Source organism: Balaenoptera ricei, chromosome 4, assembly GCF_028023285.1.
Source record: "Balaenoptera ricei isolate mBalRic1 chromosome 4, mBalRic1.hap2, whole genome shotgun sequence".
In the NCBI taxonomy this organism is placed as follows: Eukaryota; Metazoa; Chordata; class Mammalia; order Artiodactyla; family Balaenopteridae; genus Balaenoptera; species Balaenoptera ricei.
In genome coordinates, this window is record NC_082642.1 from 92,843,121 (window position 1) to 92,987,299 (window position 144,179).

The 144,179-nt window shown below is 48.1% G+C and overlaps 1 protein-coding gene across 1 annotated transcript; it reads right to left on the bottom strand.

Annotated features, from left to right (window-relative positions):
• Window positions 1–13,740: 13,740 nt before the first annotated feature.
• Window positions 13,741–104,909, bottom strand: PDIA5 (protein disulfide isomerase family A member 5). The gene is made up of 17 exons (XM_059920967.1): window positions 104,746–104,909; window positions 83,771–83,897; window positions 80,747–80,834; window positions 71,111–71,194; window positions 70,810–70,855; window positions 66,794–66,886; window positions 63,760–63,820; window positions 58,798–58,865; window positions 52,147–52,238; window positions 51,982–52,053; window positions 45,478–45,614; window positions 29,527–29,597; window positions 28,831–28,991; window positions 24,873–25,003; window positions 20,685–20,755; window positions 14,485–14,619; window positions 13,741–13,971 (listed from the first exon to the last, which is right to left on the bottom strand). The coding sequence occupies exons 1-17, from the start codon at window positions 104,791–104,793 to the stop codon at window positions 13,891–13,893; spliced, it is 1,566 nt and encodes a 521-aa protein (XP_059776950.1). The 5' UTR covers window positions 104,794–104,909; the 3' UTR covers window positions 13,741–13,890.
• Window positions 104,910–144,179: the final 39,270 nt, after the last annotated feature.

A 144,179-nucleotide genomic window follows, 5' to 3' on the forward strand; every position in this document is an offset into this window, starting at 1 on the left:
TTTTTTTTTTTCCTATTGTGAGTAATGCATAGATTAATGTTTTCTTGCTTATAACTGTTTCCATGCTTGGGATTATTTCCTTAAGATACATTCCTAGAACTGGAATTGCTAAATTGAAAGTTATATTTTTTTTCTTGTCTCTCAATATTATATAGCCTGATTACTTTCCAAAAGATTTGAATCACTCTGAAATGCTATTGATGATGATTGATGATGATGCTTTGGGTACTATCATTTTAAAAATACTTTGTTAATTTAAGTTTTTAAAAAAGCTTCTTGTTTTAATTTGCATTTCATTTTATTACTCCTTAAACAGCCCACATATATGGGATGTTCTGGTTTCCTTTCCTTTTAAGTTAATTATTAATGTGAGGAACACAGTTAAGCCTGTCATATATTAAATATGTAGCTATCTATATTTATAGATATATGAATACGAATATATATTTCAGGGGATCCACTACTTTCAAGTTTTATTTCAATGGTAAATTTATGTTTATAACTTTGCCATAGAGATATAATTCTAGTAAATTTCTTCTGTACTTGCTGAATCAGGGTCTGTGTATTAGTGAGAGTCTTTTTTCCCCTAAGCGGAAGGGCAAGTGAGGTGAAAAGATAAATTAGTAAAAAAAAATATTCATTTAGATAAGGTATTATTATATCTTGATATTGCTCATGTTAAAATCTTATAGCCAAGTTCCCATCATTTTGTAGACATCTTTTAGTATGTATTATTTTAAATATAGTTTATTATTTTAATTATCTCCAATTAAAAGCACTTTTACATATCAATGTGTATTCTAGTAAAAAGGAGCTTTGAATTCTTTCCATTTTGTAATACGGCCTCTATTTCTCTCTTTAAAGTAATTTTAAATATAGCCAATAAGTCCCAAGGAGTTCCTTTAGATAAGCTATGAATTTTAAAACTAACCCACATTTTATTTTATTGTGCTACAGAATAAATGTTAAAGGATTTTCATTAAGTGTTTTTGTACCTTCACTAAGTACTTTTCTTTTATCTGATTATTCACACGCTGCTTTCAATGAACACTAACTACTTCTATTTGGCATTCTATTTCTTAGTGAGAAGGTGGATTCACCACATCCTAATTATCATTATGATTCCATTACTCAGGTAGCCCTTGGAGACCACAAGAATTTGTCCAGTAACTTGCAGTTACGATCAATCATTGCCACCTGAAATTAATACACAATTAAGTCAAGTCATGAATATCCCGATTCAGATGTCTATCTTGAAAAACCGAAGTTAAGAAGGCATTTTGGGCAATTTCAGAATACATTTTTTCTTCACTGCTTTTTAAAAGAGCCCATCAAACGTTTACAAAATGGAGCTTCCCTGGTGGCACAGTGGTTAAGAATCTGCCTGCCAATTCAGGGGACACGGGTTCGAGCCCTGGTCCAGGAAGATCCCACATGCGGCGGAGCAACTAAGCCCGTGTGCCACAACTACTGAGCCTGCGCTCTAGAGCCTGCGAGCCACAACTACTGAGCCCTCGTGCCACAACTACTGAAGCCTGCGCGCCTAGAGCCCGTGCTCCATAACAAGAGAAGCCACTGCAATGAGAAGCCCCCGCTCATAGCAGCTAGAGAAAGCCTGTGGGCAGCAACAAATACCCAACGCAGCCAAAAATAAATCAAAAAAAAAAATTTTACAAAATGATATCCATTTACTTCCCACTTAACTTTGGATTTTTTAGAAATTTAGGAAGCTCTGAGGGTGGGCACTTATTTGAATCAAAACGAGGACATTTTTCTGTTCCACTTCCCCTCCTCCATTTTTATTTTCATCCCTCCCTGTGGTTGGTTCCTTCTTTCTTTCCCTATTACTCTTTTATCTTTATCTAATCCAGGTCCGTATTCCCACATTATTCCCTCCTTCTGGGTGCCCCTCCTCTTGTCTTGCCCTGCCCTTTCTTTGAACACCACCAAATATCTAGCTGTGTCTCTAGTTATCCCATTTTTCATAACTCCTATTCTTTTTTTATATTAATATTTGTTGTCCTAATTTTCATAGAGTATCACAGTAATTCATGCCCATTATAAAGACTGCAAAAACACAAAATGTAGGAATAATTGAAAACCACCAGTTATTCCAAGAGGTAACTACTATTAACTCATCCTTGTATGTCTTTTGTCTTCTTTTCATTAAAAAAAAAAACAACCAAAAACTTAAATCAGGATCTTATTAGATACATTTTGTATCTAACTTTTCTCACTTCATATTTCATCACAAGCATTTCACCTCTAATTTATCTAAAATGTGTACTACCTCATTGAAAAGAAATTGGAATATCTATAAAAGCAAGATGAAGAAAACGAAAATCACCCCGAGATAATCACTTTTAACATTTTGATCTATTTATTTCTGGTCTTTATTCCTATGAATATTGTTACAAAAGCTGGATCATACTCTACATATATTTTATAAAATACTGAATTTTGTGTAAAAATTTTCAACATTTCCTCAACAAACATTCATTGAGCACTTAGTATGTTCTGGGTGTTGGGAAATATAGAGGAGACGGAAAATGCCTTCACTTTCATACAGCTTACTTTCTAGTGAGGAAGAAAGACAATAAGCAAACAAATAAGAAGAGATATGACATCCTGAGGGACAGGTGCTATGGAAAAAGGAAGCAGAGCGAGGGGATGGAGAACAATGTAAAGGGTGCTGGCTCCTTTGTATGGGGTGGTGAGAGAAGGAGGGGCGCCCAAGGAGATGATATCTGAGCAGACATCTAAAGAAACAAATTTTAAAAAATAATAAAAATACAGTAATTTTTTTCTGGATTTTGTGTTATTTGTGGTGGATTTCTGCTTTTTAAGTGTTTAACTTGAGATTTCTCCTTTTTATCCTTTTTTAAGATTTTTTGATGTGGACCATTTTTAAAGCCTTTACTGAATGTGTTATAATATTGCTTCTGTTTTGTGTTTTGGTTTTTTGCCCACGAGGCATGTGGGATCTTAGCTCCCCGACCAAGGATCGAACATGCACCGCCTGCATTGGAAGGCGAAGTCTCAACCACTGGACCACCAGGGATGTCCCTCTCCTTTTCATTCTAAATAAATATCTGCCTTTATCCCAAATTTTGTATTCTTTTTCTTAAAAAGGGCCCCTAAATGGAATAGGCATCAGTGCTCACAAATCGTGGATCTGTGGCTGGCAGTGCTCTCTGCGATGGGGGCTGGCAGACATAACTCTTAAAGGGAGAATGATGTTGGGCGTCAGTCCTTAGACTCCACCATACTGATGGGTGGTCACTGACTCAGCAGATCAGAAGCCCAATCTGGCAGTGAAAAAGCCCAGAAGCAGATTCACATTACATAATTCTGGGCAGGTTTAAGATTTGGGTCGGGAATTCCCTGGAGGTCCAGTGGTTAGGACACGGCACTTTCACTGCCATGGCCCGGGTTCGATCCCTGGTCAGGGAACAAAGATCCCACTAGCTGCGGGGGCGCGGACAAAAAAGATTTGGGGCCCCAAGTACATCTGAAAGTGATGCTGGAAACAAGAGGATGGGTTGAATACACATTTGGCAAAAAGTTATGTGCCCAGATTCCACTGCCACCTCATACATCACGCTGGCTGATGGAGCTTGGTTTACTCCAATTCATTCTCTGAGCTACCGCTATCAGCAATTTACCTTCTTCAGACACCTCTGTTTTTTTCAACATGTCAAAGTCTTCTGAAAACCCAGGGTCTGCTTGCACTCAGATAAGCCCCTCTATGCCTTCACGGGTTCGTTTATTTCTTGACAGAAGAATTTTGAAACCCAGACCAATTTGTTTCCATGCTGCAGAAAATGGAAGGTTTGAAAGCAGTCAGATGATGAAGGAATTAAAGTCTGTGACTGCTGAGGTTCTAACATCCTGTCAGAGGAGACATTTGCTCAGCACACTCCCACCCTCGATGCCACGCAGAACACTCAGTGATGTGGCAGCGTTTGAAACGCCATGTTCCACACGTGCTGCTTATTCTATGGTCTGGAAAAATAGAGGGGTGGTATTATTACTGTCACTTACTTTGCTGCCTTTTGAGTATTAGAGTCAAGATTATTTCAGCTGCATAGATCCTGTATTGCAATGATAATGTGGATGGATTTACATATATAGCTCCCTAGTGAACGTTTTTTAGAAACAATTTTCAGGAGAGTTAAAGGTAGCAATAGATGAAAAGCAACTTAATTACTTAATCATAATGAAAAATTACCAACCTTTCGGAGGATAACGTTGTTGGAAAAACGTCTTCCCCTTCATTTTTCCATTTTCCCAGCCTTGGTTCCATGTATACAAGTAAGCACCGCACTCTGGTGAAGCCTGCCGTACTCAGCCCACCGTTTCTGAACTCCGGCTGCACTTCAGAACAACCTGGAGATATTTTGAAACATATCAGTGCCAGGACCCCATCCCCAGAGACTCAGGTTCAGTTGTTTTGGGGGTGGGGCCCTGGCTCTGATAGCTTTTCAAGCTCCCCAGGTGGTTAATCATGCAGCCAGGATTGAGAACTGATGCACCTGGGAAAAGATGGGAAGGAATGTGATCTATCCTTTTCCCAAAGAGCGAAGTAGCAGACAATACTGGTGACTGCAGGGAACTCATCCCCTGGGGTTACCAGTTTCCAGTGACAACATGCTGATGTCACCTCTTCCTTCCTTTTCCTCATCATGAGGTATTTAGGGCTTGAAATAGGAGGGCATCTGGGGTCTGTGGGGCACAACTCTCAGCTCAGGCTGTGAAGGTAACTGTCATAGAAAGGATGCCCTCCCTCTCAGCTAAATACTCAGAGTCGGAGATGTGGGCCAAGAGGATGAGGACATTCTCAAAGTGATTGAGACTTTATTGCTGGAAGTGGTTCAGTGAAAAGAAAAGGAGGATCTACATAAAAGAATCCAGTGGCGGTTGAACTGGGAGGAGCACAGATCACAAAGCACAGGGAGCAAGGAGGGCACACGTAAGAGGCCTTGAGGAGAGTTCCTGGAAAGCCTAGCTACTGAGGCTCGCAACAAAAAGCTACGACAGCAGAAAGGGCTGTTTTAATTAAGTCTAGAGTAAGAGGTTCAGGGAGGGACATCTGGGCTCACTGTTAGGAGCCAACTGCATAATTGTGATGGATGAGAAAAGAAAGTGAAACTCCACACCTTTTTATTTCTGTTTACTCTGTCAAAGAACATGATCACTGTACTGAGAAAGAGAGGATGGTCTTTGGTTAGAAAGAACTGAGATCCAAGATAGAAATTTTAACTGAAAAAAAAAAAAAAAAAAAGCCAAAACAGCTAAGAAAATTCTATTTAAAAAGAAAGTAATTAAAATGGGATTTAAAAATAAAATAAAATAGGAATAGATAGATTAGTGGAACAGGGCAGAAAAGTAAGGCATCTGAACACATTTTGAAATTTACCATATGATAAAAGTGGCATTTCAGTGGGGAAAAGGTAAATTAATCAAAATGTTGATGGGGCAAGTGGCTAGCCATCTTGAAAAACAAAAAGCTGGATTCCTACCTCATTCCTTATATCAAAATTAATTTGAGGTATATTTTCAGATATCAGAAAAGCACCAGTAAATATATATATATATATATGATCTTGAAGTAGAAAAGAATTTTCTGAATCTATATATCTATATACACATACACATATACATGTACACACATACATACTCACACATAAAAAGCACACTACAGGGACTTTCCCGGTGGTCCAGTGGTTAAGACTCTGCGCTCCCAAGGCAGGGGGCCCGGGTTCGATCCCTGGTCAGGGAACTAGATCCCGCATGCTGCAATTAACGGTCCTGCATGCCGCAACTAAAAATCCCGTATTTGGCAACGAAAATCCCACGTGCCGCAACTAAGACCCGGCACAGCCAAATAAATAAATAAATAAATAAAATATTTTTTTAAAAAAGCACACTACATGTTTGTTTATGAACCAGAAAAAAAAAAAAAAAAAAAAGCCCCAGACAAAATGCTTGGCAGGATACACACCACACTTAACAGAAGTTATTTCTGGGGCATGCAACTGGAGGGCAATAAAGTAAGACAGTTTCTCTCTCCTCTCTCTCTCCATTTATATTCTCTCTATATATATATAGAGAAAGATACACATGTAGATGTAGATATATATACACTAAGTTAATAACTAAATACATATTTTATATATAATAGAAATATATAATATATATTTAATATGTATTTAGGTATTAGTTTATTTAGTTTTACAGAGAAGATATATAGAATTTTAAAAACTGTAAAAAATCAACACTGGTTAAGAGTTTGAAGACAAGCACTTGCTTGCTCTAAATAATTTCAGATTTTTTTGACCCAGACAAATCTCCCCTCAGGGTCCTGAAAGAATGTGAGACATGGCTAAGTCATAGTCCAGGAAAGGGAAGACTTACTGAGCTGGCGTTATGCTGGGAAGCTCAATACTGACTAGTGGGGCTTGGAAAGGAAGCAATAATTACTAGAAGCAAGCATCACCAACGGAAAGTTTTGTTGGTCATGGCAGTAAGGAAGGAAGCCTGCATTGCATCTGAGCTCTGCCACTTACCACCTCTGTCAACTTTTATGAGTTACCTAAACTCCCGGAGCCTTTGCCTCCTCATCGCAACATCATGGAGTTGTGTGAGCGTTGCATGAAAGGCTCCTAAAAATGATTCCCAACTGTAAGGGGCTGTGCACAGGTAAAGGATTATTATTTTTTTCACAGGGTTATTAGATTGGTTCATCAGAGGAATGTGGTAGACGCAGTATATCCAGACCTCAACAAAACATCTGACAATATCTTCCACTGTATCTTTTAGGAAAGGTTGGAAAATATGAGTTAGATGCTGGGACAAGTGAGGAACTTGCGGAATGACTGTGCCTAGGGAAGCTGAACTAGTAGACTGACAGGAAATTTCTATTGGCCTGATACAGGAGTCTAGGCTACACTCTCTATCTTTTGCAATGTTTTAACTCTCATCAATTTGCAAGGGACATGAAGTTAAAGACAGAAAACTTGTCGGAGACAGAAACCGAATCTAAAACATCCTGGCAGGCTAAAACAAAGAATTTTCAAGATAAAAGGTAACTAGAATAACTGTGTTTTATAATTACAGTTGACCTTTAAACAACTTGGGGGTTAGGGGCACCGATCTTTTGCGTGGTCGAAAATAGCGTGTAACTTACAATCGGCCCTCCACATCCTCCAATCCTCTGTATCCGTGGTTCTGTAGCCATGGATTCAAGGAACCGTGGATCAATTGTGTAGTATTATAGTATTTACTACTGAAAAAAATCCAGATATAAGTGGACCTGCAAAGTTCAAATCCGTGTTGTCAAAGGGTCAACTGTATATCAAAAAGAAAATGTGCAAAGATCTTTATAAAAATATAAATCCCAGAGCTAGCAAGGCTTAGGAAAACAGGTTACTTCATAAACTCTTGGTAAGAGTATAAATAGGTACACTGCTGAAGGAAAACTGACAATATATATCACTGGCCTTAAAAAAACAGGCCTTAAAAACAAGTATATTCTTTGACCCAGAAAGCCACTTTTGAAAATATGTAAGATGCATAAAATAACAAAACCAGAGATGGCCATCCAGCATTATTTATGATAGAGAATAACTATATATAACATATATATCTAATGGTATGAATTTATAAGTAAAGGATAGTATTTACATAGGATAAAGATCTATAAAGCAGTGATTCTCAGCTGGGGATAATTTTGCCCCCATGGGACATTTGGCAAAGTCTGGAGATATTTTTGGTTGTCACAACCTGTGGGGAAGGGGAGATGCTGCTGGCATTTAGGGGGTAGAGACCAGAGATACTGCTAAAAATCCTACAGTGTGTAGAAAAGTTCCCCATAACAAAGAATTATCTGTTCCAAAATGTCAGTAGTGCCTAGAAACAGTGTTGAGAAACTCTGCTGTATGGTCTTAAAAATTATGTGGAGAAAGAATAATGACAGGAAATGATACGGGAGAGTGTTTAAACATTTTGTAAATTTTTTAAGTTATAAAATACTAAGAGATTTTATTTGTGTGCGATTTTTAAAAATTGGAAGATGATACGGTAATCAATAGTAATTGATGAGTAGCAGGGCTATGAATGATTTAAATTTTCTTTTGCATGCTTTTCTGCATTTTTCAAAGTTTCTTGTAACACATGTATTACCTTGAAAATAAGTAAAGAAAAATATTCAATGAAAATTAATTATCAAGGATTGGTCTTTTCTGTGAGCAGTGTGAAAAAGTTTTGATGGTTTTTGCTGACAGTGAGCCTGTAATCTTAGACTAGATTAATGGAGATATATCCTATAAGATCTGGAATGAGGGATTCATGGTCCTCTCCCCCTTGTGCTGGCCAGGTCTCACCTTTACTCTTATGTTCAGGACTGGCCATCACATTTTATTAGGAATGTAGAAGATGTATATTTACAGTCTGCCTATTTATATAGAGAAAAGTGTGTGTGTGTGTGTGTGTGTATTTTCCTATTAATTGATTTAGTAGAAGTGGTTATCTCAGTCTGATCCAATAACTGAAAGTTCTCTTTAGGCAACTCTAGGATGGCTCCCTAGGTAAAGGTCCAGTCTTTCAAAGCCCCTCTTCTCCACGAGGTGTGGACAAAGTGAAACTGACAGTCAGAGAGAGGGACCTAGATTCACACCAGGCCCTGCAGATCCTAGCGCCCCCTGCTGGTCAAGGCTGCACCTGGCGTGGTGGCTGCTGAGGGTCACAGGGTGCTGCTCTGGGGTATTCTGTCGCTGTCTGCTCCTAAAGCCTGTGCTCATGCACTTCCTTCCTTCTCTAGACCTGGCTGGGGTACCACCTCATTCCCGCTGGTGCTGTGGACCCCCGAGGTCAGCCTGTGATCTCGCTGAGGTGACAGCTTCTGGTAAGCACATTACCTAGATTATCAGCCCATTTCTGCACCCCTCTGTGCGGGCACAGAGGAACTCTGGGTCCTGGCCAGACAAGAAGCAGGGCTGCCTAGAGAGAGTTAAAACTCAGGCCCTCTTTGCTAAATTGGGTCACTTAGTTTATATATTTAGGGCATGCTCTTTTTAGGGCATGTGTAATTTTGGGGGGGATGTGGGGGTGTGGGGGTGTGGGGAGAAGCACTTTTTATTCTGATGTAATTTCACATGTAAAGTCACATATGCCCTTTACCTAGATTCACCAGTTATTTACATTTTGTCTCTTTAGCCTTATCTATGTGTGTGTTTGCACATATATATATTTTTTTTCTGAATCATTTGAAAGGATATTAAAATCCCAGAAAAAATTCATATATAGATAAGATTATTCTAAAATTTATACGGAAAGGCAAAGGAACTCCAATAGCTAAAACAATTCTGAAAAAGAAAAGTAGTGGGAGAAATCAGTCTACTTGATTTCAAGGCTTACTATACAGATACAAGTAATTAAGATTGCATGGTGTTGGTGGAGGGATAGATAGAGATCAGTGGAATAGAACAGAGAACCCCAAAATAGACCTCTGTAAGTACAGCCAACTGATTTTTTGACAAAAATGTAAAAGCAATGCAGTGGAGGAAAGACAGTCTTCAACAAATGGTTCTGGAGCTATTGGACATTGACAGGTCAAAATATGAACCCTGACTTGAGTCTCGCATCTTATATAAAAATTAATTCAAAATGGATCATATATTTAAATGTAAAACTTTAGGGAAAAAAACAGAAGAAAATCTTTGGGAACTAGAGCTTGATGATTTTTGACTAGCGTGCCAAGACTGTTCAATGAAGAAAAGAGAGTCTTTTCTACAAATGGTGTTGGGGAAACTGGATATCCACATGCAAAACAATGAAGCTGGACCCTTACCTTATACTTAACTCAAACTGGATCACAGTCCTAAATGTAAGACCTAAAACTATAAAACTCTTAGAAGAAAACAGAGGAGAAAAACTTCCAACGTTGGATTTAGCAATGATTTGTTAGAAATCACACCAAAAGCACAGGAGACAAAAGAAAAAATAGAAATATCAGAGTTCATCAAAATTAAAAACTTTTGTGCATCAAAAGACACTATCAAGGAAGTGAAAAGACAACCCACAGAATGGAAGGAAATATTTGCATATCATATATCTGATAAGGGATTGATATCCAGAATGCATAAAGAACTCCTACATGGGACCAATAACAACAACAAAAAAACCACACAAACAATCCATTTCAAAAATGGACAAAGGACTTGAATACACATTTCTCCAAAGGAGATATACATATGGCTAAAAAGCACATGAAAATATGCTCAACATCATTAATCATTAAGAAAATGCAAATCAAAACCACGAGATACCACTTCACATCCATTAGGATGGCTATTATTAAAACACACACACACACACACACACACACACACGCACAAACCCAGAAAACAACTTTTGGCAAGGATGCAGAGAAATCAGAACCCATGTGCATTACATGCATAGGTAGGAATGTAAGATGGTGCAGCCACTATTGAAAATAGTATTATGATTCCTCAAAAAACTAGACATAGAATTATCATATGATCCAGCAATTCCACTTTCAAAAGAATTGAAAGCAGGGACTCAAAAAGATGCTTTGCACAGTTTTGTTCACAGCTGCATTATTCACAATAGCCAAAAGGCACAAACAGCCCAAATGTCCATTGACAGATGAAAGGATAAACAAAATGTGGTGTATCCATACAATGGAATAGTATTCAGTCTTAAAAGGAAGGAAATTCTGACACATGCTATAACATGATGAACCTTGTTCATCATGCTAAGTGAAATAAACCAGACACAAAAGGGTAAATACATGCTTTCACTTATATGAGGTACCTAGAATAGGCAAATTTATAGAGACAGAAAGTTGAATGGTGGTTACCAGAGGCAGGGAGGAGCGGGGTATGGGGAGTTGTTGTTTAATGGATACAGAGTTTCAATTTGGGATGATGAAAAAGTCCTGGAGGTGGATATTAATGATGGTTGTATAACAATACAAATGTACTTAGTGCCACTGAACTGTATACACTTGAAAATGGTAAATTTTGTTATGTGTATTTTACAACACAAAAAGGCACACACACACACACACACACTCCTCAGTTGCAGTAGCTACATTTCAAATACTTAATAGCCACATGTGGCTAATGGCCACTGTGTTGGATATTCTAGGCCTAAAATAAAGGATTTGGGGGGAGACATATATTTGGTGGGCTCATAACAGTAATTTGATTTTCACATGTAGCTCAAGGATATCAGTTTCATCTTTCCAGCCTTAACATAATAAAATAATGGTAAACAGTAAGAGCATGCCGGCAGGGAGCTCAGTTCTGACCAGCAATGCCCAGTCACTCTAACTGGGAGCCTCTTGGGAACAGGACTGGCCCCTCCTCCATTCTGTGTGATCTGGGCAAGTCACGTGAGCCACAGGCTTCACCTCTGATACATAAGAGGGCCCGGTGCTTTCCAGATGAGATTCCACATCTTCTTACATTGGTGGAGCAAATCAGTTCCTGAACCCAGAGCATCACCTTCCTGTGCCTGGCACAGAACAGTTTCTGGAAGCCAAACATCTCTAGAAAGGGAGGGCACCATGTGGGGAAGAGGAGAAGGGTTGGGTGGCCAGCTCTGGGAGCTCTGGTTAGTGGTGATGGGGAATCACTGGTGGGCGAGAGGCATGCGGGACGCAGAGTAAGGCAGACCCATGGGGAATGGAAACAGAAGCAATGACCCAAAGCCGGGGAATTGAGGTTATGCCAAAGCCACCAGAACGAAGACTGGGAATCAGTTCTCTCCTAACTCTACACTTGCTTCTTGCAGAGAAATCAGCCTGCAGAGGTAAGATCTAGGGGAACCGAGGGGATAATGGCAGGTCCTTGAGTGAGGGCTAGGGAGGGGTCTGCACTGAAGATCAGTGAACCCCAAATGAACCAAGCGAGGCCACTGGGAATGGAACTAACCAAGGGCCATGATCTAACCAATCTGCAGAGCTCCAGAATTGGGGCACGGGGTTGAGGGGTGGGGGACGGGGGGAGTGGAGGAGGGGAGCTCTGTCTGCAGAGGCAGCTGCCCAGAGCTGGGATGAACTTGCTCAGGTCATGCCCAAAGTCATGGTAATCACTAGACCTTCCGACAAAGGCCCCATAATTAACAAATCCTGCAAATAGAGTGAAAAGGGTGCCATTTCCTGATGCTTTCAAGTCCTCACACAGAAGCCAACCCAGGCTATGGAACAGATGGAAAGAAAGCCGTGTGCCTTGAATGTGAACCCCCATGGTCCTCTGCCAGGAAGTGGATTTTGTCAGGTATTAAAGATGCAGTTAAAAAACAGCAACGTTTTTGGAGGCACAAATAAATATGTTCCTCCACAAATACTCCATTAAGTGTGCCCATGTGCACACACACTCCCTCATGAGCCCCTTGCAGGACAGGGTACATGATATTCAGCGTCAGGATTAAATGGCTCTTTGTCTGACAGCATACAGCACCAGCTGAGCTCAGTAAATGTGACATTTAAACGTGTGCTTCTTTCATACCCATTCACCTGTGGGGAGACCAGGGGCCACTTAAAAATGTAGGTGCTTAGGGAAAAGAAAAGGCTGACCTTAGGGAAGCTGGGACACGGCACCAGAACAAGGGCTTTCAAAACCTTTGATCTCACTTAACAGAGCTGTGTGCAGTGGCACTTCATCAAGGGCGCCCTGGGGAACTCTGCGGCTCTCACCCCCACTCTGGGGGATACATCAGAAAGAAGGCAGGGGCTAGTCCAGGAAATAGGGCTGTGCCCACAGGCCAACTCCCCTGTAAGGCCACCAAAGTGTGCTGCCCAGTGCTGCAGCTCTGGCAATGCCACCTCTGAACTACACCGAGGAGCCCAAGGCTAGGACTGCTGCTTACCACGAAGTCAAGACAGGGGAGTGAAGCTGCTCTACTCCCTTCTTCGCCCCATGGAGAAGGACCACGGCTCTGGCAGCAGCACCAGGCACAGGCCTGGTGTTAGTCATGCAGGGATGCAGAAAGCAGACCTAGTGGGAAAGACAGGAGAGAGACATGACAGAGGCAGAGTGAGGCCTGGGTGGCGCCCATCCATGAGAATGCGGTGCAAAGATGTGGAGGTTCCTGTGGCAGGGCGAGGGGAGCTGGTTTACAGACCCGGCATCTGCACACAGAGAATAGACCACCACGTCCCCCACACCGTCCCTTCCAGCCAGTGTGCCGAGCAAGCAGCTGCACAAAGGCCCCTCCCCAGCCCACCTGAGATGCCCCTTCCAGCCTGCGCTTGGCAGCTGCACTCACCCCTAAGTGGAGACTTACTTTTCTTTAAAGGGAGAACTGGGAGGGAATGGAGAGAGCAAGAGAAGACAGAAATAGCCGGAGAAAGAGAAATATGTAAATGCATTTCAGGAAAACACACCAAAGCAATGATCCAGAAAAAGCTAATGCTTGGTTCCTGTCAGCTCCACAATCCCATTTTCCCTGATCATCTTAACGTATTTCCCCTCAGAATCAGTCATTTTCCAACAGGATATTTTGTGGTCTGACTCCCCTGTTCTGCTCTCAAGTGGCTGATAGGGGCCCGTATCCCATGCCTCCCTCCTCACCCACCTGCCCCCCAGTCCCTTCTGGGCAGACGTGACCATGGCGTGGGGCTCTCCACCTCCCAGGAGAGGACGTGGAAGGAGGGAGAACACGGGTATCTCTCTGTTAGAACAGGCTCCCTGGAAATAAGCCACACCACCAAACAATTGGTTTAATTTTATTTCAAAATTGTACAAAACGGCCGTAAGCGGCTATAAAAAACTTCATCTTCAGAACACGTGGAAATTCAGAAACAACAACAAAACAGGTATCGTTCACAGTGTAATGGAAAAGCTTTCTCTGAGGCAGAAATTACAACTCCTCCTTCTTCTTTCCTAGTCTCTCATGGTCTCCCTCCCGGAGTGTTCGAATAAAACTAGTAAATCCCAACTCCTGTAGGGGAGGGAAAGAGGAAAAAAAAGGAACTTTAACCTGATGCGGATGTGTGCCCGGGCCTCCTTACTCCCCTTCCCTGACCCGCCGCTGCGTGCTCACTCCTCTGGACACAGAGAGGCGGCCGGGGGGCTGGGGAGCCGGGGGGCTGGGGAGCGGGGCGGCGCGGGGCCGGGTGGAGCCGGTGGGGGGGTGGCGGTGGGGGGGTGGCGGTGGTGGCACGGCGGCTGGCCATGTGGGGAGGGTCTGCTTGGCTACAGAGACGCCCTGAAAAGTGGGTGAAGAAACTGTCCCACGCCCTGGAATCCGCACCGCACCCCCGCACCCCCCCAGTTCTGGGGCCAGGACTTGTGTGAAAACCCCTTGGGATTTTCTTTCAGCCCGGCCAGAGCCTTGCCTTCTCAGCTCTGAGCATTGCAGCTGACCTCTGTGCTGTCCGGGAAGCCTCCTCAGTGGCTGTTTCCCTGCCCGTCAGCAGACAGAGCTCGGGGCAGGTGCTTCCCTGCAACTCACCGTCGGATTGGTGTCGTACTTTTCTGCAAACTTCCCATAGTGGTAGTAGTGGAAAGTGGGGTAGGCCTTGATGGCCTCCTGCTGACACAGGTCCTGGTTCTTCTCTTTGATGCAGTCAACAGCGGCACAGGCAATCTGCGGGGCCAAAGAAAGGGAGGGTCAGCACGGGGGTCTCCAGTCTGAGAGCTGAGGCCTGGACCAGGCTGCACTTGAGGCCCACATCATTTGCTTTTCGATCTCCTCCCCAAAAGCAGGGATACGCTGAACCAAAGCATCCCCAGCCCAGAGCTCCATTGAGACTGAGAGTGCCTGTTTTCAATTCCCCAGGCAGACAGGTGAGGTTAGGGGACTTAGCTTGGAATGCCCTCAGACTACCCTTTAAAATCAAGACTGTAAAGGAAATTATGACTTGAAAGCATCTGTAAACACAAGTTTTGTGATGCTTTCTGTGAGGCCCTGTGGGACTCATTCGTTCATCAACTTAATATTTCTTGAACATCTTTTGGGGGAGGCAGGGTAGTATCAAGGTTAAGAATAAGAGCTTTGAAGTCAAGTTTCCCATGTGCAACTCCTGGCTTGGTTGCATACTAAGACTTGAGGAAAATTACCTAGCCTCTTGGTGCCTCAATGTCTCGTCTGTAAAATGGAGATAACAGTACCTAGACTATCAGGACATTATGAAGACTGAGTGAGAGAAGTCAGGTGAGGTGAAAGCGCACAGGACCTGGCACATGGTTAATGGTCAGTACACGTTAGCTGCTGTTATAATGACTCCTACCGGCCCCGGACACAAGCTCTGTCCCCAGTAGGAGCTCAGCATCTGGTCAGGGAGTTGGATAAAGAGGTGAATCCAAGGCATGACAGGAGGTGTGTGGAGGTAGTCCAGGGTGCCAAGACGGCCCAGGGAGTGGCACAGAGGCACCCTGCAAAGTTTGCCACCTGGGCCAAGGCCTGATGGCGGAGGAGAAGCAGGTTCCAGCCAGGGGAGCACATTCCAGAAACTGGGACAGAGTTCAGCATGACTAAAGCAAACAGTTTTTGGCCAGAAGGAGGTGAACTGGCCGTTGGCCTATTCTTGCCCATTGAACAAATTTCACATGCAGGGTAGTTTTTCCTTATTTATTGTTCTTTCCCAATAAGAGGGTAACAAGCAGACATGGGAAACTTTTCTCCTGTTGAGGGTCACAGAGCAGGGAAGGAGGGGAGAGGGTCAATTAATGGCAACAGCAATCCACAAGCATTACAGAAGAGGGGCCGGCAGCTTCTGATGAGAGGCGGCACTGATGGAAGTCTTGCTATGGGCCAAGCCTGTTCTAGATGCTACGAGGACAGTGGTGACCTTGACAAAGTCCGTCATCAAGCGACTGACATTCTTACTGCAGGAAGGCAGTTAACAGACACATAACAAGCGAGATCACTGCAAAGTCCAAGGGACGCTCTGAAGAAATCAAAAGAGGGTGCTTGGATAAGACCATGGCCAGAGGGGTTGCTTTCGCCACAATGGCCAAGGAGGCCTTTCCAAGGAGATAACATTTGATCTGAGACCTGAGTGATGAGGAGGCAGCCAGCTGCGTGAAGGCCCGAGGAAAGAGCACCCAGCTAGGACCAGCCCATGCTGGGACCTGCCTGGGAGAGGAATGGGCGCGGTGCCTCCGAGGGCTGGAACCCACGCAGGAGCCCTGGCAGAACTACTACCACGTTGGAGGTTTAAAACTACTGAACAGCCGCGACTCACAGAGTTCTCTGGCTGCTGGTTATTTCCATTTGGATGGAGGCCCCCTTTCCAGGTAGGAGAGCCCTGCAGGCCGCCAACAGTCAACGCTTACCGGTCTCTTACCTGTGCCCAGGTGAGCGGGGCTACCGTTCCGCAGGCAGCAGCGCTGACAGGCAGTGAAGAGTGAGTTGCGGCCTGCACTCTGGTTACCACTCATCCTTCCTCACCCGCCCTCATGCCCCCCTTCTACCGCTTCGGCTACGTTACGTTCTACGTGATGAGACTTCGTAGAGCAGAGTCTGCAAACTCTGCACACTCCCTATCTGGCTCTCAGGCCTGTTCTATTTGGCCCACGCAGAATATTTTAAAAACATAAATCTGAATTAGCTGCCAACCTAGAAAAAGAGCCAGAAGATTTCATGTAAAGTTTGGCTCTCCAGCTTCTCTTTAAAAGCCAAATCTGAGGGCACTTACCCTGCCTTCCCACAGGCAACGTGTGGCTGGAAAAGAAGGGCAGCTGTCCCCTTCAGGCAGGGTCAACTTGCTGTTTGCCTGCGTCCATGCACACCAGCAGGCTAGCCCCTGCAGGCTTCTGAGAACCCCAGCTTGCCCTCCAAAGCCCCTCCTGAATTATTCAGAAACGTGAGGCAGAGCCTCCTCTGGCCGTCCTCAGGGTTCCGTTTCTCGGGGCAGGTGCTGAGCGGCCGGCCCAGGGGGGACCATGCACATGGTGCAGCCTCTGTGTCCGGCCCTCGGCTAGGGGCCGTCGCTCCCCTGCTAGGCTGTGAAAGTGTTTGATGAGCATTGCTCCGGGCCGCTGCTCTCCCTGCATCCAGTTTAAATTATGAATTTAATTTGTACACGTGCCCTGGAGCTGTGGGAAGTGTCGTGTATAGTTTTACAAATCGACTAAAATAAAAATGGGTCCTTATTCTGAATCCCGTCAAATAGCTGCCAGCCACACACACAAAGTGCTACGTCTGGCTGCAAAGGCTCCTTTGCTCTCAGTCTCTGTAGGAGAAGGGGAGACAAGCACAGGCCCCTCTACAGGAAGTGACAGAGACTCTTTGGAAAGAAGGCAGCAAATAAACCTCTTCGCATCTATCCCAATTTCACCTAAGCGCCTGCCCCCCTTATACTCACTCAAGATCTGCACCGACTCACCTACAGCACCAAACGTACACTGACTTCTAGATTTGTTCCATGGTAGGCGGCTGTCGTGCCCTGCAATGTCCCCTCCGCCCAGCACTTGACTTGCCACTGGCACCTGCAACTCCTGGCTGAAGGGAGCTAGAAGTAAGGCCCACAGTGGACGGGGCTGGCGGACACGTCCCCTGGCTTTCTCGCCTCTGAGGGGGATGGCTCTGTCCCTGCCGAGGTCTCCAGGGACTGAGCCTAGTTACCCATGCGGTAATTTGCTCATTAACGCACCTACTCTGGCTTCCCTTCCTCCATCCCCTCAACTGCTTCCTAAGACCACCTCCCCCAAAATCCCCTGCACGAGAGTCCCAGGCCCTGAGTCCACATCTGGGAGACCTCTGACGATGCCTATTCTTTCAGTTCTGATGCTGCCCCTTTCCAGCTGGGTAACTTTGGGCTAATCATTTAGCCTCTCTGAGAGTCAATCTCCTCATCTGTAAAATGAGTAATAATACCTAGCTGACTAAACGACTGTGAGGACAACACAACATAAGGCTTTAAAAGTACTAGCAGAAGAGGCGCTCTTAGGAAACACCAAACACGTCATCCAGTCAACGTTTACAGAGGTTTCAGGCGTCAAGACTGTGGGGGATTCAAGGACAAACGAGGTCCCTGCCCTCAGGGAGCGTTCCCTTCTGATGGAACTCGGGGGACCATACACAGCACATGCAACACGGCCAGAGCCTCGTCAGCCAATCACAGAGGGGCTCCTGCTGCCCCAGAGCCCACTCCTGGGACGACCTTGCACCTGGCCGGGAGCTGTGCTGCACTGCTGTTCCCTCAGCCCCTACCCCCAGGCTGGGACACCTTGAGGTACAGGGAGAGACAGGCCCCACTTTGCCAGCCCGGTGATCCCCTGACCCCCACCTGTACCCACCAGCCTTCCACCTGAGACCCTTGTCCTCCATGGCCACGTCCAGAATGCTTCTGTTCCAACACTAACAGCGTGCAGCCCTTTCTCCCCGCCAGCATGTCAACTGCTAAAGTCCCCAGTAACCTCCTGGGAGGGGGAGGCTCCCCAGTTAAAATATGAGCTGCCTCATGCGGCTTTATTGATTCAGTAAAATAAATCTCTGCAGGAGCTAATATTGACTTTGGCTATGAAAATGGAAGTGAACAACCAACTGCATATTGATTGGGGAAGGAACAGGGACTAGATTCTGGGTGGAAAAAAAAAATGCATTTCTGGGTCAGAGGTGGCAGCACGGGGTGTCAGGAAGAATCAGGAGTCAGGAGACCCAGTTCTGGCTGTCAGTGACCCACTGTGCATCCCTGGGCAAGAGACGCAGCTCCTCTCTGGGCCTTGATCTGCTTGAGGAGAAGGAGAGGGCTGGACAGGCCAGTGGTCCCCAAACACCAGCCTGTGGCCAGCAGAAGAGCCAGCTCTTAAAAATCACACATTCCTGGAACCATCCCCCAGAGGCTCTGAGCTGATAGTTCTAGGATAGCACCCAGCCATCATGGCACCAGTACCCCAGACCAGAGACAGGATGCTTCCCTGGTATTACTGAGAGCCGCCTCTAGGAACCCCAGGCCTGCCTGCTGCCTGGGACAGAGAAGTTAAGTGTGTTCCTGAAAATGAGTGAGAGTGATGCCTGGCTTGGAATAAAGGAAGCTGGAAGGAGGGACAGAGGGAATAACAGGGGGAATGACTACAGGAAAAGGTCAGCAACATTACTGGCCCAAGTTAAGACAATTAAGCAAAGGCATATCAGTATCTCAGAGAAGGAGGGGGTCACCATGGAAACGGGACCCCTGTGCATCAGCAGAGGGGACAGGGAAGAGGAGGAATGGCCCTCAGCTGCCTACCGCGGGCACGGCCAGCCTGGCCTCGTTGGGACTGATGCGATCCCATCACAGACCCTGGAGCGCGGAGACCTGAGCATCTGGGGGGGCAGGGAGCCCCCACACCTGTCACTCTCCTGTGTGTCCAGAGCACCAAGTGTTCTGGGTACAGAATGACAGGAGTTGATATGGAGAGACTGCCAGTCTAGTGGCCCCGGGGAGTAAAGGCCTCCCCACACCAACCAACACCCAGCCCCGCAGGGACGAGCAGCCTGGGCTGTGCCGGAGCTCCCAGACTGGGAGCAGCCACTCTGCTCAGGCCCCGGGTGGCAGAATCGGGTGGAGTGGTGAGGGAGACAGAAGACAGGAAGTCCCTTCTTGCCGTGCCCCTCTCAATGCAGGCCAAGTGGCAGGGAGAGGAGAAAAATTTTTCTGGTCCTTGTATTCCCTCCTGATGGTGAAGGGTGCCTCAAGGGCACAGGCAGGACTTGTGGGTGACAACGGGACTCCCCGAGTTCAGAGAAGGGGCTTGGAGTCTAAGTCTTCACATACGTGCCTGTGGCCCATCCTGGCTTCCTCTGACTCGCTGTCCCTGTACAGCTCTCACCATCCCATCTCCACCACCGTAGGGCTGATGCAAGGTGATCTCAGCATCTGTATCCCACCTGCCCTGGCTGCACCTGACAATTCCACCCGGGAAAATAAGGCAGCAGGCAGAGATGCATCGGACTTTGGCCTTGGCTGTGCGTGAGCGCATTTTGGGGGCCTTTCAGGGGACAGGTTCCTATGATGGAGCCCCAGGCTGGGAAGAACCTTTGAGACCATCTAGACCAGCACCCTGACTTTAGAAGAAGGGAACTCGAGGCCTGGAGAGTCTTCCAGCTCACATAGTTTAGCAGCAGCCCAGATGCACCAGTCTGAGTTCCGGGGTCTTCTCCCTGCCATACACCCCCTCAGCCTTGGAGTCTGCCCTGGCTGCTGGAGCTGCCTGGGGGAATGTGCCTGGGGCCCCCTCCCCGCTCTCTAATCCAATCTGCAGCTCTGGCGTGTTAATTTCATGCTTCATCAGTCAGCACCTGCAGGAGCCTTTCACTTAGGCGGGATGAGGCCCTGCACACATGGCCGTGCTCTCCTCCACCTTGGCCGCCTCCAGTTGACTTCTGTTGGATTTTTTTTATTTGTACTTTTAATTATACAAGTAATGCATGACTACAAATCCTCCCGTACAAAGATTTGAACGCTAAAGAAGAATAAACAAAATGACCCCTTTACCACCACCTCCCCCAAGGAAGGGCTGTAACAGTTCAGTGTATCCCTTTTAGTTGATTTTGCAGCATAAATGCAGCCTGTTCTATCCTCCCTTGTGAAAAGGATGTCCTGGTTGCCAGGAATCCCTGTCTGGGGAGGGAGGGCACCTGAACAGAAGGGAGGAAGGTGTGGGCACTGGTGGCAGGGGGAAGCTGGAGGCGGGACGAGGGGTGAAGAGGAAGGGGGCCCTTACCTTTCGGTCATCTTTGAAGGCATCAGCAGCGGCAGTAAAGTGTGGAATGACCTTCTTACAGTGCGGGCACCCTGCGTGAGAGGGGAGGAGAGAGTTACACACGTGAGGGAGGCTGCAGAGCCAGGGGTCCTGCCTGGAACCTCCAGAGAAGCCTATCCAGGAGTTTCTCTCCACCCAACAGACTTTGGGGTTCATCTGATTCCCACCCCCTGCACACCCCACTGTCAGGGTTCACGTATCAATCCCACCACTCAGACCCTCCACTGTGCGTCTGCCTTCGGCAAGAGGGCTCTGCAGGAGGCCTGTGCCAGCGTCAGGTCCACTCCTGCCCAGGACCTCCCACCCCACACTCTCCCATCACACACCCACCCACGAGGCTGGGGGTCAGGGAGACGGACACTGTGGTCTTTCTCTGCAAGCTCCTTCCACACAGGGCTGCCCTCAGGGTCCAGAAGAGCCTGATCCAGGGTGCAGCGGGAGCTTTGGGCTTAGAAAGGAGGACGCATGCTCGGGATTCTCTGAGCCTGTCACGAGGTCCCTTCTCTCGCCCCAGTGACAGTAGCAAATCTCTCCACTTCACGACTGAGAAAGTGGGGCTGGGGAAGTAGGGGGCTGGGAGCAGCCCCTCTGCCTGACCCCGGCAGCTCATGCTTTGCCGCTGACTTCCACATTCCCAGCAGCCCTCACCCCAGACTGAGCAGCCAAACCAGGCTCCTGGTCCTCATGCTGTCCTTCCTCCCTGCTCCACAATCCACCCGAACCCCACATCCAGGAAAGGGAGACTCAAGGTCAGGCTAAGAGGAGGATAAGCTGCCGGGAGTCCCTGCCGCTTCTCAGGGCCTGGGTTCCCAACCCAGGGACGAGGACCCGTAGTTTTGGAGGCCCTGGATGGGACAGAGGTGTATGTGGTGCCCTGAGCCCCTCCAGCTCCAATGACAGGTCTCAGGCCCGGGGCTGGGACCTGTGTGGGGCCACTTTCTCCTCCTGTTTCAGCAAGCCGGGGGCAGCATCCACTGAGCAGAAAGCCCAGGAAGTTGCAGGCCACTCTGGCCCAGACCCGCTTTCCTGGCCCTTCCCTCAGTGTTCGCCAATTAAAACCCAAGCCCACCCCTCCCAACCACTCTCCACACACTGAACGCAACTGCCAAGAGAACAGAACCGCTTTGAGGGAAGGGGTTCCCTGACTGTGGTAATTAATTCTGATCAAAACACAGGTGGGAGAGGCCAGATGCCCCATGGGCAGACTTGGCTCCAGCCAGCTTCCTGACAAACAGCTGGGCCAGGCCTCCCGGCCCTCCCACGGCCTTGGGGAAACCCAGGCGGGGAACTGAGACAGCTTGGCTCATCTGCTCTTTCCCTTTTTAAAATAAGATAGTAATGACTGGCATTTCAAAGGGCTTTGTGAATCCAAATTAAGGCTGAGCTACATCTGAATTTAGCACTTGAGCCGGTTCCTGAGATGGGTGGGACCACCCATATGGCCTGGCTGGCAGAGTGGCCAGCTGGCCCCAGAGCAGCGTGGATGGTGATGGGGAGGCGGCTTAAGGGGGTTTTCCCAGCATCCATCACAGGAGCAGAGAAGAGAGCTAGGCTGGTTACGTGTTACACCAGAACTGAGATAAAGTACCCAGCAGAGCCAAACTCATGGCAGGTGCTAATGGCAATTACAAAAACACTGTACTAATTTGACCCAACAGAGGCAAGAATGGCTCAAATTCATGAAAACATCATACTACAAAGGAATGATGGTATATAGCTTTCAAAACGTGTAAAGAGCACAGCGTGCTGGTTGAGAGTGTGTCAAAGCGTGCCCTGTGGCACCCAGAGGTCCCCTGTGAGTGGCACATGGACACCCATTAAGACATCAGGCTGGCCGGAAATAAGCTACTCCCTTCCCCCAAGTCTGGTGTCACTCCTCATTTCTCCTTTCTAACCTCTCTGCTTACTGAAAGTATAAAGGTCACTGTCAGCCTAGTGCAAATTCCTGCTGCCATCAATTTAAAGCATCCAGGTCTCAGATTAATGGCCTTCTGGTACATCTCATTTTCTCATTATCCAAAAGAAAGAGCATGGCAGATGAATAACTAGAGGGGAGGCTGTTTTAGAAAGGGCATGAAGATGTTTCCCAGACGTGTCAGCTGGGCCAGAAGAGGCATGATTTTTTAATTTGGGCTCTTTAAAAAGGTACCACCTCTGTGTAACTGGAAACGAAAGCAGCCTCCCAGAGTGGGGAAAGAGGAACAAAGACCAAGGACAGGACAGAAAATTCCAATTCTAGAGACTCAGCCAAGCTGGCCTAAGCAGGGCAGTCACCATGACCAGACCATTCAGAGCAATGTGGGGGGCTTGGAACAGAAGAGAACAATGAAACAGCAGGAGGAAGAGCTGTGTAGAAACTGGGCAGGTAGGAAGTGGGGGGGAGAGGAGAAATGGGGGTTGGTGTTTGCTTTTTAACTTTATACCCACCTTTATCTGGTGTGCGACCTTTCTGTACTATTTAGGTTCTTTATATATAAGTATATGTTCTATACTACATAAATTATAAATAAGGATATATTATTTTTATCATTGAAAACATTTTAAAGATGTTTTTTGTCTTTAGCTAGTTCCCGCTTTCCCCGCCTCTGTCCACTGATGAACACACACGTCTCAGGAGCCTGGAGCAGAGCTCAGGACAGGAAAGTGCAGCAGGGGCGATGGGAGACTCCAGGCCCCAAGCCCTCTGCCAACAGCTGAGTCGCTCAGTGACGGGGCCCCGTGCGGACTGTGTTTAGTTATTTTTGTCAGGACAGTCTGTGAGGCCCTTGAAGCCGGCAGGGACCAGGCCTCCTTCCCTTGTATCCTGGGTCCCTGACAACATCCAGCACACGGCGGTTACTTGAGGCAGGTCGTTAGCACCCCAGCAGGGCAGGCGTCCCCTGAGGTCTGGGGGGAACGGGGGAGCATTTCTAGGGAAAGTATTTAGTCTGGACGTTCTCAAATCCACCCAGCGGCTGGTCAAGGACTCCTACTTCTCTGGCCAGGTTCCCGCCGGCTGCCGGGAAAGCAATCACCCTCCGAATCGGGCCTGTGACTAAGAGAGAGCACCAGCCCAGGCTGCAGGAAGGGCTCTTGTCACTGACTTGCTGCCATGCCTTGGGCAAGTCAGGCATCCCCTGAGTCTCAGTCCTGCACCCCCAGCTCTGCCCAGAAGGAAGACAGCTTCTTAAAATCCACTCAGTCTTCCAGGCTTACTCTAAGGACAGAGGAGGACAGCAAGAAGCTCTCTGAGGAACCGACATAGCACAAGGTCCACTTGTGGAAGAAAAGGCAAAAACAGAGGGAAGTGTCAGCTGCCTGAGGGCGGGGTCTGAGGCTGGGCCAGGAGGCGACCTGCCCGGACAGTGAGAACTGAGGAGGGACTTTACAGATTATTGACACTGGAGAGGTAGGGGCAGGAGGTCAGGACTCGACTGAGCTGCCTGCTTCTCTGAGGAGCCCAGCTTTATGATCCCTATTCCATTACGCTAAGCTGTAACCTGGGGGAGAGAGAGGGCAACAGAAGAGTGAGAAATTCAAGAGCCTTTCCTTTACGTATCAGTGAACAACTTTAAAATGGGAAGACACAAAATTTGAGATCACAAACACCAACATGAGCAGACGTGTCATTCCCTCAACTTAGGCTTTGATTAAAGCGGGGATCACGGTCAGGAGCTCTGAGTGACTATGGCTGTACTTTTACCACAGTTTCAAATCCATGGCTTCACAGCCACTTGGGAAGGTCAGGGAAAGGAGGCTGGGCTGGGAGTGCTCAGCAAGATGGGGGAAGCAGAGGCCTAACTGGGCTGGCTGAATTCCCAGCTGCTAAGTTCCAGGGTTCAAAGGTGAAGTCAGCGCCTGCAGGGATGGAGGGAGCAGAGAGGAGGGAGGAAGCGGCCAGGTGGGAGATTCCAGGGAGTTGAGGAGACTTAATAATTACAAGGCAGGCCCCTGGCACAGACAGAAGCAGAGGGCTTTAGGACTGATGTGAGGACAGAACCTGACAGAGCTGGACCTGGATTTTGAAGGACCTCAGCCTGGAATGAAACCTGCTCACAGCAGACAGCCCAGAGTCGGCCTGAGGCTGCCCTGGTCCCTGGAGGGAATCTTCTCAGTTCAGTCAGGCCCACCCCTCTCCCTCGCCCCTCAGCGAGTGCCCCAGCTACTTACAAGGGGCGTAGAACATGACCAAGGCGTGCTTCTTCCTCTTCAGGGTCTCCCGGAAGTTGTCCCCAGCCAGATGCACCACGCTGGTCTGCTGCTCTTCCCAGGCGGGCTCCGGGGGTGGAGGGGACTCGGGGCTGCAAGAACCGGGGGTGGAGGGGAGACAGTCATTAAGAGAAGCTCATGTACAGGCAAGTGCTTCCACCACCCCCAACCACTCAGGGGAGCACGTGAGAAAAAAAATCACTTTGCATCCTTTCTAAAACTGAATTTAAAACCTCAGTTTAAACATGAAGAAGTGTGAACCATCCGCAAAGATTCCCTCTAAGGAGCCTATTAAGAAGCCATTTTGTGAAGGTGTGGAAGACCTGAGTCGCTTTTAGGACCTCTCCAGTCGTCTCCTTGCCATGGGGAGAAGCCCCTGCACCTGGGCTCCCTTCCCCTCCCTCCTGCCTCTTCTGGGACCCTGAAGCACCCTCCATTATCTTCTGCTCCTGAGCCTTTGTTCTAGTGGAGAGAGCATGCGCCACGGAGCAAGGTGGGTCTGGGTTCAAATCCAGATTACTGATCACCTGTGTGACCTTAGGTAAGTTACCAAACCCCTCTGAGCTTCCATTTTCTTTTCTGCTAAATGAGTACAATTGAGACCTACTTCCCGGGCTCCTTATGAAGAGCAGAGACAGTGTATGTAAAGCACCTAGTCGGTCAAGCAACTAACAGTTGCTAAGAGCCTATTATGCTCTCATAAATGACAGGCATTCAATAAGGGTTTATAATTTTTCAGTCTCTTTCTGTTCACTGGTTCCCTCCACTCTGCCTCACAAAAGTATAGATCTCCAGGGTCTTTTAAAGCCTTTGCTGCCCTTGTCCCCCTCCCTACAACCACACTTCTCTCTCCCTTCTCTGAGAAGTGTCTCTGGGGAGCGGTCCGGACCCCGTGCTGCCACACGCGCCCCCTGCACTCCCTCCTTCGCGCCGGCACCACCTGGCTTCTGACCACCAGGCCTCAGGCCTTGTACCCAGCGAGGGCAGCACGAGTGCAGCACCAGGCACCCCACGGCCACTCTCACCTTTCAGAAGCCCTCCTACCAGAGACCCCTTCCCTACCTTCCCGACAGCCTTCTCTCTTCTTCTGGTTCTACCTCCGTGCCCCTGCAATTCTCATAAGATCTCATCCATCTGCCTGGCTTCCATAATCCCCTAGGCTGAGGATGACTCGAGTCCTGGCCTCTCACCCAAGCCCCCTATTTCCAGGTGCTTTTCAGGTATTTCCACCTGGAGGTCCCACTGTCACCCCAATCCCAACAAGACTTAGAACTCTTCCCTCTCCTCCACACTTCCCAAAACAGCTTTCTTCCCCAACTTCTTCGTTTTGGTTAATGGCACCCCTGCTCTCGTGACCGAGACCGGCCCCTCCCACCCTCCCTGTCTTCCCCACTTCTTTGCCCTCCAGGTGCCCCATCAAACACCCTGGACTCTTCGGTTGATGCCAACCTTCTGCTCTGCCCTGTCCCTGCATCCTGCCTCCCCGGGCTGGCCTGCTGGCGGGCACATCTCAGTCACCCAAGCGCGGCCACCTGTGCACAAGCCTGGAAGTGCCATCAGCCTCCCCCGACACTGTCCGCTTGTCCTCCTGCTGGCGACCTCAACCCTTCATCTCAGAGCATCTGCTGTTTATGCTCTGCCTGGAGAAGTCCTTCCGAGCTCCCCAAAGAACAACTATTTGTCCCCAGGCAAGGCCCTTCACCTCTCTAAACCTAAGTTTCTTCACCAAGGAGATAGGAAGAAAAACTCTGGCCTCAGTAGGATCTGAGTATGAAATGGGGCAACAGCTCTCAAAGCACGCTGCAAAGGCTGGGAAGGTTCTAGCACTTAGGGGGCGGTGCTGTCAGTTACAGCGCCGCATGAGAGCTGGAATCAATAATAAACACAGCTTCCTCTCTTTGAGTATTTCCACACACCATGCACTGTGCTAAAGCACAATAATCCAATTTAATTCTCTGGACAAGTCTATGGGAAAAGTATTGTCTCCACTTCACAGATGGGAAACCAGGGCTTAGCAGGGTCAAGTAAATGGCTTGGGGTCACGATCTGAGTGCAGGGCTCTTAGACTCCAAAGTCCATGCTCTTACGCTAGTGCTTTTCAGGCGCTCAGCAGTGGTGACTATGGACGGGATGGACAGAGACCCTCCATGCTCGCTATTTGTGCCCAGGCTTCCGGAGCGGGGATTAGCAACGATTAATGCTCTGGTTCCCCCAGCTCTCTAACCACAGTGCACGCACCAGGGACCTCACCTGAGGCCCCACCCCACTCAGTCCTTCCCAGTAAACCAGCACTGGCACCAGAGCGAGGCCAGAGAGGCGGGTGTGAAGAGCAACCGGCCTCCTGCACCAAAGGCCCGGAGGAGAGAGCACCTCGTCCCTCTTGGAGATGAACCACTACTCCGTTCTGGTCCCTAAGACAAGGCCTGGCTACTCTTAGAACCTACCCCCAGTGACCAGCAGGAAGCTGAGACCTGGACCTGGCCAGCCCACTCACCTCTTGCCCGGGCCTCTCCTGAACCTGGTGGTTCATCCCATTCCATAAGCTGGCGTTTCTCAAAACCCCATGGCTGAGGGTTTCATTCACACCTCCTGAATCAAAGCTTCAGGGACAGCAGTCCTAGCATCTGCACTTTGAGAAGCACCTCAACACCTGTAACGCTTATGTCCACCCAGGTTTGAGGACCGATGTCCTAACAAAGTGACTCCTTCTGGATGCTGCCATTTTGCACAGTTCTCACGTCACTTTGTGACCCTAAAGTCTTGGTTCTCACGTGGACATCATTACCATGTACCAGGGGCCTCTGCAAAGGCTGAGTATGTCTTCTTTTACTTCATGTTCCCCCCCAGTGCTGAAATAAGGCAGTATTCTCAAATATTCAAGTTATGTGTGGATGCAAGCGTGTGTGTGTGTGTGTGTGTGTGTGTGTGTGTGTGTGTGTGTGTGTCTCGGGGGAGGGGTGTGGACAGGAGAAAGCACCTGTGTGGTGGCCCAGTTAGTCCCCTCACAGGAGGGGGAAATGCTAAGAACTGTGGGTTCCACGGTCCTTGGATGAGCAATTGCAAGGCTCCTCGTGTTCTCTGGACTTGCAGGCTGTCGTGGGCTGAACTGTGTCCCCTGCCCCAAATTCACATGTTGAAGTCCTAATGCCAACTACCCTAGAATGTGACTGTATTTGGAGACAGGGTCTTTAGAGAGGTAATTAAGTTAAAATTAGGTCATTAGGGAAGACCCTAACCCAACCTCACTGGTGTCCTTTTAAGAAGAGGAGATTAGGACACAGACACTGAGGGAAGACCATGTGAAAACACAGGGAGAAGATGGACATGGAGAGGCCTCAGAGAAAGCAACCCTCCTGACATCTTATCTTGGACTTCTGGTCTCCAGAATTGTGAAAAAAATAAACTTCTGCTGTTAAGCCACCGGCTCTGTGTTCCCTGTTGTGGCAGCCCTAGCAAACTAATACCCAGGCTGAGGGAGCTCTTCAAACCATTACTTTCAACCCCAAACCACCACAGCCTGCACTGTGGACACTACTGAAGGCCCAGACTTGGGCCCCTGTGAGTCCAGCTCTGGATGTGAAGAGCTGTGTGTTTCCTTCGTTCACTCAAAGGGAATGGAATAAAATGTAGACGATAAAACCTGGGGCCAGGACACTGGGGAAGGAGTCCTAAAAACAGAAACACACGGTTTACTGGAGCTGATGAAACTGCACCCAGAAAGGCTACCCGTGACCTGCTGGATGAGTACACGTGATCAACACACCAGAGGTGGCGTCAGGATTGGGAATACATAGCTGTCTTGGCTCTCAGGCCCTGAGCCAAGGTCAGCGGCTCCTAAGGTTTACTTCGTCTCCTCAAGGCCCTCTCCAGTGGCCGACAGCCAGGGACCAAGATGTGCTATCAAGACCATCAGACTTACTTTTGTATCCACTCAATAAAGCTCTTCTTTGTTCTGAGCGCGGGCACTGCGTACTTCTCTCCATTCTTAAAATACTTGAGTGTAGGAAACTCGGAGATGTGGAATCTTTCTGCCAGGGCCTTGTTGACGGTGGCATCAACAGCTGCAAGGACACCAGAGCTCTGGGACGGGGGAGAGGCCAACCATGCACGACAGCCTCAGATGCGGTGCTGGCAGAAGAGGAGCCCAGACGCCAGCCCCCAACCCACCAAGGGCCTGCCAAAACCTCACAGGGCGGGAACTTCATACATCCTGAGAACAACTGGACACGGGCATGTCCATCATTCTCATTTGTGGGCTGAGATGATGACTTTTAATCTCCCCCACCAACCAGGCTGTGTAGACTGTGGCTGTTCCCAATCGGCAGGCTCCCACAGAAAAGAGGGAGAAACTTGGGGCTTCACCCCAGAGCCATGACCTGGCAGAGGTCACCTGGAAGGGTATGGGAATGTGACCCTAATCTCCCTGCACCCCTCCATCCCTGGTAGGGGCCCCAGCTGTCTGACTAAGACACATCTACTCAGGGACACAGAAGTCCCGCAGGCCTCCAGGGACCAGGAGAGCTGCTAAAGAGCTTGCAGGGGAAAGTCACTGTAATGATTCCTATCACTGACTCTTCAGGAGACAGCGGTGGAGGAGTAAGGAAAGGAAGCTTACATCTGCTTCTCTGTGGAGGACTTCTGCTGCATTCTCAAACTCTGGTTTCATTTTCTTACAGTGTCCACACCCTGCAGGAAGAAATCAAGAGAAACCAGGTCCATGGCACAGAGGCTCCAGGGATGTCCCCTGCCTCCAGAAGAGAGCTGGGTCCTAGTCCCAGATACCAGGGGTACCCAGGAGAAAAGAAGAACAGCACCAGCTCAGAGAAAAGAAATCTTTTGCCTGATCCACTGGGGGTGGGGGTGTGGGAGGGGCACAAGAGGCAAAAATGAAATAATTACATCAACAATACTGGTGATATGCATATAGGTCCTGTGTGCCAGGCATGGCTCTAAGTGCTTTATAGCCTCACAACAGCCCTACAGGGTATGAACTACATTATCTCCATTTTACAGATGAGAAAACTGAGGCACTGAGAGGGTGGATGACTGCCCAAGGCTACACACACAGCCACAGGTCACAGAGCTGGGCTGAAAACCCAAGCAATCTGGTTGGAGGCCACAGCCACTGGCAGCGTGTGCTTCCCGGCACCATGCTACTGTCACCACTATCATCTTCTCCAGGGCAGAAGGGATTCGGGGCCTTGAACTGGGAATAAGAATTCGCATAAGCAAGAGTATGGGAAAACATCAAGTTCCAATTGTCCCAATAAGGGAAGAGGTATGATATGACAGGCACAGTGATCTGACTTGTCATTCCCAAATAAATTGTATTTTCTTGGGATAAAGACTGCTTTGCCCTCCTCTCCTTACAACACTTGAATGCAGTAATATGTTAAGAATAATGACATTTGATACATTAAAAAGGAAGCAAGCACTTTGTGTCGGTGATGACAGGACATTTGTAAATTGCTTTCATTTTAGTAGAAAGAGTACTCTCTGGCATCTACGCTGAAGGGGCTGTGAGGCGAGTAGGACCAGACTGGCTCAGGCTGGAGATGACTCTAAAGGGAAACCTGGCTCGGAGTGGGGGGTAGGGGGGCACAGACAAGGCTAAATGGATGGCGGACATGTGACTTGGCCTTCTCATGGGGTGTGCTACTGCTTGGGAGCTTAGAGCATCACAATTCTACTACTGATCATTGGGAAAAAGAAAGACAAGAAAGGAAGACACGTGGAGACCAAGAAACATGCTACTAAAAAACCAACAGGTCAATGAAGAAATCAAAGAGGATATCAGAAAATAACTCGAGACAAATGACAATGGAAACACAACTTTCCAAAATCTATGGGATGCAGCTAAGAGGTAGGTTTATAGTGATACAGGTCTTCTTCAAGAAATAAGAAAAATCTCAAATAAACAACCTAATCTACCATCTAAAGGAGTTAGAAAAAGAACAAGCAAACCCCAAGATCAGCAGAATGAAGGAAATAATAAAGATCAGAGAGGAAATAAATAAAACAGAGACCAAGAAAACAATACAAAAGATCAATGAAACCAAGAGCTGGTTTTTTGCAAAGATAAACAGAATTGATAAACCTTTAGCCAGGCTCATCAAGGAAAAAAGAGGACCCAAATAAATGAAAGAGGAGAAACAACAACCGATATCAGAGATACAAAAAATCGTAAGAGAATACTACAGTCGTATACCAACAAATTGGACAACCTAGAAGAAATGGACAAATTTCTAGAAACATACAACCTTCCAAGACTGAATCAGGAAGAAATAGGCAATCTGAACAGACTGATCGCTAGTAGTGAAGTTGAATTTGTAATAGAATCATACACCACGATCAAGTGGGATTTATTCCAGGGATGCAAGGATGGTTCATTATCCGCAAATCAATCAACATGATATAACACATTAACAGAAGGAAGGATAAAAATCACATGATCATCTCAATAGATGTAGAAAAAGCATTTGACAAAATTCAACATACATTCATGACAAAAACTCTCATCAAAGTTGGTACAGAGGGAACACAGCTCAACATAATAAAGGTCATTCATGACAAACTCACAGCTAACATATTCAATGGTGAAATGCTGAAAGCCTTTCTTCTATAAATTTATTTATTTATTTATTTATTTTTGGCTGTGTTGGGTCTTTGTTGCTGTGCGCGGGCCTTCTCTAGTTGCAGTGAGTGGGGGGCTACGCTTCGTTGCAGTGCACGGGCTTCTCACTGTCGTGGCTTCTCTTGTTGCACAGCACGGGCTCTAGGCACGCAGGCTTCAGTAGCTGTGGCACGTGGGCTCAGTAGTTGTGGCTTGAGGGCTCTAGAGCTCAGGCTCAGTAGTTGTGGCGCATGGGCTTAGCTGCTCCGCGGTATGTGGGATCTTCCTGGGCCAGGGCTTGAACCTGTGTCCCCTGCCTTGGCAGGTGGATTCTTAACCACTGCACCACCAGGGAAGCCCTGAAAGCCTTTCTTCTAAAATCAGGAACAAGACAAGGATGCCCACTCTTGCCCTTTTCATTCAACATAGTATTGAAAGTCCTAGCCGCAGCAATCAGACAAGAAAAAGAAATAAAAGGCATCGCATACAAATTGGAAAGGAAATAAAATTGTCACTATTTTCAGATGACATGATACTATATATAGAGAACACTAACACTTCCACCAAAAAACTATTAGAACTAATAAATGAATTCAGTAAAGTTGCAGGATAGAAGCTTAATATACAGAAATCTGTTGTTTTCTTTACACTAATAATGAACTCTTAGAAAAAGAAAGCAAGAAAACAATCCTGTTTAAAAACTGCATCAAAAAGGAAAAAATACCTAGGAATAAACTTAACAAAGGAGGTGAAAGACCTATATTCTGAAAACTATAAAACAATGATAAAGGAAACTGAAGATGATACAGAGAAATGGAAAGATAACCTGTGCTCATGGACTGGAAGAATTAATATTGTTAAAATGTCCACACTGGGACTTCCCTGGTGGCGCAGAGGTTAAGAATCTGCCTGCCAACGTAGGGGCCATGGGTTCGAGCCCTGGTCCAGGAAGATCCCACATGCCGTGGAGCAACTAAGCCCGTGCACCACAACTACTGAAACTACACTCTAGAGCCCGCGAGCCACAACTACTGAGCCTGCATGCCACAACTACTGAAGCCTGTGCGCCTAGAGCCCGTGCTCCACAACAAGAGAAGCCACCGCAATGAGAAGCCCTCCTCACCGCAATGAAGAGTAGCCTCCGCCTCCACTCGCCGCAACTAGAGAAAGCCTGTGCACAACAACGAAGACCCAATGCAGCCAAAGATAAAAAAAAAAAAAAAAAAGTCCATACTACCCAAAGCAATCTATACAGATTTAATACACTCCCTATTCAAAATACCCATGACACTTTTCACAGAGCTAGAATAAATAATCATAAAATTTATACAGAACCACAAAAGACCCTGAATTGCCATAGTAATCTTGAGAAAAAAAGAACAAAGCAGCTGGAGGTATCACTCTCTCTGACTTCAGACTATACTACAAAGCTACAGTAATCAAAACAGTATGGTACTGGCACAAAAACAGACACAATGGATCAATGGAACAGAATAGAGATCCCAGAAATAAACCCACACACTTACGGTCAATTAATCTATGACAAAGGAGGCAAAATATACATAGAAGAAAAGATAGTCTCTTCAAGCACTGGTGCAGGGAAAACTGAACAGCTAAATGTAAAAGAATGAAATTAAAATTACATTTTCTCACACCATATATGAAAATAAACTCAAAACAGATTCAAGACCTAAATGTAAAACCTGAAACTGTAAAACTCCTAGAAGCGAACACAAGCAGAACACTGACAAATTGTAGCAAAATTTGTTTGGATCTGTCTCCTAAGGCAAAAGAAACAAAAGCAAAAATAATCAAATGGGACCTAAGTAAAATTAAAAGCTTTGTACAGTAAAGGAAACCACTGACAAAATGAGAAGAAATCCTACTGAATGGGAGAAAATATTTGCAAATGATATGACTGGCAAGGGGTTAATATCCAAAATACATAAACAGTTCATACAACTCAATATCAAAAAAAAACCCCCCAAAAAAACAAAAAAACCCCAAAAAAACCCCTAACAAAAAAACAACCTGATTAAAAAATGGGCAAAAGACCTGAACAGACATTTTCCCAAAGACATCGCTAATCATCAGAGAAATGCAAATCAAAACCACAATGAGTTATCACCTCACACCTTTCAGAATGGCTCTCATCAAAGTCTACAAATAACAAATGTTGACAAGGATGTGGAGAAAAGGGAAACCTGGTACACTGTTGGTGGGAATGTAAATTGGTGCAGCCACTATGGAAAACAGTATGGAGGTTCCTCAAAAAACTAAAATAGAATTACCATATGACCCAGAAATTCCACTCCTGGGTATATATTTGAAAGAAACAAAAACACTAATTTGAAAGGATACATACACCCCAATGTTCATAGAAGCATTATTTACAATTGCCAAGATACAGAAGCAACCTAAGTGTCCATGAACAGATGAATGGATGAAGAAGATAGATACACATATACAATGGTATATTACCCCGTCATAAAAAATAATAAAATTCTGCCATTTGTAACAATGTGGATGGACCTAGAGGGTATTAAGCTTAGTGAAATAAGTCAGACAGAGACAAATACTCTATGTTATCACTTACATGTGGAACCCAAAAGAATAAAACAAGCAAATATATATAACAAAACAGTAACAGACTCACAGATATAGAGCACAAACTGGTGGTTACCAGTGGGGAGAGCGAAGGGGGAAGGAGCAAGACAGGGGTATGGGATGAAGAGATACAAACTACTATGTATATAATAAATAAGCAAAAAGGACACAGCACAGGGAAATATAGCCATTGTTTTGTAATAGCTTTAAGTGGAGTACAATCTATAAAAATATTGAATCACTATGTTGTATACCTGAAACTAATATAATATTGTAAATCAACTATACTTTAATTAAAAAAAAAAGAATCTGGACCAAAAAGAGAAAGAAACAAAGGAAGGAAGGCAGACAGACAGACACATACCAGTATTATCAGAGAAGACCTCCCACACCCTCCAGGAGCCACTGAGCCATGTAAACAGCTTTCCTGCCTCCATCTGAGCACTTGGCTGGGACAAAAGTTCCTCTCTCCTCCAAGGTCATTCCTGCAGAGCTCAGCTCCACATGGCACTGAGACACAAACAGGTCCATTCCATTCCTGCCTGCTCCAACTTCCTTAGTCCATTCTCAACTTGTTCCTCCCAGGGACAGAGGGTCCCACGGTGGCTACCCTAACTGCCCCCTCAACACACACACACATGCTGATAACAGAAAACCCAGGCCAGTGTTGTCAAGCCCTCCTCTGGACAGAGTGCTCTGGGGGAGCCATGAGATGACTCGGTGGAGGAAACTCACTGATGGAATCCAGCCCAGGGAGTGGCTACAATTCTCAGCCGTACCAACATGTTGGTCCTTCTCAATTGGGCCCAAGCAAGGGGGAGGGACACCTGTGGGCTCATGGTCTGACTAGAGCCCACTTGGGACCCCCATGAACCATACAGGTATCAAAGTCATCATGATATTAAAATGTAAGAACATTATTTTCCAGAAATGAACACTTAGTGTTATCACAACCCATTTGCACTTTCTAAACAACTGAGTTACAAAAGCATTTTTTGTTTTGTTTTGGTAAAGTGTTTGTTTGGAACTGAAAATGTGATTTCCCCACAGAACCAACCTTATACACAGATTCTATGCAGAGTCTCGAGAGTGACCACAAAAGCCCATTTAACAGGATGTACCTGAAGCATGTAGAGCACGCAGTGCTGTTTCTATTTCACTGAGCCGTGCCCCAGATGGAAAGCACACAGACCACGGTCCAGCTCGGGACTCGCAGCGGGCCTCTCTCCCTGCAGGCAGCAGCCGCCCACAACAGCCAAAGGGAGAGCATCTTCCTCAGCTTGGGGCAGACTCTGGGCTTTTCTGGGTCACTGACATTGTTGAGAATTTAAGCTTCTCCCCCACTCCTCCCGTACTGATGCATATATGTTCCATACTTATGAATAACTTCAGAGGGCTCCGAATGCCCTGACCGGCTCATAGACCCCTGGTTAAGAGGCCAAGGCAACGAAGGGCTGACTGCGAGGCAGTCACTTTCCCGGCGCGGGGCCGTAGAACAACAACAAGCTGTCCCCACAGGTGTCCAGGCTCAGGTATCCTTCCACGAAGATCCGCATGTCTGGAGTAAATCGGATATCCTAAGGAGGATTCTACTGACTTAACATGACATATATTAAGACTTAAGCTTTTTTTTTTCTTTTGATTTTCACTAAAATAAAAAGAATAAATCACTCTTTGGGGCTTACAGTCAGGAGGCTCTACAACTCTCAAAGGAACCCCCCCCCCCTAGGCCTGCCTCCAGGCTGACCGCTCCCTGCACCCTGCCCCGAGGTGACCTCCCCATTCTCCCGCTCCCAGGCTGACCTCCCCTGACAGGGGCACAGGGAGCTCACCCTGCATGAAGAGACACGGAGAAAAGGAAGCTCAGAGGCTCTCCTGCTGATGGAGGGTCTGTCACCCAAGAGTTCGGTCTCCCCTGGAGAGTAGGAAGTGAGCGGCCTGAGTGAGAGCCACTCAGCCCAGCAGAGCACAAGGGAGGACGCCCGGGCAGGCCTCAGGAGACCCGGGCTTCAGGCCCCAAGTGGTCTCCATGGCAGGCGGGAGGGGCAGGAAGGGGATGTTCCCCTGACCAGCCTCTCCTCTACCAGGTTATGACTGGTGCTGTCAGGCCAGTGCTAGCAGGCCCCACGGTCAAGGTGGGTGGTGGGACTGGGTGGGAGTGGGGGGAAAGAAGACAAAAAAAGACAAAGCCACTCATAGAAAACCACTGTTTCTTTCCAAAATGTCCCAGTCAATGAGGAAGGACCCCTGAAGATGAGAGAGTTCACCTTCATACCTTTGCCAGGCTCAGCCCTTTGATGCCACTGCCCGCTGGGGAAGCAAATAGACTCCACATCACCTGCCAGCTTCTATCAGTGGCGGGCCGGAGATGGACTCTTAAGACAGAGAATTGGCTCACTGGGAAGAAGAGCTGTGATCGACCCACGATGTCTGCACTGGACGCAGGAGGGGTGGCTGGAGGACATGCCAGGAGGTGCCAGATTCTTTGGCATGTACTCACAGCTCTCTCCTGAACCTCTGGCCCCATCTCCCAGGACTCTGCCAAGTAATTAAAGCGCTCGCTCTCTGCACTGGCCTTCAACACACTATCTCAGCAGCCCCACGAGACACAGGGCAGGGATCATCAGAAATGACGGCTCTGGGAGATAGTGTGATAAACTGGGGATCCCAGGGCCACCGTTAAACAAGATGGGATTAGAAGGTGGATCTTCTGGCTGGAGCTGTGACCACATGAGCTGACCTTTTCCCTGAAGTTCTGTCCCCCAGCACCCAGCTCACTTCATCACAGCCCCTGCCGTGATAGATGAGACCTCTCCACGCAGAGTGTCCACCTGGGCTCTGGCCCTTACTTTGAGTCTCCAGTTCACTCCAGCCCCACCGAACCACCTATTTCTCTTCTACTCACAAAAGACATCTTATTCATATCCTCCTATGGCATTTCATTTTGTAGTACCCTGTGACTATTATATTGCTGTCTCTTGGTATTTAGGGGCGGCCAGGGCATCTTTTCAAATCATAAATCATATCAAATTCCCTTGGTCAAAACTTTCCAATGGCTCCCATCACAAGTGGATCGAAATCCAAACTCCTTCTCACAGCCACAAGTCCCACACCATCGGACTTTCCTACCCTCCAACCTCAACTCAGGCCATCTCCCTCCTGTCCTCTACTCTGCAGCCTGTGGCCTCTTTCTGCTTTCCTATCTCACCAAGCTCATTTCTACCCCCATGGCTCTTATTGGGCTGTTTGCCTGGAACACGATCTTCCCTCAGGTCTCTGCGTGGCTTATCACTTCACATCATGCCGGCTTTAGTTCAAATTTCACTTCTTCAGAGAAATTCCCTGACCACCTGACCACCTAACCCCAAGAAGCCTCAACCCATCACACTCACTTCCAATAGCCTGCTTATTTTCTTGACTGTACTCAAAACAGCTGGAGTAATCTGCTTACTTGAAACTTCCAATCCCCCAAGTGGATGTAAGCTCTCTAAAGGCTTGGATGTCCGTCTCACTCACCACCTCATCCCTGGTACTGAGGATGGCATCCCACACACTTTGTGAATGAATGAACCTCATGGCTGTGTTGTTCAGGTTATACCTGTGCACACAAGGTTTAACTGAACTAAATCCTTTTGGGGCAAAAGTCACACCAAATAGTTGCTAGTTTAACTAAACACCTCTACTTAGTAAAACTAGCAGCCAAGCCAGTTACTATGTGCATACCCTCCTCTCCACACCACCATTTATACACTTCCCCTGCTCCTTACTAGGTCTGGAAAACATCTTTGGAAATCTCCAACATCTCTGGATGTTGTTCTGAAGTTACCCATACATTCCCAAGAGTTCTCTTGATAGCGTTACGGTTTTCACTACTAACATCAATTCCCTCTGCTCCCTAGACAAGATACTAAGGCTAAGCAATAAACCTCTGTAAACAGAGTTTATGACGAGGAGACCAGCCAGGCCCCAAGGAGGAGAGAGGTCTGGCGGAGCAAGCGTCTCCCTCGCTGGCACCCGCCTGTCCTGGGGAACTGTGGCTCACGAGCAGTGACTGCCTTGACCCCAGCCTCCGGGCCTGGCCTTCAGGCTGTCCTGGCAATGTGGGCTGCAGGAGAGCCAGAGGAGGACGGTCAGAAGCAGGAGCAGGACTCCAGCCCACTGCGTTTTACTGTCCTGATTGTGATTTGATGGGCCATTAAGTTTTACTGCCAAACTTCCTTGTTGGGTTTTTATCAGCTGTGTAAGTACACTTACACTGACTTTCATGACCTGGCAAAGAGGCTGCCCGTCAGTTCCTTGACCACAGTCTTTTCTGGCTGTGGGAATGTTGGCCTCCCGTCAATCCCAAACCTTCAGATTCCTCTGGATTCCGTTAACTTCAGTTACACCTATGATTTTATTGCAGGCCAGCTATGGAGACTCTCCTGACTCCTGGAACCAGAATTTTCCAGGAGACCAGATTACTCTGGAAAGCTCCCTAGTACCTGGTTCTCAAGAGGAGCCTGGATTTTCCTACCCACATTCCTGCTGCCTTGCCTGGACCTTGGCTTGGGCGTGCCAGGGAGGTGGGGCTCCTACAGATGCTAGCAGAAACAATGATGCTGTAACATCGTGATGGGCCCCCCAGAAACCTCGGGGCTCTTTCGAGGCTTCCCGCTGTATACGCACCAAAGCGGACTTGTAGACACTCAGACACTCTGGGGCAGACACACACTGATGAATGCCTCATCTACCACGCAGCCCTCTTCTTGCACAAAGAGAAAGTTGGGATTTTTTTTCTTCCTTTACGTTAGTGTAAAATGGAGATAACAAGCTTTAAAATTTTTTCTTCCAGGCTTCTATCCTAAGGAAATAATCTGACATGTGGACAAATATTTATGCATGAAAATGCTCTCTGCGGCCTGATTTATAGTGGGGAAATACAGTAAACAACTCAAACCTTCAACATTATGGTGCTGGTTAGGTAATTTATGGTGCCATTATATAATGGAATATTATGTGACCACAAAAAGTACGTACAAATAAGCATTTTTAATAACATAAGAAAATACTTACAAGATAATGTTAAGAAAAACGTAAAGGAAAAAGCACGGAAAAAAGAACTTAACGAATAAAATGAAATCCCTTCCTCCCACGTGGCACAACAAACAAATGAAAAATCCAGATGAATTAAACAAAATGAGAAAAACAAAAATATTATCACAAAATGCAGGGCACTACTTTTATATCCCGGATGTCAGGATGGGAAAAGGCAGCCTCGCAGAGGGCTTGGTGATGAGGCTGTGGCCTCTAGAACTTGGGTTTTAATCCTGGCTCTACCTTTTTGGCTATGTGACCTTTCGCAACCTTCTCAACCTCTTGGTGCCTCCCTTTCCTAACCTGTAAAATGGGGATAATCACGATATCCACTTCACAGGATTTGCTGTGAAGATTAAATGAGTTAATATATGGAAAGTGCTTCCAACAATGCCTGATCCACAACAAGTGCTCAATAAACATTCTAGCTTTTGTTTGACTACAAAAATGTAGTGCTCTTTTTTTTTTTTTTTTAAGTTTTTTTTTTTTTGATGTGGTCCATTTTTAAAGTCTTTATTGAATTCGTTACAATATTGTTTCGGTTTTATGTTTTTGGTTTTTTGGCCACGAGGCACATGGGATCTTAGCTCCCCGACCAGGGCTTGAACCCGCACACCCCTGCGTTGGAAGGTGAAGTCTCAACCACTGGACCGCCAGGGAAGTCCCGAAAATGTAATGCTTTTGTACACTGAAAGGCAGCATAAAGAAAGTTAAAGTAAGCAACAGACTAACAGAGAACATCTGAACACAGAAAATAGACAAAGATTAATATCCGTAAGTATGGAGCTCTAGGTCAAGAAGAAAAAGACAACCCAGTAGAAAAATGGGCAAAGGGAATGAACAGTTGGTTCACAGAAGAAACATGGAAGGCTGATTACCACATGAAAAGATGCTCACCTCCCCTGGAAGCCAGGGAGCTGTGGACAAGTTGCCCCTTTGCCCTTTTTAGCAGCAATGTAGACAGCTGATACAAGAATGTTGTTAACATTGTTCTTAAATTATTTGTGTAATTAAAAATTAAAAGTGGTAGCACAAAGGAGTTTTACAGCAAGATGGTTACACAAATCTACATATGTTAGGAAAACAAATCAACTTAACTTTACGGTAATTTAAAACAATAAAAGTTAAAAATGAGGGAAAGGGCTTCCCTGGTGGCGCAGTGGTTGAGAATCTGCCTGCTAATGCAGGGGACACGGGTTCGAGCCGTGGGGTCTGGGAAGATCCCACATGCCGCGGAGCAACTAGGCCCGTGAGCCACAACTACTGAGCCTGCGCGTCTGGAGCCTGTGCTCCGCAACAAGAGAGGCCGCGACAGTGAGAGGCCCACGCACCGCGATGAAGAGTGGCCCCCACTCGCCACAACTAGAGAAAGCCCTCGCACAGAAACGAAGACCCAACACAGTCATAAATAAATAAATAAATAAATAAATAAATAAATAAATTTATTTAAAAAAAAAAACAAACAAGGGAAAAATAAAAGAAAATGCGACTAGAAAGAATGATGACAAAAAATGGAAAGTGGTTCCTACCTATGGGATTATAGGTAGTTTTTTTCCTTAATCATTTATATTTCTCTGTACCGTCTACATTTTCTATAGAGATCACATATTACTTGGGAGTAAGACATAAATGACGTAAGAAGCAGAAATTCTGGAGTCTGACAGGGACCTGCTGCCGAATCCAGAGAGGCAGCCCAGCCCTGGAAGGCAGGCCAGGCCCCGCGGCCTCCCACACACCTGCTGCTGAGAGTTACGGCAAAGGAAACATCTCATCCCAGGCGGCCCATTGCCAAGGAAAGGGGCAGAGCTGTGGACGGGCCGCCGTAGGCCTGGGGAAGGGGCAGCAGGGGTGCCCTGGTGCCCCAGCAGCTTCTTCTTAGGCCCCTGTCTGCCCCGTCAGCACCCGCATGGGAGAGACAGGCTGCTCCTCAGGGTCCCCCTTCCTGGGAGCCCCACTTTGTCCCTTCTACCTCCCCATGTAAGTGACACTCACTCAGGGGGGGTCATTACAGCATCATGTCCTTCCGGGCCTAACGCAGGGCTGCAGGTACACGGAGAGGGAGGAGCAGGTAGACATTACTGCAGCAAAACGGACAGTGACAAGAGAAGACGAGTAACAACGTACAGTGACTCTTCTCGTTCAGAATGCTGCGGAAAGACACAAAAGCCACCATGGGGCGGTGGCCGCTGGTGTCCTGCTGCCTCGCCCTCTTTGGACACCGCTTAGTGCTCTGTGGGATCAGGGGGCCAGGCCTGGTGCTGCGGCCTCCCCCATCCACTCAGGGCCCCGCGCGGAGGGTCAGATGGATGGCAGAGGGGCCCGGGCTCTGCCCTCGCACCGCATGGTGCTCACGCCCCTGTAGGAGGCCACCGCTTGCATCACACTGTCCTTCCCAGGAGGCCCAGGATCCCGGGCAGTGGGCTCTGGAGGGCACACCTGCTTGCGAATCTTGGCTCCCCCTGCTCCCTTGGTGTGAGTGGGGCCGGGACTGGAGCTCACGTACATACGTGGAGGGCCCCGCACTGTGCTGGGGGGCTGAGCTTATTGGTTCAATGACAACTCAGGCACCAGGAGTACAGGCTGCAGAAGAATCTATGTGGGGTTTCTAAGGGACTCCAGCTGGGAGGGGAAGGGAGGAAAGGCTGAGATGGGAATTCAAGCAGCAGGAAAGCTGGAAGGGAGGGTAAAGAAGCAGGGGGCCAACGGAGATGTTTACTAATATGCAGCAACCAGCGGCCCAGGTGCCTTTCCTGCCAAGAACCGAGGAGTGCGGCTCCTCCGAAGGCACCCAAAGAAGGTTCCAGGCAAGTGGGACCCGGAAAGAAACGAACAGTGAGCATTTCCTCTGTACAGAAATCACACTGCAAAGAGAGACCATGGCTCTTTCTGGGAGTCTGTATCAGGAATAATGTTAATCCTCTTCTCTGTATTTTCCTATATTTTGCCTTTATAAAACATACACGCACTCCTTTTTAATTATCAGGAAGTTATCAAGATAAATTCAGCTTTTTAGTTTGAGCTCCACTATTTCAGTCTGCGGGGATCTTTTAAAATCTTAATACAATTGTTCGATATTTTAACTAGCTTCCTTTTTCCAGCTCTAACCCTTGCAGATTTGAAAGTTTGCCTTGTTTTTTATAGTTTCAACAAAACTGCTTATAAAAAAACAAGTACCACTCTCTAGACAGAACCAGGCCAGACTCACAGTCACAGAGCACCAAGGGGATGGTCCCCTCATGGTGGCCTCATCCTGCCCCGTTCTCCCTACTGCACTTAGGAAAACAACAACTCATTCATTTTTGATAAAAGAAAGACACACTAATTCATCAACTTAGCAATCCTATCCCAAGAAACAAACCAAGCACATGTGGCAATCCTTAGTAGAATCTATGGTCTTCTATGTTGATAGATCCCAACTTGTTTTCCTGGGTCTCCAAAATGGTCTGTTTCTTAACCACTCCCTATTTGGTCTGGGATCGGCACCTGTAACACTGTAATTTCCGGAATTCACATTTTATTCGCTTGGGAAACATGAGCCGGCACTGCCAGTCTCTGGCCTCCTGACATTTGTCCTTTTCTCTAGGTCCCTCAAACACCACAAAAGTGGCTTCCTGGTCAGTGTGGGTTCTCGGGAGCACTCCGGCACGAGATGCCCAGCTAGGCAGCTAAGAGGGCCCTGCTGTCAGTTCACCCCTCCTGGGCTCAGATTCCTCTCTAAACCATGTACAGTCCATCCCTTCTAAAGCCCACGCTCCTAGATGAAGGAGGAGGACTGTGTAGAGAGATTAGTTAATGCAGAGCCACTCCCATCGGATGGGAACTTAAACAGGCAGTTCTTCAGGGAGCTTCACCTCGGGCTTTTGCCCGGATCCGCTCTCACTCTGCCAGTCCAGCAGAAATACATACATACACACACACAGGCAAAGCCGGGGGGCTGACAGACACCTCATCAGAGAATGCAGGGTCCCTAACAGGCAGACACCCACCAGCAGAAGCCTCAGATATTTCCATTTGCTAAATTTGAGTCGGAACCCTCTCAACAAGGGTAGTGTACTCATTAACAATGACTAACGGGGAAAACAAAAGCTGCCATCTGGTTTCTAGTTCTCATTCTCTAATTTAGCTCTCAACAACCTCATTTGTTCGTTTTCTCATTCATTAAGCCCTTACTCTATACCCAGAGGTGACTTGGATTGGGGGAGTGATGATCATTCTGGTTCAGAGAGCGAGGAGGGTGCATTATAAGGGGGGGGGGGGGCAGGGAAAAATTTATAGCCAGGCTCTGGGGCCCAGACCCTGCAAGCATCAGGTACTACAATGGATTGCTTACAACCTAAGAGTACAAGAAAGAACACAGACCAAAATTTTTGCGGGTCTGCAACCAGGGTTCTATAAAGAAAGGGCTTAATAAACAATTATTAAACAATTCCAATCTATCAGGTACATGTTGTTAGGATTCATCAAAGGGGATACGTACTCTTCGTGCTGTGATGCATAAGCCACAAAGCACTGCTCAAACCACTCTGTGCTCTTCCAGGAGCCAGACGGCTCTCTCGACACAGACTGGAAGGACTGACACACAGCGGGGGAAGTTCCCAGGGGGGAACTGAAAACAGTGAGCTGGTGTCTGCTTCTACTGCTGGGACAGGGACGCAGGCAGGGTGAGTTCAGCCCTGGATGCAGCATGACTCCCTGCAAGACTTGCTTCCGTCAGCAACTCTGAGACTGGCCGGGAGAGCACACCTCAGCAGGGAGAGCACACCGCAGCAGGGAGAGCACACCGCAGCAGGGAGAGCACACCTCAGCAGGGAGAGCACACCGCAGCAGGGAGAGCACACCGCAGCAGGGAGAGCACACCGCAGCAGGGAGAGCACACCGCAGCAGGGAGAGCACACCTCAGCAGGGAGAGCACACCGCAGCAGGGAGAGCACACCTCAGCAGGGAGAGCACACCTCAGCAGGGAGAGCACACCGCAGCAGGGAGAGCACACCGCAGCAGGGAGAGCACACCGCAGTGCTGCCCGGCGGGCATTCATCAGGTACCTTCAACCACAGGGATGCCCTCACGGAGCCCCTGCAGGGCTGGGCGTGATGTGCTCCTAAGGCCCTCTCTGTCATTGCCCCTAATTAGGAGACCCTTTGAAACTTCGTGTTTTGGGGGGTTTTTTTTTTAGGTTTTTTGGGGTCATTTTTCTAGAAATTCAGAAGAAGAAAGGCCAAAAATAATTTTCCTTTGGATTCTCTTAAGAATTTGGCACTTACAAGAAAGGAGGACTTGGGGAAATCCCCAGTAGTGGTCTGTACATGAACAATTCCTGATTAACCAAACCCATGTGATACGACAGGGGAAGCGGAAGACGGGAAGGCCAGGGCTCAGCAGTACAGGGCTCACAGAGCAGTGCCATTTCTCCGTGCAATAGTCTCCTTGTCTGTAAAGTGGGGCTAATCATATTCGCTTTGCAGTACTGTGGGTAAGATAAAAAGAGATGACCCTGCGGGCAGCCACTTTGCCACCGTAAGGCAATACACAATGAATAGCGTGAGGATCTCTACGACAAAGATGATTAATAAAGTATTCTCTCACTACAGATGCCTCTGTGGACTGGGCAATTATGACACTGATCCATGAAGTAGTTCTTTTTGCTTTTTTTTCCTCTTACCCACCATCACTGGGCCCAAGAGCTGGCAAGAAGCTATGAGAGAGGAGTACCCCCCACACATGCACTCTGTCCCAGGGTGCTGGGGACCCACCTTCTTCACCCATCAGGATGGGCCCACCTTCCCCAGGAGCTGCTCCCTGGAACTCTGTGCCCAGGGGCTGTCATCCCCTTGCTCACCTTTCCAGAAGCAGCCTTCTCCCTCTCAGAAACGAATTACAATCAATTTTCCATTCTCCGCGGGAACGGGGAGGACACTGGCCTAGAAAACTCCTGAGCTACAGGGCTTTTCAGCCAATACTGCAAACACATTTTACAGCATTCACATGTTTTCCTTCCTTGATCCACCAAGGCTGCTTCAGGCTGTGACGGACGCCAGCTGAAGCAGAAAGAAGCTGTTCTAGATGCTGCGGGGTCTGAGTCTCCAGCCCTGGCCTCCCTGTGCCCTTTCAACTACTGGGCAAGATTCGGGCCCTCTTGGGGCCTCAGTTTCCCCACCTGTAAGTTGAGGGATGATTGCCGTCCTAGGTAATATCTAAAGGCTCAGAGCGGCGCCCGCCCTGCAGCGCCCGAGGGAGGGAGGCTGTGGCAGAGAGGAGCAAGGTTCCACTCACATGGGGCGTGGAACAGGACGAGCACAGAGGAGTGTTCCTTCACAAACTGGTCAAAGTCTTCATCGGTCAGGTGATAAACGGAGCCGCCCTCATCTGCCCAGGGAGTCTCGGGGACCTGGGGCTGTGGCGGCTGTGGACTGGAAGACCAAAAACAGGCAGAGCTCAGAGCACGCGCCGGGGCCCGCGCAGCCCTTACCCCCAGCGGCTCGCATGGCCTGCTTCAGGGGCGCACCGCCACCCCCCCGGAGGAGCGGAGCAGGACTCCTCGGCCCTGCCCACCTCCGCCGTCCCCTCAGAGCCCAGAGGTGCTCAGCGGATAGCCTGTGGCAAACAGTGGCTTCAGCTGCAGCTCTCTGGGCAGATCAAGAAACCTCACTTCCTCCCTAGAATCGGGGGTGTTCGTTAGTATCTCAAGCTCTTTCAAACGTTCAGCCAACTGGCAAGAATAAACAGCAACAGCAAAGAGTGAGCTTTGGCAAAGTTAACTGTTGTGTTGCGTGGTGCCCACAGGGTGGGGAGCGGGGAGAGGGAGTTCGAAGGGAGGGGTGGTGGTGAGGAGGAAAGGCAGAGGCCAGGTGTCTGAGAAAGACCAAATACCCGGGAAGGGCTGGGGGGCGGGGAGGCGGGTGCAAGGCGTTCACCGACCAGCGTGGGAGGAGGGTCGTAATGAGGAAGAGTGGGGCCCAGGGGAACAAGGCACCCTAACTATGACAGTATCCAGGCTACATCACAAACCCTTCCTAGAGACTGGAACAAAGTTAGCTGGTTCTCCAGAGGCAGAATGCTGGAGCAGAAAGGGCCAGGCTCAGAGGTCAGTCCAAATCCGCGCTCTGCCACCACGAGCTGCAAAACCTCAGGCTGGTGCTTAACCTCCCTGGAGCCTGCCTCCACCTGGGACAGCCATGTGCTGACCTCTACGTCACCAGCAGTTGTGATGCGGGAGGCTCACAGCTGGCCTCTCTTGCTCCAAAGTTGAGGATAAGGCTGCTAGTGACACAAACTCCCTGATGCTTTATGAACACCTTTGCCAGAGCACCTTAATCGCTACTTTGAAAAAATGCTTTAGGGTGACAAATGTGAAAAGACAACCATTGTTTCCTGCCTTTGAGAGCTTACAGTAGAAAAAAAGTGTAAAGTTCCAGCAGCCAGGGCTGAGAATTCATGAGACCAATGTTGCCCACGCAATGGAATCTGCAGCCCTCCCATGCAGCTGACACAGTGGAACCTGTCAGCCCCACCCCACGGCAGAGCCTGGGTCTGACGGCACCTTCAGAAGCCCTCTCTGGTGCTTTGGACGAGGCCCCACTGGTGCCTTCAGCCACCCTGGTCTGAAGCAATGGGAAGTGGCAGGGAGAGGGCAAACCACTCTGAGCCCGTGCACATCCAATGTCAGGTAGCGCTGATGGCAAAGTCAAGCTTTAGAATGAGTCACCAGCCAGACAACGGTCCCAGACCAACACCAAGAAACCTAGGTTCCAAAACCGGGGCGCAAAACACCAATCCCTGAAAACATCACCAATTCCACTTCAGGGAATCTATCTTTCCAATACACCTGGACACATGCAAGATTACGTACATTCTAAGGTATTCATTGTAGATGATTTGTCATAGCAAAGACTAGAAGAACGCAGTGTCCCTTGGTAGGTAAACTGCAGTCCTTCTGCACGATGGAGGGCTGAGCGTGGTAAAGGAGGACAAAGAAGCTCCCCTACACTCTGATGTGGGTAGACTGCTGGGATATACCCAACAGGCCATGATATGCTAACTTCTGCATAAAATAGAGAGAGATAAAAAACACTTATTCATGTTTGCGTGTTATCTGCATAAGGACTAATTAAAGTTGTTACCTCTAGGGGGTAGGAGGGAGAATAGGATGGAGGAACCAGATAAAAGGAAAACTTCAATGTAATCTTTAAGTATCTTTTAAAAAATTATTTTAATTATGTGAAAGGAATCTATTCTAAGATTAAAATAATTTTTAAAAATCCAGCAAGAATATACACACAGAATGGAGACGCCGTGCCTCAGCAGCAGTACAAGCATATGAAAGTGCCTGAGAAATTTCTAGTTAAACACGGAGGACATACGCCAAAACCACTAAAATAACAGTACAAGAGTTTAAAAAAGAAAAGTATGAACCCACAGGAGCAAAAAGGACAGGGAAGAAGACAACAGCAAAGAGAGAAAAAGAGGTCAGTGCAAATTTAGAAGCTAGAAAGCCGACTTAGCAAAAAACTTCTGCCTTTCTTAGAGGGTGGAAACTTGAGGTGCTGGGTGCTCAGAGGGTGCAGGGGCCCAAGAACCACCCTAATATGCAAAGGCTCCGAAGGGCCAGGAGGACCCCCTTAAAGCAGGGCTGTGGCCTGGGGCTGAATGGGGGGCCCTCAGATCCTGTCCGTCTCCCCAGCGGCCAGGTGGGTGCCCCTCTCCCACTCAGTGGACAGCAGGAAGTTTGCTTTCTGGAGAGGCCTGCAGAGCTGGGCACAGCAGTAAGAGGGCACTATGCCTGAACTACGCTTTTTACTGTCTCTCTCCTTAAAGAATGGGGCTCCCTCTAGATTCTCTCTCTACCTCCTACACCTAACACAAAGCAGATACCCAATAAACTCTTTCTGAATCAACAAGGGAATGAGAGAAGAATAGTTGAAGGAGCTGGAGGTGTCTAACCAGGAGACATGGGGAACACAATAGTTGTCTTCAAACACTTCAGACTGCACTGGGAAGAGAAACTAAGATTTATTTTCTATGGCTCCATAAAGGAGAACCAACACCAAGTGGAAGCTCCAGAGAAAGAAACTTTAGCTCAACAGAACTAAGAATGTTCTATCTACAACAGATAAGAGAGAAAGAGCCGGACTGGGAGTCAGAAGACCTGGCTTTGAGTCCTGTTTCCTCCACCTTCCAGCTCTAGAGGCTTAGGCAACCAGCCTGACTTAAAACATCTACAAGGCAGTATATTTGTAGGCCCTTCTTCATCTGCCTTGCAGGTACATCTAGACAGATAATGGACGTGAATGTATGAAGTACTACCCAAATGTTCCTAGGTATCATTCATAACCTCAATAAGATTCATTCAAACATGAGTGGACACCCTCAAAATGAGTCGAGGCCCTGTCCTCTGAGGTGTTTAAGCGGGATGGAGTAACTACATCTGTCCGAGAGGTAACACAACACTGAAAGAGAATCGCTGGGGGCAGATTCACTGACTTTCACATTCCCTTCCAATCCTGCAACTCTGACTTCCCAGGTTCACCAGGACTGGGAAGTTCACACAAAGCACGTCCTTGCCTGAGGCAGGTGCACATGCCATTGATAAGAAGATGCAACTCAAAACATGACAAGTTGAGAAGGCTTTGTGTTTGTTTTCAGTCCACTTCCGGTTAGTATAAAAATACACAGGCAGAAATGGGTAGCTAGGTCAAAATGGATTGCCACTTCTGCACCCTCTACCTGCCAAGCCCAACTGAGTAGCAGGAAATCTGCAGAGAGTGGAATGAGAAACGCAGCTGCCAGAAGCACCAGAGGGCACACTGCCAGGATCATCGCATCTACCCCAGACCCCTGGGGCACTCCGACACCAGTGATGCCCTGCCTGGCCCACTCGCCAGTCACATGTCAGAGGGCAGGATTTGGCTCTTCTCTCCTGGGCTTCTGAAAGTCATCTAGAGCAGCGGCCCCAACCTTTCTGGCACCAGGGAGTGGTTTTGTGGAAGACAATTTTTCCACGACGGCGGTGGGGTCGGGGGGGATGGTTCAGGAGGTAATGTGAGCGAGGGTTCAGGCGGTAACGCAAGCGATGGGGAGCGGCAGATGAAGCTTCGCTCGCTGGCCCGCCACTCACCTCCTGCTGTGTGGCCCGGCTCCTAACAGGCCGCGGACCACTACCGATCCACGGCCCGGGGGTTGGGGACCCCTGATCTTGAGAATTAGCAAGGCTGGATCCACCCTCATCCTTCTACATTTGGTGACCATAAGCCATAAGCAGCCAATGGAGAGGCCCAAGGAAGAAGTGCAGGGCAGCAGGAAAGGTAGGATCACTGCTACCCACCCACCAGGATTTGGTGGAAACCTGGTGAAGACTTAAAACACCTGGCACCAGGAAAACACACACACACACACACACACACACACACACACACACACACAGCTGGGTATATGTTGGGGGGAATCTAGAAGGAAATTTGCCAAATATCACCAACACATTACCTTTGGGTAGTTGAGTAAGGGGGCCACTTTTCCCCTTGTTTAACTAAATATTTAAGTTTTTCAATAATGATACAGCTCACTGAATAGCCTTAAAATCAGAAAGGACTTTTTAAAAAATTAAGCGAGCTGGCAGCACAGTGACATTGCTAGATCTTGCTGAGGCATGAGATGAAGCAGCTCACTGGGGGTCCTTGAGGAAGTCACCTCCCTGCCCCCGGCCGTGCTGGGGGAGTGGGCTATGGTCATGCCTTTGGAGGAGCTGCCCCCATGTGTGCACCTCCAGCACAGGGACCACAGGTGGTTGGGCAGCTCCGGAGGTGCCGCCCAGGGGGACCCGGATGCTGTCTTCCCTTCCCCGGAGTTACCCCACCAACCTCAGCCGCCTGGAGACTGGAGACCCAGGGTGAACCAAAAGCTGCTAACAAGGTCTCCGGCCCATGGGGGTGAGGAGAGGGAGGAAGGCGGAGGTGGGAAGTGGCGAGGGCCAGCCCAGGACAGGGATCAGGAGGTAGCCCTGGGGGTATGAGTGGGGCCTGGGACAGAGCCTGGTGGAAGAGCTGTGGTGGGGCTGGGTGGGGTGGGGGACGGAGTGGTGGAGTCCAGTGGGGAGATAATACCCCATCTCAGAAAAGCCACTGACGTGCTCCCCTGGTCCAGGGCTAGCAAGCAATTCTGAACACTTTCTAAAAAAAATAATAAACCTTATCCTTCAAGAAGATAAGAGTGTATTTTGAAGCCAGAAAAGGTTAGAGAAGGGGGAGGGAAGCAGATTTTATGCTCTGGTGACAAATGAGACTGCCATTTGTTGAAACCTTCTCCCAAAGCAGAGCGAGATATGTCTGGCTGGAGGAGAGGACATGCTTATTATCAAGTGAAAAATGAAAACAGGGGTGCGAAGGCCCAGGTTAAGACAATGAGTACAGGATAATGGGGAGCTGCCTTCCTGGGCAGGGGCTGGAAATGAGGTAATAGATGGAGACAGAGATGTGAAAATGTTTCCAAGAAATAAAGGACACCATGCAAACACGGTTCTGCCATGGTGTTTTATCTCCTGGGCCCCCGGGAACCCAAGGAACAGAAGATTGAGAGTTTCAACCTTTAGAATCAAACAGTTTGTTGTGGGTTTGGGGGTATTTTTTTTTTTTTTTTTTGGTACAAAATTTATCTTCCTTTCCATTCTGAAAATACACACTTTCAGCCTCATTGCTTTGGATAACTAATTCTTTAACCCTCTGCCCCTGCGGTAACGATGTCAATAAATATCCACCGTGCTGGCAGCTGGGGAAAGGGCAGAGGCTCCGGCCAGAACTCGGGGGAGCTGCTGCCGGGGGCCAACACTAGCCCTTCTGTTTGTCAGCTGCAGGAGCTTGGACGAGCTGCTCCATCACTCTGCTTAGTCACCTCATTCGTGAAATAAGGGTAATAATAATATCTTCCTTATGGGGCTGTCCTGAGGATTCCATGAGACACAAAGTGCTTAGAACAGGGTCAGCCACAAAGTGGAGCTCCAAAATGCTCCAAAACGCCGTTCTTATTCTAAGCGCTGTGCACAAATAACCACACACCGGCAGTGACTGGCAAGTGCCAGGCCGGTGACAGGCACAGCCCAGAGCAGGTGAGTGTTCCGGGGTGGGCTTCAGGAGAGCTCCGGCCACGGAGAAGGTGTTGGGGAGACAGATTCCCCATCCAACACACCAGTCAGGGTCCAAGCGTCACGCAAAAGTCACACACCTAGCATGGGGGGCGGGGGACTCCAGGTGCACGGCTGGTTTGGGTTATAAGGATCTAATCACATTATAAACAGGACCACAGGTTGCTAAGAAGCAGCTCCGCGGGGCTGCATGGTGAACGGCAAAGCAGTCTGCAAATCTAAGGCATGAGGACACTTCTTAGCTTCATGGCACATAATACAAAGTGTTATGTTTAAAATGAGTGTTCGACTGACAACTCTATTTTCAGAGAGACTTGCAGCGGAACCTCTCTCAAACCTGCCGTCCTGGGTGAGAAATACTTCTAGCCATCAGGTAGACTAAGGGGAAAAAAACCTATCTGAAATGCAGTCATCACGGCCAGTCACACGAAATCCTCCCGACTCGCACATTCTGCACGCACAGATCCCCACCCTCACCTAGATGCAGCCCACAGACAGTTGGCGTGGGCAGCACAAAATGGTCGTTTCTTTCCTCATTCTCTTCCCAGCCGGAGCCCTGTGACCAGGGAGACCCTGGGGCCCGGCAGATGCCCCTCCCCCTCTGGGCACCCTTCCCCGCCCCCCAACCAAGGCAAACGCCAACTTACTTCTTCAGCCACTCCACGATGTCCTCAGCTGTGGACCCATAGCTGTCGTACTGGAACAGAAACCGTCCTTTCCTGTGAAACATGGGGAGACACCGTGGGCTCAGCCAGGGAGGCAAACGCCGTCAGGGAGGGGAGCGAGCGTCAGCAGAGAAGCAGGGGACTTACTCGAAATAGCAGATGGTGGGGTAGCCGCGCACGCTGTACTCCTCCTTGATGTTTTCAAATTCCGAGGAGTAGACGTTCATCCCGGCCAGCACCTGGGAGCAAAGGGAGAACAGACCTGTCCACTCTCCGCCCGCAGACGCCCTCACCTTGTCCACGCCGGCCCAGCTGTCCCACCAGAAACAGACGATGGGGACGAAGCCTCACAGTCTGACGCACAGCCCGGGGCAGCGGGGGGAGCAAGGCTACCCGAGCCAGCTGCGAACGATGCCCGAGTGCTCTGGAAGAAGCAGTCATCTGGGCCCAAGGGCTGCCCCCCATACCGGCATTCCCTCCTGCCTGCCCGGTGGGAAAAACCATCCCAGAGCAAAACAAAGTTCTGAGCGTCGAAGAAGAAACCTGGCCTGGTTACCAAGGTCAACCAGGTCCTAGAGTGGGTTCACTGCCATCCAAGTACATATTATGCCTTTTCTCTGCCCATGTCAACTAAGGTTGTACCCTTCTCCCAAGTTATGGAATCACCACTGAGCCACTCTACCACTCTAAGGCATCCTTGGACACCTTCCTGGATAGCTCAGTCTGTCCGCCCCGGCTTCATGTGCAACATTCTCAGATCTCACAGTTAATGTGGCCAAGGAGGTTGCATGGTTCTCATGACCATCTGCCTGCCTAACTCTCCTCCCTCCAAACCCTGTTGGGCCTCCTGTGGGTGACCAGCACCTACAGCATCATTTGACCATCATCTCTGAAGTCTGAACATGTTCTGGTTGCAGGGGTCCACATATCCAACACCCCTGAATGGGGAAGGGAAACTGTAGTAGCTGTGTTACTGATGACAAGCCTATGTACTAAGAAAAACCCAGAATGAGTCCCCTAGAACTCCTTTCCCGAAGCAGGAACTTTTTTCTATACGGCAGGATCAGGTGCCCGGAAAAAGGACTTTGAATCTGTTCTCACGAGAGAACACAGTGTGGCCAGATGCAAGAAGGCTGTTCCACAACGCCGGGTGGCATAGAGGGGCGGGGAGAGGAAGTTCAAAAAAGCCAGCACCAGTTACAGAAGCAGAAAGAAGAAACCAGGAAGCAGAATTTTGCTGAATAATACGTAAGGAGGCATAGGGAGAGAAAACGGGAAAGAGCAGCCTCTATGGACAGTGAACTTGATTCAGAAGACTGTTTCCACTTGGCAGTCGCGTGACCTTGGACAAGTCACTCACCCTCCCTGAGCTTCCTTGTTTGGAAGGTGTGGGTGAGGAGACTATCACAGGGCTCTTAAGAGAACTGAATGGGATGACCCAAGTCAGAGGTTTTAGCACAAAACTGGTGCTCAAGTTCTTTATTTCCTACCAAATCCTGGGTGATGGGAGCCACCTGTGCCTCTGGCAGCTCCATCCCTAGAGGCGTCTAAACATATCTTATGAACCATTTTAAGTACCTAGCACAGTGCCTGGCATACAGCAGACACACAATAAATGCTTGCTAAATCTGTTTTTTTTTTTCTCCCACCCCCTTGTGGGATGCTACAAGGAATACAGGGAAAATAAGCCTGAGACAGAACTTACTAGAAGCCCTGGAACACTCTAAAAGCCCGTCTGCTCATCTCCCCAGACTGATTCAGCAGCCTGTTCCAGTAATAATTGTCTAGTTTAGAGTTCTTTTTTAATGTCTAATTGATCTCCCCAGTGTCAGTGCACATTCACCACAAGATTAATCTTCCACATCCTCCTCTTTCATTACACCACTTCCCGGTGCAAAACCTTTCAATTCCACTGAATGCAGGCTAAAGTCTAACTCCACACTCAAAGACCATATGGTCTCTATCTCGTTTTTTAATTCTTCTTCCCTACAAAACCCTTAATTGTGCACCTGCTAGGGTCTAGGTTTTTAATTCTCCCAGGAATGAGACAGTCTGAGATTTCTGCACAGGGAGGAAGTTGGACTGTTTGCCGTCTGGGGCCCCTTGCAGATGGGAATATACCACAGTGGCTAGGAGCCTGGGCTCAGGGGTTAGGATGCTGGGTCTAAATCCTAACTCCTCTCTCAGTAGATGTTTTCCTTGAGCAAGTCACAGTTGCCTCTGTGCCTCAGTCTCCTCATCTGCAGCCCCCTCCTCTGGTTGCTGTGAAGACTAAATGACATGGTACAAGTAAAGTATCTACAACGGTCAAAATCTGTTAGCCGTCTTCACTAATACCACTAAGAAGCTCTGCAGATCTGCTCACACTCCCAGAACCCATGCTGTATTCTCCTGGCCCTGACTTCGAGTATTCTACCCCCTTTGCTCAGGTTGCCGGCTACCACCGAAGACTCATCCATCTTTTAAGGCAAATCAAATCCCACTCCCCTACGCGGCCTTTCTAAACCACCTTTGCTTGTGATGAACTCTTAATTCTCTTGAGTTTCTGTAGCACTTCTGACTACTTTGGGGTCATTTATTAGTTAATGAGATAACTGTTTTTTTGAACAACTACTTACAAACACTTTTTGGAGTTTGTGAATCCAAATGAGGCAAAACTGGTCTCAACCTAAGGAGAAGTTAGGGCCACCGTGCCTGACACCGAGCCATGTGTGCTTGGGGCCAGTCAGCTGACACAACATGATCTTCCTCATGTCCAGCCCATGTTGTGACAGGAACCATCAAGGAAACTCCACAAAGCAGGAGCGTGTGAGCTAGTGGTCAAGGAGGGTAAGATTTCCACAGACATTCCAGGAAGAGAAAATGGAGACAAGACAAAACAAGACGTGGCTCAAGAACTGAGACCACGTTGGTTTAACTGTAGGACACACAGAAGGGAGTAGGGAGAGAAGGCTGGGTGAGTTCACTGAGGTCGCTGTGGACCAGGCTTTAATGTCTAAGAAACCAGGACTTTATTCAGGAGGTGCCGGAGAGCTATCGGGGGTTGCAAGGGGAAAGTCACAGGTCAGGGAGACAAGTCAGCAGTCTTTGGCAACCACCCTGTATGGGCTAACCAGGGTCTGACCTGGGCTGGTGGGCAGGGAGAGGATGGAGGATGTGAGGGGGAGAGATGGATGACAATGGCCTGGCAGAAAGGCACACCGGCAGAGGAGCCTGCGGTGCTCGGGAGGAGTCGTGAAGGAAAGCTGGCCACCTGCCAGATGGAAAGACACTGAATTTTATTTTAGACATCCTGCATCTGGGACCCAGGGAGAAGAATCCAGACCAAGATGGGAAGCAAGCAGTCTGACGTGTGGTACTGGAGCTTAGAGACTCAGGCTCCATGGGGCTACATTTTGTTGAGCTATAGATGTAGATACAAATCACTGAGGGACAGTCCATAGGAGACAAGGAGAGTACAGTGCCAGGCCCTTGTTCCAATGTGTTAATAAGAAAGAAAGGAGGGTGGAAAGCAGACCCTTGGGAGCACCCCGTTCGGTGAGTGGAAGGAACAGTAAGCACAGAGCAGTGAGACCCGGGTGGAGGTGTCAGTCATCTGTATCTGTGAAGTGTCTGCAGGTTGTAGAGGTGTCTCCACACACCAGCCCATTCGCTCTTCCAACAGCCCAGTGAGGTGGGCAGGGTTGGTGTTACCATCCTCATTTTAAGGATGGGGGAAGTGGAGGCTCCAAGGCAACTTGCCCAAGATCTCCCAGTCGTTTAGTAACAGCCAGCACCACAGTCTGATCTGCACAAATCTGTCACCGAGACCGACACATCTCACCGTTTACACCCAGATGGCCCATCATGGCCCAGGTTAACAAAAGACTCAGTGTCAATGTCAATAACTGGCAAGGCTGGGAAGAGGAGACAGACAAGGATGGGCTCTGCTCTGAGACAGGGGAGCAGCTGCTGATGAGGATGTCAATTAGTAGGAGTAGATGGGACAGATGCTGATGACTCACCAGACATCAGTGACAGCAAAAAAGAGGCAGATCTGAGTCTGGAAAATGGCAAAGGCTGTGCATCCCTGACCCAGCCTTGCTTCCAACTTAATGACATCATTAGGTTGGACACCTCCCAAGAAATCTGTAGAGGAGGAAGGTTTCTAATCCCTGCCACAGACACGGCCAGCCAAAAAGGGCCCAAAGATGACCGAGATGAAGAGGAAACAGGAGGTGCTAACCCAGCTGGATTTCAGCAGTGCGGTGGGGGGCAAGCTTTTGATTTCAGGGGACCAGCAGCCCATCTCTGCCCCATGTGCAAGGACAAAAAGGAATCCACACCTCTGGCTGCCCCGTTCCTGGGAAGCTGCGGCTGTACCATGAGCCCTGGCCTCTAGAGGCCTCCTGAAGTAGGTGATGTCCCCGGTGGCTCGGACCCTTCCTCCTTTATGGAGCTGGGAAAGGGTGAGAACTTTTCAAAAGGTGCTTTCCTAAGAAACTAAGGGGAAAGCAGAACAAAACAAACCCCAAGTAAGAAAATACAGAAGCAAAGTAATGGATGAGTTCACATAACACAGAGGTAACTAACACCTGGCCAAAGCTGGGCTTGATTGGCCAGCCTCACTGAGTACCTGAATGATCCCACTGACTTTTCTATAACATTGTCTAGGGAACTGGGAGGGTCACCTTTTTCTATTTCTTGACCTGGGCCCAAGCAGGAGAAGCAGGCACTGGCTTTTTTTGGTTTTTTTTTTTCCATTTTTGGAAGCAGGTACCCTTAACAAGTAATCTTCAGGGCTAACCTTGCAAGTGAGCCTAGTGTGAACCCAGGGCCAGAAAAGAACCCAGGGCCCTTGTCCCACAAACGTCCTTCCCACTTTGCCTCCGTCCTTAGGAACTGATGCTCTGAATTCCTTTCAAAAAGGAGAATATCGCTTTTAATGTAAATATAGAGCTTAAAATAAAATGTACCCAGTAAGCCACATGCTCATTCATTCATTCATCAGCATGTGTTGGGCACCTATTCTGAGCTTGGCCTGTGCTCTGTGCTGAAGAAATGCTCAAGAGCTCACATCTCAGTGAGAAAACCTAATTATAATTAGTATCAACTGGTGGACAAAGTGATCCAGAACAAAAGCAAAGATGAGCAGACATGACCATGCAAGGCAGGGACAGGCTCTGGGGGAGCACAGGAGGGGCCTGGAGGAATGCTGAGTTTGGCAGCTAGAGGCAGCATTGGCTGAGAATCTTCCAGAAAGTGCAGGAGACTGGCTGGCACCAAGACCTCACCTGCTCTGACGGAGCTGGCCAGCTAATTTGTGATCTGATTGGGGCTGGAGTTCTTTACCCTCCACTGCACCACAGAGTTAGGAGGGTGAGCTGAACGGTTGTCTTAAGTGTATGCGGGTGCAGCAGAAAGAACTCTGTGGGTAATTAAGTCTCTTCTCCAGGCGAAATAATCTTAAAATATGGTATCTATTGAGGCCCCAAAATGTGAAGTGAAACTTCCCCAGAGTGGTATATGTGTGCCCCAGGGCCAAACGTCTCCAGGCAAGTTGCTAAAAGTTTATTAGTGAGAAACAAGCAGGACGTTGGTGTCTCCCCAGAAATGAGGTCAAAAGAGAAAGCAGCTGGTTCTTTGCAACCCAATCCTGGGGCCAGCTAGCAGGGCTGTCACCATGCTCAGAGGCTGCCAATTAAACTTTTTTTTAATTGACTCTGAACTAATCAGCAACTTAATTTGATCCATAAAGATCATGATGCAGTTTTAAGATCTCAGGACTCCCTTGGTGGGACTCTGGCCCGCCCCACTGAGATGGCACCTGATGACCTTTCATGAAAGGAATATGGATTTTGCCATGCTCTCAGAGGAGCTAGCAGTTATTTTTCTGTTGCCACCAAAACGAAAAAAAAAGAACAAACACCCAAAACTAACGGAACAAAAACCCCCAAACCTCTGTGGCTCGGGGTAAGTGCAAAAATGGACAGACCTATGGCACAGAAGAGACAAGCCTGGCAAAGCGAAGGACACACAGAGACGACCAGGCCCATCAGTGACTGATGCTCAGCCCTGGGTGAGGTCTGACCGCCCCGGCCTCCCCTCCTCCTTCACTGACCATCCTGGTTGCTCCTACTTCTCTGAAGGCCCGTTTCCTCAGTGGCTCCCCTTCCCCTCCTGTCTCCTAAAGGTGGGCATCCCTGAGACAACCCTGTCTCCTGTCCGCTCCCCGGCACACTCTCCTTCTGAGAACCCGTGGGCTCAGGTTTCCAGCTCCCCACCGCCTCTCCCCGCTGTGGTTCCAACGTTCTTTCTGCCCCACGGGAACCACAGAGCCCTGCAAGCCTGGGCAGGAGGCTGCCTCGTGGACCCTCTTGTGCTTCGGGCCCACCCTTGGTGTCACCGTGCCCCCCTGTCTTTGCCACTGGGCCCCCGGCATCGGGAGAGCCTCGGCCTGCTTTGGAGCCCAGCCCCCAACATTCTAGACCCCTGACGGTCTGCTGTTGGCCCCTGGCCTCTCGGCGACACCGAACGTGCTTCGCTGGTTTCCTGGCTATTTCATCACTGGTCTTTGACGGGCGCCAAATTCTCCTGGTCCCAGCAATTCTGGAGAGTTCTCAGCATCCACTGAGGACAGGTCTTATCAACCACACGCCTGGGGCAGCAGGGGCAGCAGTAATAGAGTAAGTCCTTCTCGTGATTTCAAAACCTGCCCTCTCCCCTCACCCTGCACCCGTCCTCCGCCATCTCCCAGGGAGAGAGGGAGAAGTAGGGAGCTGGCAGGCAGCCCCGCCTGGCCCATGGCGCCTCACTTACGAACTGGCCCCGCAGCTGGGTCGCAGCCTTCTGGAAATGCGGCATTATCCTCTTGCACACGCTGCACCCTAGTCACCGGCAGGAGAAAAACCGAACGGTTACAACTGGCCCCATGCTCCGCCCTCTCTCCCCTCAGGCCAGCCTCCACCAACACGCATTTATCCCACCTCCAGAAGCCAGGACTGCCCCAGCCTCTGGGAGCACATGGGGACAAAGGCAGAGGCCCCAGCCCCGCAAGAGCTGACAAACTCGATGGCATGAACAGGACCCAGTCCAGCAGTCACTCAATAAATGCGGGACTGACAGGCAAATGTGAAGCAGCTGGGGGAGGGCAAAGCACTGAATAATTTAGAGCTGAGGATGAGCTCAACGGGGATTCAGGGAGCCACAGCAGGTGCCAGGAAAGCACCCCCTTCGTGAGCAACTAAAAGCCTCCCCTCGCTGCCCAGCCAGGGGCTGCAGATGAACCTGAATCAAATGCTATTAGGAGGAAAAACGTGCAACCATATATACAATGGCTTTGGGGATTTTCTGCCTCTTTTCCTTCATTAACAGTGAATCACACCATGGCTAGAGGCAGCCGAGCGCTGGCCAGGATCAGACACTCAAGGTCTCATCTTCCCTCGACCTGCTGGATGGCCCCGACAGGTCACCTCTTTGGGCTGCTGCCCCTTCCGGCAAATGAGGGGTGTTGGACCAGATAGCCTCAGGCCCCTTCCAGCACTGACACTGGGGAACTCTGTGATGTCTTTGACTCAACCCTCTCTGGTCCACCACGGTCACACTCCTCTCCTGGGTGGTGAAACCCCCAAATGTGGGGGGCTCAGGGCCAAGACAGCCAGGCCCCAAACACCCACTACTACTTCAGAGAGACTCTGATTTAAACCCACCCCTTCCCTTCAACCAGAACAAGCCACACATAGGCACTGACCCCACAGGATACGAGCCCCAGTTTCCTCAGACAGGAGGAATTCTGACACACAAGGCTGTTACTCTTTCTGACAGCCGCTCTGCTGCAAAACAGGCTCTGAGATGCTTCTGAAGGCCACAGATACCAAAGCTGCCTGGAACCCACGTCAGTCTGGATGTCATCTCGACAGGGCACAGTGGGGACAGGGCCACGCAGCGGCAGACTGACAAGCTCTAGTCCACGTTTAGCTAATGCCTTGGCAGGCTGTGGGCAGACTAACGCAGGTAGAGAGCTGCTCTCAGCCACTGGGCCAGATATAGATACTGTAGAACCGTGAGCAGGTCAAAACTCCCCGGAGACCACCTGAACCTCCCCAGCACCAAGTCTACTAGACAAGATGCAATGCAGGATATTTTGACATAAAACTCTCAAAATACCCACAGCCCCCTCCTTGTCGTTCCTGCCTGGCAAACAGATGGACACACACACACACATCAGCGCGTTACGCCTGGGCTTAAGTACATGCCGTTAGTTCAGGCTCAGACTCAAGGAGACACAGGAGCTGCTGTGAGGTCAGCCTGCGGCGCAATCCCATCGCATCTGCCCTCAGAAGACAAGAGGCACCTCTCCCCAGCAGCTGCCACCACAGCATGGTCCCCACAAGCACTGGAAGGGAGGAATGTGACACTTGTCAGGGGGCCTTGTTCCCTCTGTGGGGATTCGGAGAGGAGAATGGAAACAGAGACAGCAATGCCAACTCCCCGGGGTGCTCAAGCTCCACCAGATGGATGCCACGTGGTAGGGATGGGAGGCCGCACGGCAGAGGCAGAGGCGGGAGCTCAGCTCTGGGGAGAATGAGACCCAGGTGTGCATCACCCCTTGACCACTGCTGCCTGTGTGACCCCCGGGCTAGCAATGTAAGTGGTCTGAGTCTCAGCCTCCCCATCTGTAAGGTGGAGACAACACCTGCCCTGCAGGCTGAGGGCAGAGCCAACACCTGGGAGGGCGGGCAGAACTAAGCACCAGCAGGGGGGGCCTCTACCAGCACAAGGCCTGAGAGCCTGCCTCCCCGTCCATGGTGGGGTGACACTTCCACCGGGAATGGGGATGTCACTCCACTCCCCAGGAGAGAGGATGAAGGGGGCACACATGAAGCCCTTCACCACCCCCCCCCACTTCAGTCAGTGACTTGATGAGATGGAGGAAGTGGGACACCCATTGGGTCACATTCAGGAGTTTACTGCCTGTCCTCACAAGTGTGGCCTCTCTCCCCCAGCTCGGCCGGTCTACAGCCTGCAACAACATTATCCCCCGTGACTCCTAAACAAGTGTCAGTCAGCCAGCTGTCCCCATGGGTGGAGTACTGGGTGAAGAAGTTATTGAGGGGAAGAAGAGATTGAAGAGTAACAGGAAGCTCTGGGCCAGGCCAGTTGCCACTTGAGCTTTACGAAAAATAGAGCTCGTACTGTGATCCCTATTGGAGTTTATCTTTCAACTGATTTACTTGGGAGGAAGGGGAAGAGAGAAGACTAATTATCACTCTCAAACCCCAAAAGTTAGAGCACCAGCCCTTTTATTTTCTCATTAATTCAGTCAACAAACATTCACTGAATAATCAGTAGGTCCTCGGGACCCAGATTTGTCACAACTAAAGGCTTCCACTGCCTTTAGGTTCCTTCATCCCAATCTTTGATCATTTAGGATCAAAGAATCCTAAAGGACTTCCCAATTAGGGAATTGGTGTTTCCCAGGAATAAACTGAATTATGAGGCCATGACTGCTTGGTTGGACTAGTAAAATAAAAGCACAAGCTTGTTTCATTAAAAACAGCAGCAACAACACAATCTGGGGATACCTGGGACCCAGGAGGCCAGCCAATCTGATCCCTCACAAGTATAAACTTAACAGCTCCGAGTTTTCTCCCTCCCTCTCCACTACTCATTGTTCTATGACACCTACAAGGAACCTAGCTTCTTCTGTCCCAGCTTTCTATTCTACAAAGATAATAAGCCTGCTCGCAGCTCTGCCTGCTGTGATGAGGAGGATGGTCACCCTTCCAGACAGCCTGGGGAGTCGGGGTGAGGCAGGGGGAATGGCACACACACTTTGGTGCACACTGCTAGTGAACCTCTCTCTGTGATTACCTACTGTCATTACGCTGAAACCTGCACGGTTATACCATGACCCTGCCTTGTGACACGTACTGTATACTGACATCTCTGTTTTAGTCTCGTTTAACCAATGTGCTGAGACCTGAAGGGTCCTAAGATAAATGAAGGGAGGCCCGTCCTTAAGGGACTACGCAGGCAGGATAATTCCTGAAGCAATTCACAGCTGGGCAGGTAGTAAGATCCCTCCAAGGAGAAAAAAAAAGGGGTGAAACCAACAAGTGAATATTAATAGAGAGACTGACCCGGGGTTAAAGAGCAGACCGCCTGGGCAGAGCCGGCTCTAATAGGAAGTGGGACTCCAGGGCCTCTTTCCATGGGCAGGCACACCCCTGGGGCAGGGAGGGGTGGGGGGAGGCTGGGTGGGGGTCACCCAGCAATCAACATGGGCTGGGGAGAGGCTGTTGTCATAGTGAACAAGCCACAGGCCCAAGTCAGGCAGAACCCACAGAAGGGCATCCAGCCCTGGGGAGGCATGGTCAGCAGGGTTGAGATGGGAGGAACCTGTGCTGGGAGAACTTCTCAGGAAGGGGGATTGGAGGCAGGCTTTTAAGAGGAAACAGAACCCTGTGCCACAGCCTGTGGTACCCACTCGAGCCACAGACATGCCTGGGCACACCCACCTCCCATCACACACAACCCCCCTCGCTCCGGCCTTTAGTCCTTTGGCTTCCTGAAGGCACATGTAGCTCACAGAGATACAGCTCTGAGGCCACACACGGGCTCTAATCCGAGGTTTTTCAATCCATGGTGGGGGGGGGGGGGGACCAGTTAGACTTCAGAGGTGGCCCAGATGGGGGAATATCTGTGGCTTTGAGGACATACTGTCAACTACTCTACTCCACAGTTGTAGCTTGAAAGCAGCCACAGACAACATGCAAATGAACAGAGGTGGCTGTGTTCCAACAAAAATTAATTTACAAAAAAGGCAGCCAGCCCACAGGCCATGATTTGCTGACCGTTTGTTAGAGGGTTACGAAGTAGTAGGAAAAACCAATTAATGTTTAAATAAAACAATGAAAAAGAAAGTATCAACGTGCTCTACATCCGGTGGAGTCGATGGCAAGTAGTAAGGGTTAAGTATGGTTTAGTGAAACTTTTCAGCTTACTTATATACACTTTATATAGCTATAGTACTGGGCTGCAATGTAAAATATGTTTAATACTACAAATACAGTCCAAAAGTTTGAAAGCCACTGCACTGATCCAACCCCTTCCTTCCCTTACAGAAATGGGAACTGAGGCACAGAGTGGTGAAGGACTTGACCAAGGTCGCCCAGCCTGCTGCTGGCACAGCTGGAATTAGAACCCAGGTCTTCTGGTCGTCATCTCAATGATCCTTCTGCTGTTCCCACGACCTCTTGCCTCATATAGAGACCAAACCCCAAGAGTGGGCCCCTTTCTCCCTGGTCCTGATCCCTCGGCCCTCCCAGGTGGCTCTGCAGGAGCCAGAGCTGGACGTGCAGCCGCCCCGAGGCCGGCCAGGCTCCGGGCGGTCAGCAGCAGCAGCCAAGGAGAGCGAGCCAGGGCCGAGGTACGGCTCCACCAGGCACACGGCTGCCAGCAAAGGGCTACAGGCCCGCAGGAGGCAGAGGGCGGGGAAGGCAGAGGGACCTGGAGCAGAGACCCATGTTGCTGCTGGGGGAAGAGGGCAGAAGGATGCGGAAGCTAGTGAGAGGAAAACCGATGTGGACCGCAGGAGAGGCGGAGCCAGACGAAAAGGCAAAGACAAAGGAAAAGAGGTGCAGGCGGAGACGGTGTGAGCACCGTGACCGGGCGTTCTAAGTGGAGGCCCGGGGCTAGTTCCCAGTCCCCCTCGCGCCCCCAGCGGCCCCACCCAGAGTCTGAATGTCTGACTTGAACCCAAAGGAGAAAGTCACTCACAGGAAGCATAAAACATCATCAAGATCGGCTTCTCTTCCTTCTTCAGGAGCCGTCGGAAGTCCTGAGGCACAGAGAACACTGCAGGTTACAGACAACGCAGGAACGGAGACGACATTCCGGGGAACCACGGTGGCGGGAGGAGTGCGGCGGGGGTTTGGAAATCCCATGGTCTGACTTGGGGGCTGGAGGTGCAGTGCAGAGTCCTGGCACGTCAGGGGCGGAAAGACCCTCACGAGACCATCTATTCTAGCCACCTCACATGTTACAGATGGGGAAACTGAGCGCCCGAGGGGACAAATGGCTTTCCAAAGGCCACCTGGTGGGATGAAGTAGTGGGAACCAGGTTACCAGCGTTACTTTCAGCCCCCACTGAACAATGAAGACTGCAAGGAGATAACTGGGTCCCGTGAGGCTGTCTCTTCTTATTCGATCTGTGAAGTGGCTCTGTTGTGGTGGTGCTTGCTTTCATGGAGGCCCAACTTGGCCAGGCGCGGATCTGCTCATCACATAACATGGGGTTAACCCACCGCTATGAATCTCCCCCAGCCCAGCCCTACAGCCACCATCCAGGGCCCGAGGAGACCATGGTGCACACAGGAGCGTAAGGATGAGATGCGCCCCCATCCCCGGGAGGCTACAAGCTAAATGGATTTCTGTTTGTAAAACCTTTAGAACAGCGCCTGGCTCGTTATCAGACAATATATAACCATTTGTTAAATGAATATAATAAAGGTAAAAAGACAAATGGTCACAACAGTGCTAATGGAGATACTTCAGTGTAAAGCAGGGTAGGAGACTTTTCTTCCAACCAGAGTCAATGATGTTTGGGAAAAAGCAAATCTGTCAAGGACTGCGGAGTAGCACCATGACAGAGCATATTTTGATTAAAATAAGCTCCTCTAACCAGTTTCCATGGAAGAAAATTAGAGGTTTTTCTCTCTTGAATAATAAGGAAAATAAGAGGAAATTTCAAAATGCAGCTTTCTGGCAGCAACAAGGCATTAGGTAGATAGATGATGGTACATCCCGCACAATGGAATACGACTGCATCATTAAAAATGATGAAGAGGAATATTTCATGTCACAATAAGATGTGCATGTTACATTAAGTAAGGGTGAAAAGCAAGTTACAAAACAGCATACAAAATGTGATGACACTTTTGTGAGTAACGATATTTATGTGTGCATTAAGCAGAAAGCCTGGAAGGCTACAGAAAATACTGGCAGTGGGTATCTCTCAATGGGGAGGGATGGGATGATTTATTTTTTTCTTTTATGCTTAAGCTTAGTTTTCTAAATTTTCAACAATGAACATATAGTGCTTATAATTTTTCAGTTAGATTAAAAAGATTACAAATATTTTGTGGGAATTTAAAACATTGCATAACAAATTCTGAAAATGTTTACTCTTATTTACATAACTAGAGGGTTAAGGCACTCATTTTAAGACAGAATTAGTAACGAAGATCTTTGACCCTGACTAGGGGTGGAGGATGCTTTGAAAATGATCTTCTGGAATCCCTGGAGCTAAAACCAGTAAAAGATCTGAGAAGAAAAGGTTTTTCTGAGCCTGTAGCAATTTGGTTTCATACCCTGAACAGTAACAATATCACATTACATTCATAGATGCTTAATTACCTTCAAATTAAGTGTGGAACTCTAAGCTTACAAATAGAAATCGGCAATTCAAACTTGAATTTGGAACTTGTTATTTTACGTGGGGATTCTATTAGCAGAAAAGCAGCAGCACACAGTATAACAAGAGGACTGCCTACAGGTGTGGGAAAATATTTCTGTTTAATATTTCTAGTTACAGAAGAGCAATTTCAGAAGTTTCAGGACATGAACATTTTGGGGGAGGCGGCAGGCAATCACTTTCCAGAGAGGCTGAAAACACGTATTATCACAAAATCTACCCGGGAGAAACCATCAGTTTAGGCTGTTTGTCTTTTCTTGGCTATAGGCACAGGTGCCACCACCTCCTGACACCTGCCCCTCCTCCTTTCCCCCAACATGCCTATTAAAAAGGCTTCATCTTCAAGCTAAGGACACTGGCACTTTCTATCCCAGAAACGCTGATGCCCATCCCCTAAATCGAATCACCCCTCAGTTGAAAGGCCCACTTGGTTAGCCCACGATGATCACACATGATCTCTCCTGCAGAAAGTATAAATGGCGTCATTTTCTTCTGAGCTAACAAGCATCAAGAGTCAATAATTTTAAATGAAAAGGGGAGGCAGAGGAAGATAAAAGGCACATTTTATGTTATCAAGGGAAAAACGAACATTCTCCTTCCATCTACAAAAAAGCACTGCTTGTCTCACAGGCCATTTGAAATATGACAAAGAAGTTCTTGCCCATCCTAACGTAAAGGCACAGCCAAGCAAGTAAGGCACACATGTGTGCATGATACAAACACAGGTACACATGGATAAAGAGGCACATGCAGGCCAGGTGGGGCAGGCTTTGAAAGGAGGAGGGTCAGGGTTGCAAGGAGACTGTACATCAGAACCACCCTTCTGACCCCAGCCCCCCACACCAGCCAAATCCAGAAACTGAAGTAAATAACTTGTTCAAAGTTAACACAGTGACCCAGAATTGTGAAGACCTGACCCAAGTCTCTGGCAATCCAACCCAAACCCCACAGACTATTCTCAAAACAAAAAATAAAAACAAACAAAAAAACAAAACCCACTTTAAAATAAAACCCAAAAAACACAAAGGCAGTCCCAACAACCGAATAACCTAATGAGGAGAAAACATTTAAACAATATTCCTATAAGGAAAATCTAAACACGTTAAAATACATTATATAAGGCAGCGAAGAACAGGCAAAGGGTTCAGGCAGTCAGCCTGTAATCTCCTGTTGGTTCCATCACAGAGCTGGGAAGGGGAACCAAATGTTAGGGCTGGCCCAGCTCCCTTCGAGGTCCCAAAATACTCCCACTTCTCAGTTCCTTGGGCATCTCTCCTGGGAGACCCTGGTTAGGGGGGAAGCTTTCAGAGCCCATCAGAACTGATATGGAAAAATTACCTTTTCATTGTCAATGTGGACAACATCTTTGGCTCCAGGATCTTCTTCCCACAGTGGGGGCCCTTTTGGATCCTTCAGAAACGCCACTACGGACTGACGAAAACAGAGAAGGGAAAACTTGTTTTAGCCAGGAAAAGAGGGAGGTGGGGGAATCAGGAACCTGTCCTATTCCCTACCTGGAGACCCAAGTGCCTGGAACGGGACGCATGTGCCCTATGGGCAAACGACTGGGGGTGCGCCATACCATCAACCACTGACGGCTTCCTAAGGGCCCTAAAAATGCACCCCACCAGGATTTTTCAGCCACAGGACACCTAACTCTGGTCCACTGACACCTACGATGCTTCTTCATGGACAAGAGAGGAAATCTGAGACAATTAGTCGGCTTATTCAAAACAAAGTCACGTGCTTCTAATAAATCTCACCTCCTCCAGAAAGTCTCCCTGATCAATTTGAATAAAGGTCTTCAATCCTGTGCAAAGATACTTACACATCAGGCAGCCACTAAAACTGTCAATCGCATAAGCAAGTAATCACAGCTGCTTGTAACCGGCTTGGTATTTCATGATCTAAACTGGTTTGGGAGTGTGTTAGATCCTGATCATCCTCTGTGAGGCTCAGGTGGGAAGCCCCCAGGGCAGGGTGCTCATCACTGTGGCCCCCCCGGTTGCTGGATTTCTCTCCTTAAAGACCCCCTTCGACACGGACCAAGACCCTCAGGATAAAGGGCTTACTTAGCCTTTGACATGTGGACAAGTGAGCAAATTCAAATCTCTGCTCCCCTCGGGCAGGACACACATGGAACAGGAACAGGGGGCACATCGCTTTGCTCCCCTCCCCACTTGCCACAGTTCACTGATCCAGGACAGAAGCTGCATTCCCTTCCCTCTCAGACAGTCATGTGGGAAATGCTGCTCAAAGCCTGCGAGAGCCAGAAACGGGTAACAGAAACCAGCCGGGCCTCCGTCCCTCCAGCCCTGGAAGGGAGCTGCTGGCCGTCCAAGTCAACAGATGAGCCCTCAGTGTCCCCCAGTTTGATGCAAGATTCTGTTACTCCTGCCCACTTTGACCAAGCTCCAGTGAGCAGATGAGGAACTGGGTGCGCTGGGGTGGAGGAGGGAGGGAGGTCTGCGGTGAGAAAGGAAACACCCCCTAGTGAGCCTGTGCATCCAGCCCACCCACCGGTCACACACAGAGGACCTGGGAGGCTTGTTATTTCTGGAAATTCCTATTTGGAAAGAGCACTACGGGAGAGTGGGAGACAGCCAGGACTTCGCAGAATTTCATTCAGGTAATGCTCTCTGTCTGTCCAAACAGAGCTGTGAAATGCCTGCTGGCAAGAGAAGTGGGCCATTTCCACCACGCAAAGGCAGATCGGCCTTCTCTCAGTCCCTAGTGAGAGCTTCACCGTGACGATACCAGCCAAAGTGGAAGCAGCAGGGCCGCCCCGAAACCCATACTCACTCACAGCCACGAGCCACGTGAGAAAGATGCTTATAGGTGCCCACCCGCCTGCTGTTCCAGAAGATCCAGTGCCGGTGCTCTCAATTTGGGGTACACAGTGGACTTTAGGAGTCTGTGAAGCCCCAGACTCACAGGAAAACACTTCCTTCAATGTATGCATGCACACTGTTTCTAGGGAGAAGGTCCATGGCTTTCAGGAGATTCTCAGTGGGATTAGGAACCCAAAATAGGTAGGACCTACTGCTCTGGGAGGCTCCTGTCCCATCCCAGCATGAGCTAGTAAGTTAAAGGGCTAGCACCACCACGCCTGCCTCAGCATCAAGGAAAAAAGACGAATGTGGATGGAAAAAGGAAAAATATTCACTTCTTTTAATGTAGTAATTGAAACATTCATACTACCAATCTTTTGCTTTTCAGGTGATTATTCTTCTTTAATTGAAGTTGAATAATTCCATCCACAGGTTCTTAGTCTCCAAATCAGTCTAACCAACAAGATCTTGGGTAGAAAGGTCTGCAGGGAGGAGCACCTGGGACACTGCCATCAGCTGCTGTCCTATTCTGGGTGCTCTGAATCCCAGGGAAATTGCCCAACACCCTGCACCTTGGTCTGCATGGCTGGGAAACCACACCCACGGCCACAGGCCTTCGGAGAAGGTCACCCGAGGGCCCCCTGAATTTCGCCTTCCAGGCACCTCTGGTCCTCACCACTCATATACAGTAAGGATTTTGCTGGACAGTCGGCGGACAAGCAAAAGGCCACTTCTACAGGAAGGCCCCCTCTTTGAGTTCCCCACTCTTTACACTCTCATTTATCTGGCCTCTGGACTCTAGGGACCCCGGCCTAGTCCCTGTGACCTGGCCCCCGCAGAACCGTACAAGGTGACAGCAACAACAGCCAGACCATGAGCCTGAGCCTGTGCACCCACCCTGCTGGGGGGCTCCTTCATCCTTCTGGAGTTAGAGGCTCAGGAGAAACCCTGAAAGGAAAACTGATCCGTGACCAAGGAGGGCTTTGTTCGTGGCTGCTCCCTGTAAGAAGCAGGAGCCATCAGGCAGTCACGGGGAGCTCCACCATCGCCCCCCACCCTGGAGAACCCCAGGGACTCTACTCCAGTCCTTGATGGTCCCATGCGCTTCGGGGACCCTGGGACCAAGGATGCCCTCTCTCTGCCCAAGACCCTGACCCCGTACAATGCTCAGCCCACTTCTCCAGCTTCTTGATGCTGAAATCACAGGAAGGACGGGAGCAAGCAGGTCCCACACACCTGGTCTTTGTAAGGAGGCAGACAGAGGCCAGAACTTGGCCTCCCTCACCCAGGCAAGTCCAGACCACCTGGGCTCCTCTCCTGCTACTGCAGTTCTGAGCAGCTGCCGGTCTCTGCTCCACAAGCCCAGGAGAGACTCCTCAGAGGGCCAGCTAAATATAAACTGAACACAACCTCTAAACACAACACGAGAAGCCCCCGCCCCCTCTCTCCTTCAGCACCTCCCCCACCCCACCCAGCGAAATCTGATTCCTACGGAGCACGTGTTCCCTCCAAGGACTTCAGCTGACGGCTTAACACAGAATAAGAGGGGTTAAGTAACTCTAGTTGGGAGAATTTTCTCTAAGTGGTTAAGTGGGTGTTAAGATGATGAGTTATCAGGCTGAGCCTGTGTAAGGTAAAAGCTGCAGCAACTTAAAAAAGAACAAGTGTTAGTGGATAAACAAGAAATGACCAGGGAGGTGGGGGGAGAGAGGCAGAGGGAGAGGGGCACAGCTGCACAGACAGATGGACAGACAGAAAAGAATGGAAGGAAACAGATGGAAAGAGAGAGACAATGAGAGAGGAGCCCAGGGTCTAACGCAGTCTGAGAAGCAGGAGAGTCAGAGAGGGTGGGTTCAGCATATGCTGGAACAGAAGAAACACATGGCCCCAGACAGGGCAGGGGGATGCTGCCTGGACCAGAGGCAAAAGAAGACTGACTGGAGGAAGGGAACGCACATGTTGAAGGAGGAGAACCCAAGGGCAGTGGAAGGACTCAGGGCTGGGGGAGCTGCTACGTGATGAACAGGACAGCACCTGCAGGTCAGAGGATCTACATTTTTATTTTCACTGATGCGTTTCCATCTCCTTCTGAATTGCATTTGTAGCAGGGAACGTCTCACTGACATGGGCATCTCATCTGCAATGAGCTGCATCAGCCCCAAAGGTGCTGCCTTGCCCAGGTCCTACAATGCCGTGCTCACCTGGGCACAGCTGGCCCCCTCCAGCCTGTGGGCGGCCCCTGTGGACACCACTGCAGAGGTGAGGGAGGGCTCTGAAGCCACAGCGAAGGGAGACTCAGGCCTTTGCAGGGGAGGGCATGATGTCATACGTCTCACTGGACAGCTGCTGACAGAGTCACAAACTGTCTACAGGTCGGTTATCCCCACTCGTTTAACAGTTACAAACTTTTCCAGGTATTCTGTTGATCCATGTTCTAGAGATGAGAATCCCTCAGGTCATTCGGGAGGGCATTTGTACACTCTGCCCCTCCTCCTCTGCTGAGAATGAGGGAGGGGAATTTACCTTAAATGTCACAGCTCGGTTATATTCAGTATGAAACGCACCATCCCTGTCAAATGAGGAGAAAAATGTGTTAACTTCACGAATGGTTGTGAAGACACTTACCTTTGGTTTCCTGCAGCATCTTAATAAGATTCAGTTATTGAACACAGGTCAAGTTTTTTGTTTTAAGAAATAATTGTAAACACAGGAAAAAAACCATTCTGAAATAAAATTAATCTCACTAAAAATCGCGGTTTGCTGAGAATACCAATGAAAGCTTTCAGCATTTACTTGGAAATTGGAAATGCCCACATGTACTTACTGGTAATGGAATAATTCGACCTTTTTGTCCTTTGCGCTTAGGTCAACTTTCATCTTCTTGCACAATTTTCTACTCTCTGCGTCACTGAAAAACACAAATGTCAGGAAAAAGCACTTGTTACCTGAAGCCCTCACGAAGGTGCTAATGGAGTAAAATTTGCTGGTGGCCCAAGAATAAGGCAGGTAGCTTGGAATTCTCAGTAGCAAGTGAGGCCCTCACTACGCATGGGTTCTCAGAGAACAGGAGGCAGTAGAGAAACCAACAGGATCTGGACTGATTTGGAAAGACAGGGGCAAGCAGATGGGGAGGACACATCACTACCTGTAAGGGGCAACGTGATGGATCCAGACAAAGGAAGTGCCCCAAAAGCTTAGAAGGCAGATGGCCCATTCTAAGAAGGAAAATAAGCTCAGGATAGTGGTTCCCAGTCCTGGCTGCTCATTAGAATCACCTGGGGAAGTTTTTAAGCATACTGATTCCCTGACCCTCCCGCAGATCACGACTTCAGAAGCTCTACCTGCAGCCCCAGCAAGTTTTTGTGTTTAAACCTCTGATGTGTGCCATATGCCACCTGCTATATACCATCAAACCAGAGTAGGAGGGAAATGTTCTGCGATGTAGAAGGAGTTATGAAATCTGACCAGGTATTGACAAAAGCCGAAAAGAGAAAGGGGAAAGGTTTGGTGAAGTGCTAGCGTCTGCAATATCACACTCCTGCAACTCGCCTAATAAGAAGAGTATGCCGGGCGCCATTCACCGTTTACCGGGTGCTCGTGCACGACCTCCTCTAATCTTGGCTCCCTTTCCGTTAGACCAAGGATCTCAAATTGTGGTCCCCAGACCGGCAGCATCACCACCACCCAGGAACCTGTCAGAAGTGCAAATTCTCAGCCCCATCCCAGACCTGCACAGTCCAAGCTCCCGGCGGGTCCTCGAGCAACTGTGTTTTAAGGAGCCTCCCAGGTGATTCTGACACCTGCCCCTGCCCTGCCCTGCTCTTCCTCCTCTCCCCGACATCTCTGCCCCCTCCACGAGGTTCGGCTTCCCCTGTGCCCTACGCCGGCGCCCCCCGAGACCTCACCTGCTCTCACAGCCTCCCCACCACCTCACCACATTCAGCCAGGTCTGCCCAACAGCCAGCCAGAGGCAGCCAGCTACCGTGCCCGCAGGGCCCTGCTCCTCACTGCAGGACCCTTCCCCACATCTCAATGGACTCAGCGAGGGCATCTCCACCACCCCCCCCCACCCCCACTGGTCCCCGGTGACTACACCGCATGAGAAACCTTGTTCTGCCAGGGATGACAGCCACCTGAGGGAAGTCCTGCCGGCTCCCACCTGTTTACCTACCTCAGCACCTTCGACAGCCACCAGCTTCACACAGCTGAGCACCAGCCCCACAGCAGATGGACTCATTACACCATTCAGCTCAATTCTAAAAGCCACACTCATCGATGGACAAGCAAAATTATGGGACCTCGTTTTAAGTGTAAATGTGCAATTTGCAGTTCAAGAAGCGTGTCTTGCGGGACAGGTGTGTGGGTCGGAGAGGGAGAGTGTCAGGCACTCCCAGGGCCCCCCCAGCCCAGCCCAGCCCAGCCCAGGCCCAGAGCCTTCCCTCCCTGCGGAGCCCTGCCTGTGGTGGCCATCACTGCAGCCGCTGCAGCTTCCAGCCCCCCATCGGCACCCCCAGCAAACAGGGGACTAAAGAAACACACGAAGAACTTAGGAAGGAAAGGCTGTGGCCTCTCGCTCAGGCTGGAAAGGGCCTTCTGAGATAGGGAGTCCAGAGAGAAGGGATAAGCTGGGCTGCAGAGGGGACCCAGAAGGGCTGAGAGCGTGCATCAGGAGGCCCTATCAGGGCAGCCCACGCACCCAGCGGCTGAACTCTTACCCTAGAGCCCTGCGGGGTTGCCGGGCTCACCTCCACTGACGGTGGCGATTACAGTTTGGTCTGCCCTGTCCTGAGGGCACTCTGTGGAGAAGCCACACTGACAGGCAGAGGGTCTGTGTGTGTAACTGCATCTGAGGCACCGTTTCCCTGCCCCAGGGGAGACAGGAGGGCTCGACTTGGATGTTTATAACTGTTCCCTTGGCACTTTCCCTGTCTGGCTTTGTTCTGCTGCGTGCAACTGTTTCTGTGACCACCCACCGTGCACCCAAATGTGACAATAAATAGTGGCTGCAGCAGGAACCAGGTCCAGGTGCCCACGGCCCCCCTCGCCCCATGCTGGCATCCAGCAGGGGCACCCAGACTGCAAGGCAGCCCCATGCCGGCTCTCTCCCCCATTGAGCCTGGCTGGCAGCCTCTGCCTATGACTTTACAAAGCAGAGAGAGGAGCGACGGGACCCATCATTGCAACCCCAATCCCTGCCGGCTGTGCGCGAACCCACTCCGTGGAAAAGTCTCACTATCCCGGTGAGCCCAGGCCAGGCTTAGGAGCAACATTCCAAAGAGACTGTGTGAAGCTGGAAGGGCACGGAGGTTCCCCGAGAGCACATCCAGCCCAGCCCGCAGCCTATGGCCCCCACGGCTGTCCAGTGACCACAGCTCTGTCTCTGCCACAGGATTCCTTGTGGAAGACTCTGTGCAACCCTCTCCCCTCCTTAAGTTATAGGACACTCCCCGAGGATTCTCTCCTCTTTCCTGCCCCCTACACACACACACACACACACACACACACACACACGCAAACGCACACATTCTCAGAGGGGTAGGTGGAGAGCCAGCTTCCCGTCCTCTCTGAGCATCTCTGGCACAGACCCCAGAGCCTCAGCCCCCCTCATCCAGCACCATCACACGCCCTTCCCCGTTGTCTCCACACCTGACCAGCATGTCCACTGTCACTCCCCATCAGAAAGGTTTGCTCCACCAAGCCGAGGGCTTTGTTTTGTTCACAGCTGGTTCCCCAGGGTTACAACAGCTGCCGGCACATAGCAGGCGCTCTATAAATAGCCTGAGTGAGTGAGTGAATGATGCCGGCTGTCCCGCTGGGATGAGGCGCTCACTGCTGGCTCTCTGGGCTCTGCCTATTGAGCTCCAGGAAGCCTGCCAGGTGAAAATTCCTGACTGTGCTCTCAGATTGGCTCCCCTCCCTCCTACGATCCTGTCTCTCAGAGTGTGCGTGTGTGTGTGTGTGTGTGTGTGTGTGTGTGTATGTGTGCACTAATTGCACAGGACAATAAAAGTCATAAGAGTTCAGGAAGGGGAGAAATTACCCAAGCTCAGGGACTTAAAAGGATCTGGGTTGATAGATTATGCACAATTAATTGTGCTGCCGCCCTTCCCTAGCCAGTGACTGAGGCTCTGGGGGGAAAAGACAAAGGCAGTGAGCAGGAAAATGAGCTGCTCTGCCGGGGATGGAGAGGGAGGGGACAACCACAGAGAGTGGACTGGCCATGCAGAGGCCCTCGTCTACCACCCCCCTGACTGTCCTGCAGGAACCAGCCTTCTCTGCTGGGGAGGCTGGAGCCTCAACACCCTCTGCCCGTTTACTCACCCATGACCTGCTACATCCCCTCCTTCCCCGCCGCCCTGGGCTCTCCTCTACAGAGAATGTGAAAGAAGGTCACTGAGGCCTTTTCACACTTCCCTCCCCATCCCTGGCCCAGACAGACACATACACATGGGTGTTTTCGTTTGACTTTGTTGTGGGTTGCTGGCCAGCAGTGCAGAGTGGCTGCAGGTACGTGGTGCTGTGTTTACTAGATCTACACGTGCAGTGACAATCATTCAAGAGACTGGCAACTCACACTCCTGGGAGTCAGACCCAGGGATGAAAGGTGGGGGGTGAGAGTAGGAAGAAAGAGAAGAAATAAGGTGCTGGAGGCTCGGGAAGGGAAGGTACTCGACTTTGAGAAGTCGCAGCCTAAGTATCAAACCCTCCCTGGAGTCACTGTCAACTGGAGTGACTGATGGCTTCTAGAGTGGCTCTGCCGCTAGCCAGCCTGTGACCTCTGGCAGGGCCCTTGGTTTCCTGAGCTGCAAAATGCGGGAGTTGTCCATATGAGCTGGATGGGGCTTTCTATTCCCCTACGGGGTCAAGTATTACTAAAGCATCAAGGCAGGCTGCCTGTATCCTGACGGATGGACCAGGAGCCAGAAGCCAGGACAGATGGTGGAGACTCAAAAAGATCTGAACCTCCACCTTCTCTCCCCTAGCCCACCAACCAGATCCTCGCTTGGCCAGGCGACATTCCTTACATCCACACAAACCTTGGGCCACCTCTGGCAGCGGGTAAAAAGCAGGCTACACTGAGGACCAGAGGCGAGGCCCCCAGCCTGTCTTCGACACTGTGTGCCTTGGCCAACTCAGCCTTTCTGGGGTCCCTTTCCCCATCAAAGAAGGGGTAAATCTCTTTCTTCCATCTGCTCGGGTCTAACACGGGATTCTGAGCGGATGGACCTGTGACCCCAGAGGGTGGGTAGCAGAGGAGAGGGGGGACGTGCCCCCACTTCAGAGACATGAAGAAAATGCAAGATAAGGAGCGAGTGAGCAAAACACCACCGTCAGCATGCCTGCAAGGTGCCCCATGCAGAGGACAATGTGGAAGGAGGTAGCTGGAGGACAAAGGCAGGAGACAGAGAACAGCCTAGAACAGCTGGGCCTTCAACTTGCCCGGACCTGGGTGGCTGGTCACTAGCCCTGATGACGAAGGGACTCCCACAACAGGAGTCTGTCTGTCCTCCTTGGCGCCAGCCTCAAGAAGGCACATGATCAAGCATGAATTATGTAGCAGAGTTCATGAAAGCGATGGGATACGAGAAAGAGCAGCGTGCCTTCTCATCCTCCACCTGCCTCCCCCGCCCAGCAGTTCTAGGGGGGACACGTCACCCCCACGAGGGCACAGCAGTGTGTCTGAAGCCACGACACAAAACATGGCGCCTCTTCTGGAAGCCTGCTTTATCCCATGGTAATTTCAACACGCTTACATGTAAAGGAGCAAATGCTAAGTTCGAATAATTTTTGGAAGAAAACATGGGCTTCAAAATACGTTATGCCTGCCCTGGCAGGCCCCACATCTTGGATCTGGGAAGCCAGCACTGCTCCAGGGGAAAGAAAGCAGATGGGAGAATGGGAGCAGGCGGTAAGATAATGACCTTAAACCCTCAGGAAAAGAAGGCAGCAGGCGTCCCGTCGGGCAGCCTCAGCCCCGTGAGAACCAGCCCCAGGAATTAGCACCCTGGGCACGGGTCCCGCCTGCTGGCTCCAGCTCCGTCGCCCAGAAAGCAGCCCTCCATGCCAAGGCCGAGCCCCGATGCCAGGCTGCAGGGCACGTGGGGAATACCAACTCCCTCACACTCAACCCACTTAAGAGCTGGACAACTACCACCAGCCAACCCGAGCATGGCAGCTGAGATCTGAGCCAGGAGGTGGAGTGAGGGGAAGCGAGAGCTGACAAATCCCTGGACAGAAGCCAGAAACCCTACGGACACTTCAGAGCAACAGGTTACGGGGCCCGGGGCCCAACGGGGAGGGGTGTGTGTGCCTGCCGGCACGCAGGCAGGAGCAGGGAGGAAAGCGCCAGAAAAGCAAGAAAAAGAGAATATCCACACACAGAGAGAGGAGGAAAAAGACCAAAAGAATGGGGGAGGCAGGGACCCGAGAAGGTTAGGAGCAACAGAAACTATCAAGGGAGAGGGAATAAAGGGGGAGAGAGGAGAGATGCTGAGAGGGAGGGACCAGAGAGACATATGATGCAGACACCCAGGGTTGGGAGACACGAAGACTGGAAGACACACCCTCCCACACATTTACATGAATACATGGACCTGTGTACACCTGCATACACACGAGCACGTATGTGTGCACACGTATGAGCCTGGCAGCTTCCGGAACGCTCTGAACCAGGCTATGCAGGGATGAGAGCAACTTGGAAGATTCAACTCCATATTTCACACAAGGGCAAACTGAAGCCCAGAGAGGGGCAGTGACTTGCCAAAGGTCCCACAGCTGTTTGCTGTCAGAGCCTGGACTCAGAGCCAGGCCTCCTGACCTGCAGTCCTACAAGTTCCACAGCACCCCATAGTTCTTAAGGGCCAAAGCAAAACACCCTGTGCACTGGGGCTGACTCTCACACCCAAAAGTTTCTTCAGGGGCATCCTCACAATGACCAAGGGGTCCTCACCCAAGGAAAAGCTCTTGAAGACAAACACACCATTTCCCTCCCTCCAGCTTCTTGGAATGCCCTGACAATCTGGCCCAGATGAAAAACAACTAGAATGGGATCTCACATTAAATTCTATTCTACAAAGATCTTCAACACGGACCTGGTAAGAAGGCAGAATATGTATTATTGTTCCATTTCACAGATGAGGAAACAGACTCAGGGTAACCGACCTGTCCAGGGTCACGGGGCGAGTAAGTAGTGGAGCTGACCCCTACCACAACCGGGGCCTGTGTCATTACTGCACACACCTCTACAGACGCCTCACCCCGGAGCACTGTCTTCTCTCCCCCTAGGATGCCCTCTGCCCCCCTCACCTGCCTTTTAAGGGGGGAAAGCAGAGGGGCCATCACCCACCCCAAGCCCTGGCATCCCCATTCCCACCTCCGACCCTTCACTGGCAGGGCAGGAAGCAGAGGTGGGGAACCACGCACGGCAGGGCCTACTCGAGGGCAGCTGTGCTCTGGCTGCCCACCTGCTGTTCCCCTGCTCACTCTCCCGCACCCACCGGAGCGCTTCTGCCCATCCCAGGGCGTCTCATTCAGACTCATAAACACAGGCTGAGTGCGTTTAGGACAACAGTTGAGGGCTGTCATCACAGGGCCCGGAGTGCACACGGTGGGTTCCCTTAATTTACGGGGCACATTCAGAAGTGTCAGAGCAGGAGTGGCTGAGCAGAAGGGCAGAACCAGCTCACATCCTTGGGGATCCCTTTGTGTAACGGCGATCCGTGAACTGCCACCCAGGGTGGCCTGCATGGACCAGAGCTCCGAGTTCTATCCCTTTGGCTGTCCTGGGAAGATCTAGCTGTATCCTGCCTCTGACTTCAAACTCAAACCCAGGTATTCCTGCTTCCATCATCATCCATTATAGCTCCATAATCCACCTACCCATCTAAACTTTGAAAAGCTATTTAATATTGCAGTTTATACTTCCTCTTAGAGGCATAAGTTGAGTAGCAATTATGCGAACAGTCAATCCTTTTTTCTTAAGGTTACCTCTTTTAAGCTCTAAGGTGCCCCCCTAGATTTTCATTTTAGAACATCAAAAGTCACGGGATTATTTCTCCCATTTGTACTTTTATTGATTCCAGACAGCATGTCTCCAAATGAGTCCTAAATTCTATTCTTCTTGGTCTGTCTTCACACACTAGCCCCGGCCCCATAAAGTCCTGCCTGTCCAGGGAACAGAACAGGACTACCATCTCCATACCCATCGGCCAGATGACCCGAGGGGCCCACACCACAGGGAGCTGCCTGCAGGGAAAGCCAGGGCACTTTAAAGACCTGCTACTCGGAGGTCTCTGCCCCAAATTTGAATTCGACCTCCTCTGTGAAGTTTCTCTCTACCTTTCCAGGCAGAACGCAGTGACTGTCATCACCTGGCTAGGTGTCTGCTTCCTCTCCTCCTTGCACACTGCGCTCCTTGAGGACACTGTTAGCCATGTGTGTACCTCAAAGCACAGAGTACGTGCTCGGGAATGTCTGCTGAACGGACCCAGGTGGATGGTGCAGCTAAACGAAGCTCTTCTGCCCACTTCTGCCACCTACAAGCCTGACGAGAGCTCCCTGTGATGAGGCTCCGTCAGCTTGGCAGGACTGATGTCATCTTCAGGTATGCAGATTCCAAAGCACCCCATCCCCTCTAATAGGCTTTAGTACTTTGCCAGTCACACAGATCACTCCTGGTAAAATATGGGAGACAGAGACACACCTGGAAGATAAGAACACTTCCAGACCAACTATGAACTAGAAGTAACCAACAGCTACGATCTCGCCAACTGTCTAGTAAGCCGTCTGTTCCATTTCGCTGGTGTTTGACTCAATTGGGATGCATGAGGCCAGACAGGCACGTGTGTGTGCATGCGTGCGCATGCACAGACACAAACACACACACACACACACACACACACACACACTCACACACCCTACAGCAAACACCGACTGGCTAAGACTTCTTCTCCTGGTCTCATGCAGTGCTTTGTCAAAATATGAATCTCCTTCAATTCTCTCCAACGATGGGCAGGACCAGCTTGAGGCTATCAACTTATAAAACAGTTGTGTCCCAGAAGTTCATTTGCAAAATAGCCACTTAGAACTCAGAATGAAGAGGAAGAAGATTGCACTGGAGTGGAGCCCATAAAAGCTCGCTGAACCCACAGGGCAGTAGCAGGGCTTGTGACTCGGGCAAGGACAGAGACAGTAAAGGTTACGAAGACCTTTATGGGCCATGCAGGAAAAGAACTGCCTCTTTTCCCAGGAGAGCCCACCTCGTCCCCGTACTAACAAGACTGAAATACCACCTATGCTCCTCTCCTCTCCTCTTCCCAAGCCCACACTCCCGCTAAACCCCAAGTCCAGGTGAGGAGTGGCTGGACTCAGCGGCTCTGGAAACACCTCCTGTCCTTGGTCAAAAGGACACGTAAATGCTGGCACCCACCAAGTGCAGCGCGGTGCCTTGCGTGCAGCCAGTGCCCAACAAACGTGCAAAGAACAAACCTATTCTTCCCGACCTTTTCCGTACGTTTCACCGTCTATGTGTCTTTGCTCTGTTTTTGCCGATCTGTGCCCAACTGGGAGCTAATTATGTGACAAAAGGTGTGCGTATAGAAATCCCAGCAGCAAAAGCACCGAACACGGGGAGATGTGGCAATCACTGCTAACGACTGAAAGGAAAGGGAAGCTGAGCACACCGTGGACTCAAAACTCCCAAACTCAAAAGCATCGGAGGACTTGGAGCAAGAGCCCCCTTCGCCACACTCAGCAGCAGCTCTCCCTCCTGTGGGCCGGCGCCTGATTCTGCCACCGCAACACCGACAAGGAAGTCTCCGGGAGGGGCAGGCGAGGCCGGAGGAGAAGGAGCTCACGGCATCATCATCAGGACACGTGGGGGTAGGGACGCAGGCCAGAGGAGAGAGCCGGAAGGACTGAGCCACCTGCCCAGGACTGACACATCTAACGGAGCCACCTTGGGAGCCAAGGCAACAGACAGGTCGTCAGCTGACTCCACCGCTTTTGCACCGTGGGCACTGGAGACCTCTATTAAGGGTCTGGGCTATAGGCAAAGCCCACAGTTTTGCTGCAGATCCCCCCACCCAATAAGCAAGTCCCCCGAGTGGCCCTGAAAATCATCTTGCCTCTTTGGGCACCAAGGCCCCCTCTGCCACCCACTGAGAAGGCAAAATCAAGTGACACATGACAACATGAGTAAAAAGTAAAAGCACTACAGAAGAGGGAAGAGGAGGGGTGGGGCCGGAAAAGACAGGAGCGGGAGCCACACCTGCCCCTCCTCCAGCCCACAGCAGTCCTGCAGCATTGCTGGGCCGGGGATTGGGGGGGGGTTGGTCCTTCTGCAGCCATCTTGCCATCACATCCCCTCTCCCAGAGTATCAATCAGGAACAATTCCCACCCCACCCACCAGAGCCCACGTCCGGCCCTCCAGCCACCATACCCCACGTCCCCAGGACATACCCACAGTCCACCCAGCAGATGGTGCCTTGTCCTTTCACTGCCTGGGCCACAGTAGACAACAACCTGAGATGACTTTCAGCTGCAGCCTCTGTGGAAAAAACAAAAAATTAAACATCTGTACCCAAGTGCAGCATGGCCTCCCCTGCCATCTTCCCTCAGGGGCAGGGAAGGACGGAGACCAGTCCTAGAGGTGAGGTCCTGAGCACCGGTTAGAACGCCATCCCTGTGGCAATGGTTCTGTAAGAACAGCCCAGCTCTTCTCAGAAAGCTCTGCTCCCGCCATCCTCACAGACGCAGAACCCTAACCCAACCCTAACCCTAACCCTAACCCTAACCCTAACCCTAACCCTAACCCTAACCCTAACCCTAACCCTAACCCGCCTTCAAGCCACACCTTCCAAGGATCTCGCGGCCGGATCCTCAACTTCCAGTAGAATCTCTGACTCATTACCTTTCTGGGACACATTTTGAAAATTCTATAACCGAACAATTACAATTCTATAGCTAAGCAGGGACCGAGTCTGCTGATTCCACACTGGTCTGCCCTGGTACCCAACCTGGGAGCTGACAAGGGAGGGACCAGACCCTTCCTTCACTTGTGCATCACACGCTTACCTAGGGACTCAGTACAACGTGGTGATTTAATGAGGTTTACGTGTGACACTAGTCTCTGATGGACCGATACTAAATGTACCCAAGTCACTTTCACGGCCCTCTTCCCCAGCACTGGCAGTACCTCGGGGGACAGCTGCAGGACCGTGGACTACGCCTCGGGGCCAGGCGGATGAACACGAGAAAGAAAGAGGCTTTGGGCCAAGCCCCTGGAAACTAGGAGGGCGGGCGCTTAGAAACGGAGCCTCTGTGGCCGGGATTTCCACGCTGCCAGCCTGCGGCGGTCCACCGCTGGGTGGCTGTGGCCAGGTGTCACCTTGCCCCGTCACCCCTGTGAGCTCCCTGGAAAGGGCCTCCACGCAGACACTATGGAGAGCGCAGGCTGCCTGCCGCCTTCCCCCAGCAGAAACCACACGAGACGTTCCAAAGCCAAGCAGAAATGATATGTGAACTATCTGCCTCCTCAGATCTCCTTTTCTAGTGTGGCTAGCGGAAGCTGTTTGTGAACACAAAGCACGCTGAGCCTTTCATGCAGCGAACAGAAAGCATCCTGCAAGAGCCGTGCACGGAGCCACCTGCAGGACGCCCTCCCAGGAACCCCCCCCAGGCCCACAGGAGGAGGGGGCGCAGCCGAGGTGGGAAAGGCCGCCCCCCACCCTTCCAACTGGGCTCTGGGAGGCAGGGGAGGGATGTAGAGCCATGTGAAGCCCCTCCCAACCCTGCCTTTCAGCCGTGGAAGGGGAGGCACTGGTTGGAAGAGGCGGGGGTGTGGGGGGGAGAAGCCAGTTACCGGCGCTGCTCCCAAAGCCCCTGGAGGTCCCCAGTCTCAGGGGCAGGGCTGGGCAAGAGGCAGGGAGGCAAAATCACCCAGCCCGCGACCAGCGGTCCAAAGCAGGGAGGGGCCGGGCACACGGGAAGCACTGAGAGCTCCACTACCAAGAGGCAGAGACAGAGGCTGGGCGGGGGCCCAAAAGAAAACAAGAGTGCTCCCAGCCCTGCCTCCGGCCCCTGCAAGCCCTGGTCTAGACACCTCGCCTTCCCACTCTCTCCCTTCCGAATCCTTTCCTGGTGGCGAGCCTCCTGTCGCTGCACACTCAGAACATTTCTCCGCGCGCTGCAGCAGAGGAAGCGAGGCGGAGGCAGCAGCGGGACCAGCTCTACCGCCCACTGGCTGGTAGACCTCAGATCAGGCCGCTATTCTCCCTGAACTCCAGTTTCCTCCCTCAACTGGACATTACCCGCAACCTCACAGCAAAGCGGCAAATGAGAGCGTGTCACACAAGTTCCTGTCAGGGTCCTTCTAAGAAGATGAGCTTATGTGAGAGGACCTACCCAGGGAAGGAACTGAGTGAGTCCCTGGAGGGCACTGACAACCCCCCAGCTCCGGGAGCACCCAAGGGGGCGGAGCCACGCTTGTCCAGGGCCCTAGACCCCAGGCCTCAGGAGCAACTCTGCTTTTCCCCTGCCTCGGTTTCCCCCTATTCTCGACAGGAAAGGAATGCTAGTCACATGCTGGGCTCCCAACAACAACCCTGGGGAGTGTGTGCCAGGCCCTCAGAAGGGCAAAGAGCAGCAGGTGCCCGGGTGCTTGGAGGATGCAGGCTTCAGGAGGGACTCATGTCCAAAACATCCATCAGTCCCCCGTGCCAATGGGAGTCGAGGAGGAGCTGCCAGGGAGAGCTGTGCCCGGAACCAGCCCAGCCACTGGCTACTGCTTCTTCAGGGCACCGAATACTTGGCATTCTTAGGAGCAGCGAAAACACTTAACTCTGCTGGAACAGCATCAACAGTCAGACGTTCAAAGTCGCGGCCAAGAGCTGAGCAAACCTCTCCCCATCCATGATGCCCTCGCCAGCTTCAAGGTCAGAAGAGGCAAACCACTAGCCCCACCCCCACTGAAGCCACCCTGTCCTGAGCGCGGAGCCCACTCCAAACTCAGTCTCTTGTTCTGACCCCAGAGCGGGACAGACTGGGGACAGGCAGGGCCAGGGCTGCCAGCCTGGGTGCGTGCCCCCAAGCCTGGGACCAATTCAGCTGGCGACAGGTTGACCCAGTCAATGAATCAACAGCTCTGGCGAAGCACGCCCTGGCAGGACTGGCCGTGCTGTCCAGAGAGCCAGAGCGTCCATGCCGGGTGGTCACTGTCCTCTGTCCTCCTTCACACACGTCCTCTCCCTCCTGAGGTACTGAGGGACTCCAGAGGGCTTTTCCTAAGAAACACTGGTAAAAGGAAACTGAAACACCCTCTTAGGGATCCAAAAGCAGCAGAACTAACACCCCTGCATCTTCTGACGGACCTTCCCTGAGTGGTTTTTAGTCCTGGGGTCTCTGCCTCCCACTTCTGTCCCCGCTCCTTCCTTTCCATCCCGCCGCATCCCTGACGACGGCCCCAAGGCCAGGAGGGGCACTCACCAGATTTGGAGTAAAGCACCAGTACGTTATTCCGGGTCCTGAGAAGTTTTTTCAAGTCCTTGGGGTCAGAGATTCTCTCGATGAGTGAGGAGAACTTTGTAGAGGACAGCCACGTCGGCAGGACCACCTGGGGATCAAGGAGCCAAGGACCGTGAGTCTCAGGTCCCAGCTGGGCCTGAGCAAGAAGGGGTGCCCCAGATGTGCTGCCTCTAGGCACAGTTGCCTTGGGAGGGATAAGGCTCACCCCTCCTTCTCTCAACTCTACACCTGCCTTTCGCCTCATCCCCTCTCCAAATCGCCCCCCTCCCACAGGGACTCTTCCGGACCACTCCCAGTCACCAGCTCACCCTTCCTCTTCTTTATGAAGCCGTATAGACTGCACAGGTACATAAGCATGCTGCATGGACATTCTTGCCACCCTTTCAATCAAGACCTCTCTGGGAGGTCAATGTCTGTACCCTACACTGCACCCAAACACCACACACTGGAGCAATGTGAAAACTCCATCCCACCTAGCAGCACCAAAGCCCCAAATCCACAGAGAAGTACGATCACCTCTTAATGTGATCCCATTTAGGATGGGAATAGATGGGTGAGGGGTTTTCCACTTTCCCCACTTAGCCAATGATCTCAGGAGATCAGCCAACAAGAAACAAGCCAATTCTCCCAGAGAAAACCCTAAAAACCTTGGGCCGTAGAAGTAGCAGGCACCTCCGCAGGCATGATGAGAGGTGGGCTGAAAGCAGGGGCAGGGAAGGGGAGGTTGTTAAATCTTTGAACAAAGAGCTGTCACACAGCAGATCCCCTCACCCAGCCCACAGAGCCCCCTGCCTAGCTGGCAGAAAACACAGGGGTTACCACCTACAAAGACTGAATAAGAAAAGCTCTGCCAGGAGACACCAGGCAAAGGTGGGAGGGAGTATGGACAAACTGAACCTTGAGATCACCCATCGCCCCTAAGGCCCTACCCCCAGCATCTCCCTTCCCTTTTCCAGAATGTTGCCAATCTGATCCCCCCAAGCAGGTTAGAGAATTTTCCTCTAGGTTAACTGAGGAGCATAAGAAAAACAACCAAAAGATAGTGATTTGGAGACTCTTCCAATGAAACAGCTGAGTTCCCATTCAAATACCCACTGTGAGACCCTCCCAGTAAACAAGTGCCCTCCACCCCCTCCCCACACTCAAGAGTCTGCAACCCACAGCCTATGCCTTGATCTTCATTACACACACATAAACAAGATTCACCAGACATCTGAGGGAAGCCCTCAACAAAAAGACAGAGATGAGAACAAAACAATGGAAAGATGAAACTTAAAAAGAATAGAAGAAAACAACTAAAATTATTATTCTCAGAGAAATAAAATGATGCATCCATAAGACAAGAATAGAATGCTATGAAAAAGGAATAGTCAAAGAGAATGACGAAAACCTCTTAGAAAGTAAAATCCTCGCAGAAATAAAAAATTTCAATAGGGCTGAAGGTAGAACTGAAAAAACTCCTATGAAATAAAAAGATCAAGAAATAAAAAGCAGAAGAACAAGATAAGAAAAATAATAGGTATTCATTAAGTGCAAGAGCCAAATTAAAGGAACTAAAGAAAACGAAGAAAACAGAGGAAAAGAAATTATCAAGGAAATAATTCAAGAAAATATCCCAGAACTGAAGGATGTGAGTTTCCAGGTGAGAGGGCCCAACATCACCAATAAAAAAAAGACTCTCACCAAGTACATCACTGAAAAATTTCAGAACACTGCTGACAAAGAGGAGATTCTGAAAGTTCCAAAGGGAAAAAAAACAAAACAAAACAAAAAAACCACCACACACAAAAGATCAGGGGTCAGAACTGGCATAGGACATTTCACCAGCACACCAAAAGACAATGAAGCATTGCCTCCACAATTCCCAACCAACATGATTTCCAACTGGAATTCTATAACCAGCCAAACTACCTGTCAATTGTGAGTAGAGATTGACTCAGACAGACTTAAGGTCTCAGATGTGAAAAATTTACCACCAAATTTCCCATTCTCAGGAAGCGACTGGAACTCATGCTCTACCAAAACAAGAAATAAACTAAAAATGAGAAAGACATGGAACCTAGGAAGCAAAGGATCCAACAGAGGAGAGAGGCAAGAAGTACCATGTTGATGGTGAAGAGAAGTCCCAGAACAAATGTCCTGACCCCACGGAGCAACCAGCCCAGAATGGAACAAGGACAGAGGACAGAGGAACGTGGTCAATAAGAAGAGGCAACTACAGATTATCCGATATGCTTGATCTTATAGATCAGTTAAATAATCTGACGAAAGTCACACAGCTAATAAGAAGCAGGTCCAGCATCTGAACCCCAGTCTCTCTATTTGACCCCAGGCCCTCTCATGCCACTGCCTCTTTGTAGCCAGAAGTCTCGCATTGAGTCTGAGCTCTACCACTCAATAGCTAAGATGCCCGGGCAACATCACTCAACCTTTTAGACGCTTAGTTCTTCGCATCTGACGTGGAGAAAATGATACCTCCCTCATGGGACAGCTGTGAGGATGAAATGGGGTAACTTATCGAAAATGCTTTATAAATCATAAAGCACTCTAATAGGATCAGTTACCGTAACATATAATACAAATTTCCATCTCAGCAGAGTAGAAGATGGAAATGTGGCCATATTTTAGTGTTTCTAAATATAATCTGCCATTGGATCCAACTTTACCCTTCTACCCAGGGTAAAACCATCAGGAGGAGTTGTCCAGGAATGATTTCTCCCTTATTCTGCCCCAGCAGGGCAGTGCACGATGCCTGAGGACCCCCTGCCCTCATACGGCGACCTTGAGAGCTCACCAAAAAGTTCATTCCACCTTATTATCACGTTATTCCATTGCTCCCAGGGAGCTAATGCACTTCAGACTAAAAGGTCCATAGCACAGTGCACACGGTTAAAGAAAAAAATAAAAGAATCTGTTAGAAAAACATGTTGACACTGCTGTTTTAAATCCTCAAATAACCTGGCCAGTCAAGAAAAACAATTACCCTTGCCCAGTGCCTCAGGACTCTGACCCGAAGACCAGCTCTCCTGAGACTGGCCGGCACCTGCACTTCTGGACTGGGGAGCAGGAAAGGGGAAGGGAGGGCAGGCCCAGTGCCCACCTGCCTGGGTAGCACAGCAGGGTGCAGCTGGGCCAAGCGACAGCAAAGTGTCTACAGCAAAAACCACAAGAGCACCAAGTTTCAAGGCTTATCCACAGCTTCCTTCCTAGAAAGCCCAGAGAATCCCTCAGGTCATCTAACCAACAGCCACTCTCAGAGTAAACAAACCACTTTTCAGCCAGCCACCAAAGCCTCTGAGCCAGTGTTTACCCTCACACAGCAGAGAACTTCAGCTCTGCCAGAAATACAATGATGCTGGGGCTTAAACTCACGGTCTGCGGCCGGCCTGGTTAAGAACCCTTTATGGAGGGTCCATCTCCTCCTCATCTCGTCCCATCCCTATTCCACCCCCTAGACTAGGAGCACCTGGCCCCTTGAAAGCCCTTAGGAGATGTGTGTCCAGCGTACTAAACATGACAAACACACTGGCTGCCACACTCTGGGGCTTTGCAGAGGTACCCCGCTGGGAGCATGTTACAAGGTGAGTCCGTGACAGCTCTCAGGAGACCCAGAGGGACCACGGAAACCAGACAGACCCAGGGCAGTCAGGGAGGGTCTGGGCTGGAGAGTGGTGGGAGAGGGCAGGTGGGGCCAGGCTGGGGTGGAGGGTGGGGTCTTAAAAGCCTGGCTCAAGAGCCCCATCTGGCCCCATCTCAGACTGGACAGTCACCAGAAGGCTGGAGGTGAAGCGACCTGCTGGGTGGCTGCCCAAGTGGAGAGAAATGGGCCACTCCAAGAGCCTCAAGGGAAAAGCAACAGAACTCAATGACTATTCATATGTAAGCAAGGAAGGAAGAGAGTAAAGGCTAAAATGACCCAAGGATTCTGTGCTCAGAAATGGAACAAGAACCAAAACTGGAAGAACTGGGAAGCAGCAGCAGAAGAAGAGGCTTCTGTCTTATGTTGAGGAAGGTGATAATAAGCTTAGGTGCAGACATATGGACAGGACGCCCCAATGCAGCTGGTCCTCCAGGCTGGAGAGTGAGCCTCGAGGTCAATGAAGTCTCAGGGGTCGGGGTCCAGAGGGAGAAGGCAGGAAACCCCTCAGCTGAGGAGGAGGAGGAAGGACCAGGAGAAAGGTGGGAAGAAGGTAGGAGGTACCACAGACCTGGTACCTGGTCAACACAGACCAGGGAGGAGACACACAGGAAATCAGGTGTGACTTGCAGGCAGAGGTCAGGGCCAAGTCCCCAGGGATGTTCCGAGAGCATTCTGGTGATGGGAGGGCGGCCGGAAGCCAGGCTGCAGAGGGAAGCACACCCCACGCACGGGGGAGCACAGGCGGCCGCAGGGTCGGGAGAAGGATGGGCTGTCTCCACCTAAGATGGGGAGCCGCATGAACATTTGTGGGCACTGGAGAGGCAGGATTTGCAGGGAGAGGATCTGAAAATTCGGGAACAAGAGGAAAATAGGATAGGTAGATCCAGGGGGAACCAGGGGGAACCAGGGGACTTTGGTGTGCAAAGAGCTAAGATGCTCAGTGTTAAGATCTCTGAGAGAAGAGGGGGAAAGGCCCTCGTGTCTGGCCTTAGACAGACCCTCACCTTAGCAAGCAACCACAGGGGCAAAGGGAGCATGGCCCTTTCCTCCCTCCCCTAACCCCAAGGGGACTCTCCTCCAGCCACTTAACATTCTCCTTTCTCCTCCACTTCAGTCGATTTTAACCTTTCCAGTGTGCACGCTCCTTCCTTTCCTTAAGATACAGCTCCAGTAAGCCTTGGGTCTCCTTGCCAAGAGCCTTCCTGCAGACTTCATAAGGCACAACCCACAAACCTTGATAACAACAATAACTAAGGCAACTATAACAACGTTAATGATGCACAAACTCTCTGCTTCGTCAAGCCCTCAGGGGGGATAGGGCAATGTTTGAGAAGGAAGCCAGCCACCTTCCGAGCCAGCCATGGAACTGTTCCTGGGTTCCGCAGGCTCTTTACATTCTAAGTCCTTTCCCTTTGGAGGTAGAGGAGAGAAAAAAAAATCCCCTTTGTTCCCTATGCAAACTCCTTCTGACTTTCCCCCATAATTGTTTTCTTTCTGCCCCAGCCTTAACAGTATTTACATCAGGACTAAGCTACCCCATGGGCTGGGCTGAGATCCATAAAACCTTTGCCTGGGTGTAGGGCAGAACACTGCCAGGAAGGACGGCTCCCTTCCTCCACTGCTGGGGAATACAGGCCCCCAAAGCCAGGCCCTGCTGGCCTCAGAGAGTCAGTGCCCCCACCCGCCCCCCGTCAAAGTACCGGTCCCCCCAGCCTCCAACCCCTGTCATAGTGCTACACCCGCCTCAGAACACCGGGCCCCTCCATCAGAGAAGCAGCCCCCTCCACCCCGAGCCCCTTCCCCCATCAGAGTGCAAGGCGCTCTGCAGCGCCCACTCAGGGTGCCTGGCATGGAAGTCCTCACCTCCACCCTCCACCACGGCTGCAGGCAATGAGGTCGCGGACACTGGCTTCTCCCCCTCACCTTCCAGACTCCCTGCAGTGCTCTCCTAACAGGCGTCTGCCCGGTTCAGGGACCGCCAGACAACGGCCCTCCAGCCTGGAGGCTCACGCTCCTCTTCTCCCCTCGTGGTTTCCCACCCCTCAGACACCACAGAAAGAGCACTGCTTCTGGAGTCAGACAGACCTGGGGTCAAAGCCAGGCACTATCACTTAGAGCTAAATGATCTCAGATGTTACGAGTGTCACTTCCTTGCCTATAAAGTGGAGAAGATAATACTGATATCTGCCTTGCGGGGTTGGCTGAGGATTAAAGGAGGGGGAAAAAAGTACATAGAGAACCTAACATAATGCTTGGCACACAGTACACGATCATGGTAATTATCTGTATTAGTACCCTTAGTGAGACAAATCACAGAGCAAGGGCAACAGAAGGACCGGCACCACCTTTTCCTCTCCAGGGCCCTGCCGGCAATCAGGCAAAACAGCACATCCAGGCAGGAAGAAATGTGCACGTACACACATCCAGCATCAAAACCTCGAATGATCGCCCATCTGCACAGCAAGCAACAGGCCACACAGCACATGGAGGACGGGCCTTCCAGGTTTTGTGCCCATCTGCCCCTCACAATAACCTGATGAGTGGGCACTGGCCTCATCCTACAGATGAGGAAACTGAGGCTCAGAGAGGTTAGCTTACTTACCAAGGTCACACACAGTAGGTCAAGTTGCAGAGCTCGGGCCTCCCAGGTCCTGGCCAGAGGTGTTTGCTTCCCTCCACCCCACAAGCTCCCCGGACTCACAGCGACCCAAGTGGACCACCTTCCCAGAAGTACCTCCTTCCCAGGAGCACCTCCTTGCCCAGCCAGGCCCATCAAAGCAGCCAGGAAAAGCCCAAATCTTCCAGAATCCCCTGGCAAGGAAAGTCCCAGCAGGGATTTACACTAACCCTCTGCTTCCCGCAAGCCTAGAGCACCCTGCTGTCGATCACCCTTCTCGGGACCCTGGGGCAGTCAGCCCAGATCTGCCATTAACCAGAGGTGTGTACAGGGGTCTGGGCTCCCCTCTGCCTCGCTGTCCCTCTAACACACCACACTCACAAGCTCCTCTCTTCACTTAACCTCACCCACCATCACCACCAGCCTAGACATAAAGAGTCATACAATTCTGGAAAATAACAGGGAGAACAGTCCTTGCCACATTACACCCTCAGCTTTAAAAAGCTCCAGATCTCTGGGGCGCATGCCAGCACCCTCACATTCTCTATAGCCCGGGAGGCTGTCTGTCGTTATAGATTCACTATTCAATGCAGATCATGAAGCCAGAGGTATTCTATTATGTAAAAGCAACTTGCTAAAGGAAGAAGAGTTGAAGACAGAAGGTTAACGTTAAGGAAAAAGGGTGGAGGTGGGACTTGACCTTTTTTGCTCTGTCACCTGAAAAAAGATACCCTTCTTATGTTGGGAACTGTGAAGAAACTGGTTTAATTTAGTGTAGCCCACATTTTGCTCAAAATAGTTTTGAAATGTCATAATCTAAGTCTAGACTCTTAGGAAGCTGGTGGTAAAGGGATCTGGGAATAAGGTTAAAAACAGACGACCTGAACCCAAGGTCAGAGAACTCCAGCTGGCTGAGTATTTGAGAGCTAGAGGTTTGGTAGAAAGAGTCAGAGACCCAAGTTTTGTGCTGGCTTTGATATTTACTGACTATGTGACCTTGGACAAGCCATGTCTCCTTCTCTGCTCCTTTCTCTGTAAAATGAAGGGGTTGAAAGTGATTTCCAAAGTCCCTTCCAATTGTGATATTCTGCAAACCTAGTTTCATGACCAGTACCAGAGAAGTACGGTGAGGTAATCACACCTCATGAAGGAACTGCTGAGTTGCCCTGGCCATGTGGCCACCCACATTAAGTCAAACCTCTCAGTCTTCCTTGCAGCAAGTGCCCCTGGCATGTAAACAGAAGTGTTATGTGGCAACTTTTAGGAACTGTCCCTCATAGACACCTGGTATGAGTCTTCGTAGCCTCTTCCTCCTTCCTGCTTGCTAGAATTTGGAAAGATGGCTGGAACTCAAGCAGCCACCTTGAGACAATGAGGTAGAAGGAGTTGCTAAAAATGTGGAGTTATCAAGATAGAAGGTAGCTGGGACCCTGATACCACAGAGGGATATACTGGCCCTAGAACACCCCTTTCCAGCTTCTATGTGAGTGAAATAAACAGTCGCTTTAAGGCACCATCATTCTGGGTTTTCTGGCACACATGCAAACAGATCTTGTGTGCCTACTGAAACAAAAGCTTTAACTAGAAAGAAATACTAACATCTGCTCCAGTTGGGATATTTCAAATCATCGAATCATGCATTATACTTTAGATAAACTGTTACAAGGAAGGAGACAGCGAGACTATCAAGGATCTGATTTACTGTGTTCCTCCTAATTACCCGAGTTGCACTATGCCTGTTCCTAACAGTATCTTGGTCACTTGGTGACAACTACCCACAAATGAAAGGAAAATTAGCTAGTAACTCTCCAGTTTCCCCACAACCTCAGCCCTTTATTAGTAAGGGGACCACTGCAGGCCACCAGAAGGCCAGGACATTCCTTGTAGTTCACAGGCTTGAGCTGGGCTGGTTGGTTTCCTGGAAACAAGACTCTTCTCAACATTCCTCACATGCCATCTCCAGCCTCCAGGTAGCCCTCCAGAGCTAAGGCCTCAAAATCTCCTGAGGCTGCGCAGTACAGGGGAGCCTGGAAGGCTGTGGAAACTAAACATGTTAATACATAGAAATCTGTGTCCTACCATTTCATTTTGGATGGCTCCAGTCATTAGAAAGTCAAATTCCTCCCCCTCCCAAGCTATTCTGCCAGCCTATCACACTCTGAAGACAGCAAACACATTCCCTCTTAGGATTCTGTAGGTGAAATTCCCCGATTCCTCATGTGCCCCCAAGCCCCTCACTGTCCTGAATGATCTGCCCTAGACACCGCCATGTTCCTGGTTCCCAGAGTGACCGACCCCAAGGCTGGGAGCACGGTGGCAGAGCCTGAAGAGGGTAACGTGCCATATTACACTATAATTTACTTTTGGAAATAAATACCTATGCTTTCATAATTCAAAATACAGGAAATTAATCTCAACACAAATCTTGATTTTTGGATCATGGTTTTTTAAAAAAATTGAGAAACACCATTACTGAATCTCTTAAAATATGGCACCCAACCGTCATACAGTGCTGGCAAAAGTCTAAACCAGTACAATTCTTTTGGAAAGCTATTTGGCACAATTAATCAAGTATCTTAAAAGTATTTATGCTCCTCGACTTGGTAACTCTACTTTTGGGAATGTGTCCCGAGGAAATTAGCAGAGATTCTGACACATACATGACTTGCTCGGTCCTACTCATGAGTCAAAAATTGTAAACGACCTAAATATTCAACAGCAGGGGAATGGTTACTTAGAGTAAACCACTCAACAGAATAAAATGTGCATTTAAACGATGTTTTCAAAGATTGTGCAATGAAAAGATATTTTTTTAATGTTAAGTTTTTAAAAATAGAATTCAAAATGTACATGGTATGATTACAACTATACACAAAATTATGCTCAGAAAATGACTGGAAGAAAAAATGCACCAAAGTAAGGCTTCGTCCTTGTGCATATTTTTCTAACTTACCATAATAGGCATGTCCAATAGAAATACTTAAAGAAAAAAATTTACCATCATTTGACTACCGTCATGGAAATAATTAACAATCTCAAAGTATTTCCCCACCACAAGTAAATATAACTTTACAGTTGAGAAACCTGGCAGAAACCTCCTCAACTAAGGGACCAACAATAACACCACCAGTAATGGGTCAAATCAACTTATGTCTCCTGATACAATGCACTGAAGGGAAACATCATCCAAAACCAAACTGAGGGACATTCTTCAAAAATGTCAAGGTCCCTAAAGACAAAGACTGAGAAACTGGCCCAGATTAAAGGAGACTAAAGAGATATGACAATTAAATTCAACATGTGATTCTGGATGAAGTCCCAAGCCAAGTGCTACATTCCTGACTTTGATCATTGTACTCTGGTTATGTAAGAGAATGCAAATACTGAAGTGTTTATGGGGCAAAGGAGAGTCATGTCTGTAAACTTTATATATGCAGAGGGAGAGTATGATAAAACAAATGTGATCAAATGTTAATATTTGTGGAATCTGGCCGAAGGAAATCTTTTATATTCTTCTTGCAGCTCTTCTCTAAGGCTATTTCAAACTTAGAGTTAGGGGGAAAACACCTAACATAAGACAGAAAAAAAAGAGATGCCTAGAATACAACCAAATACTGCCCCCACCTCTTCCACAGGCTTCCTGAAACCCTCGGCCATCTATCCAGTGTCACTGGCACTTCCCCACGTAAGAGCAGTGCTTATCTGCCCTTCTTCACTTCCAGCTGACTGACTGCTCACTCCCCTGCTCACCTGACATTGTGTAGTTTTTAAATAAGAACTATTATACAGAATCTGCAAAGAACTTTGCATGCAACACATACCTAGAATGGCTTTGATCAGTGGGGGGGAGAGAAATGCTAATTTTTAAATACAGGTAATTTATGCCCCTTAAATGGGCAAATTTTAAGCATCTGTCACCGAGCACTACGGCTAAATACCCTCTTCACAAGGAGCTAAGGCCTAACCTCAAACCTAGTTTGCAGATTTCACCACGGATATTTCCCAATGTTCAAATAAATGTCCACCACCCAGCAGGCTTTGAAGTAAAGACGAGCACCGCCTGGATGGCAAGTGTGTGCGTGTGCGTGTGTGACAGAAAGACAGAAGTCTGGCCCTGGGATGTGGACCCCTGACTAGCTGCAGCTGAGGAGCTAAATGTGCTTAAGAAAGAGAGAGACGTAGGAAAGCGCTTGGCTGGCACAGAACCCAAGAGAGGAGTCTTTAATCCCTACATCGAGGGCCTAGCGATGCAGCCATGATAATGACAAGAGCTGCAAGTACAGAGTGCCTGTTGTGTGACCAGGAGCCAGCCAAGCTGCTCATGTGACTATCTAGTTCATTCTCTGGGCAAGTGAATTAAGTAGGTACTTTCATTATACCTATTCTATGGATAAGGAAGCTGAGACAAAGGACAGTCAGAAACTTGCTCAGCGTCACTCAGCAAGTAGGTAAGAGAGCTGTGACTCAGACCCAAGATGAAGTGGAAAGACCGATTCCTAGAGCCACACACGTCTCACCGCTTGCTCCTATAAAGGAACAGCCAGCTGCATGTCTTATATTTTGCTTCCTTTAAAAGCCACACCTTATACGTGGGCTACACAGTTTTCCCACCTGTTTCCACAGCACAAACGTGGCTGTCAACAAGGGACAGTTCAGAGGCAGGACAACTGATCTGAGAGCTTATGAAAACAGGTTTTCTTATCCTGAAACTGCAACTGCAGTGCATTTAACCAGGACTTAAGTCCTAAAGCTTTTAATGTTGTGGAAAACCTCTTCTAGAGCCAAGAGGGCTCTGGGTTGCTGCCAGCCTGGTGTGCCAGGTCTGCTAACGAGGAAGAGCTCGTGGAGGAAGCAGAGAATTAGGTAGCAGGGACGAAGGAAGATCAGGTGAATTCCCACTCCGGAAACCCAACCCTGCCTCAAAGCTCCATTAATTGAAAAGAAAATAACAATTCAAGTGCTCATGACTCATGAGGTACATCTGTGCTCTGACATACAGTATCTCATTCAGTCCCCTAAAGTTGAGGGTCTAAACCGGCGTTTTCTACCCCTCTGGCCTTAATCCAAGAGCCAAGTCATAAAATCACTTCGGTGGGTTACCACCAGCATTTTTTTAAATAACATTAAAAAGGAAACATCCGTGCTTCCCTGGTGGCACGGTGGCTAAGAATGCAAGGGACAAGGGTTTGAGCCCTCGTCTGGGAAGATCCCACATGCCACGGAGCAACTAAGCCCGTGTGCCACAACTACTGAAGACCGCACGCCCTAGAGCACGTCCTCCGCAACAAGAGAAGCCACCGCAATGAGAAGCCCGCGCACCGCAACGAAGAGTAGCCCCTGCTCGCCGCAACTAGAGAAAGCCCGCGTGCAGCAACGAAGCCCCAATGCAGCCAAAAATTAATTAATTTTTAAAAATTAAAGAAAGAAAAAAGGTAACATCAGTCTGTACCATAAGCAGCAAGACTGTATTTGGTGAAAAATCTGCATCTGTTATATTCATATAGACATATATGTACTTGGTTATAATGTAAAATGCAAAATTGTTCTTCCAGGAGTTGCAGTAAAAATGTTTGAAAAACTGCTATAAACAATCTGTGTGGGAGGTGGTACCATCCCCACTTTAGAGATGTGAAAACTGAGGTCCAAAGAACTTAAGGAATTCAACTTGGGTGAAGCCTGAAACGGCAGAGCCGGGACTCAGAGGTCTTCTGGGCACAGATTAGAAGCTCTTCTCTTTGCCCATCAATGTGCACACTTCCCACTGGTATCCCTCGAGGTCTCTCCACTCCCTAGAGCTCCACCCAGAACAAGACCCGAAAGGCCAGCAATTCTGCTTTCCCTTCCCATCTAGCTACTGAGCACAACCAACGAGAAAGAGCTTCGATGACTGCCTGAGCCATCTTCCCTGCTACCTGCTTGTGCACACTTCCCTAAACGCCTGCGGAGAAACGCAAAAACGGCACATGCTCCAGCCAAGTGACGCCTCACAGGGTCACTAGTGTATGTGGCTTGTAACATGGGCAGAAGTTGTGCCACACCCCGCGGCCCAAAGCTGCAACCTTGGCTGGCAAAATACTGTCCACCACGTAAAATTAATGTTAACTTGTAAATGCCTCTGGTTTGTAGTTGCACAATTGCAGTAAGTATAAGCTTTTAGGAAATACAGATTCCTGGGCCTTCCCCTTGAAGAAAATCATCTCGTGGATCTGGAGAGCCCAGGAATCCATTTTTACGCATACCTCCCTAAGGCAGTTGGATTCACAGCCAGGTTGGAAGGCCATTATTCCATCTTTTAAAAACCCCCTGCCTGGACCCCATACCACTCCCCTCTCCCTCACAGCCAGAATGTTCCATCTCCCTCCCTGCCTTCTACCCACTCCTCAGCATTGTCAGAGCTGTCCCCCCACCATCAAAGAGGCTCTTGGTGGAGGTTCAGCAATGACCTCCACACGGATAACCCAACGGGCACCTCCATTTCTTGTTTTGGTCAGCCTCTTGAACACAGGCAGAACTCGCTTGGTCTCCCTTCTACCTCTCCAGCCACCCTTCTTATCTTCTTCGTAAATCCACCTCCACCATCCTGCAAATGCGGGAGTTCCTCAAGGCTCACTCAGTCCATCTTCTCTTCCTGCCCCACACCCTCCCCTGGGGTCCCCCACCCGAGCAGCACCCCTAAATTAACATCCCCAGCCCAGACCTCCTTTCTGAGCGCCACACCCTCACATCCTGCTCACTCAGCGGCTCTTAAACCGGGGTCAAGTATAATTCTCAAATGTTAAAAACCCAATTCTCATACAAACAGAGACTGAGCATATTTCAAAGGGTTATTAACTCATTAATAAGGGACCCACTAAAATGACAAAGCTTGGTCAAAAGAGGATATAAGAAAAAAAGGTTAATAAAAAGATTTTAAAAAGAGGTTATAGGGAATTCCCTGGCGGTCCAGTGGTTAAGACTCCACGCTTCCATGGCCGGGGGGCCTGGGTTCAATCCCTAGTCAGGGAACTAAGATCCCGCAAGCCATGCAGCACGGCCAAAAAAAAAAAAAAAAAAGAAGTAGTTATAAGAAACTTACAAGTGGTCGATGAAAAAAAGGTATGATATGATTGCTAAATGGGATACCAAGCCGGTTAATGTCCTGAAGGATCTCTCTTCTCTACCAAACAGAAATCATTTGCATCCTTTCTAACTTTACAGAGTATGGGTCCTAAGGAATAATAAACAAAGTGACATTCCCTAAAGTACTGGATGCCACTGAGGTGGGCTTCCTAGACAATGCTCCAGTGTGACATTAGAAAGTCACTAGATCATCTTTTATTTCCAAGTTTGGCGATAATTTTTCTTACACTGGGGTCTATGAATTTGGATGGGGAAATATCACATCTTTATTTTCACTAATTTCACTGAAATTTAGCCTTCCCTTTATTATCAATGTAGGTAACTAATTACAGTAGCACTGACAGTGTCTGTGACTTTGTGACTTTGCCACCAACAGAAATCACATTTTCTCATCACAAGAGGATTGCTGCAGATATCCTGAAACACTGTCTATGCTTATCACTACTTAAAATTACAAAAATTATCAAACTTGCCACTAGATCTTCTTATATGACGCATTAAAAAAAATACATACTATTTTGTCACAATTTATTATATTTTAATAACTATATTTCAATATCACTGGTTTCTTTTGTAATCCTATGCATTCTGTTTTATACATTTAAAAACATTATTCTAAGAAAGGGTCTATAAGTCTTCAGAGAGGCCTTTCCTGACTCCCTGAAGTAGGACAGGGACCCCTGTTACACATTCTCTTACCACCTTATCTTCCTCCTTCCAGCACTTACTACCTGAATCAAATAATAAATTAGTGGCTCTCTCACTAGGCAATGGGAGGAAGGGATGGTGTCCCTCTTTATTTATATCTTGTCCCCAGTGCCTTGGCAGAGTATGTCTGGCTCATAAAATACTCTCAAGAAGTATCTGTTAAAAACAAAAAAAAAGGGGCTTCCCTGGTGGCACAGTGATTAAGAATCCGCCTGCCAATGCAGGGGACACGGGTTGGAGGCCCGGTCTGGGAAGATCCCACATGCAGTGGAGCAACTAAGCCCGTGCACCACAACTACTGAGTCTGCACTCTAGAACCCGTGCACCACAACTACTGAGCCCACGTGCCACAACTACTGAAGCCCGTGCGCCTAGAACCCGTGCTCCGCGATAAGAGAAGCCAATGCAATGAGAAGCCCGCGCACCACAAGGAAGAGTAGCTCCCACTCGCTGCAACTGGAGAAAGCCCGCATGCAGCAACAAGGACCCAACCCAGCCAAAAATAAATAAATAAATTAATTAATTAAAAACGAACAAAAAACCAACAAAAAAGAAAGATCTGTGGAATAAATGAACATCTGTGACATGTGTTAACATGCAGACGGTGGTCCATGTTTCTTTGAAACAAGGAACATGTCCAACACTCTGCCCAGGACCCAGCGGGTCAGACCCCTTGATGACAGCAAACCTGCTTGTTCCTCGGGAGCCTGCCCTACTTGGCCCTATAACAGAGCTTTCCAGCCAAGCCCACATCTTGGCTCAGAAGCTAGATCACCCTAGTGTTTTAAGCCCCAATGTAAGGCCCTCGACCTAGATCTCCATTAATACCTTCCACGGCAAGGATTAAAGGATCTGCTCACGAATTAAAGACATCTGCTCGAGCCAAGGGGTTAGAGGAATGGTGGGATTCTTTGGGGCGATGGATTCTCTACCCCTGCCCCAGCCAGCTGTGAGGAGTGGGGAACTCTGAAGCGGGGCACAGGCTCACCATCAGGCCATCTGGGAACAGAGCGCACATCCACCTGGGGGCTCAGTATGACCTCGCGGGATAAAGAGACGCAAAAAGGCTATTCTAACGCCATACTCCTTCTGAGTGTTTAACCCCGACTCCCCCCCCCACTGCATGACTGCAAAGCTAATTATTTAGAAGTGGTCATAAACTGGTGTGTGGAAAGAGGCCCTGCTGGACGTAGCTGATCAGAGGGGACAGGTATCTAGAGCCATGCAGGAGGGTGATGAGAAGGGCAGGAAGGATGGTCAGTGAGCGCCTGACTATGGCCCCTACTCAGGCCATCAGGGAGCTAAAGAGCAAGGTTCACGGACTCCCCAGGTAAATGGCTGGTGCTGCGATTTCAGAAAATAGCACCTGCCAAGGAGGCTGCTCAAACATTCAGGCGACCCACTCAACCTGTCTGTGTCCTCTCCTTCCAGGCCATGACCATCAATGGTCTCTCTCTTCCTGCTCCGTCCCCCTACTCATCCCTCTTTCGGGGTAACAGTACTCAACCAGCTTACCTCACCCAGCTCATGTGGGACTCAAAACTACACAGGTGTGAAATATGTGGAAATGCTTTGCAAACTCTAAAGCCCTCTACAAATGTACCAGGTGTCTTCTAATTTTCGTTGCCAGGTCGAATGGGTAGCCAGAGGCCTGGGTCAGGGCCGCAGGATGGGCCAGGCAGGAGCAACAGAGCAGCCCAGTGAGCACAGGGCTCCTTCCCTCTCCCACTGAGACCTAGGACACCAGGTGTGGGGGAAAAGGAAGCGGGGGGCAAGTAAACCATGGAAGTCCGGCAACGCAGGAGAACTTAGGCTCTCCTACACCCCATGCGCACTCTCTGGTCCACTGTCACTTAGCCTCCAAAACCTACCACAATCACCAAGGGAGACACAAGAGCCCCATAGAACAAAACCACAAAGCTGGGGCGTACCTTCCAGGGCGGCGGTGTGGTTGGTATCTCCATTCTCAAGAGAGGATCCACTTTCAGAAGAAAGGGGAAACACAGAGCACTTAAATCCTCAGTTCCTCTGTCCGCATGCACGCGTGCCCGTGCACGCACACACACACACACACTCTCCCCCCATCCAGAGGCTCTGCAGCGGCGCAGTGCAGAGGGGCAAGGAGCCATCAGGAGCTCGGCTCCAGGGAACTGTGACGGGATAGAGTCCTGGCTGCACGGGCCCCCCAGCCATGTCTCGCAGCCCCCGCTCACACCCGCTCTGGCCCTTCACTGGCTTCCGGGCACCCCTTCTCCAACGATCTGAGGTGACTGCTGTGGCTCCTATCTATTGGGCACGTCCATGTGTGCCACACAGTGTGCTGGGTGCTTCCTGTATTATTTCTGATCCTTTCAACTTTGCAAGATGGATAACATTACCACCACTGACAAGAAAATAGGTAGGGCCCAAGGTCACATAGCTCCTGAGTGTCTAGCTGGCTAAAGGCCCATGTTCTTTCTGTAACATCACACTGGACTACATCTTGTAGATAACAGAGAAGAAAGTAAGAGGAAGAAAGTGTTGTTTTGGGAAAATTAATCCAGTCTCTCCCGCTCCAACCCAACCCTCCACTGTGGAGTAACTGCTCTTGTTATTAAAAGGGCCGCTTTCATCATGTCTCTCCATTGCCTAAAGAATCAAGTCCCAAAAGCTTTGTCAGGCATTTAAGATTCTTTCCAATTCACTTTTCCAGTCTCGTTTCCCCAACCCCACACTCAAATCCTCCCCTCCATCCAGCCTGGCCCATCACTCCTCATTGCCCACGTTTCTGTCTTGGATTCCCTGCCTGCAACACTAATTCCTTCAACCAAACACAGACTGGGGGTGACTGCATGCCAGGTCTGGGCGAGGTGCTGGGACAGGAAGGATCCCCGCTGTCACAGAGCTCAGAGTCTGCCTTCTTTGTGAGGCATGAGCTGCGGCCCTTCTCTGGTCCCTTGGTGCCCCAGAGCGTGACCCTGGTCCGAATCCACAGCACCGTGTTTGCCACTCCTATGGCACTCAGCCATTCCAACTCGTGTGCCAGTTCTGTTTTAATACTTCTTCTGTGTTTATTTCTGTGGGAAAAGTGCACTCCAGGTTCCAAGCAGCATTATCAATGGCAATTAGGCTCTCAGACCAGCCCACAAAAGCCTATTAAATATATAGAGGTGTAGAACCTAAATACGTGTACATTAAAAGCTCTGCAGGAGAGACCAGGGCAAACGTCTGCTGCTTCCTGCACCCCTACCCACTGTGAAATCAAGTTCTGAGCTTCACGCCACCCTCTGGGGCAGAGGCCTGAGCAGTGGCTTGGGAGGAGGGAAGCAGGTGGGAGCTGGCACGACAGAGATGGAGGCGGAAGAACGCTGATGTGTAATTCAGGGGCCTGGCTACCATCCCCACTCTGCCTTTACAAACTAGGTGGCCTCAAGTGGGTGGGTCCCTTCCCTCTCAAAGCCTCACTTTTCTCTTTTAAAATCAGGGAGCTGAGTTAGGTCAGTAGTTCTCAGACTTCTGAAGCTCACAGATTGGCAGGATATATTTTTAAACATGTATTTAAAGTATATGTTTAAAATATGTTTAAAAATATATAGTGTGTATTACATATATATTTTAAAATAAATTTTATCAATTAAAGGCTTTTTAAAAAAATCACAATATACTATCACTGCTTTCATTTTTTTCAAAAGGACACTATAAGCCACTCCTCCACACCCCCGCCACATGCACTCCCTCAATATGGACACCGTGTCAGAGAAATGAAGTTTTTAAACCGGAAATATTTGGAAACGTGAAAAAAAAAAAGCCATTCACCATTGTTATTTTTCCAATTTGTCTGTGAACCAGTGGAAACTTCATCACAGCCCAGCTCCAGGCCTCAGCCTGACGTTGGAACCCTTGAGCTGGTTGAGGCTGAGTCCTCTCCAGCTCTGACATTACTCCATTCTGAGCGAGGTCTGGATGGAGACTATACAACAATCAGCATGGATGGCCCTGGGGAAGGGTCAGCTGCAGGAAGGAGCTGAGTGGGACAGCAGGAAGGGGCAGTCGGCTGCAGGGGTAGAGACAGGACAGCCTGGCCTCCCCAGCCGCAGGCCCAGGGCAGAGACACCCAGCCTGGAAGGGCTGGAACTAACCTGTCCCAAGTGTTGACTGCCGCTCTTTCCACCCCAGAGTGTGGAAGGCTGGGAGTCCCCAAAGAAACTTTTTAAAAAGTTCCTTTACTAACTTTTCTGATCAAAAACTAATGCACACTCATATAGAAAACCTGGGAAGTACCAAAAAAGCATAAGCAAAGAAGTAAGCAAAAGTCACCCACAACTCCACCTTCCAGAACAATCACTGTAAACATTTTGATGCACTGCTAATCCCTCAAACACTTTTGTAGCTATCTTCAGCCACCCTGGGATTCGGTTTTGTATCCTGCTTTTCCCCTAATTATCACACTCAAATACTTTTCCATGTCCTTAGACATTCTTCATAAGCATCATAACATATTTTGATAATAAACCCAGCATTCTAGTAAATACAAATATTCTTTATAAACATTACTTTCCATGGTATGGATAGGGCCAGAAATCATTTAAACATGCTGCTATTGTTAAGCATTTAAGCCACTTCCATATTTCTGCTATTATAAAAAACGTGGTGGGTGTACACCCCTGTCCATGAATCTCTGTAGACCCCTTTACACTTCTCTGTATCTCTTGGGTCACAGCCCAGGGCTCTGCGCGTATCTGCCCCCAGTAAATACTGAGTGGACAAAGAAACCCAATCCACTCCCAGGAGCTTCGGAACCCTTATCAGATGGACGTAGAGTTTATATTTACAGAGGCCCGCCCTGATGTCCATCCACCACTCATCACTGACCGTACACCTCAGCCTCACACCTTCTAAGTCAATCTTGGGCTTGGGGAAAGGAGAAAATGTCAATTCCTTGTTGAGGCCTCCCAGGTTCTAGGACTCTCAGCAAACCTACCCACTCTCTACACCTCCAGGTGGAGGGCATCAGCAGACCTCAGTTGCCTAGAGGACTCCCACACCCCCTCCTGACGGCTCAACCCACCCCTCAGGAAAGTCATGGCTGACCTCCCTCTAAATTAATGTATGGCTCCCCTTCAGGGGTGCTCCCAGAACTTCGAGTATCAGCACTCACTGTTCTGTCTTTATCTGCTCACAGGACTGACTCCCCTGCCCAACGCAGGGCAACACCAGAGGGCAGGAACAAAGTGTGTTTTGCTCCCTGCCCAAAATCCAACCCAGTGCCAGCCAAACAATGGGGTTGATAAATAAATGTTTGCTGAAGGAAACTTCTTTCTTGTCTGAGTCTCAAGCCTTTTATTTTCACAGGAGGGAGAGGAAAGGGGAAGAAGAGAGGAAAGTAGGACCTCCTAAAACAGCCCAAGTGCAAAGACCTGATAGGGGGTAGCACTGGAGATGGCCCCCTCTGCACAGTTCAGCAGTTCTGCCTGGCCTAGAAACCAGCCCAGACCAACCGGCAGCAGGAACAGAATACAAACAGATCAAACACACCTAGATTTGGGGAAGTGACACTGCCCCACTCCAGCCTCGTTTCTCTCCAAGAGAATGGTCAGATCTAGAGGGGCAAGGACCTTCCTTTCCCACCCATTTTCATACAACTAGAAAATACAGGGCCACTCCTCACTGGTGATCCCAGAAGGGCAGGGCATTGAGAGATGGAAGTATTTAAAGCAACTCAAGCCACACTCCATTTTTTCTCCTCACGTTTTGTCCAGCATCCTTGCCACACCCAAAAGAAAAAAACTGGAAAATCTGGGTTGGAGAGAGTGCCGGCAGCAGGAGGTTCCCTTCAGGAACTTCAGGAAAAAAAGGAGCCAAGATTGTCCTAAAATAAGGCAGACCAGAAGTTATACTAGAGGTGTGGAAGGAGGCCATATTATCCTATCACACACCCACAGCAAAACCAAGGCCAAACCCGGGGCCCTGGGTGCTGTGGACACACCCATTCCAACCCCTCTCAGGGATGCCCTGCGGCATTCCTCCCCCCACCCCACAAGGGTAGCAAACTCCTCCGGAGAGCCTGCACTCCCATCACCCTGGCCCACCCCTTCTCCACTCCTGTACGGTTTTGCAGTTTAGAGCTACCTCCTCTGATTTCTCATCCGACCCTCCTGGCAACCTTGTTAGAGTGGTATTTAAAGCGTCCCAATTTCACGGATGAGAAGGTTAAGTCAGGTACATTAAATGATAGGCTGCATCACAAGCCAGAAAGTGGCTGAGGTTCCAGCCAGCCTCAGTTGGGTGAAGGAGCTGAACTCCCCCGCGGTGACCCCACCCGGCCCCGCCAAGCCTGGCCGGCGGGCGGGGATCCACGTGGTCACTGGAGGTTCGCGGCTGCTCAGAGCCGAAACCAAGAACTAGGTGGCTGGCTCTAAAACAAGGTTTCCGGCAGTGCTGGTGGCAAGCACCCCCTTCTTACCCGGTACTCACACAGGTGCAGGGCCCGGAGTCGGGGGTGCAGCACCCCCGCAAGCCGCCGGCGTCCGGCCGTAGCTCGCGGCCACCCCCTGACCTGCGCCCCTGCAAAGTTGTGTCCGCGGCGCAAGCCCCCCACCCCCGCGAGGGATCGCCCAGCGCCCCCGGGGTCCCCCACCCCGGGCTCCTTTCGACCTTTGAGCCCCGGAGCACTCCGCTGGGAGGGCACGGCGACCGCCCCGCTGCCTCCCCCGCAGCCACCGGGTGCCCGCCTGCTCGGCACGCACGCCCCCACCCAGGCGCCCGGAGGCGTCTATCTCCCCCGCACATCCCGGGAGGGCCGGGAGCAGGGAACTCGGACCCTCGCCGGGTGCACGTGCCGTCCCGGCCCGGACCCCAGCGCCACAGCCTCACCCAGACCGCCAGCAGCAGCAGCCGCCACGCCGGCACGACCCGCGCCATCCCCGCCGCAGCTGCCCACGGCCGGTTCTGGTCCCCACTCGGGCTCCCGCGACCGCAGCTCCGCCGGGAGCAGCCACCGCCGCCACTTCCCAACCGCTCCCCGCCTCCGAGTTCCCGGTGCCACGTCTGCCAAAGCATGCGCACCGCGCTGGCAGAGCCTGCCGGGGAGAAGTGCGTGCTGGGAGTTGTAGTTTGCAGCATGGCTGAGCAGGGGTCCGCGGGTGTGAACTTGGCCCCCAGGCCAGGTAGAAGCATGAGTGGAGTGCGACATGGTCAGGGTCAAAGAGTAAGGGAAAGCAGTTAATTTGGGGGGCTTGCTCTGTGCCTAGAACTTTAGAAACAAGATCTCCTTCAGCTCAGGTAAGTTTTATTTTCCCCACCTTGAGGATGAGGTGGCGGCCCAGAGAACTTAATATGACCCAGATTACACAGCCTGGAAATGGCAGAGTCCAGTGCTGCTTGTGGAGGATAGGAAAAGCCGTCGTCCCTGCCTCCCTCCTACTGTTTCTTTTTTTCATTCAGAAAACTTTATTGAGCTGTTGGAAAACAGTTTGACATTTCCTCAAAAAGTTGAATAGAGATTACCTTATAACCAACAATTCCATTCCTGGGCATGTACCTAAAAGACTTGAAAACAGGTATTCAAACAAATACTTGTACACAAATGTTCATAGCAGCATTATTCACAATAGCCAAGAGGTAGAAACAACCCAAGTGTCTATTGAGGGATAAATGGATAAACAAAATGTGATATATTCATACAGTGGGATATTATTCAGTCATTAAAAGGAATGAACTACTGATATATGCAACAATGTGGATGAAACTCGAAAATATTATGCTAAGAATGGAGCCAGACACAAAAGTATGAATATTGTATGATTACATTTATATGAACCATCCAGAAATAGGCAAATTCATAGCAACAGAAAGCAGATTAGTGATTGCCTAGGGCTGGGGGGAGGAGAAATTGGGGAGTGACTGCTCAGTGGGTACAAGATCTCCTCGGGAATGATGAAAATATTTTGGAAAAAGACAGAAACGATGATTGCACAACATTGTGAATGTACTAAGTGCCACTGAATTGTACACTTTAAAATGGTTACTTTTATGTTATGTGAATTTTATCTCAATAAAAAAATTTTAAAAGAAAAAAAACCTTTATTGAATCCATTCCTTGTGCTAAAACATTCATGTGTGGAATCAGTTATTCATTCAAGAATTTTTATTAAATACCTACTACATCCCGAGGCTCAAGATATATAGTAGTGAGATGGACAAGGAAGTGCACAGTCTAGGATTGATAGGTTATAGCTGAAAGATCTTTGCTCACTATCTGGAGGTTCCAAGCTCAAAACCTAGAAGTCATCCTTGATTCATCCTCACTTCTCAACAGGCCCATCCAACCCATCACCACATCCTGTCAGTTCTACCTCCAAAATATAACTCTTCTGCCACCTCCCAAGTGTAAGTCACTGACATGTCTCACCCACGCAAGGGCAAGACTGCTCCTTCCATTTGCCTGCTCCTTCCTCCTTGTACCCCCTACAATGCAGTTGTTAATGTCAGTCGGATTTTGTTAGCCATTTCCTTGAAACCCTCCAATGGTTTCCCTTGCCCATAAAATGAAATCCAAGCACTTCCCCATGACCTGTGAGCCATGCATGGTCTGGGCCTGGCCTCTAGATTTCATCTCCTGCCTCTCCCCTATGTTGTCCACTTGGCTCCAGTTACACAAACCATCATTTCCTGCCCATCCCCCACCATCAGCTGTTCCTACTTCAGGGCTAGTACTTTTCCTATTCTCTCTGCCTTAACACTTTCCCTGGTCCTTGGTCTGACTGCCACCTTCTAATCCCTTCAGGGCTCTCCTACATGTACATGCTCGGAAAGGCCCTTGGAGCAACCCATCTAAAGGATCTCCACCCCCAAGCTCCTTATCCTCTAGCTCAGGTTCTGCTGATTCCTTGCTGGCACTTGCCACAATCTGCCACTACTCATTTAGTTGGTGTGTTCATGGTCTCTTGCTACAAGTGGAACGTACGTTCATGTCTCTCTTGTTAGCCACCTAACTGCAGAGCCTATCATAGGACCTGAGCCTCGGGTGGTTCTCAGAGTTCTTTTTGATAAATAACTGATTGAATGAAGTGATGTGTTGGAGAGTTTCAGAAATTCCTGAATCAGGCGGGAGACAGGGCTTCCTCTGCATGCTCTGCATCCTCAAGCTCATGATCTGCGTATGGGAAAGTGGGCCTTTCAGCTCCTCCTCTCTGTTGTTTTTTGGTGACGCTGCACCAGGCCAGGAATGGAACCCCAACCCTCAGCAGTGAAAGCGCAGAGTCCCAACCATTGGACCGCCAGGGAATTCCTGGTCTCTGTTTCTCATCTGTAAAATGAAGCAGCTGGTGAGGATATAGAGCACCTGTACTCCCATACATTGATGATGGGAGTGTAAATTGGTTTGTCCACTTTGGACAACAGTATATGTATAAAATATGTACCAAAATGTTCATAGCAGCTTTATTTATAGTAGGGCTGAATTGTGCCTACTCCCCCACAAGTTCATATACTGATGTCCTAACCCCCAGTACCTTAGAATGTGACTATATTTGGAGATAAGGCCTTAAGAAGTAATTAAGTTGAATGAAGCCATTGGGGTGAGCCCTAATCCAATATGACTGGTGTCCTTATAAAAAGAGGACATTAGGACACACAAAGAAAAGGAAAGACTGTGTGAAGACACAAAGAGAAGATGGCCAGCTACAAGTCAAGGAGAGAGGTCCTCAGAAGAAATCAACCCTGCTGATACCTTTATCTTGGACTTCTAGCCTCCAGAATTGTGAGAAAGTAAATTTCTGTTGTCTAAACCACTCTGTCTATGGTACTTTGTGATGACAGCCCTGGCAAACTAATACAGTGGCTAAACTGAAAACAATCCAAATGTCCTTGAAAAAGTAGATAAGTAAATGATATCCTATTCTGCAACAAAAAAGAACAAACTACAGATATATACAAGAACATGGATGAATCTCAAAACCCTGATGTTGAACAAAAGTAGCCAGACACAAAAAAGCACATACTGTATGATTCCGTTTATCTGAAGTTCAAGAACAGGTAAGCATAATCTATGGTGATAGAAGGAAAATAGGGGTTCCCATGGTGGGGGCAGGGAAGAGGAGAGATCAACTGGGAAAAAATATGAGCAAACCTCTGGGTGCTAGAAATGTTCTATATCTTGATTAAATGATGGTTACATGAGTCTACATGTATAAAAATTAATTTATTAATTGAGCTGAATTAGTTGAGCTGTATGCTAAGATTTGTACACTTTACTGTATGTAAATCATATCTTGATTTTTTTAAATTTCAAAAAATGAAGGGTAGAGTGAATCAGCTAATCTTCAGGATACCTTGTAACTCTTGTATATATCTATCTCCTGAGTCCAAGACTGGCTAAAAGCTCCTGGGTCCAGAGGAGGGCTGAACTCTGCAGAAATTAACTGCCAAAAGGGAAAGAGTCCAGGAGAGGAAGGAAGGAAGGAAGCCATGCGTCTATGAGCCAGAGAACCAGAGGGCAGGGGACTGAGAGGGAAAAATAAAAATTGCCAAGAAAACAAGCCATTTCATCCTGCAATTGAAACTAGCTAAAATGAGATTTATGGCCCTTCTGGGAACGTTTAACAATTCTAAGCTTCACTCTCTTCGAAATATTAGGAGAATAGTACAGGGCAAGTGCTGTCCCTCCTCCATTACAGCCCTCAATGGGAACCATCCATTCTACAGCAGCAGGCCCACGGGGCCCGGCCAGAGAAACTTCTTGTCCTGTGGTTTATTGTGAATTGTGATGCCACCTTATATTTGTGTAGCCAGTTCCTCTCCATCATCTGAGCTGAGATGAGGACTAGCACAATGACCGTTTTCTGACATTCAAGCATGGAGGAGAATTGGCCAGAACAAAATGGAAGGAATGTTACGTCCAAACACAAAAGAATATATTCTGTATAATTCCACTTATATAAGCTACAAAAAGGGCAAAAGGTCTCTGTTTTGTTAGAAGTCAGGATCGTGGTTACCTTTGAGGGAAGGGTGTGGGTACTCACAGGAAGGGGTCTCTTGTGGTGCTGGGGTTCTGCTCCTCCACCTGAGTACAGGGTACCTGGGTATGTTAACTCTGTAAAAATTCATCACACGCATTCATGGGTTATGCTGTCCGTAACTTATATTTGAATAAGAAGTTCACAGGTTTTTTTAAAAAAGAGGAGGAATGAGATGGAGAGAAAGAGAAGTCGGCTCTGAGTAGGGAAGGTGGAAGGAGAGGGGAATTCTAAAGAAGAGACAGCTGGAAAACCATTAGTAATCCCTACACCTGGGCGAGCAGCTAGTCTCACCAGAACACCCTGTGCTGCTCACAAGCCTTTGCCTCTGCTCATCAAGTCTGCTGGCATGCCGCTACACCCGTACTCCCACTTGGCTGATACCCACCCAGCTTGGGCACACCCTCCTCCAAAAGCTTCTTCTGATACTCATCATTTTCCCACCAACACCCCCAGCAGTACAGGGCTGTGTCCCTTCTCTGTGCTCCCACACTTTCCTGTGTGGAATGTGGTCCTTAAGACCATGGACCGTGACAAATTCTTAGAGACAGAAAGTAAAACACTGGTTTCCAGGGCTTGAGGGGAGAGGGAAATGAAGAGTTTGTGTTTAATAGTTGTAGAATTTCAGTAGGATGATGAAAAAGTTCTGGAGATGGATAGTGGGGGTAGTTGCCCTACCATATGAATGTACTTAGTACCACTGAACTGTGGACTTAAAATGTTTTAAGATGGAGGATAGTCTTCTCAACAAATGATGCTGGGAAAACCAGATATCCACACACAAAAGATTGAAGTTGGACCCTTACCTCACACCATATATAAAAATTAACTCAAATCGGTCACAGACCTAAATGTAAGAGCCCAAACTATAAAACTCTTAGAAGAAAACATAGAGGGACAGCTTCATGACATTGGATTTGGCAATGATTTCTTGGATATGAAACCAAAAGCACAGGCAACAAAAGTAAAAATAGATAAACTGGACTACATCAAAATTAAAAACTTCTACACATCAAAGGACACAATTAACAGAGTGAAAAGGCAACCCACACAATAGGAGAAAATATTTACAAATCATATATCCAATAAGAGACACTGAAGAAAACCAAAACAGAGACCACCGTTTGAATATACTCAGAGACACAACACTCATAGTCACGTAACCAAAACTTAAGACTGTCCTGATTTTCCCAAAAACAAAGCTTAAGCTTTCTTCATGTCAGTGTGATCTTATGTCTTCCTAGCCAATTAGTTACAAACAAACAAGCTAATGCAATGAAAAGGAACATGAGTTTCTAGGAACCAGTCAACAACAGAAAACAACGTATCCCTCATTCATGCTTTATAAACTGAGCCATAACTGCTGAAAGCAAGCTTCTAAAGTCTCCCTGCTCCTGATCAGTTTATTTCTCGCTCAATAAAATATTCATATCAAGTAAAGCTTTCTGGATTTTTTTGACAGGGGTAAATATCCAGAATATAAAAAGAACTCCTACAACTCAACAACAACAAAAACCAACCTGATTTAAAAATGGGCAAAGAACTTCGATACACATTTCTCCAAAGAAGATATGCAAATGGCCAACAAGCATATGAAAAGATGTTCAACATTACTAATCATCAGGGAAATGCAAATCAAAACCACAATGAGCTACCACCTCACACCCATTAGGGTGGCTACTATGAAAAAACAAACAAACCAACCAGAAAAAATCAAGTGTTGGCGAGGATGTGGAGAAACTTGAACACTTATGCACTCTTGGTGGGAATGCAAAATGGTTTAGCAGCTGTGGAAAACAGTATGATGATTCCTCAAAAAATTAAAAATAAAACTACCATATGAACCAGCAATACCACTTCTGGGTATATACCTGAAAGAGTTGAAAGTAGGGTCTCAAAGAGATATTTGTATACTCATGTTCAGAGCAGCACATAGCCAAAGGTGGAAGCCACCCAAGTGTCCATCAACAGATGAATGGATAAATAAAATGCAGTATATACATACATTCAACCTTAAACAATAAGGAAATTCTGACACATGCTACAATATAGATGAATCTTGAGAACATTATGATAAGTGAAATAAACCAGTCTCCAAGATGACAAATACTGTATGAGACCTCTTATATGAGATGCCTAGAGTAGTCAAATTCATGGAAACAGAAAGCAGAGGGATAGTTGCCGGGAGTCAGGCTGCAGGGTGGGGATGGGGAGTTGTTATTTAATGGATACAGAGTTTCAGTTTTAAAAGATGAAAAGAGTTGTAGAGATTGGCTGCACAACAATCAATTGGTTGAAAATGCACTTAACACTCTAGAATGTATGTTTAAAAATAGTTAAGATGGTAAATTTTGTTATGTATATTTTACCACGATTTCTTAAAATTTTAAATTATAAAAAAGAAAATGTGAAAATTTCAAAATAAAGTAAAAAAAGACTTCAGTTTAAAAAAAAAGATGGTTAAAATGGTAAATTTTATGTTGTATATATTTTACCACACACACACACACACACACACACACACACAAGAATATGAGCTGTGACCTTAGAAAGGCATGGGTTTGAGTCCTGTCTCTGCCACTTACTAGCTGTGTGGCCTTAGAGAAGTCACATGACTTCAGATCCCCATTCTGTAAAATGGGGATAATAATAGTACTTTCCCCATTGGGCTATATTGAGGATTAAATGAGATTATATACGAAAAATATCTAGCTAGCATTTGTACTGGATAAATATGTCTCTGTTTTTTGATAGCCCTGTTCATAATATAATTTCCTCTAGTGTCTAGTTCCTCAACCACCCTAACCCCTGCATCTCAACACACACACACTGGATGTGAACTCTTTTTATTTTTTAATTAATTTTTACTGGAGTATCGTTGATTTACAATGTTGTGTTAGTTTCTGCTGTACAACAAAGTGAATCAGTTATACATATACATATATCCACTCTTTCTTTAGATTCTTTTCCCATATAGAGTACTGAGTAGAGTTCCCTGTGCTATACAGTAGGTCCTTATTCGTTATCTATTTTATATATAGTAGTGTGTATATGTCAATCCGAATCTCCCAGTTTATCCCCCCCTTCCCCCTCTGGTAACCATAAGTTTGTTCTCTACATGTGACTCTATTTCTGTTCTGTAAATAAGTTCATTTGTACCATTTTTTTAGGTTCCTAGATATGAACTCTTAAGAACAAAGACTGCATCTGGTTTACCTTGTTTGTCTTTGTGTCCCCCAGTGGTCAGGCCAGTGCCCAGCACATAGTAGGAGCTCCTTAAATGTTTAAAATAAATTTTAACAAGAGGGCTTGACAAGACAGAAGGGAAACCTTCTCAACATTAATATGGACAAACAGCAGAACAGGCCAAGTCATTTTAAGACCAAAAAAGAATCCTCAGAGACCTGGGTTAGAGTACGTCCTTCTAAAAGCAGGGGTATAGGGCTTCCCTGGTGGTGCAGTGGTTAAGAGTCCACCTGCCAATGCAGGGGACATGGGTTCGAGCCCTGGTCTGGGAAGATCCCACATGCCGCAGAGCAACTAAGCCCGTGCACCACAACTACTGAGCCTGCGCTCTAGAACCCGTGAGCCACAACTACTGAGTACACATGCCACAGCTACTGAAGCCCACGCGCCTAGAGCCTGTGCCCCGCAACAAGAGAAGCCACTGCAATGAGAAGCCTGCGCACCGCAACCAAGAGTAGCCCCCGCTCGCCGCAACTAGTGAAAGCCTGCGCGCAGCAGCGAAGACCCAACCCAGCCAAAAATAAATAAATAAAATAAATTTATTAAAAATAAATAAATAAATAAAAATAAAAACAGGGGTATAGAATAGACAGCTTAAGGGTGTCTCTATCAGCCCCTTGTTTCTATGGCAGGCCTGGAAAGAGTGTGCTTGGTTATTGAATAATAATTAATAACTCATTATTGGGCATTGATTGAACATTCATCATAGACTCATTGCAGGGCCTCCCTCTGACACTTCATTAAGAAAACATCACGTTAAAAAGCCCAGTCCTCAACTCAGTAAGAGCACTTCCTGCTTGTCCTCTCCGGCATTGATGCTTAGCCCTTCCACCTGTCTCGCACCCCCCTTTCTACCTGCCTGTCCTGGCTCCAGCTAGCAGGATGCTTAAACCTGAGGCCCCCCAAGCCAACCCTTTGGCCTTCACTTAGAACAGTCATCTTCCCCATGTGACTGTGTTCCCCCTAAACCCCCAGCACTCTGCCTAGCCACGTCCCCCTGGCCTGGACCCCCGGGGTGAGACCATGGCAGCCTGAAGTTGTGCTTTTCACTTCTTTGTTCTGGTCAGGTCTCCTAGAGGGCCATATGCCTGATGTCTCTGTATGTTCTTCACCTTCTCCTTTTTTTCTCAGGATTTAGCTTTCTAAATGGCTTCAATTACAGGGCCCCAGGCTCAAGCTCATTAAAAAAAAAAAATTTGGCTTGCTAAAACTAAATCCAGAGTGGACCTTAGATGATACCATTTTCTCCCTTAACAATAGTATTCACATTACTAACGACTTCAAGTTTGTATTTAAAGCCAAGTGTCAAAAGCCAGGATGTCCTCTCATCCTCTACCTTGTGGGCTCACCCTTCTGTTGATAGTCACACGTAAATGACTCAAAACCTCGTCCCACATGTGATGGGAAACCCAACACCTTCCTCCGCCAAATACCTCTGAAGAGTCCCTGGAACAATCCAGGATGGGATTCTGGGAAGTGTCAGGGATAAGAGCTCCAATATCTGGTTTCCACTGAAGCATTTGAATCTCACTGGCACTTTGGTTTCTCTCCACCCTGTGCTGACATAAACATGATGCAGCCCCCTTGTCTTTGATTCTCTAAGGCAAGCACAAACACAAGGATATAGCAGAGTTTGATTGAAGGATTTATTGATTACAGAGGAGAGTTACATCACCACGCAACTACTACGCAACACCACAGATGGCAAATGACCTAAATGGAATAAATAATAAAAGCCCGCAGCACTCCATCCCAGGGAACTCCTCTCTGGCTAAGGCTTCTCCTCCGAGTCCCTGCCCACCCCCCCGTCCCACCCCCCCACCCCCCAATCTGTTGCATCACCTGTCTTGGGTTTCTGGCACAGAGCTCCTGAAACTCTTGCAATTTCCTGAGTGGTGACAGGAGTGCATTTTGTTATTCCTAAAGAGCCTCTCTGGACTACACCTGAGTTTATGCTAGTGAGTGACTCAGGGTGGAGCCCTTAGGAAGCTTCTGAATAGGACCTGTCCGTAGAAAGACCAAATACCTGATTAGCTCCAGGGAAGGGTATCGAGCTGGAGACTGAGATATAAAAACTCCTGAACAATAAGATTTCCGAATTGGCAAACACATTGATGTGCTGGGAGGTTGGTATACCTGGAGAGGACATGGAAGCTCTGTGCCCTCCCCATAAATACCTTGCCCATTAGGCTGTGCCAGAGTGGTATCCTTTATAATAAGCTAGTAAATTTAAGTACAGTGTTTTCCTGCATTCTAGTGAATTAGCAAACCTGAGGGTGATTGTGGGAACCCCCAAATTTTTAGTCAGCCAGGCAGAAGTGTGGGTCTCCTGGGGACTCCATTTTTGGCTGGCATCTGAAATGGGGGCAGTCTTATGGCACTGAGCCCTTAACCTATGGGGTTTATGCTAACTCTGAGAGTTGGTGTCAGAATTGAATTATTGGACCCCCATTAGAGAATCAGACAGGAGTCTTTCTGTGATGGGCATTGCTCTTATGGGGTGTGTGGGTTTGGGGGATCTGCAACTATGTAGGTCTTGGTGAGAGTCAGGTCCTGTATCGTATTACAGAAGCCCCAAAGGCTGTATTTCAGGCAGGGTGTGGGCTCTGTGATCCAAATCAGCCAATCAGCTGCTTAAGCCACTGACTTTGTTTTTGGAGCAAGTGCTACAAAAAAGCAGGGAATATTTATAAGAGGAGGACCCATGCTTGGGCAGCAGGTTCCACAGTATCCACCCCTAACCAGTTGTTCCTTGGTGTGACCTTGGCTGGGGTCCTGGATATCCAGCTTCCAGCCTGTTTTTCAAGTCTAATCCTCCAACTGTCCTATAATGGTTTTCATTTAAAAATACGTCCACAAATTTTTGGATACTCCGCTCTTCAAGAGCTGGGACTTAATTCCCCTTCCCCTGAGGATGGGCTAGACTTAGTGACTCTCTTCTCATGAATAGAATATGGTAGAAGTGACAATGTGTGACTTGCAAGACTAGGTCATGAAAGGCATCGCAGCTTCCTCCTTACACTCTTGTTTGGATCCCTCACTCTGGGGGAGGCCAGCTCCAATGCCATAAGGGCATTCAGGCAGTCTCATAGAAAAGCCCATATATAAGGGAAGAAAGCTTCCTACCAATAGCCAATGAAGCACTGAGTTTTCCTGCCAACATCCAAGCAACTGAGCTGTCTTGAAAGCAGCTCCCCAGCCCCAGTCAAACTTCAGCTAACGGAGGCCCCACCTGAGCTGCTCCCAAATGCCTGATCCATAGAAACTAGGAGATAATAAATGTGCATTGTTTTTGGGGGGCATAATTTGTTATGGAGCATAAATAGCTATTATACTTCCAGATTCTGTGAGCCAACAAAAAGCCTTCCAGAGCTTCCCTGGTGGCGCAGTGGTTGAGAATCTGCCTGCCAATGCAGGGGACACGGGATCAACCCTGGTGTGGGAAGATCCCACATGCCGTGGAGCAACTAGGCCCGTGAGCCACAACTACTGAGCCTGCGTGTCTGGAGCCTGTGCTCTGCAACAAGAGAGGCCGCGATAGTGAGAGGCCCGTGCACCGCGATGAAGAGTGGCCCCCGCTTGTCGCAACTGGAGAAAGCCCTAGCACAGAAACGAAGACCCAACACAGCCAAAAATAAATAAATAATAATTAAAAAAAAAAAAGAAAAAAGCCTTCCAGTAATTTCTTTTTCTACATAAATTAGCCAGTTTCTGTTGTTTACAACCAAGAGCCATGACTGGAACCACTTCTTCACATCTTCGCCCTCAACCCCAATCCACAGCCCCAGACTCTCACCTTCCCCCTTTATCAGGCAGGGTAGTTCAGATTTGGGTTTCTCATGATCTCACCAGCCTACCCAGGTTATTTCCTGGAGCTTTCACCTTCCTCACTCAAGCAGGCTGTCCAAACATCTTCCTAGCTGCAAAATCAGTCTCACCACTCCCTGAGAAGGCAAACGCAGCTGCAGACTGCAGTGGCACTAAATTACTTCCAGCCCACCTCTCCTGCAAGCCTTGCCGTCCGCCTTCTCCCCTCATCATCCACTCCCTGCTCCCTTACAGGTTTCCTGTGATCTCGTCCTCCTTTCTGGAAACCATCTCCTTCCTCAGTTTCCTCAACTTTGCCCATGCTGTGTTTCTGCCCTACCTCCTGACTGCTCTTTCTCTGTTTTTCATTCTCTCACTTCCTGAGTAAGGAGCCTGCAGCCTTTTCTTCCTCTGTGCTCTCCTTCAGCTGCCTTGGCATCTCTGGCAGCTCCAGCCCTCAGCTGAGAGTGACCCACCCCCAGTCTCTGCTTCTACAGCCGGCTCCTCTCCTGAACCTAATTATTATTTCTGTCACTGGCACCTCAGCTCAATGTCAATGTTTGAGAGCCACTCATCTTCTCTCCTGACTGCCCTCCTTCTATTAATGGTACCATCCTTCCTTCTGGAAACCAGGCTCAAACTCCCATCCTCTTTGACAGGTCCTTCTCCTTTACTGCCCCATCCCCTCAGACGCTGAGTCCACCACATCCCTTCCCTTGGTATTTCCCACATCTCTCTCCAGTCACTCAGGCTCTACTCACCTCTCAGACTGGCCTCTGCGGGCACCTCTCTATTATTATCTCTGCTTCCCATCCATGTTCCCCAAAAGGAATTGTTCCTACATACAGCCTCCAGAGCAATATTCCTAAGGAACAGTCCTTATCCTATCTATCATTTCACTTAGAAACCTTCTATTATATTCAACAGTATTAAGTACCAGCTGCATGTGAATTTATGATTCTTTGCATACAACCTACTGAAACCAACATGTGTCAGTTTAAACTGAAAATGGGAGCTAATGACATGGCTACGGGGAGATCTCATAGAACCCACAGGCAGGAATGCAGCCAAGCCTCAGACCTGAAAAACTCTTAGGACTCCATGGTGCTCTCTCTCCATCCTCACTCTGCCTTTCTCAGCATCTGCTCCTCCATCTCCTCTGCAGACCCCAGCTCTCCCCGGTACTCAGCCCCTTGCAGAAGATGCCTGCCTCACAGGAGCCAAGGTTTCTTTTTATCGCCACCACTCAAGAGACCACTCCCCAGTGGAAATGGAGTCTTTCAGTCCCGGTTTCCAGTTTGCCGGTGTGCCAGTCAGGAATCGTCTGCTTGCAAATAATGGACACCCAACACAACTAGCTTGGGCAAAAGTGTAATTTATGGGCTCTGATAAACAAGCCTTGGAAAGGGCAGGCTGGGGCAAGGCCTTCTGGACAGAAGGTTACAGGGACTGAATGTCATTTATCTCTCCATTTCCTGTGTCTGCCTGTGAGTGTTCTTTGCTTAAGGTAGACCCGCTCCTTCCACATGTTAAAGGACACTAACGACATCTGATTAGTCTTGCCACCTGAGAAGGTTGGCTCTTCTCCACAAATTCTAATTTAAGAAAAATTCTTAGAGTGGGCTCTAACTGATCCAGCTTGGGGCATGTCTCCATCCGTGGGTTAGGTGGGAGGGGCACTAGGTAAGGGTAGAGGAGAAAGCATAGACTCTGGAATAAGACTGCCTGGGCTTAAATCCTGGCTCTGTTACATATTAGCTGTGTGACTCTTGGCACTTAACCTCTCTGTGCCTCAGTTTCTTTGTTTGTAAAATAAGGATAACAATAGGACCCATCTCATAGATTGTTATTAAGATTAAATTTAGAGTGCTTAGAATAGTGCCTACCGCAAAGTAAGACTCTGTGTCAGCAGTAATGATGATGATGATGATGATGATGATGATGATGATGATGATGATGACGACAACCACAGCAAGGGAGGATGAGAGGAGATTCACTTTTCTTGAACCATATGCTTGAGACAGGAGGAGAAGTTCAACTAAAGGAGTGTATGTTAGTCTTCTAGGGCTGCCTTAACGAAGTCCTGCAGACTGGGTGACTTAGAACAGAAGTTCATTGTCTCAGCTCTGGAGTGTAGAAGTCTGAAGTCAAGATGTGGGCAGGGTGGCTTCTTCTGTGGGCTGCAAGGGAGAATCTGTTCCAGGCTTCCCTCCTCACTTATGGTAGCCTTAGGCATTCCTTGGCTTGTAGATGCAGGTTCTCCTGTGTCTTCACATCTTTCCTTTGTATGTATCTCTCTCTGTGTCTTGATTTCCTCTTCTTATAAGGACACCAGTAGTTTTTTTTTTTTAATTTCCCTTTATTTATTTATTTATTTTATTGGCCACGCGGCATGTGGGATCTTAGTTCCCCGACCAGGGATTGAACCCGCACCCCCTGCACTGGAAGCGTGCAGTCTTAACCACTGGACCACCAGCGAAGTCCCAGGACACCAGTGTTTTAGATTAGGGCCCACACCGATGACCTCATCTTAATCATCTGCATAGACTCTATTTTCAAATAAGGTCACATTCACAGGTACTGGGGATTGGGTCTTCAACATTACTTTTTAGTAGGGGCAGGGTGGGAACACACAATTCAACTCCTAACAGATTTGGGGCAGTACTGGGGCAGACCAACAGTAAATGCCCCCTCCATTTCTAACTCCTAGGACCAAACATTCTGATCAGCCCAACTTGGGTCAGTTGCTCATCTCTGGTCCTATCAACAGCTGCTGGAGGGGACAGTGGGGACAAGGAGTCACACTGCCCAAAATAACTGCTGGGGACAGTGGGCATGCCTCAGAGAAAGGGCTGGGATGTTGGCTCACCTGCTGGACAAACATCTCAGACCCTGTCCACTCCAACATGCAGAGTGCCAGTCGCTGGGAGGTTCCTGGAGATGAGCAAGAAGATGTTTACACTAGAGCAAGGGAGAAGGTCCCCTATGAAAGCACTAATGGCAGGTACCACAGAATTAGTGCTCTAGTGGAAGCACAGACAAAGCATCAAGAGAGTGTGAGAGAGGACTGGCAAGTCCCCCATTGGAAGTAGGGTGGAGGGCGCCAGAAGGAGCCCCACTGGAGGAGTGACAGCTGAGCTATTCTTTGGAGAGGAGAACTGGGATAAGTAAAGAAAATGTAGGGGTGAGAGAGGAATAAGGAATCAGAGAATAGTGGGGAAATAACCTACGTGTCTGGGTAGTCAAGTGAAAAATGAGAAGTGATAGCAAACATTTACCGAGTAGTAATTGGGAGCCCAACACTGTTTTACGCATTCCACGTGCATAATCTCTGCTATCTTCACCATGATCTCGGTACGCTACGATCACTCTTGTTTTACAGATAAGGTTCAGTGACTTGCCCAAGTCACGTGGCCAGGAGATGGTAGAACCCGGGGTCTTATGCCTCGTCTCCTATGAAAGATTAGATTGGAAAGTTGGTTAGGCACAGAACATGGCCAGTTTTGCCAAGGGATCTGGAGTTTATTCTGGAGGAAACAAGAAGCTAATGAGGAACTGTAGGCAGAGGAGGACCTGATTGGGCCTTTATTTCAGGATGACAGCTCGGTGGCAGTGTGGAGGATGCTGAGAAGCAGGGAGAGGTTCCAGAAAAGCCAACACCTGCCGTCTCCCGCCCCACGGGGGAGAATTAACCAGTCATCCTTCTGTATAAGACAGCACCAGGAGCACCAGGGACTGTTTGCTGGCTCATTCGTTTTAATTTAATTTTTATCGAAGCATAATCTACATACAAAAAAGTGCACAACTCATAAGTGTGGCTTGATTGATTTTTCATCAGATGAACACACCCCTTAGGTTCATTCTTCACATAATGATCCTGCGTCCTTCCCTATCAAAGCCACCTCTGAAACCATCACTCTAACTACCCCATCCTGCAGTAGGAAATCTCCTACCGCTTAATGATGATTCAACATGTTCTCTGAGAATTGCGCTGCTCTTGGAAAGTGGTATGGGCAGTGGCGGAGCTGGAGGACTCTGTCACCCCGTCCAGCTGGGCCTGGCTCCCCTTACACTTGGTGTGGCTTCAGGCAAGTTCCCTTACCTCTGTTGGGCTCAGAGTCTTCATCTGTAAAATGGAGTCAATAATGGTTAGCTTCTTTCATAATTTATAGAATTTCTATAATTTATAGAAATTTATAAAATTGATACAATATAACATTATTATATATAATACATCTAATTTATACAATGTATAAAATTAATAAATTGATTAATAAAATGGAGTAAATATTGGCCAGCACCATCTTTGTTGGTGTCCATTCCATTTTACTTTGATATACATTTTTAGAGGAGTTTTATTATTTTTTATATTTATTTATATTTTATTTATTTTCTTTTTGGCTGCGTTGGGTCTTCGTTGCTGCACGCGGGCTTTCTCTAGTTGCGGTGAGCAGGGGCTACTCTTCGTTTTGGTGTGCAGGCTTCTCATTGTGGTGGCTTCTCTTGTTGCAGAGCACGAGCTCTAGGGCACGTGGGCTTCCATAGCTGTGGCATGCGGGCTCGGTAGTTGTGGTGCACAGGCTTAGTTGCTCCGCGGCATGTGGGATCTTCCCACAGGGCTCGAACCCATGTCCTCTGCATTGGCAGGCGGATTCTTAACCACTGCGCCACCAGGGGAGTCCCTATAGAGGAGTTTTATACAACCAGCTGGCAAGGTGCCGCAGAGGACACAGAGGTCAGGAAGATGCATCTCTCCCACCTCCCCAAGCACTCCAGATATAGGGGGGAGAGGTGAAGAAGGTACAGTGTGGAAGCCAGGTACACAGATGACCCTCAGAAGATTCTCTCTCAGGTGTGGTGCTTTATGGGACTCTGATGGAATTTGTGACCTATTTTCCCTATCTCTCTGTCTCTCTGTCTCTCTCGCCTGCTCTGAAGGGCTCTACCCCTGGCCTAAGGGAATCCAGGCCCAGACTCAGGTGGTGCTTGGATGGGGTTGGGCTGGAAGCCGGGTCGTGGCTCCCTGAAGCGCTACCAGTAAGCTTCACGGTTCATGTTGCATTTTCAGTTCTCAATGATTGTATTTCCTCCTTTCCCCACGCGCACTTCCAGCCAGTTCACCTTCAGACTGCCTCTCTCCTCTGTTCAGCCCACACCCTTGGAAGTAGAGGAGCTGTAACAGTAAAACCTCCAGGGGAGAGCCCTGCTTACCTCTTAGGCCTCATCTCTGCCATTGGCCTCCTGGAAGGTGAGCTCCCCAGCTCTTCTTGACTTCCCGTCTCCTCTGGGAGATGGGTCCTCAGGCACACTTAGATCCCTACTCTGGGCTTCACTACGTTTAGGGTGGGAGCAGGAAAAGCCATGGCCAGTGGAAATTAGTGGTTTCTGGGACATCAGAATCTTGCTCCTCTGGGATTTATTTCTGAAGTATGGAAATGTAAAAAGGATGCTGGGGGGTCAGAGGCTGGAAGTCCAGAGCTCTGGACATCAGTCCACTTCTTAACAGGCCCTGATGCTTTTGCTATTTCTTTACTTCTTTGAGCTTTAGTTTCCTTGTCTATAAAATAGGAATAATACTGACCCAACTCATCTCAGAAAGGTTAGTGGTAGCACTTTTAAAAGTGTACTTTGCTATGAGGAATGTATGAGATTATTATTCTTTACTATTGTCGCTCTTTCTTACCACTTTGCTATTTGAAAACCTTGTAATATTTTTAAAAAATAAAATTAAAAGTGTTACATGCTTGAAGCACACAATCCAAGCAGTAGAGAAGGGCCTAAGGTGAACAGTTCAATTCCCCTTCATTCTCCCTCTCCCAATGCCCCAATCCCATCCTCCTAAGACCACCACTCCTGTTCATTTCTTATCTATCTTAGACACCTTCTGTGCTCATGCAAGTGAATATGCATGCAATAGGTTCTTTTTATCTCCAAATCAGAACATATTGTACAGCTCTTCTGTACCTGGCTTTTTTCCTTTAGTATTTTGAAGATCTTTGCATTTAGCACAAATCTACTCTTTAATGGCTGTGTGATACTCCACGCTGTGAATGTACTATGACATGTTTACCAATCCCTTAAAGTTAGACATTCGAGATTCCCATCCATTTAAGGCCCTTCAGGCTGGCAGATTGGAGACTCTACAATTGTCCCTAACATTGTGTTCTTCTGAGTTCCCTCCTCACCGGAATTCCTGGGCCTCCAAAGTCAGGGCTTGTGGGAGCTGAATGCAGCCAGGCACATCCGCCCTCAGGATGGGAGGAGCAGTGGCGTGGGTTGAGGTCTCCCTAGGGCACAGGAAGCAGAGAAGGAAGTAGGTCTGGGGACATCACTCAGGGTCATTGCCTCTGTTGACCTCCTCAGCCTCCCTGCCTGTCTGTGGGTCTATGCAGGGAAGCTCACTCTCCTATTAGAATCACCTAGGGAACTTTACAATCTCAGAGCTGGACCACACCCCAGGTCAATTAAACCAAAATCTCTGAGATCTGGCCCAGGACATCCAGTATGATAATTATTTCAAGTGATTCTACTGTGCAGTCACAAAAACTACAGCCCAGAAGCCTGGAGATAAAAATGGCATGACAAAGCTGAGGGTCTTCGCTTTCTTCCTCTTGTTTCAACTCTGTGAGAGAGGTAGGATTATCCCACAGCAAACAACCTAGAATGCATTTACCCAGCATGCATGCATGATGCATACAGGAAGTGGTTCTTATTCATTCCTTGCTAAGTATTTATTTGGTCACTGTTTTGACTCATTCAAAATCGTTTATGTAAACTGGTAAGAATCTTTCAGCAGGCAGTTTGGTAATATGTCTCAAGAGCCATAAAACTGCTCAAAATCATTGGTCTACTTATTCCACTTTCGGAATCCATCCTAGAGAAGTAACATAAATATGGGGGAAAGGCTATATGCATAAGATGTTCATTGCAGCATTATTTATATTAATGGAAAACTGGAGAAACCTAAATGTCCAATGATACAGGTATGGGTAAGTAAACTGTGGTACAACTAGGATATTAAGTAATCGTTAAAATTATTGCTATGAAGACAAAGCAATAATATGGAAACTGCTTGTGCCATAATGTTAAATGAAAACAGAGGATACAAGTGTGTGGATACACTTTGATCACAACTGCATGCAGAGAAAACTGAATGTAAAGGAAAAAATTATAAAGGAAAAGAACAGAATGCTAACAGATTGTGTTAGGATGACAACTTCCCTACTTTCGAAGTTTTTACATTGCTACTTAGATGGAAACAAATTGTAAGAAAATTCTGCCTTGTGTATTTGTTCATGTCTGTCTGAGACTAGGGGCATCCTAATGTTCAGGTCTTCACCTACCACGCTGAGGCCAAAATCTAGTACTTCAGGCTTCACCCTGCGCTTCACCCAACACAAAAGCCTGATAATAGTGGATAAAGAAGTCAGAAGATCTGGTTTTTAGCCCCTGCCCCAGTTTCACAGTTTGATCTTGAGCAAATCATTCCTCCTTTCTGAACCTCAGTTCCTTCATCTGGGAAACAACAGATTCAACTAGAAGGATGCTCAGAACCTTCCGGTTCTGAAACGTGGTGAGCATGATATTGATGACACTGAAGACGATGTTAATGAACCCCAAGTGCATTCAGCAGCATTAAATGGCAGACTAAGAGGCAGAAAAGTATCTCCCCTAAAACCTCTGCAGGCAGGCTACCTCTGTTCCTTATGTCCACATTCAGAGTCGCTCCCCTTCCCTGCCCCACATTGAAATCCTGAAAAGCATAACTGAATAAATGTAAGGCAAATCACACACCTCGCTTCAATATTTGGTAGTTTCTCTCCACATCACTCACGTATAGTCACATATATGACTTGTAAATGTAAGTGCCCCTGGAATATGCAGGAGAGTGCGTGGAGCCAAACAGGAAGCCCTGTTCCACCCCCCACTCCCGACTTTTCATCTTGATAAAGTGATTTTCGTCAACAGGCAGAGGACGGGGAGCCAGAAATCAGTGACAACACAGCTCACTGGGGCTGCGCAGCCCTCCGCTTGGGGAGAGGTGTCTCTCTTATATGATGCGGATGCACCAGCCTGGGGCTACAGAATAACAGGGAGAAAGGTCTGGAGTTGTTAAAAGCAGAATCATTCTGAGGGGAAGAGAAATTGAAATCCCAGGATTTAAAGAGAGCGATAAAGGTGATGATGGGAAATGAGAGGCCCAGGGATACACAGTGAGGCTTGCCTCATCTGGCAGGAAGGAATATGCTGCTGGGATTAGTACATTTTCCACATGACTGAAGTTTAACTGTCCAAGTGCCGGGACTTGACCCTTAACCCCATTAGAATGCTTCTCGATCTTCTTAAGTGTCTGTATGGAACATAATTTAGACTTTTTCTAATAACACAAGGGACTGGGACCAGGAGTTATATATTTGGGGGGGTGATTATTTGTGACTGCCTGTATTCCCCACTGGACTGTCTAGGACATGCCTGGCCCAGAGCAGGCACTCAAGACATATTTGTTGAATGAGAGAGAACCCTTGCTCTATAATACGCTGTATTATGAAGAACTCTGTTGGCCATAAGTATCAGAAAAGGACTCATGCTAAGCTAGGCAAAACTGGAGATAGTCAGAGGGATTTATGGGGTGTCTAACTGGAGTCTGAGCTCTAGGCATTCACTGGGACTAGGCTGGAGTCCTGGGGGCTGGGGGGTACCCAAGGAAAGTTCCTTCTTCTCTCTGCTTATCTTTGGGCTCCTCCTTTCATGTTCTCTCTCATTGGTGACCATGTTTTTCTGCTCTGCAGAACAGCGCTACTTTCATCTTCAAGTTTATAGGTCCTCAGTTTCAGAAAGAGACTAGCCCTTCTTTTCGGTTGTTTCAGTTCCTAAACTTCCAGCGATAGGACTCCATTTGGCCCAGTTTGGTTGGTGTGTATCTCAGAACAATAGGATGACCACCCTGGAAACTTTATAGGTGGAATTGGAGGAATCCCCAGATAAAGGAGTATGGATTCACGAGACAGTAGGCACTGACAACATTCACATTATCTCTATTAATCTTTACAATAACCTTTAAGGTGGGTGAGCCTGTTATCTGCACTTTTTAAAAAAAATAAATTTATTTATGTTTACTTTTATTTATTTTTGGCTGCGTTGGGTCTCCGTTGCTGTGTGTGGGATTTCTCTAGTTGCAGCAAGCGGGAGCTACTTTTTGTTGTGGTGCGCAGTCCTCTCATTGCGGTGGCTTCTCTTGTTGCGGAGCATGGGCTCTAGGCGCATGGGCTTCAGTAGTTGTGGCTCACGGGCTCTAGAGAGCAGCCTCAGTAGTTGTGGCGCATGGGCTTTGTTGCTCCGTGGCATGTGGGATCTTCCCAGACCAGGGCTCGAACCCGTGTCCCCTGCATTGGCAGGCGGATTCTTAACCACTGTGCCACCAGGGGAAGCACTATCTGCAATTTTTAAGTGAAAAAACTAAGGTTGAAAAAGATACAGAATTTGCCCAAGGTCACACAACTAGGTAAAGGTGGAGGAGGCTGGAGGCAGGGTGGTAGGAGCCAGGTGCCTTCAACGCCTGGGCATCTCTCCATGCCGTGCAGTCTCTGGTCAGCCACCCAAACTGTGGCCATCGCCCTGCCCTGCGGTAACTGTGGCAGACAGGATGGCCCATAGGGGTGAATGATCACTGACCCCAGGAAACGCCCTGCAGATTGCTCTCTTGGAAAAGCCCCAAAGTCAGCTTGCTTTTCGGCTATTTGTTTCTCTCCCATAAAGCTAGGTGAAGGGGCTTCCCTGGTGGTGCAGTGGTTGAGAATCTGCCTGCTAATGCAGGGGACACGGGTTCGAGCCCTGGTCTGGGAAGATCCCACATGCCACAGAGCAACTAGGCCCGTGAGCCACAACTACTGAGCCTGCGCGTCTGGAGCTTGTGCTCCGCAACAAGAGAGGCCGCGATAGTGAGAGGCCCACGCACCGCGATGAAGAGTGGCCCCCGCTTGCCACAACTAGAGAAAGCCCTCACACAGAAACGAAGACTCAACACAGCCAAAAATAAATAAATAAACAAATAAGTTTATAGAAAAAAAAGGAAAAAAAAAATACCTAGGTGAAGGTTGTATCCTGCCTGCTCTTGGGGGCAATGTACTGCAAGTTGCCTTTCTGCAAAATTAATTAGCGAATCAAAGGTCAGAGCTGCCTTCTCCCTAGTGATTGCTCTGGCCTCCAGAATAGCTTTTTCCTCTTCACTGTGGCCATCCATGTCTTTTAACCCTTCAGCAGCTGTGGAAACCATATCAGTTATTTCTGCATCTCTACCATCGTGAACTAGATTGGGACCCACCATGCCTTCACGTGTAGGAGGTTTGTGTTTGGATGTGAAGGAAGATTATTATCGTTCACCATTGCCAAGAAATTGTGCAGAAGTGTTTGGACACAAATTTATTCAAGACATCACTATTATCATCCTCTTCTTCATCGGATGTCACTTTTCTCCAAATATGCCATTGGTCACAATTTCCTCAAGTTCTTTTTTTTTTTTAAGTACTGCTAAAGTACTTTTTTAAATATACTTTTTTTGCTAAAGTACCTTTATTTATTTATTTTTGACTGTGTTGGGTCTTCATTGCTGCACGTGGGCTTTCTCTAGTTGTGAGCGGGGGCTACTCTTCATTGTGGTGCACGGGCTTCTCATTGTGGCAGCTTCTCTTGTTGCGGAGCACAGGCTCTAGGCGCACGGGCTTCAGTAGTTGTGGCACGCAGCCTCAGTAGTTGCGGCTCGCGGGGTCTAGAGCGTAGGCTCAGTAGTTGTGGCGCATGGGCTTAGTTGCTCCACAGCATGTGGGATCTTCCCGGACCAGGGATTGAACCATGTCCCCTGCATTGGCAGGCGGATTCTTAACCACTGCACTACCAGGGAAGCCCTCCTCAAGTTCTTTTTAATGTTTGACTTTCAACAGACTCTTAGGCACAAGCAATATGAAAGCCATATCTTTAATATTGTCACAAGGCTGAAGAAATCCTCTGTAGTGTCTACTTGTTAGAGCAGCTTGCTCATGACATTTGTTTTGTAATAATACTTCATATTCAGAATATTCCCCTGGTCCATAGGTTAGATCAGGGAAGTAACATGGAGGGGGTGATGGAGAGGGCAGGAAGCTGGTAAAAATATCATCAGACAATAACCTCAGAGAGCATTTTATAATTATCTAGTAATAAGATAGCTTTGCTTACCTACAGAGCTCTGTGGTTCTCAAGTAATCTTTCATATAAGGTTCAGAAGGATGTTAGTACTGTTTAAAAAAAAAAAGAAACAGGTCCAAAATGGAGGCACCTGTGCTAAGCCCATGTCACCAGATCAGGACAATACCTAATCTAATCGCAGTTTCAACCTTTTCCAGGAATGTAATCTTAACTGCTCAGCCTGGAATTTCCCTGTCAGCACCAGTGAGGCAATGCACCTAATAGATCCTTTTGTCCCCCAAAGAAAGGTGACATTGCCTGAAATAATTCTTTTTTTTTCTTTATGACTTCCTTGTCCCACCCCCTCTCTGCCTTTAAAATCTTTTCCTTTTCTGTAGCTCTTTGGAGCTCCTTTTTGTTGCTAGATGGGTTGCTGCCTGATTCATGAATCACTGAATAAAGACAATTAGAGTTTTAAAATTTACTCCGTTGAATTTTGTTTTTTAACAAAAATTTGGTGGCAGCAAGGTGAACATCTGACGGTGTTCAGAGATACTGAGAAACACAGGTGTGATACCCTCAAACCTCTTTTTGAGGTCCGTCCTTCTTGACATTTCTGAGAGCCAGGGGTAAGTTCCTCTCGGTTCCAAGCTCCACTGTCTTTGCACTGAGCTCCTGATCTAACTAACTGGTTTTCCTTTGTAGAGCAGGTCAGCTTGAGCTGCTAGACAGTTCTACCTGGAGCTCAGACCCTACCCTTTATTTCGGACCACAGTTCCCAGGTTTTTCAGTAGAAACCCCAGCCCTCAATTCTGACCCAAGATCCACATAAGAACTGTTAATGACAGTGCACAGCTCCCCATTTATGCGGCGCTCCTAGTCTGCAGTTCCCATTTGTTGAAATCCGCTGGTTCAGTCCTTTCCCCAGTCCAAGGTTCCAAGGGAGGGATTGGTAGTGGTACCCACAGGTCCTTTTCTTGACCAGGATGTAGTAACATCTCTCGGTTACTGCCAATATATTAAGGTGCACATGTTTGTTTGTCGTTTTATGTAGATAAAGGCTAATTGCTAATGGGAATCTCAGAAGTCAAAGAAGCTGCAAAAATTCATGGGCACAGGTCAAGCATTTAAGAGCTGTTAGAGCACTTGCCACCTTACCCAAAGACTCCTGTGTTAGGATAAGTGGTCATGGAACAGGTTAGATTGACGCTAAGTCACCTGCCAATCTCAAGAAAATGTCCATGCAAGAAGTACACTGTAAAACACAACATAATCCCCAACCCCTCAGCACACCCCTCTTAGGTATTAGTTTGGCTCAAGAGACCCAATGGCTTAGCTTAAATAAATAAATAAATAAATAAATAAATTTAAGAAATGGAATCTTTAAATCCAAAGAGCTAAGTGAGCCACCTTTCAGCACACCTGCTTATTTTATGTCTAAGAGCTGCAGTCCTGGAAGCTATAAATAACTACAGAAAATGGCTAAAATCTTACTAAAGACAACCTAGAATCTTGTGTCCTGAGAACTTGGCTTGGTAACCATCAGGTTGGGGGCCCCAAAATATGGCTGGCAGAAATGTGGGCTGTGGGACTGGTAGCGCAGTAGATAAGACTCCGTGCTCCCAATGCAGGGGCCCTGGGTTCGATCCCTGGTCAGGGAACTAGATCCCACATGCATGCTGCAACTAAGAGTTTGCACGCCACAACTAAGGAGCCCACATGCTACAACTAAGACCCAGTGCAACTAAATAAATAAATATTTTTTTTAAAAAAGAAATGTGGGCTGCACCCCATTTGCAGCTAGATATGGCTGACAGAAATGTGGGTTGACCTTCATTTGTGGCTAAGGGTCCTACCAAATTGCTGCCAGCCCTCAGGGGAATTACAACCTAGAACTACAGTGACTATTATGAGGAATGTTCCAAATAGGTAAGATCATTTAAGAAGTACATTTTAAAACAAGGGCCTGCAAATCAAACTAACAGAATGAGATACATGTTTTAATTTGTATACAGAAGGCTCCAAAAGGCTTCAAAATTCCAAAATAGCTTCATTGAAAGATTTGTTGCAAAAGGCTAATAAAAAATTAAAGATAACAAGAGGTACCTAAAATAAAAGACTCTAAGATTGTTGCAACTCCTACTGTTCCCCTCTATCATCCTTTACTTGAGTATTCGGTCTAGCAATCTCCGTCCGGATTGTCTTTCCTCTCTGAAAAGACTACAAGACCATAAACAAAAGTCAGCCAAGTTAATGATCTTACAGACATCCTCATATCTTCCTTTAAAGGAGTGCCCTTGTATAGGCCTCTCCCAGAGTTCACAAGACTCTGAGGGATTTTGCTGATAAATTACTATGATATTCCCTTTAAACAGCCAAGGGGAAACTAAAATTAAAATTAATAAAAAAACCTTTCCTTATAGGAAAGGAGATGTTAAACTTACTTGATAATTTGAATTCAGCTTATTTGTTATGTAAAATTACATGGGAAGCATTGCCAAATAAGATGTAATACTAAGCTTTCTTTATGTTGTACTTGTATAGGTATATGCTATGAGTGTTCCAGACATTGTGTAAAATTCCAAAAGTCTGATATGACCTGGTATGATGTTATCAGCATAATTCCAGTTATCATTTTAAAGTGTTGTGTGTCACAGAAACAACAAATTTCCTCATCAATTCCATTATAATTAACTCTCATCAGATCTTTAACAATGGGCATTTTTAAAAAATCTTTTGTCAATTACAGACATTTATTGTTTTACTCTGATGCCTTTACAAAAGCATTCCTACAAAAGTACTTCATCTTCATGGAAATTTAAGGAAAAGACTTTTGACAAGTACAAGTTTATGATAAATTTAAGATCATAAAACAGACCTGGGTAAAAATTTCCAGAACTAATGGGAAAAATGGATTCAAGCAGAACAAGAATTAATAACATGGACTGAATAAACTGAGGAGGATTATCATAATTTTTAGACTTTTTGTTTGAAACATTGCTGATTCTTTTACATCTTATTTTTCCAGACTTAACAAAACATTTTTCTCTTTTCTCTTAAAGCTTAGCAACAATTTGACAAGATATACCTCTGTGAACAATGATGAAACATTTACTATTTTTCCCTATCTGATCTTGCCAAAATTTGGAAACTCTTACATATTTTTTTCATGGCAACACAGTCATTTGCATAAGTTCAATAAAAATCTATTCTCCTTGTAACAGAACACAATTTGAAACATTGGCTATATTACCAAGGCTTTGACTGGATTGTGATATTTGACAGAGACATGCATAGACTCAGATATGGTCAATTCAGCTTTAAGGAAATAAAGTTGACTTTTTGGAGCCAATAAAGCCTCTTGGAAAACCAACCTGGTACCTTGCTTACAAGGTTCCATCAAAGCCATCTTAAAAATAACCTATATGGGGACTTCCCTGGTGGCTCAGTGGTTGAGAATCTGCCTGCTAATGCAGGGGACACGGGTTCGAGCCCTGATCTGGGAAGATCCCACATGCCGCGGAGCAACTAGCCCCGTGAGCCACAACTACTGAGCCTGCGCGTCTGGAGCCTGTGCTCCTCAACAAGAGAGGCCGCGATAGTGAGAGGCCCGCGCACCGCGATGAAGAGTGGCCCCTGCTTGCCACAACTAGAGAAAGCCCTCGCACAGAAACGAAGACCCAACACAGCCAAAAATAAAAAATAAAAAATAACCTATAAGGTCAATCAATATTCTTGCTGTATTTATGTAAATAATCAAGCCAAATTTACTGCATACAAATTGTTTTATTATTATTGTCCTTGGAAAAAAGAAATGGGGATAATTGTAGAGAGAAAAATTGTGTTTGCATCTTTGTCTATATTAGATTCTAGTCCTGTTAATTGTCTTTGAGGTTTTGTTATATATCTATAAATTGGACTGGATTCTGAAATCTAGTTTCCTCAAATATCAGGCTATGACTCTCCAAACTAATGATTCCAATTTTCTCCCACCCTTCTGATTTGTAATCAGTAAAAACAAAGACTGCCCTTGAATTTTCTTGGAAGGGACTAAGCCAGATTATCCTCACTACTCAGATGGCAGCTAGACTTCAGGGACTTGAACCTTGGATGTACATCTCACAGCTGAAGAAGGCTCCCGTCATCTGGTCCTGCACAAATGTTAAGAGACATCCATATCAAATCAACTAGGAAGAGAAATAGTCGACGTAGACTGCTTCCTCCCAAGATGCCAGATCAAGACTTCATACCTAAACTAAACATGAAATCATTTTTTCTTCCCTTTCTTTCCTTTACTCTGGTATTGGCCTGGAAAGATAATGCCATCATCCATATCTAAGGGGATATGGGTCAGTTAGGTTTTTCCTAACCTGAAATAAAAAGTTGTTCTAAATTCCATAGGTAACCCCCCTTAGCAATAATAATAATAATAATAATAATAAGGGGGGTAACCTATGGAATTTAGAACAACTTTTTATTTCAGGTTAGGAAAAACCTAACTGACCTTTGGTTTGAATAGGCAAATGCAACAGTCTCTGCAAATGAATCTATTAACAGTGCCACCTTAGTGAAAGTGGTTTGTACGCTGACAGGATTTATCCTTGTCTGTGGTGGTTATCATTCTCCTTGGGTCTATGAATGCCTCAATGGCTGGTGCATAACCACGCAACGCCTCTTAGGTTATCTAATTATGCCCCTGTTTACACAGAGACACCTCATTGGTCAACTCCCCTGAATTTACATCATCAAATTAGAAAGGACCTACTAGGAGGCTTCTATAATTCAGAATTCGCTTCCTTTGACAGGTCCCTACTTCCCTGTTTAGGAATGACTACACATGAGGCTATGATCAGAAACATCTCCTTAATTCTTAAAGATATTGCAGAATCCACTGTTAAAGCAATAGCTGCCTCCCCACCACCCCAAATCCTTAGACTCTGTGGCCAAGCTGTTCCTGATAGTAGAATAGCCCTTGATTATCTTTGAGCTGAGCAAGGAGGTATCTGTGCTGTGGCCACCACCACCTGCTGTACCTGGGTTAACTCTTCTGGGGAAGTTAAGGCTCAGTTACATAAGATCACTGACCAAGGCACTTGGCTTTAAAAGGTGACTCCTTTAATGGGGACTTTCTTTGACTTACTTGATTTTGATTGGTTTGGGTGTTGGGGATCTTGTCTCCAAAGAACACTCTAAATATTGGTTATTATCCTGCTTATAATAAATAATCATAGGACTCTCTCTGGCGCCTTGTATTCTCTCAAAGGCTTTAAATGCATGTTTGCAACCACTGACCACCCAGGAAATGATCTCCCTAAGACTAGAACATTAGAAAAGAAGCCAAGGGAATGACCGACTTAAGGATTGTAAACCCAGAGCCATGACCTGTGAATGTCACAGAGATTAAGCAAAGATGTCATGACCTATAGATAACACACAAAGGATCAACAAAAGCTGTGAGTAGTAGCTGGGAGTGATGCCAATAGCTTAAATTTTGTTCACATCTCTCAGTTAAGCTGAGAGTTTGATCGCAAAGGGGGAATTGTTAAAAAAAGAAAGAAAGAAAGAAAGAAAGAAAGAAAGAAAGAAAGAAAGAAAGAAAGAAGAAGAAAGAAAGAAAAGAAAGAAAAAGAAAGAAAGAAAGAAACAACAGGCCCCAAAATGGAATCACTTGTGCTAAGCTCATGTCACCAAACCAAAGCTTAATACCTAACCTAACTGCAGTCCCTACTTTCCCCGGGAATGTAATCTTAACCCGTCAGTCTGAAATTTCCCGGTCGGCACCAGCGAGTGAGGTAATCTGCCTAATAGATCCTTTTGTACCCCCAAGGAAGGTGACCTTGCCCGGAATAATCCTTTTTTCATTTATGACTTCCTCATCCCACCCTCTCTCTGACGTTAAAAACTTTTCCTTTTCTGTAGCTCTTCAGAGCTTTCTATTTGCTAGGTGGGATGCTGCCTGCTTCATGAATCATTGAATAAAGCCAATTAGAAAAATATTTAATTAGTTGAATTTAGTTTTTTAACAGTACCAGTTAGGAAAAATATCTTTGAGAGCAACTGTTGCCATATATTTGAAAGATCCAGTCTGTGACATTTTTAAAAGAGATTGCAAAATCCCCAAGGTAATATGCTTTCAAATAACAGAGAACAACTCAAAATGATTGAAACAATAAAGAGATTTAACAAGAAGGCTAGAGGTAAGGCAGTTTTAGGGTTGGTCAGTTAATTAGCTTAAATTATCAATGATCCAACTTCTATCTTTCCTTTTTGCCATCTAAGTATACTAGCTAGCTTTCCTCATGGTCACAGGATAGCTGCACTCTCTCCAGGCATCACATCCTCACATATCATCAGTTAGAGGCAGAAAAGGGGAAATCTCTTTCTTGTACCTCCGTTTAAGACTAAGAAACTTCTCTTGGAATATTCTCCTCAGCAAATGGATACTAATATCTCACTGGACAGAAATTCAGTCACATGTCCTTTACAAAGCCAATCACTAACAAAATAAATAGAATCATTTTGAATGACTAAGGCTGCTTTTTGGATTGGGGTTGGGGTGACCTATCCCTTAAATACATGACTGCTTGATATCTAAACTGAAGTGGGGGTGGGGGGATGGCTATTGGGCAGGGCACCAACAGTGTCTGCTACAGGGCTCAATACACGTTTCTTGATTTTAATCTATTTTATTCTCTTAAACCCCAGGACATTTGATTCACTGACATGTACTGGGAGGGAGATCATTAAGCCTCACACAATAAACTCGTTTCAGAAACACTATAAAACTGCTCAAGAGAGACAATATTCAGAAAAGTGGTCCTTGAAAAAGCCACAGAATTGGTCTATAGCTTCAGGACAGTGGTTACTTTTCACTAACGTGGTATAATCTTCTAATTCTGTGTCTCATTTTGAAACGCTAAAGAAGCCTCTCAAAAAATACATGACTCCATCAACCACACTTGCTCATTCAAATCCATTTGCTGTTTCAGTTAGCACTGGGCCAGAGACAGGATGACTATATAATACATAAAATAAAAAGTTTATCCATATCTACCTGTGTGCCTGGCTATCTACCTACCTGCCTACCTGCCATCTTTTAAATTCTCCACATTCCGCAAAAGCTGAGATGTGCACTGTGACATTTTCATTAGAGGAACTTGGGAATCCTTCATAGGATGACACTTGTCACATCGCCAGCTCTGTTCTGGCACATGTTGTTTCCCTCCAGTTTGACACTTAGGATTTTTCCATTGCAAGCAGCAGAAACTGGCGATGGCTAATTTATGTGGAAAGGAATTTATTTGACAGACATGGGGAAGCTCAAAGAGTCAAGGGAAGTTCCAGAGATCTGGGTAGAGGAACTAATCACAGCTGCTGGGATGAATTAACTCCAGCATGCCAGTTCTGTCCTCAAGGTCCAAGAGTCTGGAGAGAAAGTCCAATTGGCTTAGCTTGGATACATGCCCTTCTCTTAGCCAGAGGGAGTGGGCACCTTGATTAACATGTCTACCAAAACTGCAGCAAGGGAGCAGAGTCATTCCCTACAGGGAAATCAGGGTGCTGCTACCAGAGGGAGCTGGATAATGGGCAGGACAATGCAGCCATCCACAGCACCACCTGAGCACTGCCGGAAAACAACGCACAATCAGTAAACAGGACTCATTGGATGTAATGAGAAAACAATTTTTTTTCCTGCTTCGCATGTCTCATTAAACCTGCTTAGTAGAGGAAATCTATTCCCCGTGTCTGAATGTACAAACTCTACTCACTTTTAAGTAATAAAACAACCTCTGATCACTTTAAGATGCGAACACAACCTTAAAGTCAGTAATGGAATGTTAATTCTATTAGCACTTTCATCTTCATTCAAAGATAAGACTTCCCCCCATTCCCCCAGCTGGGATCAGTTGCAAGCAAGCTGCCTGCCTTTGGCAATGAGAGTGGTCAGCCTATTTTCTCTTCTCACTACCTGCTGCTTCTCATCCCTTCGTGGTCGCAGCAGAGGACGAAGGAGTGGGAAGGAGGAAAAGAAAGTTTTTCTTTAACGGGTACTGTCATAAGATGGCTTTGTGCTCTCATAGCACAGCACGTATTTGAAGCTGACTCTCTTGTGGGCACCTCCATGTACTCTTTGACACTTCCCTGCTGGGTCTCTTTGCAACTCTCCTGCTCTCAGCCTCCCAAGCAGCCAACCCCCCTCTCTTGCCCTCTAGATTTGTGGGAGCAGGTACCAGTCTCCCGTGCTCCCCTCCTCCAACTGTAGGGGCCCCATATTTAGTTTTCTGAGTGGTCCTGAGGCAGGAGACAGATGGATCCCTGGCTGAACAGCTGGAGTTTGTCCCCTGTGGACAGATACTCCAAGATGAAGAGGAGGAGGGGCTGAGCTCTGCCCAGATAAGAGACAAAAGGCCACATAGTCCTCATTCTCGAAGTCAAGGAGACCTTCCTGACTACACATGTGCAGAAAGGCTCCTTGGAGGTCAAAAAGGGAGTGATGTGAACATACCCATAGGCCTCTTCGCTAGAATCCATCTTGGCTAAGAGATGTGCGCACACACACGGGAGGACCCTGAGATAAACCAAATATGAATTCAGAACCAGGCGAAGCAAGATGATTGGCCAAAAGAAACCCAGAAGAAATGCCCCATATAATAGTGATTCAAACTACCACGAGGGCAAGACTCTCTCTCTGAGCTCACCCGTGTGTCTACCCACATGTACACTTTTCCTCCAAATAAACACTTTACTTGTTTCATTACTTTCCACCTCTCTGTGGAAATTCATTTCTACACAGCTGATGGGCCAGGGCCTTGTCACTGGCTGCTGGTCTGGTGGTTAGGATTCAGCGCTCTCACTGCCACGCCCTGACTTCAGTCTCTGGCTGGGAACTAAAATCCTGCTTTAAGCTGCTGCAGGCCGAGGCCCCCTGAGATCAGTCCTGTGGTATGCCCCTTCACCAGGCTTGAGTTGAGGAATAGGTACTGGCGTCCTACCCTTGATGGTGTGTGTGAATGTGTGTGTGTGTGTGTGTGTGTGTGTGTCTGTGTGTGTGATTCTCAGCACAGTTCTCTCCCAAGAAATCCTCTTAGTCTCTCCTCCCCAGTCGCCATCCCCCAATTTCTTTTATATCTTCATAGAATGTGAAGAGTTCAAGAACTGCAAATAATTTTTTTAAAAACTCTTTGCCAACAGGTGATAATGGTATCTTGCCTTCATTTGCATTTCTTTAATTATTAGTGAGAGTACCATTTTTCTTATTCCCTATGACACATCGAATAATAGAAATAATTAACACGGAGCTCTTCCCATGCACCAGCTACATCACTTATGCTAACTCAGTTAATCCTCACCTGGACCCTATGCAGTAGGTGCTATTATTATCCCCATTTGGCAGATGAGGTCCAGAACGATGGGTTAACTTGCCCAAGGTCACACAGCCAGTGGGTCTGGCTCTGGGGTGCTTCTGCCTGGCTTTCCCCCTTTTCCCTGCTCTGTTTGTTCTGCTCTGGATCCTGACCTTTTTATTCTCCTTTCCCTCCTTGTCCCTCTTCTTCCAGTCATTTTTCTAGGGAGCATTTTGACCTTTCCAGCTGTTGTCAACCCATTCAGTTCAGTTCAACACACATAGAATGAACACTTAGCACATGCCGAACACTGTCTTAGGGACTGAGAGGCAGATACAACCCAGCATGACCAGAAGTAGTCATCTAATAAGGGAATCACGTGGTGTGTATGTGCAGCTCATCTTGGTTTCCAAGCACATTCACCACTCTCTCTCCACAGTTCTTGGTCTCAAAGAGGTTAAATGACTTGCCCAAGTTCATACAACTCAGAAGTGATGGAAGAGAGAAGAAAATATAAGGGCTTCTGGCATACAAATCAACCAGTCTCTGTGTGAGCTCTGTAGACCTTTTCTACTTTTATGGTTGTCATTGTCATTCCATGTCCGGGGACTATTTGTCATTAGAAATAGCTTTCATCTCCATGTGGGGGTTATTCCTGAAGCTTACATCTCCTGGAAGGATGCTCTCTGGTTAATTGATGTATTACTATAGCAACAGTGCCAATAAAAACCAGAATAGCAGGTACAAATTTCACATCCACAGACTAGGGTGTGCAAACATTTTCTTATAACTCAAGTTCATTTCTGACCTCAGGCCCCTATTCTGCTTGATGCAAGAAATGTATTCTAGTCACTTTCGAGTAAATTCAATAAGACTCAGTATTTCTTAGCCATTTTTTATTTAATACTTAGTTAATTCAACATGATTTTTCCTTTCCATTTGGGGATGGTATTGAGTTCCTGGAGGAAGATGGGATCCTGCAAATGCTCCCCTGGCAGTGGGGTTGTGAGGTGGAAGTCAGTGTCTGCATCTTCTACAGGCCTCAGAGTTGGGTTGGCTAGGGTAACGTTTAGTTCTCCTCTGAATGGAGACTGCATGGTGCAGGTGCTGGGGCCCCCTGAGTTGTGGTCACATCCCCATCAGATTTGCTTTGGGGACAGTCCAGACCACATCCCTTTGATGCATGTCCCCTCAGCCTACAGAGACACCACTTCCAGTGCTGAGGCTTGGTCTGGCACTCTTTCTCAGCTAACTTGCCCCACTCATAGGACCTAGATGTGCCCTCTCATGCCATTCCCAAGGTCTAGAAAATACAGGAGCCTTTCTCTTCCTTTGCCTTGGGGCCAGAATGAGATGGAGGAAAAAGAGGAGAAGAAAAGAACAGTCGTTAACATCTCAAATATCATTCTGTCACATCTGTACAAGCTGCCTCCTTCAAAGCACTACTATTTTTCATTTCCAGGTTCAAATCTACCAATATATCTCCTTTAATCAGGTTTCTACTTCTTTGAATGATTAAAGAAACACCAATCACTTCCCCCTCACCCAGAAACTCCCACAGATGTACCTCTTTAGTTTCCACCCCAAACACACAAACCCGTGCACGTTGATCCACTGACAACCATCCCTGCCCTCCGCAGCCACTGGTTCCTGCCCCCGAGACCTGTCACTCTGCTCATATGGACAGTTGCAGCCTCCACCCATCTTCACTTTTCACTGTCCATTCTTCTATCACAGGTACCCAAGCAGCTGGTTGATATATTGATTTTTCTATTCTTTCTTTTTCTTATGTGTGTTTGTTTTCTAACTGTTTTTACCTGCCTTCAATCCTCTTTGGAAATAGATGAGGTTTAAAGTAAAATTGTAATAAATGAAATCCTCGTAGCCCTTTTAATGTTCAGTGAGTAGAACAACCCACATTATGCCAGATGTGGTTACACCATAATCTTCCTGACTCCAAATTGCTTTCATTTTGAATCAGTTTCTTTGTGTGAAGCCTTTGATATTTTCCCTCCTTCTGAGCCAGTGATCCTAGTTAGGCAAAAGAAAGAAAAGACAAAATGGTGTTGAGTAATCTATGATATCACAGGCTCTACGCTGGACACGTATAGCTACATTGTCTCATTGCATGCATCCTAGATTTATAGGATCCTAGCTGGAGCCTAAGCCATGTTTACCCTATCATTCAGACAAACCCATCTGGAAGCTTCTGGGAGAATGAGACGGACAAGGATGCAAGGACTGGTTTGAGCCTCCTGGGAAAAAAATAATCTTCTAAGTCTGAAGAAAGAATCCACTGGAAGAGAGAAATCTGTCCACTATTCATTCAACAAACCTTTATCAAGCACCTGCAATGTATCCAACACTGTGCTAGGCACCAGGGATACAGCTGTGAAAAACCCAAGGGCAATGAACCAGTTTTAGGGGTGAGGGCCAGCTCTCAGGACAACAGCAAGTGTGCCACTCAGACCGTCCTCTGTCCCTCACCTCGGTCCTAAGGCATGACGGCTGCAGTACAAAGCAAACACCAAACATTGCTTCAGTTCCATGTTCAAGAAACAATAGAAAAGAACAGTGAGAGGAAAACCAAGGCCCGTGGTTTCTGCACCGTGGGAGTCCATGCCTTCTACACAAACACCAGAACGCTTGACTTGGAGACATTGTTGGACACCAGAAGGGCACTCAAATGGGACATCAGGAGAGGCGGAGGACATTACCCCAAACAACTGAAGCAAGGAGGAGGGATGAAGCAAGGGCAGCTCACAGAACTTGGGTCTAGGACTCGACTGAGATCCATGCTGGGCCTTGTAAAGATTAACTGGGAGGAATTTGGGGAAAGCTAAATTCCCACAGAACTAATGGACGTGGAGCTCGAGAAATACAGCTTATGACTTCTGCCAAGTCTCTACTTCTACACCCAGGCTAACGTGGCCTGGAGAGGAGTTGCTCCACAGCGGCTCCAACGAGTTAAGACACTTGCTCAAGGTTATTGATTTAGGAATGGTCTTTCTGCAAAGTCCTTCCCAGACCTAGTCCCCCACATGGCTAGTGGAAAACCTCAGGATTCCCATCTCTGCTCTGCTGTTAATGCATTCATTATAGGATATTGGAAGAGTTAACTTACTTCCCTGAGCTGGAGTTTTTCATCTTTTAAAAGAAGGGCTTGGACTATAAAAGCTTTCTGTGATTTCTTTTTTTTTAATAAATTTATTTATTTATTTTTTGGCTGCGTTGGGTCTTTGTTGCTGCGCACGGGCTTTCTCTAGTTGCGGCGAGTGGGGGCTACTCTTCACCGCGGTGCGTGGGCTTGTCATTGCGGTGGCTTCTCTTGTTGCAGAGCACGGGCTGCACGCACGCGGGCTCAGTAGTTGTGGCTCGCGGGCTTAGTTGCTCCGCAGCATGTGGGATCTTCCCGGACCAGGGCTCGAAGCCATGTCCCCTGCATTGGCAGGCGGATTCTTAACCACTGTGCCACCAGGGAAGTCCCCATTCTGTGATTTTTGGACTACTTTCAGCCCCTCAGCACTGGTTCTGGGTACCCTTGACAATCTAACCCAGCCTTGCATATCCAGACAAAGCTCTCTCACTTCCTAACACGGCCCATTTACTCCAGCCAAGCCAGTTTTTTTTTTTTTTTTTTTTTTTTTTTACTGTCCCTGAACACAGCACGCTCATATTCATTCCTGACCCTCTGCCAAATCCCTCCCTAGTGGCACTAAGAAAATTGGAATGAATGCACATGCTGGTCAGACCATGATCTCTCCAGTCTGTTGTTGGAAAGGACACCCCCACTGCCTTCTCTGAAGCCGACCTTCAAGGTGGATATATATCAGCTCCCCTGGGCATCCATTTACATTTCTGACATCAATTTGTCCAGACCTTCTGTGGATTCATTTATATTTCCTTCATGTACTACATCTTGGCATAATGTGTTTCATGAGTTTATTACCCATTTCTTTTATTTGTTCTAAGTGTTCCTCACTCATCTCCCCCTCCAGCAAGTGTTTGGGTTGAATGAGTCCTTGTTCACCTTCTCCTGGTTATTGATGAGTTTACTGCTTTCCATCGTGTCCTTTTCCAGGCTGGAGAATCCTAACCTCTATGGCCTGTCTTCCCTCTGCAGCCCTTGATTGTTCTGTCTCCGTTGCTTCTTCACTGTCAGTCAGAACAGTCCTTCAGAGGTTCAGGGATTAGAACTCGCCACAAATCAAGGAGGGGAGGATGTACGGTGTTTAGAGAAATGCAAGGGCATGGGCTCAGTTATTTTCAGTCTCTCCCCACCCCTTGCTGATGCCTGGTATGTATTTTCTTGGCCTCTGGAGCAAAGCAGTACTTCAGACTCATGCACTGGAAGTTAAAAATGCCTCCAAAGATACAGGCCCTTTCCTGGTTTTTGACAGAGATGTTAGGCACAGAGTTTGGATTTGTTTATTTTTAAGCATATCTGCACATGCCACGTTAAACCCATCTGCTCCTTTTCTGCCAATTTAAACAAACTCAGTTGATAACAATGATAATTAACATTTAGTGAGCTCTTAAAAGGCCCCAGGCGCTGTGCTAAGTGTGCAGTGTCTTTCTTAATCCTCTCTGCAACCCTCTGAGGTTGGGGCTATTATTACCCACTTTTGAAGACAAGATTATTAAGAAACAAGGAGATTAAGTCACTTGATCATCACACAGCCGGCAGATGGCAGACCCTAGACTCAAGCCCAGGGAGGCTGAGATTTTCAACCTTACTGTTCTCTGCAGTTAACCCTGGCTGTCCATTAGAATCACCTGGGAGCTTGGGAAAAACACCAGTTCCCCAGACCCCACCCCAGGGCAGCGAAATATGATGCTCTGGGGGCTGGGGTCCAGATACAGATAGCTTTCAAAGCTCCCCCAGGCAAGTCTATTATCCACCCAGGATTGAGGACCACAGCTCTGATGCCTCCTACTGTCAAAGCCTATCAGTTTATTTCTACTGTAACCGGAATACATTTGGTCATCTGCAACGTGGAGGACTGTCAAGGGACTTTCCCCTCCAGAACATTTCGAAAGATGTTAAATCTGATCAGTCTTGAAGTAGATCCTTTTGTTGTGGTGGTGGTAAAGTATACATAAAAGAACATTTCGCATGTTAACTATTTTTTTTAAATTTTATTTATTTATTTTATTTATGGCTGTGTTGGGTCTTCGTTTCTGTGCGAGGGCTTTCTCTAGTTGTGGCAAGCAGGGGCCACTCTTCATCGCGGTGCGTGGGCCTCTCACTATCGCGGCCTCTCTTGTTGCGGAGCACAGGCTCCAGACGCGCAGGCTCAGCAATTGCGGCTCACGGGCCCAGTTGCTCCGCGGCATGTGGGATCCTCCCAGACCAGGGCTCGAACCCGTGTCCCCTGCATTGGCAGGCAGATTCTCAACCACTGCACCACCAGGGAAGCCCCCATATTAACTATTTTAAATATTACTTTTTAATATATAAAATGGATCTTTCTACATATATTGGTTTTTTTTCTTTTTTCTTTGTGGTGAAATACATATACATAACATTTTCCATCTTCAGGATCTTTTTAAGTGTACAGTGGCATTGGTTACATTCACATTGTGTGCAGCCATCACCACCACCCAACTCCAGAACTTTCCATCATTCCAAACTGAAACTCTATACGTATTAAACACTAACTCCCCATTCCCTCATCACCCTAGTCCTTGACAACTACCATTCTCCTCTCTATCTCTATGAATTTGACTATTCCAGGCACCTCATGTAAGTGGAATCATACAGTATTTGTCCTTTTGTGTCTGATTTATTTCACTTCGCATAATGTCTTCCAGGTTCATCCATATTGTAGCATGTGTTGGAATTTCCTTCCTTTTTAAGGTTGAATAATATTCCGCTGTATGTCTACACCACATTTTGTTTACCCACTCCTTGCACAGATTCTTTAGGAGGGAGTTTTAAATCTGCACCATCTAGAGAAGCCAAAATTTGCTCCTACCTTTCTTATTCTGTATCTAAACCATTTGTTAATCTTGATAAAAGAGACATCATTCCCTCCTTTAGCCCCATGGTGACTTAACCTTTTAAAAAAGCGTTCCTTAAAGAACTTTGTCAAAAGATTTAAAAAGCCTAGGTAGATTATAGCTGTTTCTCCCTTATCTACTTTTTTACTTTCACAAAGAACTCCACTGTGTGTCTCTTCCTTCCCCAGTGCCTTTCCACACCTACATTTTCTGTGTGGTCCAGAGCAATTCCCACCTCCTGCAAGAAACTTTCCCGGACCCAGCTCCAGTGGGCTCTCTCTTTCCCCAGAACTTTTCTGGTGTTTATTGCCTGAAGCAGCCAATCTGGCATTTACCTGATATTTACTTCTTATATACACCTCACATTCCTAATATGATGATCATCCCTTAAGCATCACTCATCCTCTGTGTCCTCTCCAGCCTCAGCGCAGAACAGAGCAAATAACAGAGGTGGGAAAATTAGTATTTAATTGAAATGAAGGAGCATACTGCCTCTTCCTGAGAATCGGTGGTGCTTCTCACCTAACATCTGAGATCTGAGCTGCCTGCAGCACCACCAGGATGTGTTATGGACACATCCCAACCCCCTTCATTTCCCAGACTTGGGGCAGAGCCAGCGCTAAACCGTATTGACAGGGGCAAAGTTCTCTTCATCATGTCTTCCCTTATTATTCACTTGGCTCACAGCCCCAACTTTTCTGGGCATCCATATCCCTGCTCTTATTTTTTTTTTTTTAACTTCTCTCCATCTCAGTCCCCTATTCTGTATTCCAATCCCTTAGATTCCTACCTAAGGGTTTTCATTATTTTTGTCGTGTCTGCCCTAATCAAGGTCTCAGGGAGTTGCAGGGACTGTTGTAATGGTTTCTTACTGGCCTCCCTCAGTCAGGTCCACCCACTGTCTCCCATCTCACCATGTCAGGCTCCTGCTCCAAACCTCAGATGATTCTCTTTGCCTGGCCTGTAGGATTGATTTTTTTTTTTTTTTTTTGGCTGCGCTAGGTCTTAGCTGCGGCACGCGGGATCTTCGTTGCAGCATGCGGGATCTTCAGTTGCGACATGCATGCGGGATCTAGATCCCTGACCAGGGATCGAACCCGGGCCCCCTGCATTGGGAGCGCAGAGTCTTACCCACTGGACCACCAGGGAAGTCCCTGGCCTGTAGGATTAAATCCAAACCCCTTCCATGGCATTCAAGGCCTCCCTAATCTGGCTCTGCTCACGGTTCAGCATCATCTCCCACTATCCCTCCATGCGTTCAATCAATAATAAAGTATTGAATGACTGCTCCCCACGGGCCAGGATTCTGCATGCGTTGTATGGTGCCAGCACAGTGGTGTGCTCGGTAGGTAATTTGGAGAAAATTACTGTTTACCGCCCATTCCTGCTAAGGGGTTGTTAATTTATGGGTCAGCTTAAGGCATTATGCCAACCTATTTTTTCCCTACCATGGATTTCACAGGCCATGGAACACCAGAGGAGAGGCATTTTGGCCAGAGTAAAGGAGTCTTTTTGGACCTCTCAACCATGTTAGTGGTTTTCTACTCCAACTCAGGCAGCAGGTTCTCCTTCAGATGCCTCCCTACATCCTGTCTAGAAGTCTGGCCCTGCTGGGGTCCTCTAAGTGCCAGGCTTGGGCCTCTTCTTGGTTACAACCTGGGATTCTCTTCTTGACAAGATTCAGATCCCCTTCTGGGGACATTGGTGTAGGTTTTCTTGGCTAACACCCATC

Excerpts from the sequence above, each read along its gene's own strand:
- PDIA5 (XM_059920967.1), bottom strand. The coding sequence starts at position 104,793 with ATGGCGCGGGTCGTGCCGGCGTGGCGGCTGCTGCTGCTGGCGGTCTGG. Across the intron at positions 70,856-71,110 it reads GTCGAATTATTCCATTACCA|GGATGGTGCGTTTCATACTG; the intron begins GTAAGTACATGT and ends CTCATTTGACAG. Across the intron at positions 28,992-29,526 it reads TCCTCCACAGAGAAGCAGAT|AGCTCTGGTGTCCTTGCAGC; the intron begins GTAAGCTTCCTT and ends CCCCCGTCCCAG.